This window comes from Bombina bombina, chromosome 1, assembly GCF_027579735.1.
Source record: "Bombina bombina isolate aBomBom1 chromosome 1, aBomBom1.pri, whole genome shotgun sequence".
NCBI classification, from domain to species: Eukaryota; Metazoa; Chordata; class Amphibia; order Anura; family Bombinatoridae; genus Bombina; species Bombina bombina.
Window position 1 is genome coordinate 503,584,008 of NC_069499.1, and position 144,179 is coordinate 503,728,186.

Sequence of the window (144,179 nt, forward strand, 5' to 3'; positions counted from 1 at the left end):
TATTGCATTTGTAAATGCCCCTCAGACCAAATGTTTTTTTTTAGGGATGTTACCTGAGTTGCATGATTTGTTGGAATTAATGTGTTTGACCATTTTACTGGGTGCCAATATGTTCCGAAGGGTGGGAGCTCTTTTATATACTGTCATTGGTCGATCATTTACAATACTCTTCAAGATGGGATCTCTTTTAATAATGTGCCAATGTTTGTTAATAGTGTGCAGTATTTTTTTGTGATTACTATTGTATTGGGTAATAAACATAGTTTCATCACTGAGGTTAGATTTAATATGTTTGGATTGGGTATCAAAAATGGGAGATTGAATTTCTAAAGACTGGAATCTATTGTTATGAGCAAAAGACACATGTCGTGAATTTTGCAATAATGGTTGGCGTTGGGCATTGGAATGGTGTGTGTAATTGTTGGAGGAATGTGAGTAGGAAGGGGTGTCCAAAAGAGGTCTCTCGTGTTCTCTGTATCTTTGCTGGTATGTAAGTCTGTGTGTTTGAGAGTGTCTTTGATGGTGATAATGTGTGGTATCATCACCTGACTTATGGGCATGATAATTGTTAGGTTGGAAATTATGTTGATTTGGTGAGGAAATTTTTTTTTGGTGATGCGTCCTCTGGGGGGCATATTGATGTTCATCGGAGTGAGGATTAGTGTGATAATGTCTTGGTGTCGATCGTATATGTGAGAAAGTGTGGTTGGCACGATGTGCCTGATGTGGTGAGTTAGTATATTTGTGATGAGAGAATGAAGTGTTATCAGAATCAGATTGATTGTAATTGTAATTGGTAGATCCATTGTATCTGTTTTTGTTGGTGTTATTAATTGATATCTTGTTCCAACTTCTTTGTTGTATATTAATTGTATTTTCTTTTTGGTTCTCTTTAGAACGATTGAAAGAGTAGACTGTGTTGTTTAAATAGTCTTCTCTATCTCTCTCTAGTTTTTTGTTTTTGGTAGCCACAATATTTTCTTGATACCTATCAGTACGTTCAGTGACACCTGAAATGAGTGCTGCATATTCTGGATTATGTTAATGACATTTAAGATCATCTTGTAATTTTTCAATATTGGAATTGCACGTTATAAAGAGTTTTTCTGTGTTCAATTAATGTTTTCATCAATTCAAAAGAACAATCACTGAAGACTTTATACCATTTTTCAAGTAAAATAGAATCATCTTTAAACGAGCAATGCTTTAAAATTCTAAGACCTCTTGGTATATGCTGAATATCTAAATATTTTTCTAAAGTTAAAAAATCCCACCAATGTCTGTGTTCTTTCATTATTTCTTCTTCTAACAAATAGAATAAGTCTCTCATGGACTTAGCAACGTTTGTATCAGTAGATGAGTTATTACTATTATTAGAAAAAGTGGTTTGAGCCCCAGATAAACAAAAAGTGGATCTTTTGGACCCTCTTTCCTCTTTGGATTGCATGAGTGCAGAATGAGTCCTAGTGATAAAGTGTATATAAAAAAAAAAATTTGAGTGAGATAATAGTGAAATAATATTAATAAAGCGTTTAGAAATAATATAGTGCTAGGCACACCTGTTTGGATTAGTTAAAAAAATGAGAGGTCAGGATCAGATAGGTCAGATAGGTGGCGCACAAAAAATAAACTAGTGATAATGTGAGCGATGTAGTGTGAGAAATATTTTTGGTTTGTGAATGATAAGTGAACTCTCAAGAATGAGTGAGAAATAGGTGAAATGGTAAAATATTGTTTAACCCAATGAAATTCTTGTGACAGATGTAGAATTATAAAATTAGTTAACCTTAATAAATGACATAAAAAGTGTCCAAACGGGGGGCGAGCTTGGTTTTCTATAGCCGGTACATAGATGATCTTCTCTTCGTGTGGAGAGGAGACACTGAATCAGCACAGGTTTTTGTTACACACCTCAATAATAACCATTTAGGTTTATCCTTTACGGCTAACATCCAAACTCAAACTATTGAATATTTAGATTTAACCCTCAGTTGGGACCATGACACAGGTATAGAATCTCAAACTTACTTTCAAGTCTGTTGATAGCAATAGCTATTTAGAATATAATAGTAACCATCACCGTGGATGGATTAACAACATTCCGTTTAGCCAATTTAGAAGAATACGGAGGAATTGTTCTAAATTTGAAGTATTCATCCAACAGAGCAAATTAAATTATCAAAGATTTATTGAAAAAGGATACCCAAGAAATCTCCTCAATAGGGCCCTGCAAAAAACCATTGATCTAGATAGAGATAACATTCTTGATACCCAATCCAAACTCATTGGGGGGTAGTTATCAAGCCGTCTACTTTTCTGGCTTCGCCGGCCCAATACGTCCGCCTAAGCTCGCCTACCTTCGCCGCCGCGGACCTTGAATACGTTCGCCTAAGTTATCAAATAAAGCTGTCAAAAAGCCGCGGGGCGATGAGCAGCGGACTGTGACAGTTATCACTCATCCGATCTCGCTGCCCTTCGGCTTTTTCCCAGCTTTATTGCTAGCCTGTCACTAAGCACTCACACTAAACTACACTGTTCTACCCCCTATACCGGCGCCCCCCGCAACTAAATAAAGTTACTAACCCCTAAACCGCCGCTCCTAGACCCCGCCGCAACTCTTATAAATGTATTAACCCCTAAACCGCCGCTCCTAGACCCCGCCGCAAGTCTTATAAATGTATTAACCCCTAAACCGCCGCTCCCGGACACCGCTGCCACCTACAGTATACCTAGTAACCCCTATCCTGCCCCCCCTACACCGTAGCCACCTATAATAAATTTATTAACCCCTAATCTGCCCCCCCTACACCGTCGCCACCTATAATAAATTTATTAACCCCTATCCTGCCCCCCACTACGCCGCCGCCACTGTAATAAAATTATTAACCCCTAAACCTAAGTCTAACCCTAACCCTAACGCCCCCCTAACTTAAATATTAATTAAATAAATCTAAATAAATTAACTCTTATTAACTAAATGAATCCTATTTAAAACTAAATACTTACCTTTAAAATAAACCCTAATATAGCTACAATATAAATAATAATTATATTCTAGCTATCTTAGGATTTATATTTATTTTACAGGTAACTTTCAATTTATTTTAACCATGTCCAATAACTATTAAATAGTTATTAACTATTTAATAGCTTACCTAGCTAAAATAAAGAGAAATGTACCTGTTAAATAAATCCTAACCTAAGTTACAATTACACCTAACACTACACTATACTTTAATAAATTATTCCTATTTAAAAATAAATACTTACCTGTAAAATAAACCCTAAGATAGCTACAATGTAATTAATAATTATATTATAGCTATCTTAGGATTTATATTTATTTTACTGGTAACTTTGTATTTATTTTAGCTAGTTAGAAGTTATTAAATAGTTATTAACTATTTAATAACTACCTAGCTAAAAGAAATACAAAATTACATGTAAAATAAATCCTAACGTAAGTTACAATTAAACCTAATACTACACTATCATTAAATTAACTAAATAAACTACATACAAATAACTACAATTAAATACAATTACATAAACTAACTAAAGTACCAAAAATAAAAAAAGCTAAGTTACAAAAAATAAAAAAATAAGTTACAAACATGTTAAAAATATTACAACAATTTTAAGCTACTTACACCTAATCTAAGCCCCCTAATAAAATAACAAACCCCCCCAAAATAAAAAAAATCCCTACCCTATTCTAAATTAAATAAATTTCAAAGCTCTTTTACCTTACCAGCCCTTAAAAGGGCCATTTGTGGGGGCATGCCCCAAAAAGTTCAGCTCTTTTGCCTGTAAAAGAAAAATACAACCCCCCCCCCAACATTAAAACCCACCACCCACATACCCCTAATCTAACCCAAACCCCCCTTACAAAAACCTAACACTAATCCCCTGAAGATCATCCTACCTTGAGTCGTCTTCACTCAGCCGAGCCACCGATGGAACTGAAGAGGACATCCGGAGCGGAAGAAGTTAATCCTCCAAGCGGCGCTGAAGAAATCTTCCATCCGATGAAGTCATCATCCAGGCGGCGCTGAAGAAGTCTTCGATCCGGCCGATGTCATCTTCAAAGAGGCGCTGAAGAGGTCTTCTATCCGGGCGAAGTCATCTTCCAAGCCGGGTCTTGAATCTTCCTTCCGCCGACGCGGAACCACCTTCTTCACCGACGGACTACGACGAATGACGGCTCCTTTAAGGGACGTCATCCAAGATGGCGTCCCCTCAATTCCGATTGGCTGATAGGATTCTATCAGCCAATCGGAATTAAGGTAGGAAAATCTGATTGGCTGATGGAATCAGCCAATCAGATTCAAGTTCAATCCGATTGGCTGATCCAATCAGCCAATCAGATTGAGCTCGCATTCTATTGGCTGATCGGAACAGCCAATAGAATGCGAGCTCAATCTGATTGGCTGATTCCATCAGCCAATCAGATTTTTCCTACCTTAATTCCGATTGGCTGATAGAATCCTATCAGCCAATCGGAATTGAGGGGAAGCCATCTTGGATGACGTCCCTTAAAGGAGCCGTCATTCGTCGTAGTCCGTCGGTGAAGAAGGTGGTTCCGCGTCGGCGGAAGGAAGATTCAAGACCCGGCTTGGAAGATGACTTCGCCCGGATAGAAGACCTCTTCAGCGCCTCTTTGAAGATGACATCGGCCGGATCGAAGACTTCTTCAGCGCCGCCTGGATGATGACTTCATCGGATGGAAGATTTCTTCAGCGCCGCTTGGAGGATTAACTTCTTCCGCTCCGGATGTCCTCTTCAGTTCCATCGGTGGCTCGGCTGAGTGAAGACGACTCAAGGTAGGATGATCTTCAGGGGATTAGTGTTAGGTTTTTGTAAGGGGGGTTTGGGTTAGATTAGGGGTATGTGGGTGGTGGGTTTTAATGTTGGGGGGGGTTGTATTTTTCTTTTACAGGCAAAAGAGCTGAACTTTTTGGGGCATGCCCCCACAAATGGCCCTTTTAAGGGCTGGTAAGGTAAAAGAGCTTTGAAATTTATTTAATTTAGAATAGGGTAGGGATTTTTTTTATTTTGGGGGGGTTTGTTATTTTATTAGGGGGCTTAGATTAGGTGTAAGTAGCTTAAAATTGTTGTAATATTTTTAACATGTTTGTAACTTATTTTTTTATTTTTTGTAACTTAGCTTTTTTTATTTTTTGTACTTTAGTTAGTTTATGTAATTGTATTTAATTGTAGTTATTTGTATGTAGTTTATTTAGTTAATTTAATGATAGTGTAGTATTAGGTTTAATTGTAACTTAGGTTAGGATTTATTTTACAGGTAATTTTGTATTTCTTTTAGCTAGGTAGTTATTAAATAGTTAATAACTATTTAATAACTATTCTAACTAGCTAAAATAAATACAAAGTTACCTGTAAAATAAATATAAATCCCAAGATAGCTATAATATAATTATTAATTACATTGTAGCTATCTTAGGGCTTATTTTACAGGTAAGTATTTATTTTTAAATAGGAATAATTTATTAAAGTATAGTGTAGTGTTAGGTGTAATTGTAACTTAGGTTAGGATTTATTTCACAGGTACATTTCTCTTTATTTTAGCTAGGTAAGCTATTAAATAGTTAATAACTATTTAATAGTTATTGGACATGGTTAAAATAAATTGAAAGTTACCTGTAAAATAAATATAAATCCTAAGATAGCTAGAATATAATTATTATTTATATTGTAGCTATATTAGGGTTTATTTTAAAGGTAAGTATTTAGTTTTAAATAGGATTCATTTAGTTAATAAGAGTTAATTTATTTAGATTTATTTAATTAATATTTAAGTTAGGGGGGCGTTAGGGTTAGGGTTAGACTTAGGTTTAGGGGTTAATAATTTTATTACAGTGGCGGCGGCGGCGTAGTGGGGGGCAGGATAGGGGTTAATAAATTTATTATAGGTGGCGACGGTGTAGGGGGGGCAGATTAGGGGTTAATAAATTTATTATAGGTGGCGACGGTGTAGGGGGGCAGGATAGGGGTTAATACATTTAATATAGGTTGCGGCGGGTTCAGGGAGCGGCGGTTTAGGGGTTAATACATTTATTATAGTTGCGGTGGGCTCCGGGAGCGGCGGTTTAGGGGTTAATATGTATAGAGTAGCTTGCGGTGGGCTCCGGGAGCGGCGGTTTAGGGGGTAATAACTTTATTTAGTTGCGGCGGTGTAGGGGGGGTCAGATTAGCGGTGTTTAGACTCGGGGTACATGTTAGGGTGTTAGGTGTAGACAGCTCCCATAGGAATCAATGGGATGTCTGTCAGCAGCGAACTTGTACTTTCGCTATGGTCAGACTCCCATTGATTCCTATGGGATCCGCCGCCTCCAGGCTGGCGCTTTGAAAACCAGGTACGCTGGGCCGTAAAAGTGCCGAGCGTACCTGCTAGTTTTTTGATAACTAGCAAAAGTAGTGAGATTGTGCCGCACTTGTGTGCGGAACATCTGGAGTGACGTAAGAATCGATCTGTGTCGGACTGAGTCCGGCGGATCGAAGTTTACGTCACAAAATTCTACTTTTGCCGGTCTCGAGCCTTTGATAACTAAGGCGAATCAGCCGCGCCACAAATACGCTGCGGAATTCCAGCGTATTTGAGGTTGACGGCTTGATAACTAGGCCCCATTACATCTACCTCAGTGATGAAACTATGTTTATTACCCAATACAATATTAATCACAAAAAATACAGCACTCTATCAACAAACATTGGCACATTATTCAAAGAGATCCCATCTTGAAGAGCATTGTAAATGATCGACCGATGACAGTATATAAAAAAGCTCCCACCCTTCGGAACATATTGGCACCCAGTAAGGGTCAAACACATTAATTCCAACAAATCATGCAACTCAGGTAACATCCCTAAAAAAAAAAACATTTGGTCTGAGGGGCATTTACAAATGCAATACAAGAGGTTGTAATGCTTGCAAATACATTAAAGCAGGAGCAAAAAGCTTCAAATCTAATAAGTCAGGGGAAACCTTCGAAATTACACAAATTTTCAATTGTGACTCCAGTTATGTGGTCTATCTTATAGAATGTTTATGTGGTCAGCAATATGTAGGGCGCACCTCAAGAGCCATGAGAACTAGATGGGGTGAACACTTTAGAAATTGCAAAAACTGTAAAAACAAAAAAATTAAACATAGCATTCCAAATCATTGCAATACTCATCATTCCAACAATCCCTATATATACAAATTTATGCCCATAGATTATATATTCAAATCTTCTGATTACAACTAACTAGTAAGACTTCATCAGAGAGAAACCTTTTGGATTCATAAATTGCAGACCTTGTTCCCTCTTGGTCTAAATTCCAATGTAGATTTAGCAGCATTCAATTCAACACTTTTTTTGTGGGGTTTTTTTTTTTTGACAGAGATCTTTTTATACATACCTTTTTATACAATTATGTTTTATTGATTTTTTTTACATTTTTTCTCTTTTTTTGGATTTTTATACATTCATTAATATTGGTTAATTATAAATAATTTTTTTAGAAATATCAATTATCAACATATGAGCAAAATTGTACAATTTCAAAAAATACCATTCTTTATCTTTTTTATACATTAAGCCATTTATTTAAACCTAGTAAGGTCTATCAGTTTACATATGTATTCATTTTATTGTGCAGTCGAGAACACCGTCGTTATATACATTTGATTTTATTTTAAAAAACATAATTTATGTAAGAACTTACCTGATAAATTCATTTCTTTCATATTAACAAGAGTCCATGAGCTAGTGACGTATGGGATATACATTCCTACCAGGAGGGGCAAAGTTTCCCAAACCTTAAAATGCCTATAAATACACCCCTCACCACACCCACAAATCAGTTTAACGAATAGCCAAGAAGTGGGGTGATAAGAAAAAAAGTGCGAAGCATATAAAATAAGGAATTGGAATAATTGTGCTTTATACAAAAAAATCATAACCACCACAAAAAAGGGTGGGCCTCATGGACTCTTGTTAATATGAAAGAAATGAATTTATCAGGTAAGTTCTTACATAAATTATGTTTTCTTTCATGTAATTAACAAGAGTCCATGAGCTAGTGACGTATGGGATAATGACTACCCAAGATGTGGATCTTTCCACACAAGAGTCACTAGAGAGGGAGGGATAAAATAAAGACAGCCAATTCCTGCTGAAAATAATCCACACCCAAATAAAGTTTAACAAAAAACATAAGCAGAAGATTCAAACTGAAACCGCTGCCTGAAGAACTTTTCTACCAAAAACTGCTTCAGAAGAAGAAAATACATCAAAATGGTAGAATTTAGTAAAAGTATGCAAAGAGGACCAAGTTGCTGCTTTGCAGATCTGGTCAACCGAAGCTTCATTCCTAAACGCCCAGGAAGTAGATACTGACCTAGTAGAATGAGCTGTAATTCTCTGAGGCGGAATTTTACCCGACTCAACATAGGCAAGATGAATTAAAGATTTCAACCAAGATGCCAAAGAAATGGCAGAAGCTTTCTGGCCTTTCCTAGAACCGGAAAAGATAACAAATAGACTAGAAGTCTTACAGAAAGATTTCGTAGCTTCAACATAATATTTCAAAGCTCTAACAACATCCAAAGAATGCAACGATTTCTCCTTAGAATTCTTAGGATTAGGACAAAATGAAGGAACCACAATTTCTCTACTAATGTTGTTGGAATTCACAACTTTAGGTAAAAATTCAAAAGAAGTTCGCAACACCGCCTTATCCTGATGAAGAATCAGAAAAGGAGACTCACAAGAAAGAGCAGATAATTCAGAAACTCTTCTGGCAGAAGAGATGGCCAAAAGGAACAAAACTTTCCAAGAAAGTAATTTAATATCCAATGAATGCATAGGTTCAAATGGAGGAGCTTGAAGAGCCCCCAGAACCAAATTCAAACTCCAAGGAGGAGAAATTGACTTAATGACAGGCTTTATACGAACCAAAGCTTGTACAAAACAATGAATATCAGGAAGAATAGCAATCTTTCTGTGAAAAAGAACAGAAAGAGCAGAGATTTGACCTTTCAAGGAACTTGGGGACAAACCCTTATCTAAATCATCCTGAAGAAATTGTAATATTCTCGGTATTCTAAAAGAATGCCAAGAAAAATGATGAGAAAGACACCAAGAAATATAAGTCTTCCAGACTCTATAATATATCTCTCTGGATACAGATTTACGAGCCTGTAACATAGTATTAATCACAGAGTCAGAGAAACCTCTTTGACCAAGAATCAAGCGTTCAATCTCCATACCTTTAAATTTAAGGATTTCAGATCCTGATGGAAAAAAGGACCTTGAGACAAAAGGTCTGGTCTTAACGGAAGAGTCCACGGTTGGCAAGAGGCCATCCGGACAAGATCCGCATACCAAAACCTGTGAGGCCATGCCGGAGCTACCAGCAGAACAAACGAGCATTCCTTCAGAATCTTGGAGATTACTCTTGGAAGAAGAACTAGAGGCGGAAAGATATAGGCAGGATGATACTTCCAAGGAAGTGAAAATGCATCCACTGCCTCCGCCTGAGGATCCCGGGATCTGGACAGATACCTGGGAAGTTTCTTGTTTAGATGAGAAGCCATCATATCTATTTCTGGAAGTTCCCACATTTGAACAATCTGAAGAAATACCTCTGGGTGAAGAGACCATTCGCCCGGATGCAACGTTTGGCGACTGAGATAATCCGCTTTCCAATTGTCCATACCTGGGATAGAAACTGCAGAGATTAGACAGGAGCTGGATTCCGCCCAAACCAAAATTCGAGATACTTCTTTCATAGCCAGAGGACTGTGAGTCCCTCCTTGATGATTGATGTATGCCACAGTTGTGACATTGTCTTATCTGAAAACAATGAACAACTCTTTCTTCAGAAGAGGCCAAGACTGAAGAGCTCTGAAAATTGCACGGAGTTCCATTGATCGGAAATCTCACCTCCTGAGATTCCCAAACCCCTTGTGCCGTCAGATACCCCCACACAGCTCCCCAACCTGTAAGACTTGTATCTGTTGAGATTATAGTCCAGGTCGGAAGAACAAAGAAGCCCCCTGAACTAAACGATGGTGATCTGTCCACCATGTCAGAGAGTGTCGTAAAATCGGTTTAAAGATATTAATTGAGATATCTTTGAGTAATCCCTGCACCATTGGTTCAGCATACAGAGCTGAAGAGGTCGCATGTGAAAACGAGCAAAGGAGATCGCATCTGATGCGGCAGTCCTAAGACCCAACATTTCCATGCATAAGGCTACCAAAGGGAATGATTGTGACTGAAGGTTTTGACAAGCTTATATCAATGTTAAACTTCTCTTGTCTGACAAGGACAGAGTCATAGACACTGAATTTATCTAGAAACCTAAAAAGGTTACCCTTGTCTGAGGAATCAATGAACTGATTGGTAAATTGATCCTCCAACCATGAACTTGAAGAAACAACACAAGTCGATTCGTATGAGATTCTTCGAAAATGAGAAGACTGAGCAAGTACCAAGATATCGTCCAAATAAGGAAATACCAAAACCCTATTCTCTGATTACAGAAAGAAGGGCACCGAGAACCTTTGAAAAATATTCTTGGAACTGAGGCTAGGCCAAACAGTAGAGCCACAAAACTGGTAATGCTTGTCTAAAAAGAGAATCTCAGACACTAAAAGTGATCTGGATGAATCGGAATATGCAGATACACATCCTGTAAATCTATTGTAGACATATAATGCCCTTGCTAAACAAAAGGCAGGATAGTCCTACAGTAACCATCTTGAATGTTGGTATCCTAACATAACGATTCAATAATGATAGATCCAGAACTGGTCTGAAGGAATTGACCTTCTTTGGTACAATGAAGAGATAAAATAAAACCCCAGCCCCTGTTCCAGAACTGGAACTGGCATAAATACTCCAGCCAACTCTAGATCTGAAACACATTTCAGAAATGCTGAGCCTTGCTGTGTCAACTGGGACACGGGAAAGAAAAGAATCTCTTAGCAGGAGGCCTTAACTTGAAGCCAATTCTGTACCTTTCTGAAACAATGTTTCTGAAACCAGAGATTAAGAACGGAATTGATCCAAATTTCTTTGAAGAAAACGTAATCTGCCCCATACCAGCTGAGCTGGAATAAGGGCCGCACCTTCATAGGTACTTAGGAGCTGACTATAGGTTTCTATAAGGCTTGGATATATTCCAAACTGGAAATAGTTTCCAAACTGATACCGCTCCCGAGGATGAAGGATCAGACTTTTGTTCCTTGTTGTGAGGAAAGGAACGAAATGATTATTTACCCTGGAAAGAAAGGGAAAGCAAAGTTGACTTAGAAGACATGTCAGCATTCCAAGTTTAATCCATAAAGCTTTTCTAGCTAAAATAGCTAGAGACATATACCTGACATCAACTCTAATGATATCAAAAGATGGTATCACCAATAAAATTATTAGCATGTTATAGAATAATAATAATGCTATAAAATTATGATCTGTTACTTGTTGCGCTAAAGCTTCTAACCAAAAAGTTGAAGCTGCAGCAACATCCGCTAAAAATATAGCAGGTCTAAGAAGATTACCTGAACATAAGTAAGCTTTTCTTAGAAAAGATTCAATTTTCCTATCTAAAGGATCCTTAAATGAAGTACTATCTGCCATAGGAATAGTAGTACATTAGCAGGAGTAGAGACAGCCCCATAACCTTAGGGATTTTTGTCCCAAAAAACTCTAATCTGTCAGATGGCACAGGATATAATTTGCTTAAACGTCTAGAAGGAGTAAATAAATTACCCAAATTATTCCATTCCCTGGAAATTACTTCAGAAATAGCATCAGGGAGATAAAACACTTCTGGAATAACTACAGGAGATTTAAAAACCTTATTTAAACGTTTACATTTAGTATCAAGAGGACCAGAATCCTCTATTTCTAATGCAAATAACACTTCTTTAAGTAAAGAACGAATAAATTCCATCTTGAACAAATACAAAGATTTATCAGCATCAACCTCTGAGACAGAAACCTCTGAACCAGAAGAACCATTATCAGTATCAGAATGATGATGTTCATTTAAAAATTCATCTGAAAAAAAGAGAAGTTTTAAAAGACTTTTATGTATACTAGAAGGAGAAATAACAGACATAGCCTTCTTAATGGATTTAAAAATAAAATCTCTTATGTTATCAGGAACACTCTGAAAATTAGATGTTGACGGACAGCAACAGGTAATGTAATAGTACTAAAGGAAATTTTATCTGCATTAATAAGTTTGACATGACATGCAATACAAATAACAGCTGGAGAAACAGATACCAAAAGTTTATAGCAGACTTAGCTTGGTAGCTCCAGCACTGTGCAGTGATTTTCCTGTAGTATCTTCTGACTCAGTTGCAACGTGGAACATCTTGCAATATGTAAAAGAAAAAAACAACATATAAAGCAAAATTGATCAAATTCCTTAAATGACAGTTTCAGGAATGGGAAAAAAATGCCAGTGAACAAGCTTCTAGCAACCAGAAGCAAGAAATAATGAGACTTAAATAATGTGGAGACAAAAATGACGCCCATATTTTTCAGCGCCAAAAAAGACGCCCACATTATTTGGCGCCTAAATGCTTTTGGCGCCAAAAATGACGCCACATCCGGAACGCCGACATCTTTGACGCAAAATAACGTCAAAAAATGACGCAACTTCCGGCGACACGTATGACGCCGGAAACGGAAAAGAATTTTTGCGCCAAAAAAGTCCGCGCCAAGAATGACGCAATAAAATGAAGCATTTTCAGCCCCCGCGAGCCTAACAGCCCACAGGGAAAAAAGTCAAATTTTTGAGGTAAGAAAAAATATGATCATTCAATGCATAATCCCAAATATGAAACTGACTGTCTGGAAATAAGGAAAGTTGAACATTCTGAGTCAAGGCAAATAAATGTTTGAATACATATATTTAGAACTTTATAAATAAAGTGCCCAACCATAGCTTAGAGTGTCACAGAAAATAAGACTTACTTACCCCAGGACACTCATCTACATGTTTGTAGAAAGCCAAACCAGTACTGAAACGAGAATCAGTAGAGGAAATGGTAAATATAAGAGTATATCGTCGATCTGAAAAGGGAGGTAAGAGATGAATCTCTACGACCGATAACAGAGAACCTTATGAAATAGACCCCGTAGAAGGAGATCACTGCATTCAATAGGCAATACTCTCTTCACATCCCTCTGACATTCACTGCACGCTGAGAGGAAAACCGGGCTCCAACTTGCTGCGGAGCGCATATCAACGTAGAATCTAGCACAAACTTACTTCACCACCTCCCTTGGAGGCAAAGTTTGTAAAACTGATTTGTGGGTGTGGTGAGGGGTGTATTTATAGGCATTTTAAGGTTTGGGAAACTTTGCCCCTCCTGGTAGGAATGTATATCCCATACGTCACTAGCTCATGGACTCTTGTTAATTACATGAAAGAAAAACATTTTATACAGTTTTTCTTATATATTTTTCTGGCCCATCGTTTTTTTTTTTTTTATAATTCTTTTTATTGAGAGTAACACATGTATGCAACAATTATTACATCATACATCAAAAATCATGACATAGATAAAGTCAGGGGCAGCATCAGGTGCTAAATTTTCAAACAAGACAAAAAAAGAAAAAAAGATTATCTCAATTATTTCCTAAATGTACATAACACTTATATTCTTCACATGTAGTTAACTCTCACATTTTACATTTTACTCAACTTAATCCAACCCAACCCCATACCCAACTAAACATTTATCAAACTAATAAGACCCATACCCTAAACTAGGGTTCCTAACTTTATACTTTAAACATATACCCCTCTATCTCCTATCCCAGTGGACAGCGTGAAGAGAAAAAAAAAAAAGGGGGGGGAGACAAAGCCAATTTTCCATCCTCTACCCTCACCACTCCAGAATCTCTAGGTTTCATTTGGGTTCAGTATATGGGCCCACTCACCTCGCAAGGAACTCTCTAGAAATATGTCAGTACTTTTGAATGGTAATAGGACCTGTCTCTGAATCTGCAACTCAAGGGTCAGGATCAGTCTGCGCAATTTTCTTAAAAATAGATTAAGCCTATTACAGAAATCAACCCTAGTGTCTACTTGTTCTATAAACAGCTGGGTTTTCACCATATTACGAAAGTATGCTATAGTAGGTCTAGTCGTCTTAGTCCAATGGTTTAGTATACTTTTTCGCGCTAATAAGACAGTCAAAGTTAATTCTGAATCATATTGTTTGTATTGCGCATCCCAATTAAGAAACAGGACATCAGTGGGTTTAAGAGAGATTGAGATTTCCATTTTTTTATTAATCCAGCATTGGAACTGATACCAGAATTGCCTTATCACTGGGCATTCCCATATACAGTGTAACAGGCCAGGAGCCTCCGCAGAGCACTTAGAACATCTATTAGGACAGTCAGGTATCCACTTAGCCAATCTATTAGGAGTTAGGTAAGCTCTATGTAGAAACTTGGTTTGGGTTTCCCTGAGGTTCGTAGAGAGAGTAGCCCTCTTAACTTTTTTCTAATGCCCCCCGAGCCTCATCCACAGTAGTGCCCAAAACACCTTCCCTCTCCCATCCTAGCAGAATGGTCGGTTGTAATTTCAGTAGTCTGTTTTGCAAGAAGGTCTGGTATATTTCTGATAGTGAGAATCTGCCCATCTTAAAGAGAGACTGGGTGAGTCGAAAAGGGGAACCCTCCCAGAAGTCTGGATTATCTCTAATCAGTGTGCTCAAATAATGACGAGCCTGTAAGTATGCATAGAAGTGGGTGTTTGGGAGATTAAACTCCCTTTGCAGTGCAGAGAAAGATTTCACTGAACGGCTCAGTGGTTCCAGCAAAGACTCTACCCTCTTCAAACCCACCTTCTCCCAGTAAGTGAAAGGTTTTGTATCGAATCCCGCCGGGAAGTCTGGGTTGTTATTAAAGGGAAGAAAAGCGGAGCTATGGCAGCTCTTCCTCAAGAATTTATGTGCTTGGTACCATGCCCTCAATGGGTCTCGATATAGCAGATTCATACCCACTAGTCTAGCTGCTCCCATTTTCGCCATATGTGGTAAATATGCCAAAGAGATGCCCCCCAAAGCTGCATGTTCCAAATTGGGTTTGTAAAAATGCTGTGTACCCACCTGCCAATCCAAGACCAGACGGACCAGTGCTGCCCAGTTGTAAAGCTTAAAGTCTGGAAGAGAAAGACCTCCCTTAAGGTAGGACATGGATAATTTATCAGTGGAGATTCAGGGCTTGCCCCCTCTCCAAACAAAATATCTCATTGCTGCATTCAGAGACTTCACATCTGATTTAGTCAGCAGCAAGGGTAGCATAAGTAACGGTACAAAAGGCGAGGCAATATCACCATCTTCAAGAGACTAATCCTACCCACCAATGAAAGGGGAAGAGACTTCCAGCTTCTCTTCAGGCTACATAGCTTGACGCATAAGGGAGCCAAATTTATAGAATACAGCTTATTAGGATTTATAGGGATCTGAATGCCAAGGTAAGTTATTTTCTGAGACGCTATCGTAAACGGGTAGTCATGAGCATTCCCCGTTTTTCTGTGTAGCCACAAGATCTCAGATTTCTGCATATTGACCTTGTACCCCGAGAAGGAGCCAAAGTCATGCAGTGTTCTCAGAATAGATGGGATGTGGATCTCCGGGTCTTGTACAAACAACATCATGTCGTCTGCATAAAGCGCTAGATGTTGAGGATCCCCTGCCACATCAATACCCGGGAAAATTTGATGCAATTTAATAGCCAATGGCTCCAGGGCCAGGTTGAATAGGAGTGGTGATAGAGGGCAGCCTTGTCTGGTGCCTCGTCCCAGAGTCACATTGGCAGAAAATGTATTGTTGACACATATGTTAACAATGGGAGAGGAATAAAGATTTTTAAGAAATGAAATAAAAGATCCCGAGATGTTGAACTTGATCATAGTATGAAAAAGGTGACCCCACTCAACCCTGTCAAAGGCCTTTTCTGCGTCCAAGGACAGCAGAAAGGCTTCCAGGATCGGCGTATCCGATCCAGTCCGTCACTTACTCCAAAAGTATTGAGTTACCTGCAACACCCGTGAGAATTTCGTGAGAATCTTGTAGTCCGCATTCAGCAGCGAAATCGGCCTATAAGACTCTGGGAGGAGAGTATCCTTCCACGCTTTAGGAATAAGCTTGATATATGCTGCCAAAAACAAACTTGTCGGTTCTTTCGTGTCGGAGAAATAGCTTGTGAATAGATCCGTTAGCACTGAGGCAACCTGTGGCTTCAACATTCTGTAAAATTAAAAGATAGGTGCATTAAGCTTGTTCAGATGTTCTTCTGAGACTTGTGGTAGTTTAACAGACCCCCAGAAGTCCTGCAATATATCTTCAGAGCTATGCTGATCGCTGGTGTACAGCCGATTATAATAAGAGGCAAACGCCTCAGCTATCCGTTTTGGGTCTCTAACCACTTTTTCATTATCCCTAAGGGCTGGAATGAAGTGTGCGGAAGTTTTAAGATTGACCAAGGAAGCCAGTAGCTTACCCGACTTGTCTCCATATCTATAGTATTTACCTCTATTTCTTAAAAGTGTTTGAGACGCCTGATAGGCCAAGAGTGCATCATATTCCTTCTTAACAGTCATGTATCTTTGGTGATGCTGCTGTGTGGGTGCATTACGATATGTAAGATAGGAGGCAACTAATTCTTCTCTGAGCTTCTCCAACCTCTCCGCATGGAGTTTCTTCCTACGGGAGAGGAAGGCCAAGATATTCCCTGTAAGCACTACCTTCGCCATCTGCCAGAAGAGCTCAGGCGTTGACAGGTGTTGTGCATTAGTGGTCTGAAAATCATCCCAGCTCTTTACCATGTGTTGCTGGAATTCCTGAGATGTGACTAAATATTGCGGAAACCTAAGAGTCCTCCTATCTCTCGGTGGAGTTAGGGCGCCAAGAAATAACCCTATAGGGGCATGATCAGACACAATCACCTCTCCTATCTTGGTGTCTATGATCTGTGGTATCAGAGAGTTGGAAGCCAGGAACAGATCAATGCGGGACATAGTGGGAGAGGCCCGGGAGACACAGGTATAGTCTTTTCCATCTGGGTTCAGTTTGCGCCAGATATCTACCACATCCAGTGAGGATGTTAAGGCCTGAAAGATCTCCAACTCAAATTTGTTACTGGGTTTAGTATGTGATCCAGTGCCATCCCTAGAGGAGTCCCTTAGCCTGTCACAGTGCGAGTTGGGGGCCAGGTTAAAGTTCCCACCAATAATACGGGCAGTGTCCAAAAAAGGAGTTAGAACTCCAATCAAGTCTTCCCAGAATGTCCTGTCCTTCTGATTAGGGGCATAAATATTACATAAAGTATAACTTTTATTGGCAATCGTGGTTTGAACTATGATATATCGCCCCTCAGGGTCTCTTATCACTGTAGTGTCTGTAGTCTCCAATTTCTTCACAAATAAAATTGCCACCCCCCCGACTAGCACTCCTATAAGAAGCAAATTCAACTCTCCCCACCCATTCTCTTACCAGTTTGGTGTGCTCTATGTCAGTCAGGTGTGTCTCCTGCAAAAACGTGATGTCTGCACCTTTTTTTTCTTAACTGTGTAAGTATGGTCTTTCTCTGTATAGGGGAGTGTATACCTCCCACATTCCAAGAATATATACTAAATTGTAATATTAGTTGAGATATCTAGGGGAGAGAGAAAAAAAATAAAAGGGGGGGGGGGGGGGAGAGGGAAAACCTTCATGCTGTCACATACCTCCCAGCTGATTCCTTCCATCCAGTACAATTTGGGCATTGTCAATCTGCAAAAGGTTAGCAGCAAACAGATTATCAAACAAGTACAATCCAAAAACCATGTTCCATAAGTTACATTGTCCTGATATAATTTTCTCAATACACATTTTTCATTGATCTCTAGGAACATAACGAGTTGTATAACCTGGACAAACTTACTGAGTGTCATTTCCCCGCTTACAGTCCCAATCAGGGATCCATTCAAGATCCAAAGGTAACCCCTTAATGGATGGTAACTGCAAGAAGGGGTTCCTCCATAGCAGAGGATACTCTCAAGGCAAATGTACCCAAAGAGGAAAAATATTACAAGTAAAATTAAACAGCGAGTAGCTGCTATTAGCCCCCATTGGTGTATTTCAAACCTTATCAATAACCAGAACAACAAACATATATACAGTCTGGATATATCAAACATCTGGGGAGTTGCCCAAAACTTAGGCAACACCCTCATTTTTTTGGCCAATAAAGCCATTCATTTCTCTGTAATGAAGAAAGTGTAATTATTGCAGACATGTTAGGTCCCTTCAACCCTCACCCCCTCTAGCTCGACCAGGGCTCCTGGAGCCATTTTCTGCGTCTAGATACTCTTGCGCTGTTTGTGGGGAGTCAAAGAATTTAGGGCCTCTAGGGGTGGGAATCTTAAGCTTGGCAGGGTAAAGTAAGTAGGCCTGTCTGCCCTCCCGGTGGAGTTTAGAGCATATTGAAGAGAATTCCCTGCGCCTTTTCATCAAGTCTACTGAATAATCCTGAAACAACAAGAGTCTGGAATTTTCATAAGTCAAAGTCTCCACCTTTCTATATGCTCTCAGGATAATGAGTTTAGTTTGAAAATGGAGAAATTCAATCATGACATGATGGGCTTGAACATTGTGGTCCATAGTGGGCCTTTCCGGGCCCACCCTATGCACTCTCTCAACGCTACCTACTAGGCTTTCAGATGAGATATCTAGCAATGATGGGAGGATGGTTTCTACAAATGTTAAGATGTCCGCTGGTTTTATCGATTCGGGAAGCCCTAGCAGGCAGACATTATTGCGCCTCGAGCGGTTCTTGAGGTTGTCAATTTTTTGCTGCAGGGCTAGGGAGTGTTTTTCTAATGATTCTAGCTTACTAGTATGAACAACCTGCGTATCCTCGAGGTCAGAGATCCTGGTCTCCGCTTCAGTTACTCTCGTGGAGAACTGCTTCACATCCTCTGCTAAAGTATCTACCCCTTTTGAAGATTTTCTATTTTGGGCAGAAACAAAGTAGAGATTTGTTTAACAATAGTGTGCGGGTCAAGCATAGGGGTCTCTTGTGGGGCTTCATAAGAGGGTCCCTGATGTACAACTTCTGGTCTCTGTTTGGCTCTGCATTCAGCATTTTTATTGCGGCTCGCCATTGGGTCCTGATTAAGATATTTCTCCATACACAGAAACTCTAAACTCTAAAATATGATGTACATTAGATACTTGCAACACTCTAGCAGTAGGAGGAGAACATACAAATCCTTGACAAAAATCTATTTGCCCCCCTTTCAGGATAAATTGTGCCAATGTTAAGATATTCCCTGTAAGTGTATCATGTGTTATGAATGCAGGCAAAGAATCAGGCATATACAAACAGATCACAAAGGCATCCCCACAGAGCAAAGCATATCATACAGTGAGCAAAGAGCATACATATTATTCTAAGACCGCATAGCACATTTATAGAGCACAGATAATGATCACAGGGCAATCAAAGTTCGTATCCACAGATCCCTGTGCAGTAATAAACACAGTCTTTTTAGGAGACCTTAGATATACTCAGGATATTAGGCCATAGAAATACCCCAGGAGAGCAGGTGAGTTCTGCCACCAGTCGTCAACTGGTAAGCTCCCAGAAGTGTGCTGCAGGAGAAGATTGTCACTTTTGGGCCCAGTTCGTGTAGTTATGTCACAGCCAAGCAATTATGATGTGACTTCAGCTGTTGTATATGTTCTGAGGAGAGCCAGTAAAAGCAATAGTTACAGTATGGGCCGATAAGCCTCTGTTTTTATCACAGGACTCCACCACTAGCCAGGTTCCTATAAGTTCAGACTATACCAGGCCTGCGTCGCTTTACCCCAGTAACACTATCCCCACATGTGTTGAACTGTGCTATATTTGTGGCAAGAGTCAGTTATCTTTATACCCCTGATGGGGCTACAAAGGCGGGAAAATGTGAAATTGGGACTGTGCTAGGTCAGACCCCTGCCCCCAGCCTCAGATCCCAGAAATGGACCACGTGTATATTCGGCAGCCTCTATGCAAACACTCCAGGCCTTAGTATGTATTTCATTAGGCTTTGGTTTTTGTATTCCCTATTGTCAGCCCTTGGGGATAAAAGCGTTTGTGTCTCAGTGTGGGGTCTCTTACCAATCTCTGCAGTCTATCTTTTCTTTACAGGGAGAGACGCAGAGCTATTAGCGTCAGCCGCAATATGAGATGCAATGACGGACCTTCCGGGCAATTGCAGTTTAATGGCACCCTGGGAGTTTTGCGCCTTTATGTTAGTCCCTGCTTGTCTGTGGCTCCTCCGACCGGCATACGTTTTTAGCAGGTGGCTTGTCCCAGCCCTTAAGGTGTCCTCGGCTGTTCCACTCAAGCGCTGCCGCTGCTCCGTTACAGCTCGTAAGCAGTTTAAGCCGCCTCTCGTCGTGTGTCGCATCGACACCAAAGGTCGGGAGGCCGGTTTCTGTTCTGTCTCTTAGGCTCCTGCGGATAGAGCACCAGTGCTCAGGGAGTCTGATAATCCTCTCTCCGGCAGCCGTGAGTCGTCTATTTATATACCTTTTACCATCTACTGCCTGTAAAAACAGAATTTATGCTTACCTGATAAATTACTTTCTCCAGCGGTGTGTCCGGTCCACGGCGTCATCCTTACTTGTGGGATATTCTCTTCCCCAACAGGAAATGGCAAAGAGCCCAGCAAAGCTGGTCACATGATCCCTCCTAGGCTCCGCCTTCCCCAGTCATTCGACCGACGTAAAGGAGGAATATGCATAGGAGAAATCATATGATACCGTGGTGACTGTAGTTAGAGAAAATAATTCATCAGACCTGATTAAAAAACCAGGGCGGGCCGTGGACCGGACACACCGTTGGAGAAAGTAATTTATCAGGTAAGCATAAATTCTGTTTTCTCCAACATAGGTGTGTCCGGTCCACGGCGTCATCCTTACTTGTGGGAACCAATACCAAAGCTTTAGGACACGGATGATGGGAGGGAGCAAATCAGGTCACCTAGATGGAAGGCACCACGGCTTGCAAAACCTTTCTCCCAAAAATAGCCTCAGAAGAAGCAAAAGTATCAAATTTGTAAAATTTGGTAAAAGTGTGCAGTGAAGACCAAGTCGCTGCCTTACATATCTGATCAACAGAAGCCTCGTTCTTGAAGGCCCATGTGGAAGCCACAGCCCTAGTGGAATGAGCTGTGATTCTCTCAGGAGGCTGCCGTCCGGCAGTCTCATAAGCCAATCGGATGATGCTTTTAAGCCAAAAAGAGAGAGAGGTAGAAGTTGCTTTTTGACCTCTCCTTTTACCAGAATAAACAACAAACAAGGAAGATGTTTGTCTGAAATCCTTTGTAGCCTCTAAATAGAATTTTAGAGCACGAACTACATCCAAATTGTGCAACAAACGTTCCTTCTTTGAAACTGGATTCGGACACAAAGAAGGCACAACTATCTCCTGGTTAATATTTTTGTTAGAAACAACTTTCGGAAGAAAACCAGGTTTAGTACGCAAAACCACCTTATCTGCATGGAACACCAGATAAGGAGGAGAACACTGCAGAGCAGATAACTCTGAAACTCTTCTAGCAGAAGAAATTGCAACCAAAAACAAAACTTTCCAAGATAATAACTTAATATCTACGGAATGTAAGGGTTCAAACGGAACCCCTTGAAGAACTGAAAGAACTAAATTGAGACTCCAAGGAGGAGTCAAAGGTTTGTAAACAGGCTTGATTCTAACCAGAGCCTGAACAAAAGCTTGAACATCTGGCACAGCCGCTAGCTTTTTGTGAAGTAAAACAGATAAAGCAGAAATCTGTCCCTTCAAAGAACTTGCAGATAATCCTTTCTCCAAACCCTCTTGTAGAAAGGATAGAATCTTAGGAATTTTTATCTTGTTCCATGGGAATCCTTTCGATTCGCACCAACAGATATATTTTTTCCATACTTTATGGTAAATTTTTCTAGTTACAGGCTTTCTAGCCTGAATAAGAGTATCAATGACAGAATCTGAGAACCCACGCTTTGATAAAATCAAGCGTTCAATCTCCAAGCAGTCAGTTGGAGTGAGGCCAGATTCGGATGTTCGAACGGACCTTGAACAAGAAGGTCCCGTCTCAAAGGTAGCTTCCATGGTGGAGCCGATGACATATTCACCAGGTCTGCATACCAAGTTCTGCGTGGCCACGCAGGAGCTATCAAGATCACCGAAGCCCTCTCCTGATTGATCCTGGCTACCAGCCTGGGAATGAGAGGAAACGGTGGGAATACATAAGCTAGGTTGAAGGTCCAGGGCGCTACTAGTGCATCTACTAGAGTCGCCTTGGGATCCCTGGATCTGGACCCGTAGCAAGGAACCTTGAAGTTCTGACGAGACGCCATCAGATCCATGTCTGGAATGCCCCATAATTGAGTTATGTGGGCAAAGATTTCCGGATGGAGTTCCCACTCCCCCGGATGAAATGTCTGACGACTCAGAAAATCCGCTTCCCAATTTTCCACTCCTGGGATGTGGATTGCAGACAAGTGGCAGGAGTGAATCTCCGCCCATTGAATTACTTTGGTCACTTCTTCCATCGCCAGGGAACTCCTTGTTCCCCCCTGATGGTTGATATATGCAACAGTCGTCATGTTGTCTGATTGAAACCTTATGAATTTGGCCTTTGCTAGTTGAGGCCAAGCCTTGAGAGCATTGAATATCGCTCTCAGTTCCAGAATGTTTATCGGGAGAAGAGATTCTTCCCGAGACCATAGACCCTGAGCTTTCAGGGGTTTCCAGACCGCGCCCCAGCCCACCAGACTGGCGTCGGTCGTGACAATGACCCACTCTGGTCTGCGGAAGCTCATCCCTTGAGACAGGTTGTCCAGGGTCAGCCACCAACGGAGTGAATCTCTGGTCCTCTGATCTACTTGGATCGTCGGGGACAAGTCTGTATAATCCCCATTCCACTGTCTGAGCATGCACAGTTGTAATGGTCTTAGATGAATTCGCGCAAAAGGAACTATGTCCATTGCAGCAACCATCAAACCTATTACTTCCATGCACTGCGCTATGGAAGGAAGAAGAACAGAATTAAGTACTTGACAAGAGCTTAGAAGTTTTGATTTTCTGGCCTCTGTCAGAAAAATCTTCATTTCTAAGGAGTCTATTATTGTTCCCAAGAAGGGAACTCTTGTTGACGGGAATAGAGAACTTTTTTCTACGTTCACTTTCCACCCGTGAGATCTGAGAGAGGCTAGGACAATGTCCGTATGAGCCTTTGCTTGTGGCAGAGACGACGCTTGAATCAGTATGTCGTCCAAGTAAGGTACTACTGCAATGCCCCTTGGCCTTAGCACCGCTAGAAGGGACCCTAGTACCTTTGTGAAAATTCTTGGAGCAGTGGCTAATCCGAATGGAAGTGCCACAAACTGGTAATGCTTGTCCAGAAAGGCGAACCTTAGGAACCGATGATGTTCCTTGTGGATAGGAATATGTAGATACGCATCCTTTAAATCCACCGTGGTCATGAATTGACCTTCCTGGATGGTAGGAAGAATTGTCCGAATGGTTTCCATTTTGAACGATGGAACCCTGAGAAATTTGTTTAGGATCTTGAGATCCAAAATTGGCCTGAATGTTCCCTCTTTTTTGGGAACTATGAACAGATTGGAGTAAAACCCCATCCCTTGTTCTCCTAATGGAACAGGATGAATCACTCCCATTTTTAACAGGTCTTCTACACAATGTAAGAATGCCTGTCTTTTTATTTGGTCTGAAGACAATTGAGACCTGTGGAACCTTCCCCTTGGGGGTAGTTCCTTGAATTCCAGGAGATAACCTTGAGAAACTATTTCTAGTGCCCAAGGATCCTGAACATCTCTTGCCCAAGCCTGAGCGAAGAGAGAGAGTCTGCCCCCCACCAGATCCGGTCCCGGATCGGGGGCCAGTATCTCATGCTGTCTTAGTAGCGGTAGCAGGCTTCTTGGCCTGCTTACCTTTGTTCCAGCCTTGCATCGGTCTCCAGGCTGGCTTGGTTTGAGAAGAATTACCCTCTTGCTTAGAGGATGTAGAATTTGAGGCTGGTCCGTTTCTGCGAAAGGGACGAAAATTTGTTTTATTTTTAGCCTTAAAAGACCTATCCTGAGGAAGGGCGTGGCCCTTTCCCCCAGTGATGTCTGAAATAATCTCTTTCAAGTCAGGGCCAAACAGCGTTTTCCCCTTGAAAGGGATGTTAAGCAATTTGTTCTTGGAGGACACATCCGCTGACCAAGACTTTAGCCAAAGCGCTCTGCGCGCCACAATAGCAAAACCTGAATTTTTCGCCGCTAATCTAGCTAATTGCAAAGTGGCGTCTAAGGTAAAAGAGTTAGCCAATTTAAGTGCTTGAACTCTGTCCATAACCTCCTCATAAGAAGATGCTTTATTGAGCGACTTTTCTAGTTCTTCGAACCAGAAACACGCTGCTGTAGTGACAGGAACAATGCATGAAATTGGTTGTAGAAGGTAACCTTGCTGAACAAACATCTTTTTAAGCAAACCCTCTAATTTTTTATCCATAGGATCTTTGAAAGCACAACTATCTTCTATAGGGATAGTGGTGCGTTTGTTTAGAGTAGAAACCGCCCCCTCGACCTTGGGGACTGTCTGCCATAAGTCCTTCCTGGGGTCGACCATAGGAAATAATTTCTTAAATATAGGGGGAGGGACAAAAGGTATGCCGGGCCTTTCCCATTCTTTATTTACCATGTCCGCCACCCGCTTGGGTATAGGAAAAGCTTCGGGGGGCACCGGGACCTCTAGGAACTTGTCCATCTTACATAATTTCTCTGGAATGACCAAATTGTCACAATCATCCAGAGTAGATAACACCTCCTTAAGCAGAGCGTGGAGATGTTCCAATTTAAATTTGAATGTAATAACGTCAGGTTCAGCTTGTTGAGAAATTTTTCCTGAATCTGAAATTTCTCCCTCAGACAAAACCTCCCTGGCCCCTTCAGACTGGTGTAAGGGCATGTCAGAACCATTATCATCAGCGTCCTCATGCTCTTCAGTATCTAAAACAGAGCAGTCGCGCTTTCGCTGATAAGTGGGCATTTTGGCTAAAATGTTTTTAATAGAATTATCCATTACAGCCGTTAATTGTTGCATAGTAAGGAGGATTGGCGCACTAGATGAACTAGGGACCTCCTGAGTGGGCAAGACTGGTGTAGACATAGAAGGAGATGATGCAGTACCATGCTTACTCCCCTCACTTAAGGAATCATTTTGGGCAACATTATTATCAGTGGCATCATTGTTCCTACTTTGTTTGTCACATTCATCACATATATTTAAATGGAGAGGAACCTTGGCTTCCGAACATACAGAACATCGTCTATCTGATGGTTCAGACATGTTAATAGGCATAAACTTGATAACAAAGCACAAAAAACGTTTTAAAATAAAACCGTTACTGTCACTTTAAATTTTAAACTGAACACACTTTATTACTGAATATGTGCAAAAGTATGAAGGAATTGTTCAAAATTCACCAAAATTTCACCACAGTGTCTTAAAGCCTTAAAAGTATTGCACACCAAATTTGAAAGCTTTAACTCTTAAAATAACGGAACCGGAGCCGTTTTTACATTTAACCCCTATACAGTCCCTGGTATCTGCTTTGCTGAGACCCAACCAAGCCCAGAGGGGAATACGATACCAAATGACGCCTTCAATAAGCTTTTTCAGTGGATCTGAGCTCCTCACACATGCATCTGCATGCCTTGCTTCTCAAAAACAACTGCGCATTAGTGGCGCGAAAATGAGGCTCTGCCTATGACTAGAAAAGGCCCCCAGTGAAAAAGGTGTCCAATACAGTGCCTGCCGTTTTTTTAACAGAATTCCCAAGATTAAAATAACTCTTCAAAGTTATAAACCATTAAATATGCTTATAAAGTAATCGTTTTAGCCCAGAAAAATGTCTACCAGTCTTTAAAGCCCTTGTGAAGCCCTTTATTCTTATATTTAAAACTAAGAAAATGGCTTACCGGATCCCATAGGGAAAATGACAGCTTCCAGCATTACCAAGTCTTGTTAGAAATGTGTCATACCTCAAGCAGCAAATGTCTGCTCACTGTTTCCCCCAACTGAAGTTAATTCATCTCAACAGTCCTGTGTGGAAACAGCCATCGATTTTAGTAACGGTTGCTAAAATCATTTTCCTCTTACAAACAGAAATCTTCATCTCTTTTCTGTTTCAGAGTAAATAGTACATACCAGCACTATTTTAAAATAACAAACTCTTGATTGAAGAATAAAAACTACATTTAAACACCAAAAAACTCTTAGCCATCTCCGTGGAGATGTTGCCTGTGCAACGGCAAAGAGAATGACTGGGGAAGGCGGAGCCTAGGAGGGATCATGTGACCAGCTTTGCTGGGCTCTTTGCCATTTCCTGTTGGGGAAGAGAATATCCCACAAGTAAGGATGACGCCGTGGACCGGACACACCTATGTTGGAGAAATAAAAATAAATCCTAAGCTAGCTACAATGTAACTATTAGTTATATGGTAGATAGCTTAGGGTTTATTTTACAGGTAAGTATTTAGTTTTAAATAGGAATAATGTAGTTAATGATAGTAATTTTATTTAGATTTATTTAAATTATATTTAAGTTAGGAGGTGTTAGGGTTAGACTTAGGGGTTAATAAATTTAATATAGTGGCAGCGATGTTGGGGGCGGCAGATTAGGGGGTTAATAAGTGTAGGTAGGTTGCGGCGACGTTGGGGGCGGCAGATTAGGGGTTAATAAGTATAATGTAGGTGGCGGCGATGTCTGGAGCGGCAGATTAGGGGTTAATAAATATAATGCAGGTGTCGGTGATGTCGGGGGCGGCAGATTAGGGGTTAATAAGTGTAAGACTAGGGGTGTTTAGACTCAGGGTTCATGTTAGGGTGTTAGGTGTAAACATAAAATGTGTTTCCCCATAGGAATCAATGGGGCTGCATTACTGAGTTTTATGCTGCTTTTTTGCAGGTGTTAGACTTTTTCTCAGCCGGCTCTCCCCATTGAGGTCTATGGGGAAATTGTGCACGAGCACGTACGACCACCTCACCGCTGACTTAAAGGGACACTGAACCCAAATTTTTTATTTCGTGATTCAGATAGAGCATGCAATTTAAGCAACTTTCTAATTTACTCCTATTATCAAATTTTCTTCTTTCTCTTGCTTTCTTTATTTGAAAAAGAAGGCATCTAAGTGTATAATATCTTATTTCATTGTAACACATGTTTCATAGTATATCTTATTGATTTACAAATATCCTTAATTATACATTTTTTTTAAATACAATTTCTTTTATAACTAAGTTTTCTTTTAAACCATTACATGCATTTTTTTAAGTTATTTCTATTTTCCAAAAAATTATCATTATAGATATCTTTTTCTATTTGTATATACACATTATTAGTGAACAATTGACTCCACACCCACACCTGACACTTTTCCTCCATTGTCCATTGGATGATTTGAAAGTGCTGGATAACCAATGAAACACATTGTGGCAGCTTAAAAAAGCGCCTTTTTACCTGATGAAACGACGGTGTTGTTAGGTCAAGAAACGCGTTGCAGCAACATTAAACTTGTCTTTTAAACATTTATACACAGAGGAGTCTTTTAACCTGATTTTCCTGATCGAATTTGCTTTATCTACACAGAGAACTTTACAAACCATTTCATCTAAGTTGGTTTTCCTGCACAATATCTTCAGCCTGTTGTTTGATACTCGGATTCAAACTTCCCTGTGGTCTCACCTGTAACCTGAGAACCGGTTTCCACCCTGATACAGGATCAGTATCCAGTTAGCTGACTACTGCAAGTGTAAGCCTGCCTGTTTGCACTATCCAGTGCCTTCAAAAATTGTGAGTTTTACTATTTACTTTCCTTATTATACATCACATATGGATTTCACTATGAGGCGCCCACTTTCTTTCTAACCTAGGCCTTTAGAGATGTCTAATATTTGGTTGTGATTAGTGAAAACAATTGCTGTTGGTTAGAGTTAGGGGCATATATGTTAACTAATGTGATATGTTTCCCAAACATGAGGCCCAAAATACCCAGGTATCTCCCCTCCTTATCTTTGTCAATATGAAGTAGTTGGAAGGAGAGAGATTTATGTATGAGAATACTCACTCCATAAACCATTTTTCAGGTTATTGTTGTAGTAGTGAAGAGGATAGTGGGTGGATAAGTATTTTGGTACTTTATGGGCCTTAAAATGGGTCTTTTGCAAAAAAAAATATCTGTCCACCTCGTCTGCAAAGATCTTGGAAAGCCAATGTACGTTTACTGGGGCAATTAAAACCCTTCACATTCTGTGTGAATATATATATATATATTGGGACTTGACTTGTGTCATGTAGATATCTCGTGTTTCATCAAACTAGCTATGTATGTATGTGAGAACAGGTCTATAAGAATATGGTTAGAAAGCAGAGTGATCCCTAGGCAACAAAATATAACAGAACACATTGAAAAACAAATATGAACAACAAACACATTCAATATTGAAACTGAAAATGGAGGAGAAACCTCCCTTTCGGACACATCAATAATATCTCAATGCAGGGCTACTTAACCCTTTAAGGGCACAGCTTTCAGTTTGCTCAATTGTTTTATGACGGAAAAATTCCGTCATATGTCCTTAAGAGAGAAAAATAACTCAGTGTATACAAACATTATACTATATCACAAGCTAAGGCCTGTGGGGAAGACAATATCCTTTGGTTACAGCATTAAAGGCTACATGAAAAAGATCAAAGTGGTTTCACCATCCCTCAGATATAGAAGAGTACAGTTGTGCAACCCATTTATGAAGTCTTTTTGGTGGAACTTTCTGCCATTCCAACCATTGGAGCCTCTCAGATTTGGAGCCTCTTAGTAGGGGTAAATAAGGGGCCATTCGGAAGAGTGGGAGGAGTAATCCCCAGCTCTGTGCAAATGTGGTCAAAGGAGTTACAGATGAGTCGTCTGCCCTACCATAATATTTGAAGTTTGAAGGGATGTCCCCAGTTGTATGGTATATTTTGCTGGCGCAGTATAGCGGTTAGAGGGCGTAGCTCTCCATTTTGTAAAGTCCTCTGTGAAAGATCCTCAAAAAGTAGTAGGGTTTCAGTTCTGAACCTAACCGGGTGTTTGACGGACCTTGTTCATCACCTCCTGATTGGGAAACTTGTGATTCTCACAATTACATCTCTGGGTTGTTGTCCCTCTGGGGGTTTAGCTCTCAGAGCCCTGTGAACTCTAACCAGAGCAATAGTTGTGGCTTAATCTTCATCTTATTTGAATGTGGTTCCAACAACTACTATTTTCTAGATCGTTTAATTTGTTTTCCATCTACAGTAAAATTTTGTCTTGATAAAGTAATTGAAAGCAAAAGTTGTTCAAAGCGGAATTGTGGAGATCAGAGTACCCTTCCAGCTTCTCCACTCTCTGGCCAACTTATATGTCCGGAAATAAATAAATTTATCAGGTAAGCATAAATTTTGTTTTCTTTACTAAGATATGGTGAGTCCACAACGTCATCAATTACTAGTGGGAACCAATACCCAAGCTAGTAGACACAGATGACTAGGGAGGGAGAACAAGACAGGCAGACCTAAACAGAAGGCACCACCTCTTGAAGAACCCTTCTCCCAAAAGAAGCCTCAGACGAGGCAAAATAATCAAATTTGAAAATTTGGTAAAAATATGCAAAGTATGGAAACAGCCCTCGTGGAATGAACTGTAAATATCTCAAGAGGCTGCTGACCAGCAGTCTCATAAGCAAAACGATTATACTTAACCATAGAGAGAGAAATAGCAGAAGCTTTCCAGAGAAACAAACAAGGCAAAGGACTGAGAAAATCCTTAGTTGCCTGAAAGAATTTCAGAGCACGCACAACATCCAAGTTGTGCAACAAACGTTACTTATGAGAAGAAGGATTAGGACAAAGAGAAGGAACAACAATTTCCTGATTAAATTTTCTCTCTGAAACCACTTTAGAAAGAAAACCCAACTCCGTACGAGGAACCGCCTTATCAGCATGAAAGATAAGAAAAGGCGAATCACACTGCAAAGCCGAGAGTTCCAAAACTCTCTGAGCAGAAGAGATAGCAAAAAGAAATAAAAACTTCCAAGATAAAAACGTAATACCTATGGAATGCAATGGTTCAAACGAAGCCTGCTGCAAAACTTAAAGAACAAGGTTAAGGCTCTGAGGAGGAGCAAAAGGTTTAAACACAGGCCGGATTCTGACCAGGGCCTGACAAAACGATAAAAACTTGACAATACCTTCTCCAGATCTCCCTGGAGAAAAGACAAAATCCTAGGAATCCTAACCCTACTCCAAGAGTAGCCCTTGGATTCACACCAATAAAGGTATTCACTCCATACATTATGGTTAATCTTCTAGAAAACAGGCTTACAAGCCTGAATCATGGTCTCAATGACCAACTCAGAAAACCACGCATAGACAGAACTAAGCGTTCAATCTCTGTGCAGTCTGCTTCAGGGAAACAAGATTTGGATGGAGGAATGGACCCTGAGCTAAAAGGTCCTTCCTCAGAGGCAACCTCCAAGGTGGAAGAGATGACATCTTTACTAGGTCTGCATACCAGATCCTGCGAGGCCATGCAGGAGCTATAAGAATTACCAATGCTCTCTCCTGAATAATACAAAGAATGTTTCGTGGAAGGAGAGCAAATGGAGAAAACAGATATGCGGGACTGAAATCCCAAGGAACCGCCAGATAATCTATCAGGGTGACCTGCGGATCTCTAAACCCAGAACCGTACTTTAGAAGCTTGGCAATCTGCCAAGATACCATTAGATCCAACTCCAGCACCCCCCCCATTGAGGGTTAACCTGGAGAACACCTCCAGATGGAGAATCCACTCCCCAGGGTGAAATGTCTGTCTGCTCAGGAAGTCCGCTTCCCAGTTTTCCACACCTGGAATGAGGATGGCAGATAGACAGCAATTGTGAGCTTCCACCCACTGAACAATCCGAGCCACCTCCTTCATGGCTATGAACTCTGAGTTCCTCCCTGGAGGTTAAGGTAAGACACTGAGGAGATATTGTCTGATAAACCAAACTATGGAAAACTGAGGCCAAGCTATCAGAGCATTAAAAATCACTCAACTTCAAGATGTTTATAGAGAGAGCAGACTCCTCCCGAGTCCATAGACTCTGCACTTTAAGGAGTCCCAGACTGCTCCTCAGACCAGCAGGCTGGCATCCGTGGACACAATTACACAGGAAGGTCTCCGGAGGCATGTGCCCTGAGACAGATGTTCCAGAGAAGCCACCACAAGAGAGAATCTCTTGTAGACTGATACAGAATTATCTCCGAGACAGATTCAAATGGACTCTGTTCCATTGTCTGAGTATATATAACTGCAGAACCCTCAGACGGAATTGAGCAAAGGGAAAGAATCTTTGATTTTCTGACATCTGTCAGAAATATTTTCCTATATAGGGAAACTATTATGGTCCCTTAAAAAAAAACTACCCCTGTAGCTGAAACAAGGGAACTCTTTCCCAGATTCACCTTCTGTTCGATAAACGTAGAAAAACAACAAGATCTCTGTATGAGAGTTTGCTTGCTGAAAGGATGTTGCCTGAACCCAAATGTCATCTAGGAATTCCAAGAAACTTAAACACTGCCAAGAAGGTCCCCAGAACCTTTAAGAAAAATCTGGGAGCCGTGGTAAGGCCGAAGGGAAAAGCCACAAACTGAACGTGTCTGTCCAGAAAGGCAAAACTCTGGAACTTGAAGATACGTGTCCTTCAGGTCTAGGGTATTCAGGAATTGACCCTCTTGGAACAAAGGAAGAATGGAACAAATAGTTCCCATCTTGAAGGACGGTACCCTGAGAAAACTTGTAGAGACATTTAAGTCTAGAATAGGAGGAAAAGTTTCCTCTTTTGGGGAATCCCGAACCGGTCTGAATAGAATCCTAGACCATGTTCCCTTACAGGAACAGGTACTATCAATCCCAGAGAGAAAAGTCTAAACAGCTTGCGAGCACACATTCAAACTGAAAGTAGCTGCAGCCGGATTCAAACTGCAAACTTTACGCTTGCTAGGCAGCTAAGCTAACCATCAGGCTACTACAGCTTGCTACAAACACAATTTAAAAATGCCTCTCTAATCTGGACTGCAGATAAACTGAGAGGAGAAACCTGTCTCTGGGAAAAAAAGTTTTGCATTAAATTCAGAAACCCTGAGATACTATGTCCACAGCCGATCTGGGACATCACGTATCCTTGCTTGAAGAAAAGAGAGAAATTCAGCCCCCCACTTGGTCTGATCCCGGATCGGGGCAAATCCATCATGCAGAGTTAGCCTCAGCTGCGGTTTTCTACTATGACATCCTTTAGGTCTATTCTTCTTGTATAACTGCAGAACTCTTATGGTAGAAAAGACACTTTTCCACCCTTAATATCAGAAATATGTCTACCAGACCAGGACCAAACAAGGTCTTACCCTTGCAAGGAAGCGCCAGAAGCTTGGACTTAGAAAAAAAATCTACTGACCAAGAATTTTGCCACGACCCCCTGGGGCTAGCACAGCTAAGCCAGATACCTTGGCTCCTAGCAAAACAACTTGTATGGTAGCATCAGAAATAAAAGAATTGGCTCGCTTAAGAGCCTTAATTCTAACCTGATCTCCTAAAGGAGTCTCTACCAAAATTGAATCAGACAAGGCGTTGCACCCAAAAGATGACACACTTGACAAAGTGACAATACAAAAGATCAAATAAGCCTCCAGCTTAGTCTGTTGATCCTTAAAAGAGCAGTTATCCTCTATGGGGGCCGTAGTACTCTTAGGCAGAGTAGAAATAGCCCCTTCTACTCTAGGCACCGTGCACCATGAATCTTTAATGGAGTCAGCGACAGGAAACATTTTAAAGACAGGAGACGGGGAAAAGATATCCATGGCTTCTCCTATTCCTGCGAAAAAATGCAGTCTGGAACAGGGAACACTTTCACAGAGGAAGAAACATCGAAGTAACTATTAAGCTTACTAGATTTCTTAGGGTTGACGACAGACATATCGGAGTCGTCTAAAGTAGCCAAAACCTCCTGTAACAATACACGGAGGTGTTCAATCTTAAATATGAATGATACAACTTCAGCATCAGATAAAGGAATTATACTGTCTGAATCTGAGATTTTACCCTCAGAGACTGCCGACATATCCTCATCAGACCTATGAGGAAGGGCAACCTGTGTAGCAACAGGTGGAACAGAAAACTTACCATTTGAATCTCAAATTTTCCTCTTGTGATTTCCCATAAGTATAGGAAAAGCAGATTATGTCACAGATACCGCAGAGGATACCTGGGCAGCAAATTCTGAAGGCAAATAACTCCTCCAGGAGATAAGAGGAACCGCAGGTCACTGCATGTGACGCCATTGAGGCTTGGGACGTATAAGGAGAAAGATGTGGCATTGCCTGAACAGCTAAGGGTTTTTTTGGTTAAGCACACCACAAAAAAAGGACTGTTTTATCTTAGCACACATATTATGGGAGTGCTACCGAAGTGACCAAAACAATTACAAGACAACAATTTTTTTGCAGCATAAATATAAGTCAATATTATTGCAAGATGTTAATCCCAATCTTATTTGAACTATGTAAGTATATTTAGTAGATAGAAGTATATTTGTTTTTGCAGCTCAAATATAAGCCAATATTATTGTGAGATGTTGATCCCAATCTTATTAGAAGCTATGTAAGTATATTTGACTGACAGAAGCATATACAAATATGCCATGAAAAAGTGGACTTAAGTGGTTGGATGTGCACCGATACTTTTTGTTGTCTTGTAATTGTTTTGGTCACTTCGGTAGCACTCCCACAATATGTGTGCTAAGATAAAACAGTCCTTTTTTGTGGTGTGCTTAACCAAAAAACCCCTTTGTTGTATCTTTGAATAGGGAGCTGACCAAATCCCTCCCCTTTGTTTAATACACACCACCCAGCCCAGGTGTGTTCCAGATAAATTGTGATATACTTAATAAGCTAGAAAGCTTCACACTGTGTAGACATGACTTGCTGCAGTGTGGAAACTGGTTAGTTAGGACCAGTCTAATATGGGGACACCTTGTAAGTGGTGACTGGCTTAGCAGAATATGATCATATTGTGTGACTAAGATCCCTATTTTATTTAAATTTAAACAGGCAATTTTTTGCAGCATAAATATAAGTCAATATTATTGTGAGATGTTTATCCCAATCTTATTTGAACTATGTAAGTATATTTAGCAGACAGAAGTTTTTATTTAAATTTAAAGGCTTTTTAAACAAGCAAAATTTTTTTGCAGCATAAATATAAGTCAATATTATTGCGAGATGTTAATCCCAATCTTATTTGAACTATGTAAGTATATTTAGTAGATAGAAGTATATTTGTTTTTGCAGCTCAAATATAAGCCAATATTATTGTGAGATGTTGATCCCAATCTTATTAGAAGCTATGTAAGTATATTTGACTGACAGAAGCATATACAAATATGCCATGAAAAAGTGGACTTAAGTGGTTGGATGTGCACCAATACTTTTTGTTGTCTTGTAATTGCCTGAACAGCATCAACCTGAGAGACATTGGGTTCCACTACAACAATATATCTCTACCTGAGAAAGATGCCAGCTAAGCAAGCAGCACATAATTGCATAAGAGAACAATAAGTGCCTCAATACATAACAAACACAAATAACAAAACACAGAATCTACCGTGTGCTTAGTTCAAAATAAAATGAGAAAAATAAAATCCCTTTATTTTAAAAATGTAATATGTTATGTACTGTTACTTTAAGTCAGAACACTGAAAAGGGCTTCTCATTCTACACCTCAGAGACTGAAGTGTTAAAACTTGATCATAAGAGATCGTATTTGAAACTGATTAGAGAAATGCACTCATCTTAAGTTTCAGCCCAATTAATATCTCTACAAAAATTGTTTAACCATTTACTTAAATTTCTCCATGAAAGCCAAAGCAACACGGCAGAGCTCTCCTGCCGATCATGTGCTATTATACAGAAACAGGTCACATGACTCGCCAACAAGAAACTGTGCCGCAACACAAGCGTGCGCTTTTAAGAAAACACTGCAAATATAGCAGCGTCCTTCCCGCCACACTATTTGCAATGGCGGAGACCGTTAGCCCATAACACACAGGAACTTCTCTTAGAGGGCATGGTCCCAAACTGCTAACCTCAGCAGAGCAGTACCATAAAAACATTGTCCAGCCCATCGCAACGAAAATGAGAACAACATTTTTTTATCAACAACAGAGAACTAACAGAATCTCCATAACGTACAGGCCACTGTTATAACTTGTGAGAGATTAGTCTGACACCATAAACACGATTGTTCTTGGGTTACAACAAATAGCTTGCTTAACTTAACCCAGAATAAGGAAAAGGGATATACTTTAATTGCTAATAAAAGTATTAACCCCAGTCTCTATGTCACATGCCAATTGTGCCTGCCCACTGCCAAAAATTAATTCTGTACTCAGGATTCTAGACCCGTAAATTAATGCAGAGAGTTTGGGTAGTAATTCCAGCTTAACCCCTGTGCAGGTGCCTTTTGTCTTCTGGGGCTAGGAGGCTGGCACTGTATTAACCCCTACAGTGCCAGCCTCCTAGCCCCAGAAGACAAAAGGCACCTGCACATCTAGCTGTCCAGCAGGACAGCTCACTCGGTGTGAAAGGAAGCCACTCCTTACAGAGACCTTACAGAGACCTGTGGAAAAAAAGAAAGAACAGAGTAAAACAACTCTGGCTTTCTATATTAGGGCAGCAAAAATGTTAGGAACTTATAAGGTGGGCCTTGCTGAGTTTTCCTAACTGCTTTAAAGCCACCACTACCCTACTGAAGGGATTAATGTGGACTACGGCTAGACTCAAAAAACTTGCTTGTAGCGAAAGAAATCCAATTTTCTTCAGACACCAAAACTTCACCTCATCCATTGATAGAGGCAAAGAGAATGACTGGGGTTTATGGGAAGGGGAGTGATATTTAACAGCTTTGCTGTGGTGCTCTTTGCCTCCTCCTGCTGTCCAGGAGTGATATTCCCACTAGTAATTGATGATGTTGTGGACTCACCATATCTTAGGAAAGAAACAAACATAGCCGCTAATAAAGCTTTGCTGTGTCTCTTCCAATGCGGTATAAAAACTGTGCCTGTTTGACTTAGCGCATATTAGGTTGTGTGAAGTGCCATTAGATAGTGTGTAGTACCCCTGGATAATAATCAGCAGCATTTACCTTGTCAGGACCGATCATTTGCCTCTCCTGAAACCGTGAAGGGATTAAGGTCGAGTCGCACTTCCATGCGGCCTGCTTATGTGACGCATCACAAAATCGGATTAGTCCAGTGGGCTCAGAGCCGTAAATGCGGCGATGAGGTCTTTGCTGCTTGAGGCCAAGTGTCCTCTAATTCCCTAACGATGACCTGTGAGTCAGTCTATAGGTTATTTGCCCATTAGGGAGTCCGGAGCTCACTTACAGTGCAGCTATCTCGTGTGAGCGCTGGCTCCGCCTCATAGCATAATTTTTTTTAAACATTTACAGCATTAATTTCAGGGCTTTAAATATAATATTATACAATAACACATATAATATATATTATCTTATAATATAGTATTACAGTTCTAATGTAAATTTTGAGAGTGGCCTGGAACTCATGTATGTCCCATTGACTTACATTAGTTCATTTTACACTGACTTTTTTTTTATTACAACTATTTCTTCAGGAACAGAACCCCGGAGTAAACTGAGGGCTACATATATATGTTTAAATATTTAATAGTTTTGTCTCCATGACAATTGTCTTTTGTCAGAGTACCGTGATTCTCTTTTTAGAATTCAGATTGCTTTCAATTAAATAGAACAGAGACTGCAGTTACAAGCTTTTTATTGCGTTTTACAATTTTGCAGAGTTGAATTAATCATAATGAAATGTTTCTGATAAAAAATGCAATGAACTTTTACAAATAATAGGAGTGGTATAATACTGATCATCACTTGGGTTTGGAGGCCAGCACACAAACATTATGCAGACATAACTCAACACTGGTGTCCAGGGAAGTCACTCCCATGATTTCTAGAAACCTAAAAGGAAGTGAAAGATTATAATTACTAATATAACAATTCTGTTTCTTAAAATATTTATTAAAACAAAGACAAAGTACAAAATAAAAGGACAATGACAAATAATTAAAAGTGCAAAAGAAAGTGCAGTAATGTGTTAGAGCATTAATCCCTGTACCTCACTGGGGGTGACTTTTTCAATAGCTCTATTTTAGCAAGCCTGCAGGAGGGATAGTCTAATAGCACTTTGATACCCAGACAATCCCTTCATGACCAGCCCCATACAGTGTATGTTGTAGCCGTTAGTGTTAATTATAGCACTATTATGCCCAGACAATCCCTTAATGACCAGCGACATACAGGGTAAGTCATGGTCATTAAGGGGTTAATTCTAGCACTATTTTCTGTATATAACTCTAGGTCCAATTATCTGAAATTTGATACATGGGACATGAAACACCTCACCTGTCCTCAGGGAATTCTCTAAAAGAGTCTGTCCCTAGAAAGTAATAGATGTTACTGGCAAGGGAAACATTACTGTGGAGAGTGAGGTTAGAGGGGGCACACTGTAGAAATTAAATGATGCAGCCAATGCAAATCAGAAACCCTGTTTTCTGTGTACATAATCTTACAATCACTCCTGTTTTCAGTATGCAACATAAAACAGGGAGTTATACGCGGTAAAATGTTCAGAGAATATAAAAAGAGCAGGAGCTACTCCCATGAAACGCCCCTGTTTAGCCCAGTTGTACAAAAGCATTATGAATTTCACAGAATTTGTTTACAACTGTAGTATAGTTTTATAATGATTTCTACTGAGCGCAAGTTTTATTCCCTGTCCAATTCTAAAAAAAATCATTTTCCATAAAATATGATTTTTGCAGAATAATTTTGTTGGGATTTTTATGAGAGTTAACTATACACATTTTGATAGTCCTTTTATTTCCATATTTATTGTTGCTATAGTATTTTTAAATTATGATTTTGTTTTGAGCCCTATTGTAATGTATACATCTCCTTCATATACGTAAATGCAGGGAACACACCATTGTGAGACACACTGTTCTCAAGATAAAAACTGCCCTTAGAAAGTTCCACAAGGGGCTTCATAGTACTGGAAAAATGTCTAAGACAATCTCACAAGACCAGAGAGAGATTTAGATATTTAGGCCCTATGTGTTTAATCCCTACAAAAGGGTTAAACAAATAGGTAAAGTCAGCTCCAGAGCAGCAACACACTACTAGGACCTAAATCAACAGATCTGATGAGCCAATAGCAAGAGGCATATGTGTGTATGCACAAATCACTAGCTCTCAGTAATGCACTACTGCTTCTGGGTCACCTAGGTATGCTTTTCAACAAAGAATACCAAGTAAATAATCAAAGGGAAAGTTTAATTTTGACCTTCATGACCCTTTAAGTAGCATTTGGCCTAGCATTAAATAATTATTACTTTAAATTTACAATAAGTTAAACAGATTCCTCCATTACTAATTTATTTGTTTTCCAAATGCTAATAGCTGAAAATGATTTATAAATCTGGACAGACATTCAACACAAAACTTTTATAATTGACTGAAAGAACCAAGTAAAGGGATTTCACAGGCTTTTCAAAATCATAATCATTCTTATCTTTGAGATATATTTTATACAAAGCTTGTATCTCATTCATCAGACTTGAGCAATCCAAAAAGCTTGAAAAACTGTTTATTAAAGTTGTTCATATCTTTACTTAAAGGGACAGTCTACAATAGAATTGTTATTGTTTTAAAAGATAGCTAACGCCTTTACTATCCATTCCCGAGTTGTGCATAACCAACACAGTTATATTAATATACTTTTTACCTCTGTGATTACCTTGTATCTAAGCATCTTCTGACAACCCCCTGATCACATGACTTTTAATTTATTATCTAATGACTTGCATTTAGTACTGTGTTATGCTAAATCTTAAATAACTCCTCGTGTGTGAGCACAGTGTTATCTATTTGGCCCACATGAACTAGCAGTCTCCTGTTGTGAAAAGCTAATATAAATGCATGTGATAAGAGGCTGTCTATAGTGGCTTAGAAACAGGCAGAAATGTAGAGGTTTAAATGTTATAAAGTATACTTATATTGGTTGTGCAAAGCCGGGGAATGGTTAGTAAAGGCATTACCTCTCTTTTTAAACAATAGCAATTTTAGTGTAGACTGTCCCTTTAAATCGTGTCCTTGTTATATCCAAATGTCCATGCCTGTGATGGATATGTGGCTTTTTGATATTCAAATTCAAATGTGTTTTCAAGAGATAAAATGTGTTAGGATTTAGAAAATTATAAAATCAAGAGAACATATTTTTATGTATTTATTTTGATGAATTTGAACTCAGTGATGGTTTCATGGAAAATATAAGTCAATTAAAGATGTTACAAACTTGAAATAAAAAAAAATGGTTTTCTAATAGACTGGAATGGCCTAAATCTGACAGCTACCATTTTGCATTAAAATGTACTATTGCCACCACTAAACTTCTGGTTTCATTTGTTTTGTCTAAAGAGTATTTTTTTATCATATGTGTCTATTTATTTTGGTTATTATACAACCATCTACAACATCATCAATGCCATCAGACATGACTTGACATATTACATTATTGCTGATATTATCTCATTCCCAACTGTTCACATAACACAAACTACAATTATTCATATCAGTATCATTAATATGCCCATGATAATGTTACAAAATTATCTTAAATTGAACTAAAAAAAAAAAAACTGTGGCGCTAACACACACACACATATATATATATATCTATACACACACATACACATATATATATATATATATATATTTATATATATATATTTCAGAGCACTCCCACTAAAAGGATCAACACATGCCAGGGTGCTAAGAGAAAATTACAGAGCTTATAGACGAAGCACTCACTGGTCTTATCAAGTGTTACGAACTCTTATTCCTTAGTGACGTTTTGGGGCGTTCACCCCTTCATCAGACCCTGATGGAATTGGAAATATGTTTAAATTTGCATGCCCTATCTGAATTATGAATGTTTAATATTGGCTTTACTTTCCCTTTAAAGGGACAGGAAACCCCAACATTTTCTTACATGACTTGGACAGAACATACCATTTCAACATTTGAACATCTAGTTAGCCAATCACAAGAGATAAATGTGTGCAAGCACCAATCAGCAGCTAATTCCCACTAGTGTAGGATATGTGGGTACTCTTTTTCAACAAGGGATACCAAGAGAATGAAGCACATTTGAAAATAGAAGTGAATTTAAAAGTGTTAAAATAGCATGCTCTATCTGAATCATGCAAGTTTAATTTTGACTTTCCTATGCCTCTAAGTACAAAAGTAAGTTTTGTGGCATTGCTGCGGAAACATGCATTAGGGTCCAGAAAATGTGCTGAATGAAGCTGTTAATTTGTGATATATAGTTGTAGTGTCGTCTTGCAAGTAGGCATGTCCACCCTGATAAGATTAAGACAAACTCACTACACAATATTTAGGCCTCCACTTTATGTGCTTTAATTAATCATAACAATGCAATTATTAGTATATTTAGTGAATATTTTTGCCTAAATAAGAAGTGGACCTAAAGCAGGGGTGGTAAACTGTTTTTGAAGTGTGTGCACAAACTGTGATAATCTTCTAAAAAAATGATCTTGCACATAGTTCAGGAAGGTTGTGGCCCAGATGCGTGCCAACTTCATTTATATGCCATAAGTTTGCTTTTATCTATACTCGTATTGTAAAATCTAAAATCATGCAATTATCTTGTGGTTGCAGGAATACTGTACTAATATGTATTATTCATGCGAAACTGCAGTATTTAAACTTGTACATTTTTCACCTGACAAATGTATGCATTTAATCATGGTGAAAGTCCACAAATAATTACATGTAGGATATACTTCATGTCCATCAGGAGGCGGCAAAACCTCACATTTCCAGAGCTTTACTCAACCCCATTTTCCAGTATTCCTCTGTTATACATATAGCCAAACAGAGTAGGAAAGCTAGAAAACAGGAAAGGACTATAGAGGGAAAAATAAAGTGCAAAACAGGACCTGACAGCAACTTAAAGGGACATTATACTGCTGAGTACAACTACAGTAGCAGGGTTACTACTCACCAAGCTATTGTGTTCCCTCCTGTGCCTGCAGTACTATTTAAAGCTCAGTTACCAGTTGATAAAGCTCTGCATCTTTATACTGGGCGCCACCATCGTGGCAAACACATATTGATGTATTCTACAACACAAGCACTGCGCTTTCACAGAGTTACTATATAAAAAAAAAACTCAGAAATAAGAGAGAGAGACCCTTTTATTGAACGTATGCATAGTCAAGATTAGATCTTCAGCTCTAGACCTGGAAGTTTCCCGATCTTCTAGCCTTTTCTTTTTTGTGTCGGAGATTTCAATTAAGATGGTTGCTTCGAAATTCAGAGGCCTGTGGACAAGTGTGTGCATCTTCCCTTTTTCACATGCCCACGTCAGGGATGGCACTCTAAACATTTTTCATAATGCAGTGGGCCCAGCTGCTTGCTGCATCTAGTGGAAATATTGGGCTGAGTGGCAGATTAACTGTTTGTAGAAACGGTTAATGTGTTGCAGATACATAATAATTTATACTTGAATAGCTTGTGTATCTAAAGGTTTGGGCCTTAGTCTTAGGGATAGCTTAGGCTATGGTGGCAGCAGTATTCTTTTTCAAAGCATTGCAGTTCAGGGATCCAGGTAGATCATCCTGGCGCACCCGTCAGAAATAAGGGCGCAAGATACTTTGCAGAGGCTCCAAACCATCATAGAGAAACGCCAGAATCCTAGGAAATCAAACATTTCCAACGCAAAATACTAGTTGCACACAAAACCAGATACGTCTTACAGACTTTAGGCTAACTGAATCTGGCTAGAGGCTTTCTCTCTTGAATTAAAGGGCCATGAAACCTAAAAAAAATATTTTATGATTCAGATAGAGCATAAAAATGTAAACAACTTTCCAATTTACTTTTATTATCTAATTTGCTTCATTCTTGTGGTATCCTTTGTTGAATAGAGAGCAATGCAAATAAGTGAGCCAATAACATGAGGCATATATGTGCAGCCACCAATCAGCAGCCCCTGAGCCTATCTAGGTATGCTTTTCAAAGAAGTATACCAAGAGAACGAAGCAAATTAGATAATATTAGTAATTTGGAAAGTTTTTTTGTTTTTTAAATTGTATGTTCTATCTGAATCATGAGACAAAAACTTTGGGTTTCATGTCCCTTAAAGGTCTCAATAACCTTGTCAGACCAGCGTCCATTGGACAAAATCATAAGTTCAACAATCAAGTTGTTAAAGCTAAGGTCCAAAGATCTTGATAGACAAAATGACCCCGAGAAAAAAGATCTCTCCTCACAGGCAGACACAACTAGTAACAAATTTTTGCAAAGTCAAGCCAGAGCCATCAGAATTACTGATGTCCATTCATGTAGGATACTGACTCTGGACAATTGCACAAAAAGAGTAAAGAACTCACTGAGTATCTCAGGATCTGGCACAATAACAACAGGGAAGTATTGCCATTTCTGGTAAACAAATTTATGATGAAGAGACCAATCCCCCCCCCCCAGATAAAGCTGCAAACAACTTAAAAAGTGCACCTCCAGATTGTTGAGTCAAATAACTTGAATGGCTGAGATCATACTTTGGTGAGTGTCTGCCCATCTGATGGTGCAAGTTACCTCCCTTATCTCCAAGGAACTGTGTGTCACTTCTTGATGAATGACATAAGCCACTGCTGGAACCAAATGCAAGGTTCCTACCTGAAACTGGGCCATACGTAAAGAGCATTTTTGGGGTGATTACCAATATGTGTTGGTACTTTTGGTTATAAAGAGGTTTGCGGAAAACCTCAATATTTCAGCTCAGGATGGTCCTAGCTCCTTGAAACCAAAACTGATCTCTAGAACGCATTACAATGTACATGTACATATATAAACATTTTGCACATTCTTGTTCCTTAGAACTTAAAGGGACAGTCTACACCAGAATTTTTATTGTTTTAAAAGATAGATACCCATTCCCCAGTTTTGCATAACCAACAGTTATATTAATATACATTTAACCTCTGTGATTATCTTGTATCTAAGCCTCTGCAAACTGCCTCTTTTTTCAGTTCTTTTGACAGACTTGCAGTCTAGCCAATCAGTGCCTGCTCCCAGATAGCTTCACGTGCACGAGCACAGTGTTATCTACATGAAATACGTGAACTAACACCCTCTAGTGGTGAAAACCTGTTAAAATGCAAGCTGAAAAGAGGTGGGTTTCAAGGTCTAAGAAATTAGCATATGAACCTCCTAGGTTAAGCTTTCAACTAAGAATGCCAACAGAACAAAGCAAAATTGGTGATAAAAGTAAATTGGAAAATTGTTTAAAATGACATGCTCTATCTGAATCATGAAAGTTTATTTTGGCCTAGACTGTCCCTTTAAGTCTTAATGTAATGACGAAGATCACTGAAAGTTCCACTTTTAGGGTGAATTTATAATGGAAAAAGTGCTTTGACAGCTAAAGAAAGAAGGCTACTGAGTGAGAAAATCTCACAGATCTTAATCAAACACATAGGATGAAATTGTGGTGTGTCAATCATAACATAATTACTGTAAAATACTGTTCATTTATATTATTTGTTACGCTTCTATTACATCTATTCATAACTTTCAGCAATCTTCATCATTACGTTAGGACTTAAAGTTCTAAGTCTAAGTAACAAGAAAGTGCAAAATGTTTATATATGTACATGTACCTTGTAATGTATTCTAGAGCAGCCGTCACCAACCAGTGGTCGGTGGCCCACAGGTGGTCCACGAGAAGATGTTGGTGGTCCCTGACACCATCATGCAGGAATTAATCTTCTCTGATGGTGTCACCCTCGTTGCACCTTAACTCCCTACAGTGCCTGGCTGGACATCAGTGAAAACCGACGGAGGAGGAGTTAAATTACAATCTCCCTACGCACATTGCATAGTATTGTGCAACTTGCGTGGCTAGATTGTATATTTAACTCCTCCTGCCTGGCGTACTGCTCAGAGAGGTTGATATAGTCTTGGCTTGAAATAGTGGAAGTATAGTATATATAAAAAAGAAAATCTTTATAAAAAAAAAAAAATTCGCACTTATATTTCATTTATTTTCTTCACCTGTCTCTTTGTAATAGTTTTCTTAATTCCTTCAGATGGACTTACATCACTGTTTGTCTTCCTCCCCTCCATTTTCTTTTTTTTTATTATTAAATATTAATTATTTTTCATTCTAATAATTTTCCAGCACACAAAGCCATTTCACCTGAATTCCATTAATTGCCATCCAGCAGATCGGCCATATCCCACCAGTATTATAGTAATTGCCAGTAACATCAGTCAGGGTTAGCTCACATCCATATTGAGAGCTTTCTGATGTAAACTTAATTTATGACTCCAATGTCTGTCCATGATCATAAGTAGTTTTGAACAATTCCTAACTGGGGAGGTAACTTGGAAGTCGTGTGGTCATTTTAAAACAAGATTTATGCTTACCTGATAAATTTATTTATCTTGTGGTGTATCCAGTCCACGGATTCATCCATTACTTGTGGGATATTCTCCTTCCCAACAGGAAGCTGCAAGAGGACACCCACAGCAGAGCTGTCTATATAGCTCCTCCCCTAACTGCCACTCCCAGTCATTCGACCGAAGACAAGCAAGAGAAAGGAGAAACTATAGGGTACAGTGGTGACTGTAGTTTAAAAATAAAAAACACCTGCCTTAAAATGACAGGGCGGGCCGTGGACTGGATACACCACAAGAGAAATAAATTTATCAGGTAAGCATAAATTTTGTTTTCTCTTGTAAGGTGTATCCAGTCCACGGATTCATCCATTACTTGTGGGATACCAATACCAAAGCTATAGGACACAGATGAAGGGAGGGACAAGGCAGGCGCTTAAACGGAAGGCACCACTGCCTGTAAGACCTTTCTCCCAAAAATAGCCTCCGAAGAAGCAAAAGTATCAAATTTGTAGAATTTAGAAAAAGTATGAAGCGAAGACCAAGTCGCCGCCTTACAAATCTGTTCAACAGAAGCCTCATTCTTAAAATCCCATGTGGAAGCTACCGCTCTAGTGGAATGAGCTGTAATTCTTTCAGGAGGCTGCTGGCCAGCAGTCTCATAAGCTAAGCGGATTATACTTCTTAGCCAAAAAGAAAGAGAAGTTGCCGAAGCCTTTTGGCCTCTCCTCTGTCCAGAGTAGACCACAAACAAAGCAGATGTTTGACGAAATTCCTTCGTAGCTTGTAAATAAAATTTTAAAGCACGAACCACATCAAGATTGTGTAATAGACGTTCCTTCTTTGATAGTGAAGGAACAACAATTTCCTGATTGATATTTTTATTAGATACCACCTTAGGAAGAAAACCAGGTTTGGTACGTAACACTACCTTATCTGCATGGAAAATAAGATAAGGGGAATCACATTGTAAAGCAGATAACTCCGAAACTCTTCGAGCCGAGGAGATAGCTACTAAAAACAGAACTTTCCAAGATAAAAGTTTAATATCTATGGAATGCAAAGGTTCAAACTGAACCCCTTGCAGAACCTTAAGAACTAAATTTAAACTCCATGGCGGAGCAACAGGTTTAAACACAGGCTTGATTTTAACTAAAGCCTGACAAAACGCTTGCACTTCTGGAGTATCAGCCAGACGCTTGTGCAAAAGAATAGACAGAGCAGAAATCTGTCCCTTTAAGGAACTAGCTGAAAATCCCTTCTCCAATCCTTCTTGGAGAAAAGATAATATCCTAGGAATCCTGACCTTACTCCATGAGTAACCTTTGGATTCACACCAATGAAGATATCTACACCATATCTTATGATAGATTTTCCTGGTGACCGGCTTACGAGCCTAAATTAAGGTATCAATGACCGACTCAGAGAAACCATGCTTTGATAAAATCAAGCGTTCAATCTCCAAGCAGTCAGACGCAGAGAAATTAGATTTGGATGGTTGAAAGGACCCTGAAGTAGAAGGTCCTGCCTCAGCGGCAGAGTTCATGGTGGAAGGGATGACATGTCCACCAGATCTGCATACCAAGTCCTGCGTGGCCACGCAGGTGCTATCAAAATCACCTAAGCTCTCTCCTGCTTGATCTTGGCAATCAGACGAGGGAGCAGAGGAAACGGTGGAAACAGATAAGCCAGGTTGAAGGACCAAGGCGCTGCTAGAGCATCTATCAGCGCTGCCTTGGGATCCCTGGACCTGGATCCGTAACAAGGAAGCTTGGCGTTCTGACGAGACGCCATGAGATCCAGTTCTGGTTTGCCCCAAAGTTGAATCAACTGTGCAAATACCTCCGGATGGAGTTCCCACTCCCCCGGATGAAAAGTCTGTCGACTTAGAAAATCCGCTTCCCAGTTCTCTACTCCTGGGATATGGATAGCTGATAGATGGCAAGAGTGAACCTCTGCCCATAGAATTATTTTTGAAACTTCCAACATTGCTAGGGAACTCCTTGTTCCCCCTTGATGGTTGATGTAGGCTAAAGTCGTGATATTGTCTGACTGAAATCTGATGAACCTGACCCCAGCAAGCTGAGGCCAAGCCTGCAGAGCATTGAATATCGCTCTTAGTTCCAGAATGTTTATCGGAAGGAGTGCCTCCTCCTGAGTCCAGGAGCCCTGAGCCTTCAGGGAGTTCCAGACTGCACCCCAGCCCAGAAGGCTGGCATCTGTCGTTACTATTGTCCAATCTGGCCTGCGGAAGGTCATACCCTTGGACAGATGGACCCGAGATAGCCACCAGAGAAGAGAATCCCTGGTCTCTTGATCCAGATTTAGTAGAGGGGACAAATCTGTGTAATCCCCATTCCACTGACTGAGCATGCAAAGTTGCAGCGGTCTGAGATGTAGGCGGGCAAACGGCACTATGTCCATTGCCGCTACCATTAAGCCAATTACTTCCATACACTGAGCCACTGAAGGGCGAGAAGTAGAATAAAGAACACGGCAGGAATTTAGAAGTTTTGACAACCTGGCCTCTGTCAGGTAAATCTTCATTTCTACAGAATCTATCAGAGTTCCTAGGAAGGAAACTCTTGTGAGAGGAGATAGAGAACTCTTTTTTTCATTCACTTTCCACCCATGAGACCTCAGGAATGCCAGAACAATGTCCGTATGGGACCTGGCGATTTGAAAATTCAAAGCCTGTATCAGAATGTCGTCTAGGTAAGGGGCTACTGCTATACCCCGCGGCCTTAGAACCGCTAGGAGTGACCCTAGAACCTTCGTAAAGATTATTGGTGCCGTAGCTAACCCAAAGGGAAGAGCCACAAACTGGTAATGCCTGTCTAGGAAGTCGAACCTGAGAAACCGATGATGATCTCTGTGTATCTGAATGTGAAGATAAGCATCCTTTAAGTCCACGGTAGTCATATATTGACCCTCCTGGATCATAGGTAGGATGGTTCGAATAGTCTCCATCTTGAAGGATGGGACCCTGAGAAATTTGTTTAGGATCTTGAGATCCAAGATTGGTCTGAAGGTTCCCTCTTTCTTGGGAACCACAAACAGATTTGAATAGAAGCCTTGCCCCTGTTCCTCCCTTGGAACTGGGTGGATCACTCCCATAACTAGGAGGTCTTGAACACAATGTAAGAATGCCTCTCTCTTTATCTGGTTTGCAGATAATTGTGAGAGATGAAATCTCCCTTTTGGGGAAGAAGTTTTGAAGTCCAGAAGATATCCCTGGGACACAATTTCTAACGCCCAGGGATCCTGGACATCTCTTGCCCAAGCCTGGGTGAAGAGAGAAAGTCTGCCCCCTACTAGATCCGTTTCCGGATCGGGGGCTTATCCTTCATGCTGTCTTAGAGGCAGCAGCAGGTTTTTTGGCCTGCTTTCCTTTGTTCCAGGTCAGGTTAGGTCTCCAGACCGGCTTGGACTGGGCAAAATTTCCCTCTTGTTTTGTATTAGAGGAAGTTGAAGCTGCGTCACTCTTGAAGTTTCGAAAGGAACGAAAATTAGTCTGTTTGGTCCTTAATTTGTTGGACCTATCCTGAGGAAGGACATGACCTTTTCCTCCAGTAATATCAGAAATGATCTCCTTCAGTCCAGGCCCGAATAGGGTCTGCCCCTTGAAGGGAATGTTGAGAAGCTTAGACTTTGAAGTAACGTCAGCTGACCAGGATTTAAGCCATAGCGCCCTACGCGCCTGAAAAGCAAAACCTGAGTTTTTAGCCATTAGTTTGGTTAAATGAACAACGGCGTCAGAAACAAATGAATTGGCTAGCTTAAGGGCTTTAAGCTTGTCAAGGATATCATCCAACGGGGTTTCTACCTGTAGAGCCTCTTCTAGAGACTCAAACCAGACAGCCGCTGCAGCAGTGACTGGGGCAATGCATGCAAGAGGCTGGAGAATAAAACCTTGTTGAACAAAAATTTTCTTAAGGTAACCCTCTAATTTTTTGTCCATTGGATCTAGAAAAGCACAACTGTCCTCAACCGGGATAGTTGTACGCTTCGCTAGGGTAGAGACTGCTCCCTCCACCTTAGGGACCGTCTACCACGAGTCCCGTGTAGGGGCATCTATAGGGAACATCTTTTTAAAAACAGGAGGGGGAGAGAACGGTACACCTGGTCTATCCCATTCCTTAGTAATCATTTCTGAAAACCTCTTAGGGATTGGAAAAACATCAGTGTAAACAGGCACTGCATAGTATTTATCCAACTTACACAATTTCTCTGGGACTACAATGGCGTCACAGTCATCCAGAGTTGCTAAAACCTCCCTGAGCAACACGCGGAGGTGTTCAAGCTTAAATTCAAATGTAGACATATCAGAATCAGGTTGAAGTGTCTTCCTTGAATCAGAAAAATCCCCCACAGATAGAAGCTCTCCTGCTTCGGCTTCTGCACATTGTGAGGGTATATCAGACATTGCTACTAAAGCGTCAGAGAGCTCTGTATTTGTTCTAGCCCCAGAGCTGTCTTGCTTTCCTTGAAACCCTGGCAGTTTGGACAATACCTCTGTAAGGGTATGATTCATAACTGCCGCCATGTCTTGTAAAGTATACGCAATGGGCGAGCTAGATGTACTTGGCGTCCCCTGAGCGGGATTTATAGGTTCTGACACGTGGGGAGAGTTAGTCGGCATAACTTCCCCCTTGTCAATTTCCTCTGGAGATAAATCTTTTAAAGCCAGAATATGGTCTTTAAAATTTATAGTAAGATCAGTGCATTTGGTACACATTCTAAGAGGGGGTTCCACAATGGCTTCTAAACATAATGAACAAGAAAAAAACAATCACATAAACTGCAAATACAGTGAAAAAAAGCAGTAAACTCTATGAAATTTTTACAGTGTGTATAATAGACTAAAGTAGCATTGTACCCACTTGCAAATGGATGATTAACCCCTCAGGCTCAAAAACGAATTAGAAAAACGGTAAAACCGTTATAAACAGTCACAAGCAAACTGCCACAGCTCTACTGTGGCTCCTACCTGCCCATAAAACGACTTTTGGAGGCACAAAAACCCTTTACAGAGGTCCTATATGTCAGGGGACTCCTTCAGGGAAGCTGGATGTCTCAGACTGTAAAAACAACTGCGCAATTAGAGCGCGAAAATAGGCCCCTCCCACCATGCACTCAAAGTGAAAGGGCCTTAAATAACTATTCCTAGGAGAAATCTAGTCAGCCATGTGGAAAACTAGCCCCAAATAAAGATTTATCACCCTCAGTAAAAAACGTTTTTTATATATCCTCCAAACGTTTTACATACTAAGTAATAAGAGCAAGTAACATGAATATTACCCTTTACTGCAAGCATGATACCAGTCGTTTGTTAAATCACTGTAATCAGGCTTACCTTAAATATATCAGGCACTGTCAGCATTTTCTAGACCTTATCATCTCTCTAGAAAAAAATATACTGAACATACCTCAGGCAGATAATTCTGCAGGCCGTTCCCCCAGCTGAAGTTTTCCCATACTCTTCAGTTATGTGTGAGAACAGCAGTGGACCTTTGTTACAACCTGCTAAGATCATCAAAAACCTCAGGCAGAACTCTTCTTCTAATTGCTGCCTGAGGTAAAAACAGTACAACGCCGGTACCATTTAAAAATAACAAACTTTTGATTGAAGATAAACTACACTAAATCACCACATATCTCTTGATACTTCCTTTCTTGTCGAGAGCTGCAAGAGAATGACTGGGAGTGGCAGTTAGGAGAGGAGCTATATAAACAGCTCTGCTGTGGGTGTCCTCTTGCAGCTTCCTGTTGGGAAGGAGAATATCCCACAAGTAATGGATGAATCCGTGGACTGGATACACCTTACAAGAGAAACATATATATTTTTTTTCCCACTTTCTGCCTCTCTGTTTGCAGCTCAAAAGTTGGCACTCAACCTTTATCTGTGATTTGGAAGTATTCTCTCAGTTCTGTCATTCAGTTAGTTAATTCCAAAAAATTACTCTTAAAAATGTGTAAATATATACATAATGTAAACTTAGCTATGGTTATACTAGTTATGTACAGTATGCGTGTGTATATATATATATATATATATATATATATATATATATATATATATATACACACACACACACACACACATTATAGCGGTTTGTACCTTTTTAAAAAAAAATCATGTTAGTGGTCCACAGGATTCAAAATTGTGAGTTTAGTGGTCCCTGAGGTCCGAAAGGTTGGCGACCCCTGATCTAGAGATTAGTTTTATTCCAGGGAGCTAGAGTGATCCTGAGCTGAGATACTGAGGATTCCATATACATTTGTATAACCAATATTTGCTGGTGGATTTGCAACACATAGACAATAACAACAACAAAAAAATAGCAAAATTAAAAAAAGTTGGACCAATTTAGATAGATTAAACCAGAATGTTGATTGGTAACATTGCGTTCTGAGAAGGCCAAGCTTGTTGTGCCCTCAGAGATCCCCAGACTCAGCCTAGAATGTAATGTATACACCCAGTTTAGGATTAGTGATATGCTCAGCACATAAATTACACAGCTGAGATGAAGCATACACAAGAACAGCTCTGCACAGTTAGCATAGGTAAACAGGGCTTACGTGATCAGCAGATCTGCCCTCATCCCCAGTAGATGGTCCGGATACTTGAATTGCAATAGATCACTCCATAGTAAAACAAATATAAGGTTAGAATATATATATAAGTATGGCAAAATACGCTCAATTGACCACGATCAGACCCCAGAAGGGTGAGAGAAGAACACTCAGTAACTAGCTTTTTAAACTTAAATTACACCCAGCACACCCAAATATAAAGAATTTAACAAAAAGCTGCTAGTAAATGCTCAGAAAATAATGATGTTCTTGCCACCTCCAATACTGCTCCAAAACAGATCAGAAACTCAAAGTTTCCAGAAATTAAGATGGTCACCATGCCAGGAGAAAGGGGAGTGACTACCCATAATCCTGCAAAAATGACATGTCTTCCTCATTATACACTGAACAAGCAAATGCCTATGCAGACCATTTCCTTCTGTCTTGCAGTCAGTTGCAGAAGAGCAGAGCTTGTTAATTATCTCTAATAAGTCAGTCCAGGGTGAAAAAACTCCATCACCTGCACTATAATGGCTTCAAAGCTGCATCCAAAGCTTCTCAGCTACTGAAAAACCACATTATTATAGCATACAGTTTATATTATATACAACAGTAGCTTTATTAAAATGAATATGCCTAAATGTTTAGCGACTCTATGAAGAATTTTCACAAAATAATATTAGAAATTCTAATTTACATTAATGACATATGATTAAAAACAGTGGACAGATTGGTTTCATTACCTTTGCTCTGTAGTTGCCAGCAATTCCTTTGCTTTCTCAGGTTCCACTTTAAGATAAGACTGGTACATAGAGAAAGTCTGAATAAGACCCAAAATCTCTCCTATTGACATTGGGGACTTGGTAATTATATTTTCTATCCTGTAAAAAATAAATTATACCCTTTAAATCTACTGCAGAGAAATGTTACTGAATTATCTACTATATTTTTGTGAAATTGCTGCAGAATAAGTTGCCGTCTTTTAAATAAATAATAATAAAAACATTGGGTTTTCTTACCTCTTTTTATCCGTATAGGGTATAGCCTCAAATATTTCTTTGTAACCAGTTTTGACATGCTTAACCTTCTCATTTTGATATTGAGCTAATATATCTTGCACCTAAAAAGAAAAAACAGAATTCTATTACAAAATCACTAACTACAAAATCATTCCAAGCCAACGTTCATTTCATGATCACATCTCATTCCCATCTGATGCATTAACACAAATTTGTTAGAAATGATTGACACACACACACTAAATGATCTGAAAGACAGAAATTATTTGAATCAGCTAAGGATTTACCATCTGGTCCACAAAATTCCTTTAGAAAGTGATTAAAATCCTTTGGTCTGAAAAAGCCCAGGAGTATCAGTATTGATCACACATCCCTGTTCTTTGCCACCAGTAGAGCACTACCAGTGATGGATCAATATAATGCAGTCTTCTGAACTAGGACTGGAATCAAATTATTGGTGGCTGAAAACTGGGCTTTTAGTTCTCAACTCAGTTTGAATCCAAAGAAGACTGTTTAGAACAGGATTCTTCCATTTGTACTGGGTTGCCTAGTTAGGCTTTAGATGGCACGGTTCCCATAGCACACACTCTTTAAGGAATAACAAGGATGCAAAACAAACAATATCAATCTTCAGGTTCACCTGGGTGTCAGCTTCCAGAGCACCCCAAGCTCTGTGAGCAACATACAAAAAGGACAATTGAAGCTGCACTATCAATAAAAGATTGGAGTTTATTTAGTAAAACATATGAAACACTTTGGGGCACCTGCCTCTTTGTCAAGCTAAAAACACATTGTGAACACCACACAAATAAAGCATTACTAATTAAAACAATCATAATCCCACTAGTGGGCAGTTATATAATTACAACACAAATATTTATTTAACCCTAACTTAGCCCACACAGGTATATGAAAAAACCCATGGTTAAAATGAAATGATTTAAAAGGACAGTCTAGTCAAAATACAATTTTAAACAACTTTCCAATTTACTTTTATCATCAAATTTGCTTTGTTCCCTTTGTGGTATTTTTGAAAAGCTAAACCTAGGTAGTCTCAAATTGATTTCCTAAACCGTTGAAAACCGCCTCCTAGCTCAGAGCATTTTGAAAGTTTTTCACAGTTAGACAGTACTAGTTCATGTGTGTCATATAGATAACATTGTGCTCACTCCCATTGAGTTATTTAGGAGTCTGTACTGGTTGGCTAAACTGCATATCTGTCAAAAGCACTGACATAAGGGGGCAGTCTGCAGAGGCTTAGATACAAGGTAAACACTAATCACAGAGGTAAAAAGTGTATTAATATAATCGTGTTGGTTATGCAAAACTGGGGAATGGGTAATAAAGGGATTATCTATCTTTTTAAACAATAACAACAATTCTGGTGTAGACTGTCCCTTTAATATAATGGAGAAATATTAAATAGACAGAAAGATCTGCTCCATAAAGAAGCAATTTGGATTTAGAGACTGGATACCATGCACCCCAAAGGGATGAATGAAGAATTTGATTTAAACCCTTTTATTTAAACTCCTTTTATAGAATTTGAGTTAAGTTTCTTTATATTTTTTTAAATATATTAATATTTCTCCATTATATTGCTGCTTAAATTATTTCATAATTAACCTCATAAATGTTAATGAAGAATTTGTGTAATGGTTGCGTGTGTTATAGGAGCCTACACTGAACAAAGTAACCATTTTTGTAAAAAACTGGTGTAAAATTTATATACAACATAATAGCATAACTATAAATTAGACACTAAGAGATGTTAGACTCATACTTTATGCAGACTAGGAACTTAATGCACCAATTTGAAGCGTGCCCCTACCTCATTAAATACTTTTATCATCTGCTCTGACCGATCCTTGTAATGAACTTCCATACTGGGAGTGTAGGTAAAGAATGCAAGGCAGCCACCAGGTTTCAGGATCCGATCAACCTATAGTAATTCAAGTAAACATTTAATATGTTAAGTTACGCATTTTACAATACTGTAACAAAATGTGGAGTTTAACATACAATAAAAGCAAAAAAGAACCAAATCTAATAAAATTAACATACTTATACAAAATGTAGGTGATCTTTTACATATATTTATTTAATATACACACACTCTAAAGCAACGCTTCTGGCAATTTTTTTCTTTCATGATTCAGATAGAACAGGCAGTGTTAAACAACTTTCCAATTTACTTCTATTGTCAAATTTTCTGTTTTTTATCTTTTGAAAAGCAGGAAGTTAAGGGACACTCAAGTCAAAATAAACTTTTATGATTCGGAAAGATCAGCAGTTTTAAGACACTTTCCAATTTACTTCCATTATTACATTTTGAACAGTCTTTTTAAATTCACACTTTTTGGGGAACAAGATCCTACTGAGCATGTGCACAAGCACACAGGGTATATGTATACTAGTCTGGGATTAGCTGATGTCAGTCACATGATACAGGGAGCCAGAAAATGGGAGGGCAAATTAATTTGTCAGAAAACAATCTTTTGCTTATTTGAAATTCAGAGTAAGTGTTAAATCATTTTCTTTTTACTATGCACTTATTAATTATGCAATTCTACTGCATTGAGTGGTCCTTTAAGAAGTTCAGGAGTGTGCACGTGTGTGCAGCACTATATAGCAGCAGTTTTTAAACAGTGTTACTCATTAGCAAGATCACTAGATGGCAGCAGCATTTCCTGTTATATAGTGCTCCTAAAATGTGCACACTACCTATCTAGATATTTCTTCCACAAAGAAGAACAGGAAAACTAAGCAAATTTGATAATAGAAGTAAAATGGAGACTTTTGTAAAATCGTATTCTCTATCTGAGTCATGAAAAAAAATATATACAGTATATGTGCTGATACTCAATACTTACCTCCTTTAAAAACGTCTCAATATTGAACCAATGCACAGCTGCACAAGCAGTTAAAAGATCAACAGATGCATCATCCACTGGACAAATCTCAGCTGGGGAAGCACTAAAGAAAATGTATAGTAGGGTACACAGTAACTTGTACACATTAAGTATCAACAGTACAAATAAGGCCTATATTAAGAAAAAAAGTGAAAACCTTATCTAAAAAAGTACATAAATATATAACTTATAAAATAAGTTATTTTTGTCTTAGAAGGTTAGGAGGAGACATAGAAGAAAAAATAAATTATATATATATATATATATATATATATATATATATATATATATCCATCCAATTCCAGGTACACTCACTATAACTTCTTTAACAATAGCCAGGGTGCTGCATGCAAAACATACAAAAATCCTTTTATCCTCTTTAAGAAGAAAACGCTGCACTCACCGGTCTTGAGAATGATACACTTTATTCAAAACCTCATCACATCAGCTCATAGCTGCATAGATACCCCCAGACGTTTCGGTACCAAACTGGCACCTTTTTCAATGGGTAGTTTCATTATCTTGAGGGAACATTTGAAGATACTGAAACTACCCATTGAAAAAGGTGCCAGTTTGGTACCGAAACTTCTGGGGGTATCTATGTATATATATATATATACACATACATACAGTATATATATATATATATATATATATATATATATATATATATATATATATATATATATATATATATATATAAATATATATATATATATATATAATATCCCCATTTATTTCATTTATTTATTTTTCTTGTTTGAGTAAAGGAAATAAATTAAATAATTTTACACTATCAAGTTGCATATTTTAAATTTAACTCACATATAGTTGAGGTTGGGAATGCCTTTATCTGATGTTTTTGCCTCTTCTATTTGAGCCTCACTGATGTCTGTCGCAATAACCTTTTGAAAATAAGGAACCAATATCCTGGCGCTTTGTCCTGTCCCACAACCAACGTCCACTGCTAATTCATAAGGTTTTGTTAGCTATTAAAGAGATAGAGATCCATATGTGATTTTCTGTAAACTTTTTTTTTTTTATTCATGAGTGATATGTACAAAAAAAATAGACTACAGAACAAAATGATATATAAGTTCTCTTGAAGTGATGGTAAATCCTAGCGTTTGTGAAACACTAGGATTTACCATTGGAACAAATAAAGGAGACTTTGAGTCATGACATATAAAATACTTCATGCTGAAAGCTCCTTTATTTGTTTAGAGCCTTTTGCCGCACTGAGCTGCTCAGGCAGCCCACGGCAGAACGCTATTTGGCTGAGAGGTGACGTTTCCACCTCTTAGCCAATAGCCATGCGGGAAATACGCCAGTCAATCAGGGGTAAAACACATAGAGATTGATCACAATATTGTGTTTGTTTTCGGCAGATGAAGATTTCTGAACTTTAGCCAGTATTGTCAGTGTGTTAATACCCCTGACTACCTGCTGAAAACAACACAAAGTGGTTATCTGTGTTGTTAATCTAGTGATTTCATCATGAAAAAGCTAAAATCAAGTGAGTAACAACAAACAAAATGGCAATTCTGGGTGTTTTGATATTAGTGTGTAGTGATACTAAAATTCCTTATTCATTTTCTCAACGTTACTTGATCCATTAATCATCTGCTTGGTGATGTTGACATCCAATATGGCGCCAGATAATTTAACTCCTTAAAGGGACAGTCTAGTCCAAAACACATTTTGATTCAGATAGGGCATGTAATTTTAAACAATTTTCCAATTTACTTCTATCACTAATTTTGCTTTTGGTATTCTTAGTTGAAAGCTAAATCTAGGAGGTTCACATGCTAAGTTCTAAGCCCTTGAAGGCCGTCTCTTAGCTCAGGACATTTTGACAGTTTTTCACCACTAGAGGGTGTTAGTTCATGTGTTTCATATAGATAACACTGTGCTCATGCACGTGGAGTTACTAGGAGCCAGGACTGATTGGCTAAAATGCAAAATAACTGAAATAAGGGGCAGAGGCTTAGATACAAGATAATCACGGAGGTAAAAAGTGTATTAATATAACTGTGTTGGTTATGCAAAACTAATGTATTATCTATCTTTTAAAACAATAAATACTCTGGTGTAGTCTGTCCCTTTAACTACTGCACCATTTCCCCTCCTGTGCTGAGAAGTTTTGTAGTTTCTAGATGCTGCTCACATTTAGGTCATTATTCAGTGAGAAACTGACACATATATTGTTTTTTTAACTGACCACAGCAGATTCAAACTACACCATTACTTTGTGTATGTACCATGAGATGTAAGAACTCTACATCTAAATATGAAAACAAGTGTATTTGATTTATAATTTTAATAAAAAAGGTTATAAACAATCGTGTGTGTGTGTGTGTTTTTTTCTAAACAATATAGTCAAATGAAGAAGGATTTGTCCTCACATAAATAAGGGCCTTTGGATATAGTTTTGAGAATTTAGACTGTTGTCAGAAAAACAGGACTGGCACATATTAAGTGTGCCACCGAAACAACAAAGTAAACTATCGTACCAATAAACAATGAAAATGTTTATCAGCAGCCGTTAACACACCAACAATTAACAAGACTGTGATCAACCTTATATTTAGAACCAGTAATACAAAAATGACATTCTAACAAATGGTCATTCAATTTTTTTTAAAGGTATAGTTTTATAAGTTGTAATAATGCACAATTGGTATTTTAAAAATTGTGCATTTTTATAACTAAAAGGAAATAGATTAAAGGTCAGAAAATATGTTGAGATAAACAGTGTAGGATTATGGTTATATCATGCAACTGTATCTAGCCCAATAGGTAAGGTAATTGATGGTTCTCAATTTTATATGGAATATATTATTAACAATACCATTTCTATGTAAATGACACCAAATTCAGTAGCACTGCGTACACAAGTTGGGTATATAATAACACAAATTAGTATTAAATCATACACATACTTATATAAAATAATTTAAGGGACATGTTTAAAACAGGCTACATAATTATGCACTCCTCCAAATAAGGCCAACGGTGGGTGGAGTTTGACCACTGAAACAATTTCAGCAAAGAAGGTGTTAATGCATATAAAAACATTTCATACTCACCTAGTAAATATTGTACTTACAGGGGGCGCTTTTGGTCTAAAGAGATATGTTAATACAAATATTACTGTAATTTGCTAGAGCCATTTTTGCATTACTGATCCTAGATAACTCTTTTTTTTTTTTTTTATTCTTTGTTATTAGATTAATCTCCACAAGATGTATATCAGAAATTAAACATGAAATCGCAAAAACATCCAGTATATATAAATACATAGAAAAGACAGAAACTAAAATTTCATGCAATTTGCGAGAACAAACTTAATCTTGTTGGAGTTTCCAAAATATAATAAAACAAAAACCACGAGAACAAATGAAACCAAAATAATCACACACAAAAAAAAAGTTAAATAAATTCTCTTTATAAGCCCCCACCGCTGGACCCGGGCCAAGCACCCTTGGCATCATGGGCGCGGTTGTAATCCTACACTAACCAAGTGGCAGGAAATTTGTTCAAGAGTACTAATTCTGCAAAACTTATGGACAAGCGAAATGGATAGAGGATCTGTCTTTGCACCGAGAGAGGATAAGATTTAATAATTGGAAGCCATCCAAGAAGAAAATCTTCGATTCTCTTCTCAGAGGCGTCTTGTAGGTGAAATGATTAAAAAATAATTTGTTCTTGTATTTCTTTTTGGACTGCCGAAAAACTTGACTCTCTACTCGCCTTCCAATTCTTAAGGATAAGATGGCGAACTGGAAGGATGATCGTATTAAATATACGGATCAAGCGGGGGGAACTATTGTTAGCTGAGGGAAACAATAATACTACATTTTGTAATGCGATATAGACATTTACGTCGTAAAGAGCACTAAGCCAGAAACAAATTTTAAGCCATAGTTGATTTAATTTGGGACATCACCAAAACATATGGAATAAGTCCGCTTTAGGCATAGAGCAACGTGGACAATTCCCTGAACTAGTAGGAAAAAACTTTTGAATTTTAGATGGATATAGATAATAATTATTCAGCAACTTCACGTGTGACTCTTTCCAGCTCATAGATAATCTACATTTGTTTAACATCTTAAAACTCAGAATGATCCTTTCATTGTCAGTTCCAGGAATGGATGGGCACAACCAATTACTTATCCCATCCAGATATTTTTCACTTTGCTTTGAGAGCATAATGTCGTACATCAGAGAGATAGATGTATTTCCTGACTTAAACTTTTGAATTAAAGTTTTGATATCCGACCATGCTAACATATTCCCAACCTGCCAGTTCTGACTATATATTATATATATATATATATATATATATATATATATATATATATATATATATAATGTCGTATTTGAAAATAGGCATACATATCTGATCTAGGCAACACATAAGCTTGAAATATATATTCAGCTGGACACACCTGGCAATTTTCGTCCATCACTTGCTTTACAAGAAGTAAACCTTTATCTGCCCAAGATTTAAATATCTTTTGATGAATACCCGGCGTAAATTGTGGATTACCCTGAATGGGAAGAAAATCTGAAAAAGCAGGATCTATACCTAAACAACCACAGAACTTATACCACACTATAACAATATTTTTAAATGACATCATTCTACAAATATTAGAAGGAAGTTGTTTAGGTTTACAATGTAAGATGGCTTTTAATGAAAAAAGACGTGTATAAAAAGCCTCTTCCTGACCTACCGCAATAAGATTAGTTTCGGTGATCCAGTCTAAAGCAAATTTTACCATGGCCACAATATTATAAAGCTTAATATCGGGCAGAGCCAGACCCCCACATTTTTCTTCTGCATAAGCTTAGCTAGAGCTATTCTCGTTTTTTTATCTTTCCAAATAAATTTAGAGAAATAGCCATAGATCTTCTTTATATCTAGATTAGATATGAAAATGGGTAAATTTTGCACAACATACAGAAGACGCGGAAAAATAATCATTTTTATTAGATTTACCTTATCAGAGATAGATAATGGATAGGATGCCCAGAGCTGAAGATCCCATTGAATTTTTTCAAATAAAGATGAATAATTTGCTACGTACCATAACTTCGGATTTCTATGCAACTCTAGCCCTAAGTATTTAACTACATTCACTACTTTGAATGGGATAACCCCAGTATAGGGAAGCCTTCTGCCCACATACATAAGTTCGCTTTTATCCAGATTAACTAGATAGCCTGAAAATTAGCTAAATTCAGCAAGTATTTGTACAATTACTGGAATGGTTAAATGAACGTTGTCCACAAATAGCAGGATATCATCTGCATATAGCAGGGACTTTAAGCAATTAGTGCCGAGTGGTAAACCAGTTAGGGTATCTCTGAATCGAATTGCCAAAGGTTCTATCGCTAGATTAAAAAGAAGGGGGGACAACGGACAGCCTTGCCTAGTACCACGTTGCAGAATAATCTCTTGTGACCGAATACCATTTACCAATAAAAATGATCTGGGTTTTGAATAAACTTTGCGGATATATTGAATAAAATTACCGGAAAATCCAAAATTATCTAAAGATCGAAGTAGATGCTCCCAAACAATAGAATCAAACGCCTTGACAGCGTCTAGAGTCATAACTGCTGAATCACAAGTTACCAAATTATTTATATCCTGCTCTGAATTCCACGCGTAGTCAAGGAATGTAATTACCTTACAAATATTCTTAGATTAATTTCTAGATGACATAAACCCTGTCTGATCTGGGTGGATCACATTCTGTAGACATTGGCTAAGCCTAGCTGCAATAATACCGGCCATTATTTTATAATCAGTGTTGAGCACTGATATTGGCCTATAAGAAGCCGGATCTTCAGGATTTTTTTCCTTTTTTGAGTATAAGTGAGATATTTGCCTCTACAAAACCTCCTGATATAATATTATCCGACAGATAATAATTATTAAATAATTCCACCAAAAACGGCGCTAATTCATCTTTTAAAGATTTATAAAATTCAGCGGGCAGCCCGTCTGGGCCTGCCGCTTTATTTAATTTAAGGCCATCAATTGCTTTACTAATCTCCTCTTTGTTAACTGGTTGATTCAATGCTGCCAGCTCTTCCGTTTGAATCTTGGGAGCACTAACCTTTGACCAAAAAATATTTTGATTATGCTGATTTATAACAACCGACGCATACAGTTGCTGATAATAACTATGAAATACTTGACTAATCTCTGTTGAATTAAAAAACCTATTATCCCCGTTTTTAATAACTGCAATAAAAAAAAAAAAATTCCTATTTTTAGTTATACGCGCCAGGTGTTTTTCGCAGAGCAACCATGGAAACTATTATAATTTAAGCTAAGCCTCAGCTCCTCTTCTTGAGATCTTTGTTTTAAGAACACCCCCCTTTCCTTTCTGGCCTCCAAATATGCAGACCAATTCACCAGGGAGGAATCAAGATTAACCTTTCTGTAGGCCATCTTAACGTTATTGGCTAGTTGAAGTCCCCGTTCCTTCATCTTTTTGGAGCATCTACTCATATAGTCAATAATCTCTCCGCGCATTACTGCCTTGGCTGCCTCCCAATAAATCTCTAATTTATTCTTGTAGCCAGAATTAAATAGCACATAGTCATTCCATATAGTTTTAATCCAGGATATAAACCTAGGATTAGCATATAAGAATCGGGGAAAGGAAAAGAAAGGTGCGCTGACCTTAGCCTCTCCTACTCCTGTAAAGGACAACGAAATGATAGCATGATCGGATACCATAAACTTACCAATTCCAGCACTAACTGGATATACCGACAATGATTCTGATATTAAGAAAAGATCAATCCTTGAGAATGTCCTATTAGCCTTCGACTAACACGTGAAAGCTTGTGTTTGTGGATTCTGAATTCGCCATATATCGATCAAACTAAATTTATTACAGAATTTTTAAAATACTTCGCATTTCTCTTGTATTCTTCAGAATTCTTATTTGAGAAGCGATCTAATTCTGGGCATATCGTCATATTGAAATCTCCACATAAAATAAGATTTTCCCTTTGATATGGGAATATCTTGTTTTGGATCAGCTCCCAAAATTCAGATGAAAACTTATTAGGGGCATATATATTACAACAAATATATTTTACACTATTAACCATGACTTGAAGCAAGATATATCTGGCTGCGGGGTCTATCTCTACATTAATAATTTTGTATTCTAGATCTTTATGAAATAAGACTGCGACTCCTCGTTGTTTATGAGGGCCAGAAGAAGAGATTACTTCGCCAACCCATTTTATTCTAAGCTTAGCTGCTTCTGCCCCATCTAAATGGGTTTCTTGTAGAAATACTAACCCCGGTTTCTCTTTGGCTAGTGTTTTAATAACTAGTTTACGTTTACTCGGGGAGGAGATCCCTCCCATGTTCCAAGATAAGATTTTAAATCCTACTTCCCTCATCAGAACTTAAGTATATATAAACCAAAAAAAAAGGCGGGAGGGGAACAGCGGGGGGAAAGAGAGAAAAGAAAGGACAAAAAGAAAAGAAAAAAAAAACCAAAAACTAAAACATAACTTATAACACAGATTGCAATAGCTCTCTCTAGAGACAAATTCCAGACTCTTTGTGGGTTAATACACAATAAAAAACATAGACTAGACATATCTGTGCTAAAAATCAAATAATATTTGATCAAAAATAAAAACCAAACATGCTATATATATCTCGTATATAAGCGCTATCTTCAACAGCTCCATACTACCTGCTGTCTTCCTAGATTCACTTAGATTTCTAAACTTTTAATAAATACTTGGACTTCTGAGACTTCGTTGAATATAAATTTGGACCCCTTATTTTCGACTATAATTTTAGCCGGATAGAATAAACTTGCTCTTATCCCTTTACTGATTAACTGTGAGCAAAATTGTGCCATCATTCTTCTCCGCGCAGAAGTCTTGAAACAGAAAAATCTTGCTGTTCCCAAATCTCAGGGAATCAGCTTTTTTAAAAAGCTTCAAGATCTCCAACTTATCCTGAAATTTAAGCATCTTAAAGACACACATCCTAGGTTTAACCGGCCCTGAAGTAGAGTTTCTCCTGGGGCCGACTCTGTGCGCCCTTTCAATTGCTAAGGGGAGGACATGAGCAGGTAAACCAATAGCCTGAGGGAGAGTGGTAGAGGTAAATTTAATAAGGTCGTCAAACTCCGGAGATTCCGGTAAACCTATAATCCTAATGTTATTACGCCTGGCGCGATCTTCGAGATCCTCCAGGCGCAATTGCATACTATTTAGTTTGACCTGCTGTGATTGGATTACATTTTCTTGAATAGTCAGCCTGTCTTCAACTGAGGAAATTCTACTCTCCGCTTCCCTCATTCTTACAGAGAATAGCTTGACCTCAGCAGAAAGTGTCATCTCTGTAGCGATGGTTCCCAGTTCTTTTTTAATTTCCTCAAATTGAGGGGAAAAAATAGCAGTAAGTTGCCTGATTAGTACCTGGGTATCAATAAGAGCTGATACATTTTCTGCTGACATATCTGGATTGGAGTCGCCCAATTTATTATTATTTTTTTCCTAGATTTCACAGGCATTTTGAGTGAATTATTTTTCCCAAGTGTTTTCCATTTAGTGAACTACAAAAAAACAATCGTGTTAAGTGAAACAAAAAACAAACTCCTGTGCAAAAAATAAAATAAAAAACAAAATTATTAATTTGTGATGTATATATTTCTTTTTTTTTTCCCCTCTATTCCTTTTTCCTCTCTCTTTTTTTTCCCCTTTTCTGTCTCTACCTTCTCTTCCCTTCCTTCCTTTTTCCTTTACCCTTCTCCCTTTCCTCTTAGCCTTCCTTTTTAACTCTTATAAGTATCTCTATGTGACCACTTCTCCAACTTTCCTTATGATAGTACCTTTACTCAAAAATGTGAAAATACAATCAGTGTGTAGTGCTTAAGGCCTGTGACCTCTATATACACAAACAAAAATTTAATTTGGGCTCCACTCTTAGAACAACCTGTTGATCCCCACTCTTCTATAATCAAACTCAGCAAGTACAAATATTCAAGGCAATAACCAATGAGTACCCCTCAAAATGATCCTTTCTATACAAATCTTAACATTAATAAGGGAAAATATCTCAACAAACAATTAAATCAGCAGACTACTTAATGTTACCACTGTAAAAATAGAAAAATAAGGTTATCAGTCCGTCTCTAACTTAGGCTAAAAAAATCATAAGCTTTATCTCTCTCTCTTTTTTTTTTTTTTAAACAAGCCTGGTCTCCTCGACCTGGAAGGGGCTTTTATGCTCAGCTGTAGCGCCAGCCAGGACTTCCCATGTTTGGACCAGGTCTCTGCTTGTATTATGATAGAAAAAGGCACTACCGGGCTGCTATGCAACCTTGACTTTACCAGCAGACAGAGTTTAACACATTAATGGGAAGTCCTCCAGTATCCCCTACAGAATGAGGCAATGTCCCAAAATCACTTCAGGCAGATTCTCCAGCCACCCACCTCCTTCAGCGGGCCAGGGACACGCCAAGATAACCAATACACAAGTGGTTTAAGAAACAGTTAGGGACACAGTTAATTAATACGGAGTGAGAAGCGTCCCACTGATACTTGCGGTAAAACAATGCCTCTTCTGGGCCGGCAAACTTCGGCCGGAATATTCTTACACAGCAGCGCTATTCCTGGGAGACCTGTGCCATCACCTCAATTGGCCACGAAACACTTGACCCGGCTGCTACAGTCGGCACCTCGACTCAGCTGTTCTAGGAGAGCGTGACTTCCGGATCCCTCCGCGTAACCACCGCTCTCACTTTCTCAGCGTATCCGTGCTCCAGGAAATAGGAAGAATTGCATCCTCCGCCCAGGCTATCACTCCGGGTCAACACCTCCACCACTCCAACTATCCACCTCTCGCATATCTAGAACTCCTCCTCGCCTCAGACGGAACTCCAGCCTCAGCAGAAAATAGCGAGTCCAGCAGGTAAATTTTTAGCCTCAGCACAGGATGTCAGCAGGAAACTTAGTACATGTTTGTTGGCTTTCTCTTCTTGGAAGATTGCTCAGCAGCGGTTTACCCGCAGGCACATACAGCCTTAGAGGTTTCCTTTCCAGCTGGCGTTATTATGCCTAGCTACTGGCCCCGCAAAGTCTAGCAAAAATGGGGCAAAGAATGAAGGCTTGGATCACTAGCAACGGCTAACACGCGACATGGAGCAGCATGAACTTCAGCTCCGCCTTCTCACCGGAAACCAGTACCGATCCTAGATAACTCTATTCCACCCCCACGAGTCAAACACATAAGTCAAAATTAGACGCTGTAAGCCTTGCAGATCATAACACAGCCAATCAGCATATCAGAAAAGGGGCTTGCAGCTCAAGAGCAATAATTTACCTCTGTGTTTAACCCCCCCTTTGTGTGTGGTATTAAAAAGCAGGTCAGTAATAACAAAATTACATTAGAATGTACCTTTAAAAATGAACCCATTCTTTGTCTTTTTATATTATTTAGGAAAACAAATTCAAGGTACACAAAATGTAATATCAGAGAAAGCACCCAAAAGAGGAAGTATAAGGGAAATGACTATATAAAACACTACATTATTAGAAATGCACTCTAGCAGCGCTAGATAATAACTCAGGTATTCACACTTTTTAATTTAATGTTTTTTTCACTTGTCTTACATCTCACGCATCTCAGCACCTGTGCAGTGATATACCATCAATGTGATTCGCCTTATTAGAAAATTAGCCTTCATATCATATTATTTACATTTCAGATATATAATAACACAAGTGCAGAAACCCTTTATTCAAATTGCTTGGGACCAAAAAAGGTTTGGATTCGGAATAGGTTGGATTTTGGAATATTTGTATATTTGCAACTGTGAATAATAAAGTCTGAAGAGGGGATGTGGAACCAAGTGTAAACAACAATGTTTTATCTCATTTAGACAATATTTACATGTCATAATACAGCTTATACATGCAACCTAAAGGTAGTTTTATGTCATTTTAATACTTTTGTATACTTAGCAACCTCAGTAAGATAGTACAGGATTGTAATCAGAAAGATAAAATGTGTTGTTTTAAATAAATATAACATTTGCATTAGAACACAAAAAAAGAAAATGTATGCTTACCTGATAAATTTGTTTCTTTTTAGACACGATGAGTCCACAGATTTCATCCTTACTTGTGGGATTATGCCTCCTGGTCAGCAGGAGGAGGCAAAGAGCACCACAGCAGAGCTGTATATATAGCTCCTCCCTTCCCTCCCACTCCAGTCATTCGACCGAAGTTAGGAAGAGAAAGGAAAAGCCAAGGTGCAGAGGTGTCTGAAGTTTACAAAAATGAATAACCTGTCTCAGAGAACAGGGCGGGCCGTGGACTCATCGTGTGTAAAAAGAAACAAATTTATCAGGTAAGCAAAAATTTTCTTTTCTTTTTAAAGACACAATGAGTCCACGGATTTCATCCTTACTTGTGGGATACAATACCAAAGCTATAGAACACGGATGAAAAGGGAGGGACAAGACAGGGAACCTTAACGGAAGGCACCACTGCTTGAAGAACTTTCCTCCCAAAAACAGCCTCAGCCGAGGCAAAAGTATCAAATTTGTAAAATTTAGAAAAAGTGTGAAGAGAAGACCAAGTTGCAGCCTTGCAAATCTGTTCAACAGAAGCATCATTTTTGAATGCCCATGAGGAAGCCACAGCCCTAGTGGAATGAGCCGTAATTCATTCAGAAGGCTGCTGTCCAGCAGTCTCATATGCAAAACGGATGATACTCTTCAGCCAAAAAGAAAGAGGTAGCCGTAGCTTTCTGACCTCTACGTTTCCCTGAAAAAATAACAAACAAAGAAGACTATTGTCGAAAATCCTTAGTCGCTTGTAAGTAGAACTTTAAAGCACGGGCTACGTCTAAATTATGTAACAGACTTCCTTCTTAGAAGAAAGATTAGGACACAAGGAAGGAACAACAATCTCCTGATTAATATTCTTGTTAGAAACAACTTTAGGAAGATAACCAGGTCTTGTATGTAACACCACCTTATCCGAATGGAAAATAAGGTAAGGAGAATCATATTGTAATGCCGAAAGCTCAGATACTCTTCGAGCAGAAGAAATAGCAACCGAAAATAAAACTTTCCAAGATAATAACTTAATATCTATGGAATGCATAGGTTCAAACGGAAGCCCTTGAAGAACTCTAAGAACTAAATTTAAACTCCAAGGAGGAGCAATTGGTCTAAATACAGGCCTGATTCTAGTCAGAGCCTGACAAAAAGATTGCACATCTGGAACATCTGCCAGACGCTTATGTAACAAAAATAGACAAAACAGAAATCTGTCCCTTTAAGGAACTTGCTGATAACCCTTTCTCCAATAAAGATATTTACGCCATATCTTATGGTAAATTTTCCTAGTGACAGGCTTACATGCCTGAATTAAAGTATCTATGACTGAATCAGAAAAACCTTGTTTAGATAAAATTAACCGTTTAATCTCCAGTCAGCTGCAGAGAAACTAGATTCGGGTGATGGAAGGGACCCTGAATGAGAAGGTCCTTCCTCAATGGAAGCTTCCACGGTGGCCGAGATTACATGTCCACCAGATCGGCATACCAAATCCTGCGAGGCCATGCAGGACCAATGAGGATCACTGACGCCCTCTCCTGTTTGATTTGAGCAATCACCCGGGGAAGGAGAGCAAACGGGGGAAATACATACGCTAAGTTGAAAGACCAAGGAACTGCCAAGGCATCTATCAACTCGGCCTGGGGATCCCTGGACCTTTATCTCGGAAGCTTGGCATTCTGACGAGATGCCATAAGGTCCAACTCCGGCCAACCCCATCTGAGAATCAGGCTTGAAAATATCTCCGGATGGAGCCCCCACTCTCCCAAATGAAAAGTCTGCCTGCTCAGAAAATCTGCCTCCCAGTTTTCCACCCCTGGGATGTAGATTGCGGACAGATGGCAAGAGTGAGCCTCCACCCACTGAATTATTTTGGCTACCTCCATCATCGCCAAGGAACTCCTTGTTCCTCCCTGATGATTAATGTAAGCCACTGTTGTTATGTTGTCCGACTGAAATCTGATGAATTGGGCCGAGGCCAACTGAGGCCAGGCTTGAAGCGCATTTAATATCGCCCTTAACTCTAGAATGTTGATAGAAAGTAGAGATTCTGCTTGAGTCCATACTCATTGAGCCCTTAAGGAGCTCCAGACTGCTCCCCATCCTAACAGGCTGGCATCCGTTGTCACAATCACCCACGCGGGTCTGCGAAAGCATGTCCCCAGGGATAGATGATCCAGTGACAACCACCATAGAAGAGAGTCCCTTGTCTCCTGATCTAGGGTTATTTGAGGAGACAAATCTGTATGATCTCCATTCCATTGCCTGAGCATGCTTAGCTGCAGAGGCCTGAGATGAAAACGTGCAAAAGGTACGATGACAATTGCCGCCACCATCAATCCGATTGCCTCCATGCACTGAGCCACTGATGGCCGAGGATTGGACTGAAGGGCTCGACATGTATTCAGAATTTTTAACTTCCTGACCTCCATCAGAAAAAATTTAATTGACACAGAGTCGATCAGGGTTCCCAGAAAAGGCACCCTTGTCTGAGGAATTAAACTCTTTTCTCGATTTACCTTCCACCCGTGAGTTCTCAGGAAGGCTAACACAATGTCGGTATGAGATCTTGCTAGTAGGAAAGATGATGCCTGGATCAGAATATCGTCCAGATAAGGCGCCACAGCAATGCCCTGCGGTCTTAGAACCGCCAGTAGAGACCCCAGAACCTTTGTGAAAATTCTGGGCACCGTGGCCAGACCGAAAGGGAGAGTTATAAACTGAAAATGTTTGTCCAGAAAGGCAAACCTCAGGAACTTGTGATGATCTCTGTGGATAGGAACGTGAAGATATGCATCCTTTAGATCCACTGTAGTCATAAATTGACCCTCCTGGATCAATGGAAGAATTATACGAATAGTTTCCATCTTGAAAGATGGAACTCTGAGAAACTTGTTTAGACTCTTGAGGTCTAAAATAGGTCTGAAATTTCTTTTTTGGGAACTACAAACAGATTTGAATAAAATCCCTGTCCCTGAAGTGCAACGGGACAGATTACTCCCATGAAGGAGAGGTCTCTTACACAACATAAGAACGCCTCTCTTTTTATCTGGTCTACAGACAATCATGAAAGAAGAAACCTTCCTCTGGGGGATGAATTTCTGAACTCTACTTCTGAACACTATCTCTATTTCCCAGGGATCCTGAACGTCTCTTATCCAAGCCTGGATGAAGAATCTGGTCCCGGATCGGGGGCCAGCCCTTCATGCTGACTTAGGAACAGCCGCAGGTTTCTTGATTGTTTACCCTTATTCCAAGACTGGTTGGGTCTCCAGGTAGACTTGGTTTGTGAATAGATCCCTTTCTGTTTAGAGGAAGAGGAAGAGGGGATTCAAAAGGAACGAAAATTACTCTGTCAACCTCTCTGTTTTGATTTTTTTTATCTTGAGGGAGGAGATGACCCTTGCCTCCCGTGTTGTCAGAAATAATTTCTTTCAAATCAGGACTAAACAGGGTTTTCCCCTTATAAGGAATAGCCAAAAGTTTAGACTTGGATGACACATCTGCAGACCAAGACTTCAACCATAAGGCTCTGCGTGCTAAGATAGAAAAACCTGAACTCAGCCGCCAACTTAGTAATCTGAAAAGAAGCATCCGTAATAAACGAATTAGCTAATGTCAGAGCTTTTATCCGATCCTGTATCTCTTCCAAAGAAGTCTCAGTCTTAAGAGACTCTTCCAGAGCATCAAACCAATAAGCAGCTGCACTGGTAACCATAACAATTCAAGCCGCCGGTTATAATAGCAACCCCTGATGAACATAGATCTTCTTAAGGAGACCCTCCAACGTCTTATCCATAGGGTCTCAATAGGAATAGTTGTTAGTTTAGCCAAAGTTGAAATAGCACCCTCCATCTTAGGGACTGTCTGCCAAGAATCCCTAATAGTGTCAGCTATAGGGTACATTTTCCTAAAAATGGGAGAAGGAGAGAAGGGAATACCTGGTCTCTCCCATTCCTTAGCAACAATCTCTGAAGTTCTCTTGGGAACTGGAAAGACATCAGAATAAGAAGGGACTTCTAGATATCTGTCCAACTTACTCAACTTCTCTGGAGGAACTACTATTGAATCACAGTCGTCCAGAGTCACCAAAACCTCCCTCAATAATAAACGGAGGTGTTCAAGTTTGAACCTGAAAGAAACCACTTCTGAATCCTTCAGGGGTAAGGCACTTCCTGAATCAGAAAGCTCACCTTCAGATAGGACCTCCATACCCTCCAACTCAGAGCCCTGGGAAGGTACCTCTGAGATCGCCAGCATATCAGAAGCCGCATTGACCACGTGGTTTTCTTTCCTTTTGCGCTTGCCTTGAAATATGGGAAAGGCAGAAAGAGCTTCAGAAAGTGTAGATGACATAACTGCAGCTATGTCCTTTAACATGACCGCAGTAGAAACTGAGGAACTTGGCACCGCTTTAGCAGGCGTTAAAGGCTGTGATGCTTGGGGAGACAGCTGAGGCATACTCTGCATCTCATCTGTAGATTCCTGAGAAGCATCAGCTTTAGGCAACCTTTTATCAAATACAATTTGATCTCTATAGTGTAAGGCCTCTCAACACATGAGGGACAAAAAGTAACAGGGGGTTCCACATTGGCATTCAAACACATGGAACACGTAACATTTTGAATTTCTTCTGCATCCATGATACAAAAATTGGTCTTGACCCTTTTAAATAATGAAATTATAATACAGGTGGCCCTCGTTTTACAACGGTTCAATTTACACCATTTCAGAATAACAACCTTTTTTCAGTCATGTGACTGCTATTGAAAAGCATTGAGAAGCAGTGCATTTATTAAAATAGCTAGTATGTGGAGCTGTCCGCTTGTGTTGCAGCAAAGCCAAGCAAGCTGAAATTAATCAGTTTAACCAGACCTGAGCTATCAAGCAGATTTCAAAGGAACAAGATCTTCCCGTCTATAAATCAGTCCAAATTGGAATGCATAGAAAGAACTGTTTGCAGAAAAATGCAAGTGAAGTCTGTGTTGTGTGATTATTTTATTAGGTTTATAATGCGGTTTAGCAAATGTTTTTGTTCATTAAACTTAGTTTAATTATATATTCTGTGTTGTATGATTATTTTATTAGGTTTATAATGCTGTTTAGCATTTAAAGTCTTCATTTCAAATCTTTAAAAATAATGTATTAGGTGTTACTTATGCCAATTTTGAGAGGGGCCGGGAACCTATCTCCCTCAATTCCCATTGACCTACATTATAAACTGGGTTTCAATTTACAACGGTTTCGATTTACAACCATTCCTTCTGGAACCTAACCCCGGCGTAAACTGAGGGCTACCTGTATAAGGTCCAAGAAAAAATATAAGGTTATAAACATTAATATAACAGGTTGTTGTGAAACTTTAACCGAGTAATGTGCTTTTAAAAAATAAAACGTCTATAATTTTTCTGCACAGTAAAATGTGACAATCAATTGCTATGCAATATCTAGATAGTACAAAAAAAACCACCTCTTTTCGCCTCAACAGCTCTGCTAAGGCGCCTACCTGCCCCCACAGTACACCGACCAGGTTAGCAAGATTCCCGATCCTGTCACTGATATTAAAGACCGCCTGTTATCTAGCCATGCGGTCTCTGTAGCTTGCTAAGCAAAGCAGGTCACTGGAGCAGCGGAACTCTGGAACAAAATCACTGCGCGGGTTTACTTAGACAGAACGCGCCAAAGTTAACCCCGCTCTTCGTGGGCGGTACTCAAAACCATAAGGAAAGTTAAAATAAAGTACTGCGCTGCTCCATTAACATTATTTACATGTTGCACACAAAACACAAACAATGTAAGCCCTGTAGCGGAACCTTTCAGTTTGAATAAAAGCTCTGGTCAAAAAATCCCCAGCGTCATTGCCCACACCTAAAGCCAGTAACTAATAGGAGAGCTCTCTTACTATTAAAAAAGAATCCATGCCCCCCCCCCGGTATAACTGAGAAAACAGCGTTGGTTATCCTGAAACATGTGACACCACTAGCTGCTCAAAAGGAAAGGTCTTTCATAAAAAGGACCCCATCTCCCCCACCATTAAAAATATAAGGGCATAGTCGCTTCTGAGATATATATATTGCCCAGAAATAAAGACTGCACTTACCTTGCTGCTGTGCGACAGCATGATAGTTCTCACAGGGTCCAGAGGGCTTCTCCCTCTCCCAGCCCTGTGGATACAGATAAGGCCTTAGTTAATATCTGCTAAGACCATCATAAGAAGGGATGCACACAGTATGGGAGGCGCAGTGAGAGTTAAGTCCCACCAGTTCCCATTGCCTTAAAGCCACCTGTAGCTCTACTCTAGAGACTAACAAGGAATACGGCTACACCCTTGATAAAATAGCAGTCGCTGGTACCATTTTAAAATAACAAACTCTTGACTGAAGAATCTAAACTAACACCTCACTTTACCTCTTCCTATCACTAACGCAGGCAAAGAGAATGACTGGAGTGGGAGGGAAGGGAGGAGCTATATATACAGCTCTGCTGTGGGGCTCTTTGCCTCCTCCTGCTGACCAGGAGGCGTAATCCCACAAGTAAGGATGAAATCTGTGGACTCATTGTGTCTTTAAAAAGAAAAAAAAAAAACACTGGCAGAGAAGATTGTGACTTACAAACAGGGAAAATAGTAATGCTTAATTTGATTTTATTTTTAAAATATATTAATTAAAAAGTTTGGATTTTGGAATTCCAGATTTGGGGATTTGTGCCTGTAATACGTAATGTTATAGTAAAGGTTAGTAGTTTACAAATAACACATGAAGCTAAAGGTAAATCAAAGATATTCAAGAAATGTCTATTTAAAAAAACAAAAACAAAAAAACAATTGCATGCAAATATTTGAGTTATAATTGAGTTATTTCTACCCTCTTTTATGGTCTCTGCTGCCTGCTCCGCTTTAAAACATGTTGTTTTCAGCTGTCAATTAGCAACCTGCACAGCCAATGTAAAGCCGCAGTGTAAAGAACACTGGAAGTCATTTTATGAGTTTTACTGTTTATCATATGCCTGGTGAATGCATTCAATCCCATGTATAAGAGGGTGGGACCTACCGTTATTACACTACAGCAGGTTAGGTTGGGGGCGGGGCAAAATAAGAGCTGGGAGGAGATAATTTATTTTATATCACATATTATATATCACATTATTATTTCTTAATAAAAAATAGTCTATTCAATACTATATTAATGTTAATTGCATTACCTTGATGGAAAGCTGCATTATTTACCATCACATTAACAGTATACTTCTACTGCAATTGATTAAAACTATTTAATATAAATTCATCATTTATTTCCTCACTGTAGAACAAAATGTGTACAAATTATTTGATGTCCTCTTTGGGCTTAAAAAAATATATATTTTACAGCTATCTAAACCTTTTGATAAGTAATATATCCTCTACAAAATATGGGAAGTATGCAATGTCTAATCTGCAGATACTTACAGAATTCCAAAATATCAGAAACTGAGAAGTGTTATTCAAAGCACTCACTCAAGTCAATTGCAATATATTAAAAAAAATCCAAACTGGGAATAAACACTGTCAAATAATAAAAAAAATCACCAACTATACAAATCAATGTTTAAAGGGACAGTCAAGTCCGAAAAAAACGTTCATGTTTCAAATAGGGCATGTCATTTTAAACAACTTTCCAATTTGCTTTTATCACCAATTTTGCTTTGTTCTCTTGGTATTCTTAGTTGAAAGCTAAACCTAGAAAGGCTCATATGATAATTTCTAAGCCCTTGAAGGCCGCCTCTTATCACATGCTTTTTTATTTGCTTTTAGCAACAGGGGAGAGCTAGTTCATGTCAGCCATATAGATAACATTGTGATCACGCCCTTGGATTGTGGCAGACACTGCACTAATTGGCTAAAATCAAAGTCAATAGATAATAAATAAAATGTCATGTGATCAGGGGGCTGTCAGAAGATGCTTAGATACAAGTTAATCACAGAGGTAAAAAGTATATTAATATAAACAGTGTTGGTTATGCAAAACTGGGGAATGGGTAATAAAGGTATTATCTATCTTTTAAAACAACAAAAATTCTGGTGTTGACTGTCCCTTTAACTCTAGTGTGGGAATCTTTTATCACATATGCCGTGCAAACAAAGATAGGACAGCATGTTATGGAGAATTACATTTGGAGGTTACTGTCATTTTAAAGGTTATTTCTACAGTAAACAAAAAAAAACAAAAAAGGAAAAAACACCAACTTTATGAACAAGAGAAAAAACAATGTTTTTTTTAATGAACACTTTTAACCAAATACAATGGATCAAACAGATGTTGCTTATTTACATATGTTACAAATATTTAATGTTCATTATTAATGTTTCATTATAAATGCACAAATGAAAGACTGTAAGCCAAGTGCCTGCTCAGGAAATTATATGTAGCTTCACAGACACTACAAATAGGAAGAAAGTAGAAGATATTTTCTCCTTTCAGCCTTATTTTCACTATCATTATATTAAACTGCAGCTGACTATATTGTCTCCTCTAGCGTTTCTCTTTTGCTATATAGATGCTTTAACAGGTTCCTTACCCGCTCTCCCAGGTAGTTGAATATCAAGTCTTGGATCTCCTGTGGAGGAGAGAATCTGTATTTTTTGTAGACAGATGCATGTCCTTTACCCTCAAACAATCTTGTAGCCATCTTGCATTCAAGCAGTACTTAGAAGGGGAAAAAGGATTGGTTTAGTTTTCATCCATAAAAGTAGCTATTGTATTACTATAAATCACTAAAACCATTTTTCTTTTAGAATAGAAGGCTCACAAATTAGTTAAATACATAGTTAAAGTCCGCTCTGGAGCAACAATACTAACTGATCCTAAACTGAACACAAGATCCTAAACTGAACACAACTGGCGATTGGCTGCTACACACATATACAGCTCATAAACAGCTCCCAGGCCATTCTCATCTCAAGATCAGGAGAGCATTGCTGCTCTGGAGCTGAGCCCTTACAGTTACAGCCACACCTCATTTTTTTGCGCTTCACAGATATTGCTCTTTTTACAATTTGAAGGTTTGTGGCAACCCTTTTTCTAGCAAGTCTATCTGCGCCATTTTTCCAACATATATGCACGAATATACACATGGATACACATATACCCTGTATGCACAAATATTAGGCAAGTGAGTATTTTGACCAAATCATCATAATTTTTATGCGTATTGTCCAACTCCAAGCTGTATAAACTTGAATGCTTATTGGATTTAAGCATATCAGGTGATGTGTATTTGTGTAATGAGGGAGGGTGTGGCCTTAGGAGATCAACACCCTATATCAAGGTGTGCATAATTATTAGGCAGCTTCTTTTCCTCAGGCAAAATGGGACAAAAAGAGATTTAACTGACTCTGAAAAGTCAAAAATTGTAAAAAGTCTTTCAGAAGGATGCAGCACTCTTTAAATTGCTAAGATATTGGGGCGTGATCACAGAATCATCAAGCGTTTTGTTGCAAATAGTCAACAAGGTCACAAGAAACGTGTTAAAGGGATGCTAAACCCAATTTTTTTCTTTCATGATTCAGATAGAGCATGAGATTTTAAGCACCTTTCTAGTTTACTCCTATTATCAATTTTTCTATGTTCTCATGCTATCTTGATTTGAAAAAAGCAGTACTGTAAGCTTTAGAGCCGGACCATTTTTTGTTCAGCACCTGGGTAGCACTTGCTGATTTGCGGCTAAATGTAGCAAACCAATCAGCAAGCTCTACCAAGGTGCTGAACTAAAAATGGGCCGGCTCCTAACCTTTTATTACTGCTTTTTCAAATCAAGATAACATGAGAACAAAGAAAAATTGATAATAGGAGTAAATTAGAAAGTTTCTTAAAATTGCATGCTCTATCTGAATCATGAAACAATATGGGGTTAGTATCCCTTTAAGAAAAAAAAGACGCAAATTAACTGTCGATTTGAGAATAATCAAATGTGAAGCTACCAGGAACCCATTATCCTCCAGTGCTGTCATATACCAGAACTGCAACCTACCTCAAGTGCCCAGAACTACAAGGTGTTCAGTGCTCAGAGACATGGCCAAGGTAAGGAAGGCTTAAACACGACCACTACTGAACAAGACAAATACGTTAGAACGTCAACACTGGGACAAGAAATATCTGAACAGAATTTTCAAAAGTTTTATAAACTGATGAGATGATAGTGACTCTTGACGGATCAGATGGATGGGCCTGTGGCTGGATCAGTAACGGGCACAGAGCTCTACTTTGACTCAGACGCCAGCAAGGTGGAGGTAGGGTACTTGTGTGGGCTGGTATTATTAAAGATGAGCTAGTTGGACCTTTTCAGGTTGAAGATGGACTTATAATCAACTCCCAAACTTACTGACAGTTTTTAGAAAACACTTTCTTCAAGCAGTAGTACAGGAAAAAGTCTGCATCTTTCAAGAAGACCATGATATTTATGCAGGACAATGCTCCATTGCATGCATCGAAGTACTCCACTGCGTGGCTAGCCAGTAAAGGCCTTAAAAGATGAAAGAATAATGACATGGCCCCCTTCCTCACCTGACCTAAACCCTATTGAGAACTTGTGGGCCCTTCTTAAAGGGAGATTTACGGTGAAGGAAAACAGAACACCTCTCTGAACAGTGTCTGGAAGGCTGTGGTTGCTTCTGCACAAAAAGTTGATCGTCAACAGTTCAAGAATCTGACAGACTCCATGGATCAAAGGCTTATGACTGTTATTGAAAAACATAATTTATGCTTACCTGATAAATTCCTTTCTCCTGTAGTGTAGTCAGTCCACGGGTCATCCATTACTTATGGAATATATCTCTTCCTAACAGGAAACTGCAAGAGAATTACCCAGCAGAGCTGCTATATAGCTCCTCCCCTCACATATCATACTCAGTCATTCGACCAAAGCAGACGAGAAAGGAGGAACCATAGGGTACAGTGGTGACTGGAGTTTAATTAAAATTTAGACCTGCCATAAAAACAGGGCGGGCCGTGGACTGACTACACTACAGGAGAAAGGAATTTATCAGGTAAGCATAAATTATGTTTTCTCCTGTTAAGTGTAGTCAGTCCACGGGTCATCCATTACTTATGGAATACCAATACCAAAGCTAAAGTACACGGATGAAGGGAGGGACAAGGCAGGAACATTAAACAGAAGGAACCACTGCCTGAAGTACCTTTCTCCCAAAAATAGCCTCCGACGAAGCAAAAGTGTCAAATTTGTAAAATTTTGAAAAAGTGTGAAGCGAAGACCAAGTCGCAGCCTTGCAAATCTGTTCAACAGAGGCCTCATTTTTAAAGGCCCAGGTGGAAGCCACAGCTCTAGTAGAATGAGCTGTAATCCTTTCAGGAGGCTGCTGTCCAGCAGTCTCATAGGCTAAGCGTATTATGCTACGAAGCCAAAAAGAGAGAGAGGTAGCCGAAGCCTTTTGACCTCTCCTCTGTCCAGAGTAAACGACAAACAGGGAAGAAGTTTGACGAAAATCCTTAGTTGCCTGCAAATAGAATTTCAGGGCACGGACTACGTCCAGATTATGCAAAAGTCGTTCCTTCTTTGAAGAAGGGTTAGGACACAGAGATGGAACAACAATCTCTTGATTTATATTCCTGTTAGTAACTACCTTAGGTAAGAACCCAGGTTTAGTACGCAGGACTACCTTGTCTGAATGAAAAATCAGATAAGGAGAATCACAATGTAAGGCAGATAACTCAGAGACTCTTCGAGCCGAGGAAATAGCCATCAAAAACAGAACTTTCCAAGATAACAGCTTGATATCAATGGAATGAAGGGGTTCAAATGGAACGCCTTGAAGAACATTAAGAACTAAGTTTAAGCTCCACGGCGGAGCAACAGACTTAAACACAGGCTTAATCCTAGTTAAAGCCTGACAGAAAGCCTGAACGTCTGGAACTTCAGCCAGACGTTTGTGTAGAAGAATAGACAGAGCAGAAATCTGTCCCTTTAACGAACTAGTAGATAAGCCCTTTTCTAAACCCTCTTGTAGAAAGGACAATATCCTAGGAATCCTAACCTTACTCCATGAGTAACTCTTGGATTCGCACCAATGTAAATATTTACGCCATATCTTATGGTAAATTTTTCTGGTAACAGGCTTCCTAGCCTGTATTAAGGTATCAATAACCGACTCCGAGAAGCCACGCTTTGATAGAATCAAGCGTTCAATCTCCATGCAGTCAGCCTCAGAGAAATTAGATTTGGATGTTTGAAAGGACCCTGAATTAGAAGGTCCTGTCTCAGAGGCAGAGACCACGGTGGAAGCATCGGGAATGGTGGAAACACATAAGCCATGTTGAAGACCCAAGGGGCTGTCAGAGCATCTATCAGCACCGCTCCCGGGTCCCTGGACCTGGATCCGTAACAAGGAAGCTTGGCGTTCTAATGAGACGCCATGAGATCCAGATCTGGTTTGCCCCAACGACGAATCAGTTGAGCAAAGACCTCCGGATGAAGTTCCCACTCCCCCGGATGAAAAGTCTGGCGACTTAGAAAATCCGCCTCCCAGTTCTCCACGCCTGGGATGTAGATCGCTGACAGGTGGCAAGAGTGAGACTCTGCCCAGCGAATTATCTTTGAGACTTCCAACATCGCTAGGGAACTTCTGGTTCCCCCTTGATGGTTGATGTAAGCCACAGTTGTGATGTTGTCCGACTGAAATCTAATGAACCTCAGAGTCGCTAACTGAGGCCAAGCTAGGAGAGCATTGAATATTGCTCTTAACTCCAGAATATTTATTGGGAGGAGTTTCTCCTCCTGAGTCCATAATCCCTGAGCTTTCAGGGAATTCCAGACTGCTCCCTAGCCTAGAAGGCTGGCGTCTGTTGTTACAATCGTCCAATCTGGCCTGCGAAAGGTCATCCCCTTGGACAGATGTGGCCGAGAAAGCCACCATAGAAGAGAATCTCTGGTCTCTTGATCCAGATTTAGTAGGGGGGACAAGTCTGAGTAATCCCCGTTCCACTGACTTAGCATGCACAATTGCAGCGGTCTGAGATGCAGGCGCGCAAATGGTACTATGTCCATTGCCGCTACCATTAAGCCGATTACTGCCATGCACTGAGCTACTGACGGGTGTGGAATGGAGTGAAGGACACGGCAAGCATTTAGAAGTTTTAATAACCTGGCCTCTGTCAGGTAAATTTTCATCTCTACAAAATCTATAAGAGTCCCTAGAAAGGGAACTCTTGTAAGTGGTAATAGAGAATTCTTTTCCACGTTCACCTTCCACCCATGCGACCTCAGAAATGCCAGAACTATCTCTGTATGAGACTTGGCAGTTTGAAAACTTGACGCTTGTATCAGAATGTCGTCTAGGTACGGATTCACCGCTATGCCTCGCGGTCTTAGTACCGCCAGAAGTGATCCTAGAATTTTTGTAAAGATTCTTGGAGCCGTAGCTAATCCGAAGGGAAGAGCTACAACTGGTAATGCCTGTCTAGGAAGGCAAATCTCAGATACCGGTAATGGTCCTTGTGAATCGGTATGTGAAGGTAGGCATCCTTTAGATCCACTGTGGTCATGTACTGACCCTCTTGGATCATGGGAAGGATGGTTCGAATAGTTTCCATTTTGAATGATGGAACTCTTAGAAATTTGTTTAGGATTTTTAAGTCCAAGATTGGCCTGAAGGTTCCCTCTTTCTTGGGAACCACAAATAGGTTTGAATAGAATCCCTGCCCGTGTTCCGTCCGCGGAACTGGGTGGATTACCCCCATTAGTAAGAGGTCTTGTACACGGCGTAGAAACGCCTCTTTCTTTATTTGGTTTGCTGATATCCTTGAAAGATGAAATCTCCCCCGTGGAGGAGAAATTTTGAAGTCCAGGAGATATCCCTGAGATATGATCTCCAACGCCCAGGGATCCTGGACATCTCTTGCCCAAGCCTGGGCGAAGAGAGAAAGTCTGCCCCCCACTAGATCCGTTTCTGGATAGGGGCCCTCTCTTCATGCTGTTTTGGGGGCAGCAGCAGGTTTCTTGGCCTGCTTGCCCCTGTTCCAGGACTGGTTAACTTTCCAGCCCTGTCTGTAACGAGCAACAGCTCCTTCCTGTTTTGGAGCTGAGGAAGTTGATGCTGCTCCTGCCTTGAAGTTACGAAAGGCACGAAAATTAGACTGTTTGGCCTTTGATTTGGCCCTGTCCTGAGGTAGAGCATGGCCCTTACCTCCCGTAATGTCAGCAATAATTTCTTTCAAGCCGGGCCCGAATAAGGTCTGTCCTTTGAAAGGAATATTAAGCAATTTAGATTTAGAAGTCACGTCAGCTGACCAGGATTTAAGCCATAGCGCTCTGCGCGCTTGGATGGCGAATCCGGAGTTCTTAGCCGTAAGTTTGGTTAAATGCACAACGGCATCAGAAACAAATGCGTTAGCTAGCTTAAGTGTCTTAAGCTTGTTGATTATTTCATCCAATGGAGCTGAGCGAATGGCCTCTTCCAGAGACTCAAACCAGAATGCTGCCGCAGCAGTGACAGGCGCAATGCATGCGAGGGGCTGTAAAATAAAACCTTGTTGAACAAACATTTTCTTAAGGTAACCCTCTAATTTTTTATCCATTGGATCTGAAAAGGCACAACTATCCTGCACCGGGATAGTGGTACGCTTAGCTAAAGTAGAAACTGCTCCCTCCACCTTAGGGACCGTCTGCCATAAGTCTCGTGTGGTGGCGTCAATAGGAAACATTTTCCTAAATATGGGAGGAGGGGTAAAAGGCACACCCGGTCTATCCCACTCCTTGCTAATAATCTCTGTAAGCCTTTTTGGTATAGGAAATACGTCAGTACACACCGGTACCGCATAGTATCTATCCAACCTACATAATTTCTCTGGAATTGCAACCGTGTTACAATCATTCAGAGCCGCTAATACCTCCCCTAGCAATGTGCGGAGGTTCTCTAGCTTAAATTTAAAATTGGAAATCTCTGAATCCAGTCTCCCTGGATCAGAACCGTCACCCACAGAATGAAGCTCTCCGTCCTCACGTTCTGCAAACTGTGACGCAGTATCTGACATGGCTCTCATCTCATCCGCACGCTCTATCCTTAACCCAGAGCTATCGCGCTTGCCTCTTAATTCTGGCAACTTAGATAATACTTCTGTCATAACAGTAGCCATGTCTTGCAAAGTGATTTGTAAGGGCCTCCCTGATGTACTTGGCGCCACAAAATCACGCACCTCCTGAGCGGGAGGCGAAGGTACTGACACTTGAGGAGAGTTAGTCGGCATAACTTCCCCCTCGTCGTCTGGTGATAATTTCTTTACATGTAAAAATTGACTTTTATTTAAAGTAGCATCAATGCAATTAGTACACAAATTTCTATTGGGCTCCACATTGGCCTTTAAACATAGTGAACAAAGAGATTCATCTGAGTCAGACATGTTTAAACAAACTAGCAATGAGACTAGCAAACTTGGAAATACTTTTCAAAATTAATTTACAAGCAATATAAAAAACGTTACTGTGCCTTTAAGAAGCACAGAAAAACTGACACAGTTGAAATAACAATGACCAAAATAGTTATAGCAACCAAATTTTCACAGTAAATGTATTAAGTTAGCAAAGGATTGCACCCACCAGCAAATGGATGATTAACCCCTTAGTACCCAAAAACGGATAACAATTATATAATTAACGTTTTTCTCACAGTCAAATACACTGTCACAGGACTGCTGTGCCTGATTACCTCCCTCAAAATGGATTTTGAAGACCCCTGAGCTCTCTAGAGACGATCTGGATCATGGAGGATGAAGTAGACAGATTGTGACTGAATTTTTACTGCGCAAAAAAAGCGCTAAAATAGGCCCCTCCCACTCATATTACAACAGTGGGGAAGCTCAGAAACTGTTTCTATGCAGAAAACAAAAATGGCCATGTGGTAAAAATCATGCCCTAATAAGTTTTATCACCAAGTACCTCACAAAAACGATTAACAAGCCAGTAAACGTTTTAAACATACATTTGAAAGTTATGTATTATTATTAATAAGCCTGCTATCAGTCGTTTTTACTGCAGTTAAGGCTCATACATTATTTCAGTATTAACAGTATTTTCAGAGTCAATTCCATTCCTTAGAAAAATTCATTCAGTGTACACACACACACATCAGCCTGATACCAGTCGCTATCACTGCATTTAAGGCTGAACTTACTTTACAATGGTATCAGCAGTATTTTCTCAGTCAATTCCATTCCTCAGAAAATAAATTACTGCACATACCTCATTTGTTGCAGGGGAGCCCTGCATGCTATTCCCCTTCTCTGAAGTTACCTTACTCCTCAGATGAGAAACAGACAGTGGATCTTAGTTACGTCTGCTAAGACCATAGAAAAAAACCCAGGCAGATTCTTCTTCTAATGCTGCCTGAGAATAAACAGCACACTCCGGTGCCATTTAAAAATAACAAACTTTTGATTGTAGAAATAAACTAAGTTAAAAAAACACCACAGATCTCTCACAGCTTCCTTTTTAGTTAGGCTGCAAGAAAATGACTGAGTATGATATGTGAGGGGAGGAGCTATATAGCAGCTCTGCTGGGTAATTCTCTTGCAGTTTCCTGTTAGGAAGAGATATATTCCATAAGTAATGGATGACCCGTGGACTGACTACACTTAACAGGAGAAAGATGGGCTGCTAAATTGGTCACAGATTTTTTTTTTGGAAATGTCAGAAATGTTTATTTGTAAATTTTGAGTTGTTTATTTATTATTCTCACTTTAACATATAAAAATAAAAAAGTGAAATGGGAAAATGTTCGTTTTTCATTTAGTTGCATAATTCTGCACTTTAATACAGGTGAAACTCGAAAAATTAGAATATCATGCAAAAGTTCATTTATTTCACTAATGCAACTTAAAAGGTGAAACTAATATATGAGATAGACTCATTACATGCAAAGCAAGATAGTTCAAGCCGTAATTTGTCATAATTGTGATGATTATGGCTTACGGCTCATGAAAACCCCAAATCCACAATCTCAGAAAATTAGAATATTGTGAAAAGGTGCAATATGCTAGGCTCAAAGTGTCCCACTCGAATCAGCTAATTAAGCCATAACACCTGCAAATGGTTCCTTAACCTTTAAATGGTCTCTCAGCCTGGTTCAGTAGGAATCACAATCATGGGAAAGACTGCTGACCTGACAGTTGTGCAGAAAACCATCATTGACACCCTCCATAAGGAGCGAAAGCCTCAAAAGGTAATTGCAAAAGAAGTTGGATGTTCCCAAAGTGCTGTATCAAAGCACATTAATAGAAAGTTATGTGGAAGGGAAAAGTGTGGAAGAAAAAGGTGCACAAGCAGCAGGGATGACAGCAGCCTGGAGAGGATTGTCAGGAAAAGGCCATTCAAAAGTGTTGGGGACTTTCACAAGGAGTGGACTGAGGCTGGAGTCAGTGCATCAAGAGCCACCACACACAGACAGATCCTGGACATGGGCTTCAAATATCGTATTCCTCTTGTCAAGCCACTCCTGAACAACAAACAACATCAGAAGCGTCTTACCTGGGCTAAAGAAAAACAGACCTGGTCTGTTGCTCAGTGGTCCAAAGTCCTCTTTTCTGATGAGAGCAAATTTTGCATCTCATTTGGAAACCAAGGACCCAGAGTATGGAGGAAGAATGGAGAGGCACACACTGCAAGATGCTTTTAGTCCAGTGTGAAGTTTCCACAGTCTGTGTTGATTTGGGAACCCATGTCATCTGCTGGTGTTGGCCCACTGTGCTTCATTAAGTCCAGGGTCAACGCAGCCATCTACCAGGAGATTTTGGAGCACTTCATGCTTCCTTCCGCAGACATGCTCTATGGGGATGCTGACTTCATTTTCCAGCAGGACTTGGCACCTGCCCACACTGCCAAAAGCACCAAAACCTGGTTCAATGACCGTTGGATTAATGTGCTTGATTGGCCAGCAAACTCGCCTGACCTGAACCCCATAGAGAATCTATGGGGCATTGCCAAGAGAAAGATGAGAGACATGAGACCGAACAATGCAGAAGAGCTGAAGGCCACTATTGAAGCATCCTGGTCTTCCATAACACCTCAGCAGTGCCACATGCTGATAGCTTCCATGCCACGCCGCATTGAGGCAGTAATTGCTGCAAAATGGGCCCAAACCAAGTACTGAGTGCATACAGTATGCATGCTTATACTTTTCAGAGGTCCTGATATTGTTGTATGTACAATCCTTGTTTTATTGATTGCATGTAATATTCTAATTTTCTGAGATTGTGGATTTGGGATTTTCATGAGCTGTAAACCACAATTATGACAAATCATGGCTTGAACTATCTTGCTTTGCATGTAATGAGTCTCATATATTAGTTTCATCTTTTAAGTTGCATTAGTGAAATAAATGAACTTTTGCACAATATTCTAATTTTTCAAGTTTCACCTGTAGTTGCCCAATAATTGTGCACACATAGATATTCTCCTAAGAAAGCCAAAACCTCCCTTTTACTTTCTTAAATATTCAGATTTGAGTTTTATTAACATTTTGGATTGACCAAGAGCACTTTAGTTGTTCAATAATGAAATTAATCCTCAAAAACACAACTTGCCTAATAATTGTGGACACAGTGTATACACATCTATATACATAGACACACACCACAAGCAAAAACATTATGACTCACTGAAGGTTCAGATTATGGTTACGGTTAGCATTTTTTTCAATAAAGTATTTTTTAATTCAGGTATATACATAGTTTTCTTTTAGACATAATGTTAGTGCACACTTGATAGACTACATTATAGTGTAAATATAACTTTTATATGCACTGGGAAACAAACAAATTAGTGTGACTCACTATATTGCTATATTCACTTTATTTAGGTGGTCCGGAACCAAACCCGCAATATCTCTGAGGTACGCCTGTATATGCAAGCAACAGTGTTCTAACACAAAGTATTTTCCTATTACATCTTTACACACATATCCTTATGATATAGCCAGTTACTACACATTAATGGTGACAATTGCTAGCTCTGTCTGAATCATAAAATAAATAATTTGAGGTACATATCCCTTTAAGTATAGCAGCTGTTTCTAAACAACACCAACAATAAAAATAAAACAAATTACAAAATAAAAATTGTACAAAGTCTGTGCTGTTAGAGCGGTCTCTGTATATTAATTTCGATGATATTATTTGTACATTGAAAGCTGCACCTTCCTTTATACTATCAGGGACGAGTAAAGTAAAAAATACCATCCTTATCAATTATAGTGTCAGAAGAGTAAGGTGAAACTGGAAAAGAAAAACCAGCATTACCTATTTGTCCATACTATTTTAAAGGGATATGATCGCCCAACATGTTGAGTTTATTCTAAAGGGTAAGAAATAGTTATGTTAAATTATACTAGCCATGATTGCCTTTTGGTGCTTTTCAAATATTCTTCCCCAATGCAATAATGTTGGTGTCTAGATCAGTGATTTGCAACATTTTTTTTGCCGTGGCACACTTTTTTACATTAAAAAATCCTGTGGCACACCACCATCGCAAAATTTTACAAAATCACACATTGTAGCCAAATACAGGATATATATATATATATATATATATATATATACACACACACACTGTACTGTGCTGTCATGCCTCCTACAAACTATACATGACATATGGACATTCATTCACAAACAATCATAACGATTGTCTGTTAATGAATGTCAATGTCATGGTTGTAAATGATGTCTGATGAGCCTGTCACATACCTCCCAATATTTCAAAATTTGAAAGAGGGACACCCCCGCACTGTTGTCAGTCTGCCGCGGCACACCTGAGGGTCTCTCACGGCACACTGGTTGAAAAACACTGGTCTAGATCATGAAGGCATTTTGCAGCACTTACTATGACTACAGCTCACCTTGCTTCTGTATAGCTCACAGTAAATAATCCCTTCACTGCTGAGCCATTTCACATCCCTGTGCTTTAACCATTTTTAGGCTTTTGAACGCATTGCTTTTAAATTAGAAGATAGAATTTATTTGTGTCACTTTGCACACCATCTTACAATGCATGCAGAAAATGTATACGAATAAACAAATCTAACCATAAGACACATTTTTTAAAACTACTCAAAATTATGCTTTCTGAAAATAACAGACATGCCTTAACCCAGTGATTTGCAACCTTTTTTTTGCTGTGGCACACTTTTTTACATTAAAAAATCCTACGGCACACCACCATCCCAAAATTTTACAAAATGACACATTGTAGCCTAATACAGGATATATATATATATATATACACACACATACTGTATATACACACACACACACTGTACTGTGCTGTCATGCCATGCCTACTACAAACTATACATGACATATTGACATTCTTTTACAAACAATCATAATGATTGTCTGGGAATGAATGTCAATGTCATGGTTGTAAATGATGCCTGATGAGCCTGTCACATACCTCCCAATATTTCAAAATTTGAAAGAGGGACACCCCCGCACTGTTGTCAGCCACGGCACACCTGAGGATCTCTCACGGCACACTAGTGTGCTACGGCACACTGATTGAAAAACACTGCCTTAACCAACAATTGAAAAAATAAAACACTAAAACATAACATGCTTGCACAATCAAGTTATCTTTATAGGGTTTCACAACATGTGATCTAATTTTTTTTTTTAACTCAACCAATTCACTTATGTACTTGGATAGCTGCAAATGTATATTTGCCCAGAGAGCAAGGATCTATGAGCCCTGTCAATAACACAATAAAGTGAGTCACGGGTGCTGCCTGCCAGGTCATTTTTATTACAATTTTCCAATCACTTGACAGCTAAAAAGTCATGAAATCCCTTGGTATTTCTAAAATTTGTTCATCATCCAAGAAAATCAAATTCCTAATGTGTCCCCTTATTTAAAACCAGGATAAACACCTTTGGTGGTATATATAGGTCACGTTATGCCTGAGGAGGTCCCCCATATGTTTTAATTCAACATTATGTACCATTCAGTGACACCAGTGGTTCCCAAACCATTACATACTTTTTAAATTCATTAGACATCACTAAATAACTTTATGTACGTATGCCGTCGTAAAACCCTACTAATGTAGTGCAAAATAAAAACAAAAATACAAATAAGCTAACAAGAACTTTCACTCCAAGATTTTAAAAGTAAACAACATAACCAGGTTCTTTGCTGTGGCCAGTTAGATGCAGATATAAGTGACAAATATATCTTAGTCCAACTTTCACAAGTTAGTCCAGAAGATAACAGATGTGCCACTGTAAAGGCCAAAGATGACAATTATTTGTTCCTCTAGTCGTGTGCCAATGTCAACTCTTCCTGCAAACACATATCCAATACACTGTAACAACAAGAAAAAAAAGAAGGCGCTCCAATGGCACAACATCACTGTTTCCCAGTCTTGCCTTTTAAATAATAATCCCAGAGGAAGAATACTCACAAGAATAATGCATTATCACAAAGTGCAAATCAGGCCGTCTGGGAGAATTAGGAGCTCCCCAGCTAGCTTACCTCAGTTCACGATACTTAGGATCCTTATGACCAATGTGCTATAGCGTTTCTCAGTGTTAAGTTTTGACAAAACATTATGCACTAATTAAAACCCTTCCAAAAAACTTGTGGGTTCTTAAAATAAAATATTCTTAAAAACAAGTAATGTTTGACGCATTTCGCAATACAACAGTATTGCTTCCTCAAGCAACAACTTGTGCATGCCATTTTATCTATGTAAGGGCCCTTTAATTTCAACAGATTTTGAGATGTCATGAGCACAGATGTGATTTTAGAACTGCTTTAATTGCAGACCCAAATGAAACAGCATTTATCAGTCTATGTGAATGTAACAAAAATATTTACACTAACCACTAAAAACACCAGTAGTGTCAGATGAGTCACAGGATTTTACTTGGAGGGATCAATGTAGAGTAAAAGTGCAAAAAAGAAAATGATCTAACGTGAAAATATAATATTATTGCGCATAATTATGTATTTAACCTCTGCAAGGAGATTAAGCACATTGTTAAAGCAATGCACTATTGGGAGCTAGCTGAACCAATCTGGTGAGTCAATGACAAGAATCACCAGCTGCCTCCCACTAGTGCATTGCTGCTCCTATGCCTACTTAGGTATGCTTTTCAACAAATGATTCCAAGTGAACAAATTAAAAATAGCATAACAGAAGTGAATTTAAAGTGTCTTAAAATGGCATGCTCTACTTTCATGCCACTTTTAAACTAATGTAATTGAAACGTTCATCTCAAAAAGGAATAGGGTGATCACTTTTGTATTATTATTATGAAATAGGTTTTGGATTGCATTAAAAATAACTGTACTAATTTTAAATGAGTAAAAAGAAAAAAAGTAAAAAAGGCGTGGATTGTAATATACGTTACCCAAGGAGGTTTAAAATGCGTCTAAGTAAAGCTCGCGCTTTATTTTATAAGTCACTCTCATCAAAAAGAGTTTAAAATGTATCGTTGTAAAAGTTTATTTTAAATATCCTTAGCATTTCACACGATGCAACTCACCTCCTGCCCTGCTACAGCAAACAATATTGTAATAGGAAAAGTACAACTCTAAACTGTGCTTGGCGTAGGCAGAACTACAAACTCAGCCACTTCCCATTTTGCAATCATTTGCTATTATTCGTGCGCAATGAGTTTATCTTTGAACTTGATTAAAAAAACAGCTAGCGATAGATATATAGTGCTAGGGAGAATTATTAATGCAGCCTCAGTTAATAGGAATACAAAATACTTATTAAACACACCACCACCTTTTTATTTCTAATCTGCTGGGAGCTATATATTAACCTGCCACAATGCAAACAAGTCCGAAGATCAAGATAACACAGTCTCAGACAATGTACACACAGTACAACATACATACAGTTCAGCTGAGGACCAGGAACCAGAATGCAAGGGCTGTGCCAAAAGGCTGAACGGGGGGTGAGAAAGGATATTTTTTCTCTCAAAAACATTTTTTATTTTCTAATTTAAATTGTATACAACATTGATTTTAATTATCATTTCAATTAGAGTTTTTTTTATAAAGAATAAAAGTGATACACTAAAGAACATTTGCTGTTTAATTTACCGATTAAATAGAATGGTACGGTCTGGTCTGGGACGACGTCACACATTTTCACTGTCAGTAGGCTCAGCCTTTTAAAAGAGAGTGTGTGTTTAACGGTTATCGTTATGCAGCCAAACTGTAGTTTGTTTTATGTTAAGGTGCGGCTGTATTGTATGACCTGCATTGTTATGATAGTTTTGAAATGTGGTAAAATCTGAGTTTAGTTTTCTAAATTATTTTCTTGATCATACATTTTACTTAGAACATTGTTATGGATGTTCAAATGAGGCTATCAACAATAATGCAATGTTTCTATCTCCAGGAACAAAAGGGGGAGCCATATTTTGGGGTGTAAAATCCCTGCAGTCCCAAGCCAGCACTTAAAGTGATGGTCAAGTATGACTAACTACATCTTGCGATCCTAATGTAACTAGCAAAATAATGTGACTTTCATTCATCATTTCGCCATATTCATTCTAGTTTGTGCGCTATCTTATATTATTTTCCTACCTTACTAATATCCATCCTCCTCCCGTCGATTGTCCGCCATTGTTTTTTTTGCTGTCACGTGTTTTTATTATCCAATTACAGTACAGGCCACTTGGGGAATCAGCTCTAAGTAAAAACACCCTTATTCAATTCTGCGCATGCCCTAGCTCCGTAACCGCGGTGAGACAGAGATTAGGATGCGATTACGGAGCTAGGGCATGCGCAGAATTGAATAAGGGTGTTTTTACTTAGAGCTGATTCCCCGAGTGGCCTGTACTGTAATTGGATAATAAAAACACGTGACAGCAGAAAAAACAATGGCGGACAATCGACGGGAGGAGGATGGATATTAGTAAGGTAGGAAAATAATATGATAGCGCACAAACTAGAATGAATATGGCGAAATGATGAATGAAAGTCACATTATTTTGCTAGTTACATTAGGATCGCAAGATGTAGTTAGTCATACTTGACCATCACTTTAAACATTAGAGCTTTGCTCACCTATATAAATACATTGTATGAAACTCTCAGTATATATATATATATACATTTCAGTCGGTTTTTATACATCTGTTACTGTAGCTTTGCACAGACTTGAAAGGCTAAGGTTCTAATTCATTAGAGCACATGGACCTTAGATGTGTTTAACCCCCACAGCGGCCACAGGAAGAAATTTAGCGAATCCAATCAACAGAGCTAGTTGCATGACTCACATTCTTAAAGGGACAGTCAACCATAGAATTGTTATTGTTTTAAAAGATAGATACTAATCCCTTTATTACTCATTCCCCAGTTTTGCATAACCAACACAGTTATATTAATATACTTTTTACCTTTGTGATTACCTTGTATCTAGGAACCTTCTTCCAGCCCCCTGATCACATGACTGTGACTGTTTATTATCTACTAGTCCTAAAGCCTGTGTACACTGGCCATTTTTTGCAGTACAGTGGTTCCACCCCTTGCTCTCTCCCCTCTCTCTCTTGCTCTCTCCTCTCTCTCTTGCTCTCTCCTCTCTCTCTTGCTCTCTCACCCCTCTCTTGCTCTCTCTCCCCCCTTTCTTTTGCTCTCTCTCTCCCCCCTTTCTTTTGCTCTCTCTTTCTCCCCCTTTCTTTTGTTCTCTTTCTCTCCCCCCTTTCTTTTGCTCTCTCTCTCTCCTCCCCTTTCTTTTGCTCTCTCTCTCTCCCCCCCTTTCTTTTGCTCTCTCTCTCTCTCCCCCTTTCTTTTGCTCTCGTTCTTTCCCCTTTATTTTGCTCTCGCTCTCTCCCCTTTCTTTTGCTCTCTCTCTCCCCCCTTTCTTTTGCTGTCTCCCTCCCCTCTCTTTTGCTCTCCCTCCCCCCTCTCTTTTGCCGTCTCCCTCCCCCCTCTCTTTTGCCGTCCCCCCCTCTTTTGCCGTCCCCCCCCTCTTTTGCTCTCCCCCCCTCTTTTGCTCTCCCCCCCTCTTTTGCTCTCCCCCCCCCCTCTTTTGCTCTCCCCCCCCCTCTTTTGCTCTCCCCCCCTTTTGCTCTCCCCCCCCTTTTGCTCTCCCCCCCCCCCTTTTGCTCTCCCCCCCCTTTTGCTCTCCCCCCCCCTTTTGCTCTCCCCCCCCCCCCTTTTTCTCTCCCCCCCCCCTTTTTCTCTCCCCCCCCCCTTTTGCTCCCCCCCCCCTTTTGCTCTCCCCCCCTTTTGCTCTCCCCCCCCCTTTTGCTCTCCCCCCCCCCTTTTGCTCTCCCCCCCCCCTTTTGCTCTCCCCCCCTTTTGCTCTCCCCCCCCTTTTGCTCTCCCCCCCCTTTTGCTCTCCCCCCCCCCTTTTGCTCTCCCCCCCCCTTTTGCTCTCCCCCCCCCCCTTTTGCTCTCCCCCCTCTTTTGCTCTCCCCCCTCTTTTGCTCTCCCCCCTCTTTTGCTCTTCCCTCCTCTTTTGCTCTCCCCTCCTCTTTTGAACTATCTCTCCCCCCTCCCCTTTTGAGCTATCTCTCCCCCCTCCCCTTTTGAGCTATCTCTCCCCCCTCCCCTTTTGAGCTATCTCTCCCCCCTCCCCTTTTGAGCTATCTCTCCCCCCTCCTCTTTTGAGCTATCTCTCCCCCTCCTCTTTTGAGCTATCTCTCCCCCTCCTCTTTTGAGCTATCTCTCCCCCTCCTCTTTTGAGCTATCTCTCCCCCTCCTCTTTTGAGCTATCTCTCCCCCTCCTCTTTTGAGCTATCTCTCCCCCTCCTCTTTTGAGCTATCTCTCCCCCTCCTCTTTTGAGCTATCTCTCCCCCCTCCCCCTCCTCTTTTGAGCTATCTCTCCCCCTCCTCTTTTGAGCTATCTCTCCCCCCTCCCCCTCCTCTTCTGAGCTATCTCTCCCCCTCCTCTTTTGAGATATCTCTCCCCCCTCCTCTTTTGAGCTATCTCTCCCCCTCCTCTTTTGAGCTATCTCTCCCCCTCCTCTTTTGAGCTATCTCTCCCCCCTCCTCTTTTGAGCTATCTCTCCCCCCTCCCCCCTCCTCTTTTGAGCTATCTCTCCCCCCTCCTCTTTTGAGCTATCCCTCCCCCTCCTCTTTTGAGATATCTCTCCCCCCTCCTCTTTTGAGCTATCTCTCCCCCCTCCTCTTTTCAGCTATCTCTCCCCCCTCCTCTTTTGAGCTATCTCTCCCCCCTCCCCCCTCCTCTTTTGAGCTATCTCTCCCCCTCCCCCCCTCCTCTTTTGAGCTATCTCTCCCCCTCCCCCCCTCCTCTTTTGAGCTATCTCTCCCCCCTTCCACCCCTCCTCTTTTGAGCTATCTCTCCCCCCTTCCCCCCTCCTCTTTTGAGCTATCTCTCCCCCCTTCCCCCCTCCTCTTTTGAGCTATCTCTCCCCCCTTCCCCCTCCTCTTTTGAGCTATCTCTCCCCCCTTCCCCCTCCTCTTTTGAGCTATCTCTCCCCCCTTCCCCCTCCTCTTTTGAGCTATCTCTCCCCCCTCCTCTTTTGAGCTATCTCTCCTGTACACACGGCCGTGCGCGGCCCGCCCTGACACGCCCAGCCCCGCCCGACACGCCCGGTCCCGTCCCCGACACGCCCACATCATCCCTGGCAAACCCTGTTCTCGGTGGACACAGTAGAGAGATGCTTCTAACTGATCCTCACGCACCACTGTAAGGGTCCAGGTCTGGTGCCAGCTGTCAATATAACTCACATGCTGCTGCCTAAACTACGGAGCCACATGTGAATGTAAGCTGATCCTCACACGCCACTAACTATGCTACTAAGCTGATCCTCACTACTGGCGCGCAGGATCAGCTTACATTCACATCTGGCTCCGTAGTTTAGGCAGAAGCACGTGAGTTATATTGACAGCTGGCACCAGACCTGGATCCTTACAGTGGTGCGTGAGTAGATTGTGGCGCGTGAGGATCAGTTAGAAGCATCTCTCTGCATCAACTGTGTCCACCGCGAGAACAGGGTTTGTCACGCGCCACTGTAAGGGTCCAGGTCTGGTGCCAGCTGTCAATCTAAGGCCAGGTGTGTTTGTCCTACTCCGCATGACAGCTTCGGACAAACACACTTGGCCTTTTATAATATAGGATTGTCTTAAATTTAGCATTGTATTGCCCACGTGGACTTTCTGTCTCTTTGTGTTGAAAAGAGATTTAAAAAGCATGTGATAAGAGGCAGCCCTCAAAGGCTTAGAAATTAGCATATGAACCTACCTATGTTTAGTTTAAACTAAGAATACCAAGAGAAAAAGGCAAATTTGATGATAAAAGTAAATTGGAAAGTCAATTAAAATTAAAAGTCCTATATGAATAATGAAAGTTTAATTTATACTTGACTGTCCCTTTAAAGGAGGCTACGTTTTAAAGGGACAGGCACGCACACATATAGACAACATGCAAAACCTTTAAAGGGACAACGTGCAGCACACACAGTCTTTATGGTATAGGTACACAAAGAGCCAAGACACACAGACTTAAAGGGATACTAAACCCAAATTTTTTCTTTCATGATTCAGATAGAGCATGTAATTTTGAGCTTATTTTATCACTATTTAAACAACTAATGAAACTTTAAAAATACATCTATATGTTATTGTTTTCTTTAAATGCATTATTCTAGCTAGCATTTATTTAGTGTTTAATCTCCCTTTAAAAGGAACAGCTGACACAATGTACAGTCTTTAAGGGGCACAGTATCATAAGCACAACCAAAAGCACAGAGCCTTTAAAGGGACAACTACACCACATGGACACAGTCTTTATGTTTACAGGTGCACAAACACACTGCCTATATAGCCTTAGAGCACTGGTTTTCATACCTGTCCTCAGGCCTCCCTAACAGGTCACATTTTGAGGCTATCTGAACTAGAGCACAGGTGAAACAATCAGCTGATTAGTAAACCTAGTTATTTTACCTGCTCTCATACAAGGTAATCCTGAAAATATGGTCTGTTCTTATCCTCAGACCTCCCTAACAGGCCACATTTTCAGGATTACCTTGGGTGAGAGCAGGTTAATAACTATGTTTACTAATCCGCTGATTATTTCAGCTGCACTCCAGTTCATATATCCTGAAAATCTGGCCTGTTTGTACTAAATTGCTGAGAGTTTGGGCTTTTCTTTATGTTTGTGAAGGTACTACTATAAAGGATTGGCAGGCTACTCACTCCGCATTTGGAAAATTCTAATTAAAAATGTTATTAGAAATGAACCCAAACATTTTATTTTGAGGTTCAGGCAGCTCATTCATTTTTTCCAATTTACTTCTGTTATCAAAATTGCTTTCTTCCCATGATATTCTGAATTGGAAAAAAAAAACCCTAGAAAGGCATCTGAAGCACTGCATGTCAGGAAATAGTGCTGCCATCTAGTGTTCTTGCAAATGGATAACAATCTTGCAAAAGTGCTGCCATTTAGTGCTCCAGATATGGGACAGCTCCTAAGCACACTTGCTTTTTAACAAAAGATACCAAGAGAACAAACAAAAAAGTTACAATAGAAGTAAATTAGAAAGTTGTTCAAAATCACATGTATCTGAATCATAAAAGAAAATATTTGAGTTTCATATCCCTTTAAAGGGACAGTCTAGTCAAAATTAAACATTCATGATTGGGCATGCAATTTTAAACAACTTTTCAATTTACTTTTACCATCAAATTTGCTTTGTTCTCTTCATATTCTTTGTAGAAAGCTAAACCTAGGTAGGCTTGTATGCTAATTTTTAACCCTTGAAGGCCGCCTCTTATCCCAGGGTATTTTGACAGTTTTACAGCTAGACAGTGCTAGTTCATGTGTGTTTTAACACTGTGTGCACTATGTGAGTGTGTCAGCTCATTTAAGGCTATGTGCACAATTTGAGATGTTTCTTTAAAGGGGCAGTCAACACCAGAATTTTTGTTGTTTAAAAAGATAGATAATCCTTTATTACCCATTCCCAGTTTTGCAAAACCAACACTGTTATAATAATACACTTTTTACTTCTGTGACTAACTTGTATCTAAGCATCTTCTGACCGCCCCTAATCACATGACTTTTAGTTATTATCTATTGACTTGCATTTTAGCCAATTAGTGCAGTGTCTGCCACTAGCGTGAACACAATGCTATCTATATGGCCTACATGAGCTTGCTCTCCCCTGCTGTGAAAAGTAAATAAAATAGAGCCGGCCTTCAAGGGCTTAGAAATTATCATATGTGCCTAGATATTTCTTTTAACTGTATTTTGTGGACTTTAAAGCTATGTGTTTTGTGTGATTGCATCTGTTCCTTTAAGACTGTGTGAGCATGGGAGGAGCTGTCCCTTTATGGCTGAGCGTGCTGTCTGTGTTTGTGCGTTATGTGATCTGTCCCTTCAAGGTTGTGGCTATGTGTGCTTATAGTGTGAGCTATCCTTTAAACCCTTTGAGTGCTAAGCACTTTCCCACCTGGGTGCTTAGCTTTTTAAAGTTTTTTTATATATATATATATATATATATATATATATATATATATATATATTTTTTTTTTTAAAAATGTAACTCCCCCCCCCCCCAGATCCCTTACACTGTTGGAAAGGTTATGCAATTAAATAAAGTTGCAGGGTGACGTCATCAAGTCATTGCGTGTGACGTCACCACGCATAACGTGAAGCCTCAGCGTTGCCTGTCACTATGCAGGCCTGATCGCCAGGGTAGGAGCGGGTGGGAGCCCCCAGATCTCCCTCAAGGTGGGAGAGTGCTAGCAACTGCTCTGAGCCGTCGTTAGCACCAGAGTGGGAAACTGCAACGGCTCGGAGCCGTCGTTAGCACTCAAGGGGTTAAAGGCAGTGGCCTCCATTACATATGCAGCGTCGCCCGCAAAATCCTCCGCCGCCAGTCTTTACGCGATTTTTGGTATTACATATACCGCGTAGCATACAAGTTACGCGCGTATATTTCACCCGTCGCTCGCAATTATTACTTCCATAGGCTAACATAGGACCGCGTCGTAAATCGGTATCCAATATCCAAAGCAAGGCCTTACGTGGCGAAAATGGAGAAATCTTACTCCATTTTTACCTCGCCATAAAAGGCAGCCGTAGCAGGCCTTGCGCTGAGTATGGGAGCACCGTAACTCCTGAAAATGCCTACAAAAATAAACTAACACCTAACGCATGCGCAATGTCTATCTACCTGTCAACCACAATAACTAATAAAGTCTATTAACCCCTATATCCACCATCAAACCCACACCGCAAGTAATAACTAAATTATTAACCCCTAAATCTGCCAACCCCAACATCGCAAACTACCTCTTAAAACTCTTAATCCGCCATTAACCCACAACGCAATAAACCTATTCAAGTATTATCCATAGCCCACATAGCCTATTAAATGTATTAACCCCTAATCTGTCGCCGCCACTATAATAAAGTTATTAACCCCTAAACCTAACCCTAACACCCCCCTAACTTAAATATTATTTAAATAATAAGGATAATAAGCAACATATAAATGTCCAGCTCCTTATTGCAATGCTTTTTTAAGCCTTATAGTAAGTGTTAATATGAAAAACAGGCAAGCAGGTTTCTGAGCAGGAGATAAGCATATGTATGTCCAGTTCCTTATTACAATGCTTCTTAAACTTTATGGTGTATATTTTGTGAAAGTAGGGACCGTTACCTTCCGCAACTGGGCTTCACAGGAATTTACCACAATGTGTCTCATAACATGGTATGATATTACCTGAAACCTCCAGCCCCTTTCATTGCCACACCTTTGAGTTTTTGTTCTGTTACCTGCAGTCTCTCTCCAAGAGTTTATATTTGTCTTATTACAGAGTTATTCGTTAATAAATCTAGGAAACTTTTTTGTGAGATCTTATTGGGATTACTCATTAAGCTCCATCATTGTAAGAATTGTGTGTATGATTGTTTCTGTGTGTGTCTGTTTCTGTCTGTGGGTAGTGATGTTGCAAACTGTTCGCCGGAGAACAGTTCCCGGCGATCTTAGCTTGTTCGCTTTCGCCACCCCCTATTCGTCATCATTGAGGAAACTTTGACCCTGTATCTCACAGTCTGCAGACACATTTCAGCTAATCAGCAGCAGACACTCCCTCCCAGACCCTCCCAGCTCCAGGGCAGCAGCCATTTTAGATTCATTGCGATCCTGCATTCTTAGTGAGAGGAGGTTTAGTGCTGCTGCTGCTGATTTTATAGGGAAATAGATAGCTAGGCTAGTGTATTCAGTGTCCGCTACAGTCCTAAAGGACTCATCTAATCTCTGCTGTAAGGACAGCACCCCAAAAAGCCATTTTTAGGGCTAGAACTTCAGCCCAAAAAGCCCTTTTTAGGGCTAGAACTTCAGTCTGTTTTTTTTTTGTAATTTTATTTGCATTTGCCTGCCTGTCAGCCTATGTGTGAGGCTCACAGCATGTACTGTGATTAATTCTTCTGTGCCACCACTGATATCTGGTTAATATTATGTTTAAGTGGTTTTTATTAGAATAAGGTTCACTGGGTTACAACAAATCAAAATACATATTCTTGACATAGTAGTCAATCAATCAATATTACAATATCATCAAATTAAGCATTGTCAAATATCGGTAAACCAGTGGCCCAGCTTTTTTGTGGGTGGCGGGGGGGGGGAGGTAGGATAAATGAGGGATGAAAAGAAAAATATAAAGATTATTAGAAGAAAAAGAGAAAAGAAAAGACAGTCTAAATTGAGTGAGCTAAATTAGTACTACGCAGCTCAATAATTTGTTCAAGGTGAACTGTGGGAATTAGATTGTGTAATCAAAAGAATATGGGGTCGAGGGTATAGGGGAAAGGGAGTCAGGTCGTACACCGACAAGTTTGTACCAATAAAATTGAGAGCTATAGTAATGGTCTTATGTTCTAACTGGCAACTAACAGTTTGCATGTTCATCTTTCAAACCCAATAAACAAATCAAAGTGTTCATCTACTTGTGCTAAAACTATTTTAAGGGGTACTATGAGGTCTTTGCTCCCAGATAAACTGCACATTAGTTATCATCTCTCGTTTACCTAGGTAGCAGTAGTGCATTCTCTCTAATAGTATCACATGATTAACCTCCGCTACCCATTGGGCTATTGTGGTAGTTTCTACTGACTTCCATAACCTGGGGATTAATCTCTTAGCACATGTCAACATTATCAGAAATAGTTTTTTCCTATAGGCACAAGAGAGTTTTGGAGCATGGTTAAGGAGGATGATATGTGGATTTAGCGTAATTTCTGTGTTTAGCGTTTCGCTCATATGTTGAGTCACTTGTTGCCAGAATATGGTTAAGTTCGGGCAAGACCACCAGAAATAAATATTTGGGAATGATCATCATTTTAACTGTGTTAATTCTTCCAAACCAGGATAGATGTCCCTGTTTATGCCAGGTTTCCAATAAGCTTTTGGTGCATGTTTGGAGTGCGAGAAAGTTATCCGTAAATAGTTTGTCAGTGTCTCTCGATATAACTATTCCTAAGTATTGAAGTTTATCTGTTATGCTAAACCTTCCTATGCGCGCTATGGTTTCGACTTCTTGTGATGTTAAATTGATCGGCATTAGGCCAGATTTGTCCATATTAATGGAAAAATTAGAGACTTGCTTATAGTTCTCCAATGTTTCCATAAGTGCCGGTAGTGTGGTTGTTGGTGACTTTAATGTGAAAATCACGTCATCCGCGAACAGGAGGCATTTCTGATCTATTTCACCTAATTTTATGCCCTGGATATGTGGGTTATTCCTCACTTGTACTGCCAAAATTTCTACTGTTAATGCAAATAGCAAGGGCGAGAGTGGACACCCTTGTCATGTGCCATTAGATATAGCAAACGATTGGGAGATAACGTCATTGATCTTAACTCTAGCGCTCGGGTTATGGTATAGGGCCTGTATTCTTTTAACAAACATTTTGGAGAAGCCAAACTTCGACAGGGTGGCCCACATAAATTGCCAGTCCACCCTGTCGAAAGCTTTTTCCGCGTCAGTGGATAGCAAGAACATCGGAGTATGGTTGTCACGGGCATATTGCAAAGAATGAAGCAGTCTTATAGAATTATCTTTGGCCTCCCGTCCCCTAATGAAGCCCACCTGGTCCGGATGGATTATTTTAGGCAGAACTGTGTTTATGCGGTTTGCTAGAATTTTGGCGTATATTTTCATATCTATATTAATGAGCAATATTGGCCTATAGTTACCTACAATATATGTAGCTTTATTCGGCTTCGGGATCACAGTTATTAACGCCTCTAGTAGGGTGCTAGGGGGAGCTTTGCCTCGATCTATGTCCGTAAAGAGCGAACAGAGATGTGGGCTTAATTGCTCTTGTAGGAGCTGGTATAGTCTCGCAGTAATGCCATCCGGACCTGGAGACTTTCCACCAGGTAGTGACTTGATCACCAAGATAACTTCTTTTATTGTAATAGGGGAATCTAACATTTGCCTGTCATCCTCCGTAAGGGAGGGTGTAGTTACCTCCGCCAAGAAGGAATCCAACTTGAGCTGTGCATCTAGTGCTGTGACATTTGCTATATTGTATAGGTTTGTGTAGTAGGAGATAAACGCGTTTGTGATCTCCTCAATTTTAGATGTGTGTTTATCTGAAGTTACTTTAAGGGACTTAATAAAAGTAGAGTATTTCTGCTTTTTAAGTGACCTAGCTAGCATGTGACCTGCTTTGTTACTGTCCATGAAGAATCTAGATTTAGTGGTAAGGGCTCTCATATGCGCTCTTTGTGTTAGGAATTTGTTAAGGTTTTCTCTTGCTTCGTTTAGTTTAGCGAGCTTTGTGTTAGATTTTGGGTCTGCTTTATGCATTGTTTCGGACGTGGTCAATTCAGTAGTTAACTTTTAGAATTGAGTCGCATATAGTTTTTTCTGCTTGGCATTATGCTTTATTAGGATGCCACGTATGTAGCATTTGTATGCCTCCCAGTTGTTCGCGGATGACGTGTCCTTTTGTTTATTCAGGGAGAAAAACTCCTCTGAAGACGCTTTAAGCTCATCTACTATTTCCTGATTAGTGAGCAAGGAGTCGTTAAGTCTCCAATTGAATGTATTGCGTGTCCTGCCCATCCATCTGAGTGTTGTGGTAACCATGCTATGGTCGAAAGGAGAGCCTGACTGCACAGGATGTAGTCCAATCGAGAATATGAATGTTGCGGGTGGGAAAAAAAGGTGTAGTCCCTCTTATTTGTGTGCGCTATTCTCCAGGTGTCAAAAAGGTTTATGGATTGTAGGGCCGTATAATTATTTTTTAGGGTGTTTTTGCGTAAGTATGACCTTCCTGTTGATGTGTCTAGTGCAGGTTGCATGGGAAAGTTAAAGTCACCTCCAAGTATAATCGGGCCCTTAGCGTTGTCTAGAAGAATGTTAATCACTGATTTATAAAAGTGAATGGTAGGTTTGTTTGGAGCATATATGTTGGCAAACGTTACCGGGGTCCCGTAGCAAAGTCCAACCAGGACAATCATCCTACCTTCCTTATCTACGTACCGCTGCAAGAGTTCAAAGGGAGTGTTGCGTCTAAATGAGATGCACACTCCATTTTTCCTGTGTGGGCCTGAGTTACAATAATGCTGGTCAAAGTATCTCTTGGATAACGTGGGTTCTTTGTGTCTAGTGAAATGAGTTTCCTGGGTCATGGCAACGTCTAGTTTCCTTTTAGAGAAGTCATGGAAAGCTATGGAGCGTTTCTCTGCCGAGAGGAACCCCTTAACATTTTGGGTTGCAATTTGCAGTGTGCCCTCTCTCTTATTAAGTTTTTGGGTCATGGTGCAGTAAGACTGTTGTGCTATGATACTAAGAAAGAGCTAACCTAGCCTAGTCGGTCTACTGGGTTGAATTAGAGTGGTGCAGGTGGGGTGTTTGGGAATATAGGTACTGGGAAAAGGGTATTTAGGGGTAGATTGCTGTAGGAGTATTAAGAATTAGAGTAAAAGCAAAAGTGAGGTGAACTCAGAGGGTGAAAGTGATGGGATAAAGCCTGCAGTCCAGAGTCCGAAATCTGAACTCCAGAGTGCAGGGGTCAGGGTTTAAGGTCTGAGGTTTAAAGTTGGGGGCTTTTTTACAGACCGGGTGTCTAAGTGTTTTTGTTTTAGATTTTATAATGCGACATTTATTTAATGGGAGATATTCAGCTTTATGTGGAGCTACCTAGTGTTATATTTTAATCATAGCCCTCGGTCACATTTTAGATACTGTAGGGAGATGGGATGTCATGTTGACGATCTTTGTTCCGTGGGTCTAAGACTTCAGTCCCAAAATACTTTACTATATATTATTAAGGAACGTGAGTTGGTATGAATCTACGTTACTCGGTGTTTAGGTGTTAGAGGGAGCTGCCTTCCTTTGATCATATATGAGTATAAGAAAAGATAAAACAGTTAAATAACCTTTGCAAACATTGATAACAGTAAACACAACAGAATAACAGAGTCCTCTTGGAAGAAAATCTTTCAAGTTAGGGTTCCATAGGTAGAAACACATTTAGTAAAACAACAAAAAACAGAGCTTGTTACAGAGCCAATTATATGATTATTGTGCTTGTGTGTAGTGAGCAGTCTAAACTTTAAAACAATTTAGTTAGGTTTAAGACCAAGTTGAGATCTAAGTAAATATAGTGAATATCAATAAGGGCAAGACTAAGATATCGCCCTTCTTACAAGTGTATATACGTTTATCATGGAAACATTGTATATAGGTGTAGGTCTCTTAGAGATCATTTCAACCATCTATGCCGTATGGGCAACACAGCTAGAAGCAAAGTGGGTAATCAAAAGTACTTATCCAAGTGGGTCTGTATCCATTGTGTCAGCTCCCGTCTGTAGTAGTTGTCTTCGTTTGTTCTGCTTATTTAATAAGTCAGGGTTTGGACGCCTTTGAGATTTAGGGCTACCCTGAATTTTCTGCTTCTCTTGTTGTGACTGGGAGTCTGCATTAGAAGGCTGTGGAATATTCATCAGGTTGCAGAATCTGTTTATGTCTGACAGAGAGGTGCATTCCATCTTCTTACCGTTTTTCATTGTTATTACTGACGTAGGGAAGCCCCATCTGTAGGGGATACGTAGCGATCTTAAGTGAGATGTAAGAGTCTGAAATTCTCTTCGCTTTTGCAATGTTCTCACCGATAAGTCTTGGTAGATCTGGATTTTGTGGTCCTGGAAGCTTATAGCTTGCCGTTTTCTGGTTATGTTGTAGAGCTCTTCCTTTTGCCTATAGTTCTGAAACTGTACTACAATGTCTCTTGGCGGGGAGTCATCTGGTGGTTTTGGACGGAGGGCGCGATGTGCTCTGTCAAGTGGTATAATTGAATCCTCTGTCGCCTCTTCTCCCAGTATCTCTGCAAATAGGGCCTGTAGATATTCCTGGAATTCGTTGTTCAGGACTGTCTCTGGGACTCCCCTAAAGCGTAAATTGCCTCTTCTTGAGCGGATTTCTAGATCGTCAATCTTGTCTTCTAAATCAGTTATGTGCTGGAATTGTTGCGTTTGATTTGTTGCAAGTTTTGCTATTTTTTGCGCCATCACATACTCGTGTTCTTCTAATGAGTCGACTCTGTGACCAAGGTCATTCATTTCCTTCTTCAAGTCTGCACATTCGTCTCTAATGCACGACTTTACTTGTTCAATCAGGGCCGCTATGGCTTTATAGGTAATGGGGGGGGGTCATTTTCTAATTCTTGTTCTGTAGGTGGCAAGCAGTTAGGAGCAACTGAGGTGTCAGTGTGGTCACTTGTGGTGGGATCTTGTGGGGTACTCACGACCGTTTTGTGAGCTGCTTGGTCCATTTGTCTAAAGAACTCATGTACCGCTCCCTGATTAACCTGCGGTGTTTTTAGAGCCTTATCTTGTCGGGTGTTTTTCCTCTGCGACATGATGACTTGCTATTGCTTTGCAAATGTTCTCGCTGTTTGGCCGAAAATATCCGTACCCCCAGGGAAGTTGACCCTCACAGGGTGATCACGGAGGAAGGAAGCTGGGTGTGACCCGCCACCACACCGTGTGGCGGGAAAGGGAGTGGGGGTACAGGATATAGATATATACGTGATTGACTCAAATAAGGCCTAGTAGCATGTAAAAGTCTCTGCTGGTGCAGTTCTGTGATTTAGAGAAAGATTTTTAAAAAAAGATTTTAAAAAGTGGTGCTTCTTATTTATTGCGTGGCATAGAGCTAGCAGGTTTTAGTCACTTTAGTGTTTCTCAGAATGTCTTGCTCAATAGTTGTATCATATATGTCTCACTATGCAGCTGTATGCAGCAGACTGTGTTTGCTGATGCTGTGTCACTGTTCCATTATACCTATTTGTTGTCATCGCCATTTTGTTTTTTTAGTGCACATTCAGTTAGCCCAGTGGATTTCTCAGTTATGCGGGCCATGTAGCTTCCCTAACTTGATGTATTGTCTCTACCGTTTAGGCAATGGGGTTTTTTCAGTGCACATATGTAGTCAGATAAACAATGTGGCGTTCCTTATCTATACATACATTACCGCCACAGATACTCTCCGTGTGCTTGCGGTGTGTCGCAGTTGCCTCCGCTGGAGACTGTAGATATCTGTTGTCCGCTGCCTCTAGTACTCCTGCCCGGGGACCCAGGTCTCATTCGTTGCGGGTTCAACTTGAGATCAGCCGCAGGTAGGCTCAGTGGTTCTGCCCACTACACACGCGGCAAGTGCTGTGCTCTCTGTGGTAGGCCGCAGCCCCTTCTGTTTGGGCCGGGGTTCAGTATTTTACCCGACTGCTCAGAAGGTCTCGTTAATCTGTCGGCAAGAGGTTCCGATCAGTGTTCCCACTCAGTTCCCGCCATTTAAAACATCTTGTGCCGCTTCAATTATCAAAGGCACCCAGTCTGCACACGGAGCCTCAGTGCAGTGCGGCCATCTAGGTCGGCCGTTCGCTCCGCCCTCTTATCTGGTTAATATTAGTGTAAATTTAAAAAAAAAACTTTTACATCATTTTGCTAGTGTAATCTAATTTCATTTTCTATCAGGCCTGTGTATCAGGCCCACATCATATACTGTGATTAATAGCTCTGTTTTCCACCACTTATATCTGGTTTAACATTAGTGTAAATATTTTTTTTTAAAAATTGTTATTTAATTTTAGTTGCCAGGCCAGCGTGCCACTAGTGCCAGCCTGTGTAAGGGCCTAAGGGAACATTAGTGTAAATTTTCTAAAAAAAAACTTTTACATCAGTCTGCTATTGTTATTTAATTTTAGTTGCCAGGCCAGCGTGCCACTAGTGCCAGCCTGTGTAAGGGCCTAAGGGAACATTAGTGTAAATTTTCTAAAAAAAAACTTTTACATCAGTCTGCTATTGTTATTTAATTTTAGTTGCCAGGCCAGCGTGCCTCTAGTGCCAGCCTGTGAAAGGGCCTAAGGGAACATTAGTCTAAATTTAAAACAAAAAAACTTTTACATCAGTCTGCTATTGGTAATTAGTTTTAGTTGCCAGGCCAGCGTGCCACTAGTACCAGCCTGTGTAAGGGCCTAAGGGAACATTAGTGTAAATTTTCTAAAAAAAAACTTTTACATCAGTCTGCTATTGTTATTTAATTTTAGTTGCCAGGCCAGCGTGCCACTAGTGCCAGCCTGTGTAAGGGCCTAAGGGAACATTAGTCTAAATTTAAAACAAAAAAACTTTTACATCAGTCTGCTATTGGTAATTAGTTTTAGTTGCCAGGCCAGCGTGCCACTAGTACCAGCCTGTGTAAGGGCCTAAGGGAACATTAGTGTAAATTTTCTAAAAAAAAACTTTTACATCAGTCTGCTATTGTTATTTAATTTTAGTTGCCAGGCCAGCGTGCCACTAGTGCCAGCCTGTGTAAGGGCCTAAGGGAACATTAGTGTAAATAAAAAAAAAACACTTTTACATCAGTCTGCTATTGTTATTTAATTTTAGTTGCCAGGCCAGCCTGCCACTAGTGCCAGCCTGTGTAAGGGCCTAAGGGAACATTAGTGTAAATTTTCTAAAAAAAAACTTTTACATTAGTCTGCTATTGTTATTTAATTTTAGTTGCCAGGCCAGCGTGCCACTAGTGCCAGCCTGTGTAAGGGCCTAAGGGAACATTAGTGTAAATTTAAAACAAAAAAACTTTTACATCAGTCTGCTATTGTTATTTAATTTTAGTTGCCAGGCCAGCGTGCCACTAGTGCCAGCCTGTGTAAGGGCCTAAGGGAACATTAGTGTAAATTTAAAACAAAAAAACTTTTACATCAGTCTGCTATTGTTATTTAATTTTAGTTGCCAGGCCAGCGTGCCACTAGTGCCAGCCTGTGTAAGGGCCTAAGGGAACATTAGTGTAAATTTAAAACAAAAAAACTTTTACATCAGTCTGCTATTGTTATTTAATTTTAGTTGCCAGGCCAGCGTGCCACTAGTGCCAGCCTGTGTAAGGGCCTAAGGGAACATTAGTGTAAATTTAAAACAAAAAAACTTTTACATCAGTCTGCTATTGTTATTTAATTTTAGTTGCCAGGCCAGCGTGCCACTAGTGCCAGCCTGTGTAAGGGCCTAAGGGAACATTAGTGTAAATTTTCTAAAAAAAACCTTTTACATCAGTCTGCTATTGTTATTTAATTTTAGTTGCCAGGCCAGCGTGCCACTAGTGCCAGCCTGTGTAAGGGCCTAAGGGAACATTAGTGTAAATTTTCTAAAAAAAAAACTTTTACATCAGTCTGCTATTGTTATTTAATTTTAGTTGCCAGGCCAGCCTGCCACTAGTGCCAGCCTGTGTAAGGGCCTAAGGGAACATTAGTGTAAATTTTCTAACAAAAAACTTTTACATCAGTCTGCTATTGTTATTTAATTTTAGTTTCCAAGCCAGCGTGCCACTAGTGCCAGCCTGTGTGTCAGGCTCCCAGAATATACTGTGCCTACTTCCATCCTCAGTGCCACCACTCCTATCTGGTGTAACATTAGTTTAAATTTTGTAAAAAAAAAAAACTTGTACATCAGTCTGCTAGTGTTATTTAATTTTATTTGCCAGGCCAGCCTGCCACTAGTGCCAGCCTGTGTGTCAGGCTCCCAGCATATACTGTGCCTACTTCCATCCTCAGTGCCACAACTCATATCTGGTGTAACATTAGTGTAACCTTTTAAAAAAATTTTTTTTACATCAGTCTGATAGTGTTATTTAATTGCAGTTGCCTGTCTGCCAACGTGTGTGCCAGGTCCACTTGCCAACTAGTGCCACAAATCATATTTGTTATAACAGTATTGTAAATATTTAAAAAAAAAAAATTTTTGACTATGAAACATCAGTCAGCTAGTGTAATCTAATTGCAGTTGCCTGCCTGCCAGCGTGTGTGCCAGGCCCACTTGCCAACTAGTGCCACCAATCATATTTGTTATAACAGTAGTGTAAATATAAAAAAAAAAAATTTGACTGTGAAACATCAGTCTGCTAGTGTAATCTAATTGAAGTTGCCTGCCTGCCAGCGTGTTTGTCAGGCCCACTTGCCAACTAGTGCCACCACTCATATTTGTTATAACAGTAGTGTAACTATTTAATAAAAAAACTTTTTTTGACTGTGAAACATCAGTCTGTTATTGTAATCTAATTGAAGTTGCCTGCCTGCCAGCGTGTGTGCCAGACCCACTTGCCAAGTTAGTGGCACCACTCATTTGTTGTAACAGTATTGTAAATATTTAAAAAAAAAAAACTTTTTTGACTGTGAAACATCAGTCAGCTAGTGCAATCTAATTGCAGTTGCCTGCCTGCCAGCGTGTGTGCCAGTCCCACTTGCCAACTAGTGCCACCACTCATATTTGTTATAACAGTAGTGTCAATATTTAATAAAAAAAACATTTTTGACTGTGAAACATCAGTCTACTATTGTAATCTTATTGAAGTTGCCTGCCTGCCTGCCAGCGTGTGTGCCAGGCCCACTTGCCAAGTTAGTGGCACCACTCATATTTGTTGTAACAGTAGTGTAAATATTAAAAAAAAAAAAAACTTTTTGGACTGTGAAACATCATTCAGCTAGTGTAATCTAATTGCAGTTGCCTGCCTGCCTGCCAGCGTGTGTGCCAAGCCCACTTGCCAACTAGTGCCATCACTCATATTTGTTATAACAGTAGTGTAAATATTTAAAAAAAAAAAATTTTGACTGTGAAACATCAGTCTGCTAGTGTAATCTAATTGAAGTTGCCTGCCTGCCAGCGTGTGTGCCAGGCCCACTTGCCAACTAGTGCCACCAATCAGATTTGTTGTAACAGTAGTGTAAATATTTATATTTAAAAAAATTTGGACTGTGAAACATCAGTCTGCTATTGTAATCTTATTGCATTTGCCTGCCTGTCTGCGTGTGTGCCAGGCCCACTTGCCAAGTTAGTGGCACCACTCATATTTGTTGTAACAGTAGTTTTAATATTTAAAAAATAAACATTTTTGACTGTGAAACATCAGTCTGCTTTTTTGTGTCCGGCTCACAGCGTATACTGTGCCCACTTGCCCAGTGCCACCACTCATAATTTGTTTAATAGTAGTGTAAGTGTACATTTTAAAAAAAATGACAGGCAGAGGCAGGCCACCCCGCAGGTGCCGTCGTGGTTGTGGTGCTGTGATTCCCTTTGACCCTACAACTATGCACAGTGTTCAGAGGCCACGTGCCATGAACGCGAAAAGTTCTGAGGAGGACCTAGTTGAATGGCTAACACAGGACACCCAATCTTCTACAGCTTCCGCTCCTAACCTTGACGCACCATCCACCTCCAGCTTAGCTTCGGGCACCTCTCAAGTGACCAGTGCCACTCGCCTGCCACCACCACCAACACTAGCACCACAGCCGCTTCACAAGATCTGTCAGAGGAGTTATTGACACATCATTTGGAAGAAATGAGTGATGCGCAACCATCATTGACAGAGGATGTAGATAACAGTGATATGTCTCAGTCAGGCAGCATCACAGACATGGACGTACGGTGTGATGATGATGATGATGATGTTGTACCCGCTGCTGCTTCCTTTGTTGATTTGTCAGATACAAGTGAAGCGGTTGATGATGATGCATCCGTGGATGTCACGTGAGTGCCCGCTAGAAGAGAAGAAGAAGAGGGGGAAAGTTCAGATGGGGAGGCAGAGAGGAGGAGGAGGAGACGAGTTGGAAGCAGGGGGAGGTCGTCGCAAGGAGCTAGTGGCACAGTCAGACAGCATGCATTGGCACCCGGGGTCAGCCAGACAGCACGCCAATCAACGCATGCTGTTGCCACCACCAGAATGCCGTCATCGCAGAGCTCAGCAGTGTGGCATTTTTTTTGTGTGTCTGCTTCTGACAACAGCGATGCCATTTGCAACCTGTACCAAAAGAAACTGAGTCATGGGAAGTCCAACACCCACCTAGGTACAACTGATTTGCGAAGGCACATGGTCTCACATCACAAACGCCGATGGGATGAACACATGAGTAGAAGCAGCACACAAACTCAAAGCGCCATCCTCCTCCTGGTCCAGCATCTTCAGTCACGTCAACCACTGCTGTCCTCCTTGCCCCCTCTCAACCATCCTCCACTCAGTCTCTCTTACGTAGCAGTTCCTGGTCATCTGCCCACAGTCAGGTGTCTGTCAAGGACATGTTTGAGTGTAAAAAGCCAATTTCCCAAAGTCACCCCCTTGCCCGGCGTCTGACAGCTGGCTTGTCTGAACTCTTAGCCCGCCAGTTTTTACCATACAAGCTGGTGGAGTCTGAGGCGTTCAAAACATTTGTAGCTATTGGGACACCGCAGTGGAAGGTACCCGGCCGAAATTTCTTTTCACAAAAGGCAATCCCCAACCTGTACTCAATTGTGCGAAAGGAAGTAATGGCATGTCTGGCACACAGCGTTGGGGCAAGGGTCCATCTGACCACTGATAGCTGGTCTGCAAAGCATGGTCAGGGCAGGTATATCACCTACACTGCACATTGGGTAAATCTGCTGACGGCTGACAAGCATGGAATGCGTGGCTCTGCAGAGGAGTTGGTGACACCGCCACGACTTGCAGGCAGGCCTGCTGCTACCTCCTCTACTCCTCCTACTCCATCCTCTTCCATAACCTCTTCCTCGGCTGAGTCCTCTTCTGCTGCTGCATCTTGCTCCACATCAACGGCACCCCCCCAGCTCCCCAGGTACTATTCAACATCCCGGATACGGCAGTGTCACGCCGTCTTGGGGTTGACTTGTCTGAAAGCTGAGAGTCACACCGCACCAGCACTCCTGACCGCCCTGAATGCACAGGTGGATCAGTGGCTGACTCCACACCAACTGGAGATTGGCAAAGTTGTTTCTGACAACGGAAGTAATTTGGTGGCGGCATTGAAATTGGGCAAGTTGACACATGTACCGTGCATTGCACATGTGTGTAATTTGATTGTACAACGCTTTGTGCATAAGTACCCAGGCTTACAGGACGTCCTGAAGCAGGCCAGGAAGGTGTGTGGCCATTTCAGGCATTCCTACATGGCCATGGCGCACTTGTCTGATATCCAGCGGTGAAACAACCTGCCAGTGAGGCGCTTGATTTGCGACAGCCCGACACGTTGGAATTCAACACTCCTAATGTTTGACCGCCTGCTACAACAAGAAAAAGCTGTTAACGAGTATTTGTATGACCGGGGTGCTAGGACAGCCTCTGTGGAGCTGGGGATTTTTTTGCCATGTTACTGGACGCTCATGCGCAATGCCTGTAGGCTTATGCGTCTTTTCAAGGAGGTGACAAACCTAGTCAGTCGCACCGAAGACACCATCAGCGACATCATACCATTTGTTTTCTTCCTGGAGCGTGCCCTGCGAAGAGTGCTGGATCAGGCCGTAGATGAGCGTGAATAGGAAGAGGAAGAGTTGTGGTCTCCATCACCACCAGAAACAGCCTTATCAGCATCGCTTGCTGGACCTGCGGCAACGCAGGAAGAGGATTGTGAGGAAGAGGAGTTAGAGGAGGAATGTGGCTTTGAGGAGGAGGAGGAAGACCAAGCACAACAGGCATCCCAGAGTGCTTGTTGTTGTCACCTATCTGGTACCCGTGGGGTTGTACGTGGCTGGGGGGAAGAAGATACCTTCAGTGAGATCACTGAGGACGAGGAACGAGACATGATTAGCTCGGCATCCAACCTTGTGCAAATGGGGTCTTTCATGCTGTCGTTCCTGTTGAGGGACCCTCGTATAAAAAAGCTGAAGGAGAACGACCTGTACTGGGTGTCCACTCTACTAGACCCCCGGTATAAGCATAAAGTGACTGAAATGTTACCGAATTCCCGCAAGTTGGAAAGGATGAAGCAGTTCAAAAATAAATTAAAAAGTATGCTTTACACAGCATATAAGGGTGATGTCACAGCACAACGGGAATCTAACAGGGGAAGAGATGAAAGTAATCCTCCTCCTCCCACGACCACGCCGGCAAGGACAGGATGCTTTCCAGACATGTTGTTGATGGAGGACATGCGGACCTTTTTAATTCCTATGCAAAGCCACAGCCCTTCGGGATCCAGCCTCAGAGAAAGACTCAACCAACAGGTAGCAGACTACCTCGCATTAACTGCGGATCTCGACACTCTGAGGAGCGATGGACCCCTTGACTACTGGGTGTGCAGGCTTGACCTGTGGCCTGAGCTATCCCAATTTTCAATTGAACTTCTGGCCTGCCCCGCTTCAAGTGTCCTGTCAGAAAGGACCTTCAGTGCAGCAGGAGGTATTGTCACTGAGAAGAGAAGTCGCCTAGGTCAAAAAAGTCTTGATTATCTCACCTTTATTAAAATGAATGAGGGATGGATCCCGAAGGGACTGACATTGTGCGATACATTAGAGTAAAAAAGGCCTGATGAGATGAGCTGCCTTGGGCTACAAATGGTACACACGCTGCTGTATTTTATCTTCGAATGCCGGATGACTTGCGTGACTTATCCGCCAACAACTAGGGTTCAAGCCGCAATGTTTTAGGGCACTTTCTAACTGTCAAACAAACATCAATTTTTCTGGCCGCTGCTACAGCAGTGGCTGCAACAATACCTTATTTTTCAGGCATTTGTACATGCCTAATTTTTCTGGCCTCTGGTGCTGCACTGTGGCTACAAAACCCAAACCAAAAAAAAAAAAGGCACATAACAGTGATTAAACTGTTAAGAATAGTACTACTTAACACACCACTCATATCTGGTGGCACAGTAGATTGCACGCGCAGTGCCCCAAATTTGAAGTAGGAGGACTGACCAAGCATCTTTTTCCATCTCCCGGTTCCTAAAAATTGTCTCCGGGTTCCTAAAATTGATGCCATACCTGTACTCGATTGTGCAAAAGGAAGTTATGGCATATGGGGGTCTTTCATGCTGTCGCGCCTGTTGAGGGTCGGGGACCCTCGTATAAAAAGGCTGAAGGAGAACGACCTGTACTGGGTGTCCAAGCATCTTTTTCCATCTCCCGGTTCCTAAAAATTATCTCCGGGTTCCTAAAATTGATGCCATACCTGTACTCGATTGTGCAAATGGAAGTCATGGCATATGGGGTCTTTCATGCTGTTGTGCCTGTTGAGGGTGGTGGACCCTCGTATAAAAAGGCTGAAGGAGAACGACCTGTACTGGGTGTCAAAGCATCTTTTTCCATCTCCCGGTTCCTTCCTAAAAATTGTCTCCAGGTTCCTAAAATCGATGCCATACCTGTACTCAATTGTGCAAAAGGATGGCATATGTGGTGTTTCATGCTGTTGTTTCTGTTGAGGGTCGGGACCCCCGTACAAAAAGGCTGAAGGAAAACGACCTGTACTGGGTGTCCAAGCATCTTTTTCCATCTCCCGGTTCCTAAAAATTATCTCCGGGTTCCTAAAATCGATGCCATACCTGTACTCTATTGTGCGAAAGGATGGCATATGTGGTGTTTCATGCTGTTGTGCCTGTTGAGGGTCGTGGACCCTCGTATAAAAAGGCTGAAGGAGAACGACCTGTACTGGGTGTCAAAGCATCTTTTTCCATCTCCCGGATCCTTCCTAAAAATTGTCTCTGGGTTCCTAAAATCGATGCCATACCTGTACTCGATTGTGCAAAAGGATGGCATATGTGATATTTCATGCTGTTGTGCCTGTTGAGGGTCGGGGACACTCGTATAAAAAGGCTGAAGGAGAACGACCTGTACTGGGTGTCAAAGCATCTTTTCCATCTCCCGGTTCCTAAAAATTATCTCTGGGTTCCTAAAATTGATGCCATACCTGTACTCTATTGTGCAAAAGATTGGCATATGTGGTATTTCATGCTGTTGTGCCTGTTGAGGGTCGGGGACACTCGTATAAAAAGGCTGAAGGAGAACGACCTGTACTGGGTGTCCAAGCATCTTTTTCCATCTCCCGGTTCCTAAAAATTATCTCTGGGTTCCTAAAATCGATGCCATACCTGTTCTCTACTGTGCAAAAGGATGGCATATGTGGTGTTTCATGCTGTTGTTTCTGTTGAGGGTCGTGGACCCTCGTATAAAAAGGCTGAAGGAGAACGACCTGTACTGGATGTCCAAGCATGTTTTTTCTATTTCCCGGTTCCTAAAAATTATCTCCGGGTTCCTCAAATCAATGCCATACCTGTATTCTATTGTGCAAAAGGATGGCATATGTGGTGTTTTATGCTGTTGTGCATGTTGAGGGTCGGGGAGTGGGGACCCTTGTATAAAAAGGATGAAGGAGAACGACCTGTACTGGGTGTCCAAACATCTTTTTGCATCTCCAGGATGTAGCGGTACTCCACTAGGGGGTCTCCCTTCCTCTGTCCAAACTCAGGGGTGGCCACTGGATAGTGGGACCAGAGATATAGTTGCTGAGACTGGGGTCAAGCCAGCAGCTGTATCTCCCCCAGCTGGGCTGGTCTCAGTGGACTCCCAGTCAGGTAGCGTCCTCTCTGCCCTGCAGCTCTTTCTTGGCAGGTATCGTCCCCTCTGCCTGTCTGCTTCTAGGCAGGAATAAATCCCCCTGCCAGACTGCTTCTTGGCAGGAATAGATCCCTCTGCCTCCAAATAGTGGGACCAGGGCTATCGTGGCTGAGACCGGGGTCAAGCCAGCGGCTGTATCTCCCCCAGCTGGGCTGGTCTCAGTGGGCTCCCAGGCAGGTAGCGTCCCCTCTGCCTGTCTGCTTCTAGGCAGGAATAGATCCCTCTGCCTCACTGCACACTTCCAGCAGGTAGCGTGCCCTCTGGTTTCTTATAGGCAGGAATCGATCCCTCTGCCTTGCTGCTCCTTTCAGGCAGGCCAGCTCTTTTCATACAGGCCCACAGACTCTGTAACAGATCTCTCTTGCAGGGAGAGGTGCAGCCAGAATGCAGGGTCAGAACCTCTGCAACTGGTATGCCTGAAAGAATCAGACAGCACAAAAAGGCAATCCCGGACCCCAACCTGTACTCGATTGTGTGAAAGGAAGTAACCTTACCATGGGTCCCAGACAACATGTCTAATTGTTATACTCTGTCAGGGAAATTAAATAACTATCAATTGTATCAATCAAATATATATTGCATCTGTTGATCTCTGTAATTCGTATCGATCAAATGTATATTGCATCTTTTGATCTATGTTATTCGTATCTATCAAATGTATATTGCATCTTTTGATCTATGTAATTCGTATCTATCAAATGTACATTGCATCTTTTGATCTGCCTTGCTGCTCCTTTCAGGCAGGCCAGCTCTTTGCATACAGGCCCACAGACTCTGTAACAGATCTCTCTTGCAGGGAGAGGTGCAGCCAGAATGCAGGGTCAGAACCTCTGCAACTGGTATACTTGATTGTGCGAAAGGCAGTAACCTTACCATGGGTCACAGCCCACATGTCTAATTGTTATACTCTGTCAGGGAAATTATATAACTATAAATCGTATCAATCAAATATATATTGCATCTATTGATCTCTGTAATTCGTATTGATCAAATGTATATTGCATCTTTTGATCTATGTTATTCGTATCTATCAAATGTATATTGCATCTTTTGATCTATGTAATTCGTATCTATCAAATGTATATTGCATCTTTTGATCTGCCTTGCTGCTCCTTTCAGGCAGGCCAGATCTTTGCATACAGGCCCACAGACTCTGTAACAGATCTCTCTTGCAGGGAGAGGTGCAGCCAGAATGCAGGGTCAGAACCTCTGCAACTGGTATACTTGATTGTGCGAAAGGCAGTAACCTTACCATGGGTCCCAGCCCACATGTCTAATTGTTATACTCTGTCAGGGAAATTATATAACTATCAGTCGTATCAATCAAATATATATTGCATCTATTGATCTCTGTAATTCGTATCGATCAAATGTATATTGCATCTTTTGATCTATGTTATTCGTATCTATCAAATGTATATTGCATCTTTTGATCCATGTAATTTGTATCTATCAAATGCATATTGCATCTTTTGATCTGCCTTGCTGCTCCTTTCAGGCAGGCCAGCTCTTTGCATACAGACCCACAGACTCTGTAACAGATCTCTCTTGCAGGGAGAGGTACAGCCAGAATGCAGGGTAAGAACCTCTGCAACTGGAATACTCGATTGTGCAAAAGGAAGTAACCTTACCATGGGTCCCAGACTACGTGTCTAATTGTTATACTCTGTCAGGGAAATTATATAACTATCAATCGTATCAATCAAATATATATTGCATCTATTGATCTCTGTAATTCATATCGATCAAATGTATATTGCATCTTTTGATCTATGTTATTCGTATCTATCAAATGTATATTGCATCTTTTGATCTATGTAATTCGTATCTATCAAATGTATATTGCATCTTTTGATCTGCCTTGCTGCTCCTTTCAGGCAGGCCAGCTCTTTGCATACAGGCCCACAGACTCTGTAACAGATCTCTCTTGCAGGGAGAGGTGCAGCCAGAATGCAGGGTCAGAACCTCTGCAACTGGTATACTCGATTGTGCAAAAGGAAGTAACCTTACCATGGGTCTCAGACCACATGTCTAATTGTTATACTCTGTCATGGGAAATTATATAACTATCAATCGTATCAATCAAATATATAATGCATCTATTGATCTCTGTAATTCATATCGATCAAATGTATATTGCATCTTTTGATCCATGTAATTCGTATCTATCAAATGTATATTGCATCTTTTGATCTATGTAATTCGTATCTATCAAATGTATATTGCATCTTTTGATCCATGTAATTCGTATCTATCAAATGTATATTGCATCTTTTGATCTATGTAATTCGTATCTATCAAATGTATATTGCATCTTTTGATCTATGTAATTCGTATCTATCAAATGTATATTGCATCTTTTGATCTATGTAATTCATATCTATCAAATGTATATTGCATCTTTTGATCTGCCTTGCTGCTCCTTTCAGGCAGGCCAGCTCTTTGCAAACAGGCCCACAGACTCTGTAACAGATCTCTCTTGCAGGGAGAGGTGCAGCCAGAATGCAGTGTCAGAAACTCTGCAACTGGTATACTCGATTGTGCAAAAGGAAGTAACCTTACCATGGGTCCCAGACCGCACGTCTTTGTAATTCTCTGTCTCTGATATTATGTATCTTTCAAATTAGCTATTTTTCTATCAAATCTATCTAACTATCAATCGTATCTATCAAATGTATATTGCATCTATTGATCTATGCAAATCGTATCTATCAAATGTATATTGCATCTATTGATCTATGCAATTCGTATCTATCAAATGTATATTGCATCTATTGATCTATGCAATTCGTATCTATCAAATGTATATTGCATCTATTGATCGATGTAATTCGTATCTATCAAATGTATATTGCATCTTTTGATCTATGTAATTCGTATCTATCAAATGTAAATTGCATCTTTTGATCTATGTAATTGGTATCTATCAAATGTATATTGTATCTATTGATCTATGTAATCTATGTATCTATCTATCAAATCTATCGATCTCGTGGTTGTGCAAATGGACTGTTTGCGGTTGTTTGTGGTGCGTTAAACGGGGAGTTTGGTCTGTCACTTTGAAGCGGGCGTAACCCTTACACTACCTGATCGATACAACATCATACCTGATGTTTTAAAGCATGTTATTCCAAACAATTTAGGAATGTTAGGTGATTTAGGCCCTTTATGGCTTAAAAGCAGACTCTCCATCAACTATGTAATTTTCCATGGGAGTTTTGCCATGGATCCCCCTCCGGCATGCCACAGTCCAGGTGTTAGTCCCCTTGAAACAACTTTTCCATCACTATTGTGGTCAGAAAGAGTCCCTGTGGGTTTTAAAATTCGCCTGCCCATTGAAGTCAATAGCGGTTTGCCCGGTTCACCGGCTCGCGGACATTTGCGGAAGTTCGCGTTCGCCATTTGCGAACGCAAAATTTTAGGTTTGCGACATCACTATCTGTGGGTATGGGTGTTTGTGTAAGTGAATGTGTGAGTGAGTGAGTGTTTCTGCCTGGGTTTGTGTGAGTGTTTTTATCTTGGTTTGTATGAGTGAATGTGTGAGTGAGTGTTTCTGTCTGGGTGTGTTTCTATGCTTTAGAATTAGTGTGTGCCTGTGTGTTGGTGTATGTGTGTTATTACCTTCACAACATTTTAAAGTTTGACTACACTCAAAATTAAAGTGTGCACACATTTTAGTCACTTGGCTAAACATTGTGCAGGTCAAAATTTTTGTGCACACTGCTCAAAAAAATAGAGAGAACATTGCTAACGACCTACTTACATATTTGTGACACTGCCTTTTTTGTTGTTTCTTCTCCTACCCATTCAACCATACCTTTAGTGTATCCTTCACTGGCGCACCCTCTGACTCTTTACCACTTTCTGTTCTTGATCCTCTTCTCATGTCAATCTTTTTATAATCATATATATGCTAATGACACCCACATTTATCTCTCAGCATCAAACCTTCTTCTTCACTAACTGTCTTTCTAATATTTAATCCTGGATGTCCTCACACTACCTTAATCTAAATTTTTCTCAAACTGAACTCCATAACCCCCCCCCCACCATTTATATAAAATCTTGACCCCCCCCAAACTTTATATAACATCATTACCCCAACCTCTCATTACTATAGCCTTGGTTCACACTTGACTCAGGTCTTTATTTCACTCCTTACATCTAGTCTTTGGCAAATTCCTGCTGTTTCCACTTTTAAAAATCTCCAAAATGTGCCACTTCCTCACACAAGATACAACTAAGATTTTCCACTTCCTCATCATTTCCCACCTTGAAACAAACAGAAAAAATCCAGCACATAAAAATTCCAGAGAGTATACTGGGAGGAGCGTACGGCCGACCAGGATGGCTGCACCACACTGAAGCTCCAGCTGCAAATTTGGTGTTCATATCATCTAGCGACCCAGACATAGCTCAAAATATAAGTATTTAGTCTGGGGCTATTGTCCGAGTGTCCCTCAGCCAAGAAGGAGTACTTTTATGTTATATAGTGCACTTTACCCGATGTTATGTCCGAATGCCAAAGTTGATGCCTGCTTCACTACAGGACTGCATTTCACACCCTGGTCGCAGCTTCACCTATCGACAAACCTCAGCTGATGCTTCGACTATTATGATACATCGATTCAGCTGATGGACACCGCCGTTCATGCTAACACTTCTCCTTCCTATTTCTAAACTGCTGACCCTACTGCAACCACGGCTGAACCTTCAGAGCTCCCAGCCTGGTCTGAGTGGGCCAGAGCTCCGTAGTGGATTTACAATTAGATCGGCAGTAAAGGAATGAAAACTAAATGCAGTGCTGAAACGGCATCCTTGTAAACTACAGATCACAGTGAGTAATTACTTCTGTCCTTATACCTGCAGTAAGTGATGCATCTTGATATTATAACAGGGTCGTTTTTGTTAGTCCAGAGACACTAAGGCAGTACATGCTTAATGAGCAGGAACTATTTTTGTACTTTAATACAAATACTGCCAAGGCAATCTCTACACTATATGGTCACATTATATGCCACTTCCAGCATTTGGGAAACCTTTTGTTATGTTGCAAGTAGTTTCCTAATTATATCTGGAGGCTACCTTGAGAATACCTCCCAAAGGAGCTGCATTATACTTTGCCACTATAAGGGTACGGAATACTTCACTGTGACGCCAGCTTGTAACTTCATGTATTTGGCACTCTTACTACCTTTCATATAATCTTGGGACAGGTCACTGCACAGAGACTGTGATTTATTAATACCACAAGTTTTTTGTTTATAAAGGGCACATACTCACCCTCCTTTTCCCGCTGTTTGATATAGCAGTGGGTCATATCCTCCATTCCTTTTTCTGTGATCGCCCTGTGAGGGCAATTTCTCCAACATTGGTGTGTCCGGTCCACGGCGTCATCCTTACTTGTGGGATATTCTCCTCCCCAACAGGAAATGGCAAAGAGTCCCAGCAAAGCTGGCCATATAGTCCCTCCTAGGCTCCGCCCACCCCAGTCATTCTCTTTGCCGTTGCACAGGCAACATCTCCACGGAGATGGTTAAGAGTTTTTTGGTGTTTTAATGTAGTTTTTATTCTTCTATCAAGTGTTTGTTATTTTAAAATAGTGCTGGTATGTACTATTTACTCTGAAACAGAAAAGGATGAAGATTTCTGTTTGTAAGAGGAAGATGATTTTAGCAGACAGTAACTAAAATCGATTGCTGTTTCCACATAGGACTGTTGAGATGAAGTAACTTCAGTTGGGGGAAACAGTTAGCAGACTTTTCTGCTTAAGGTATGACTAGCCATATTTCTAACAAGACTGTGTAATGCTGGAAGGCTGTCATTTCCCCTCATGGGGACCGGTAAGCCATTTTCTTAGTCAAACTTACAGAATAAAGGGCTTAATAAGGGCTAAAAAACTGGTAGACATTTTTATGGGCTAAATCGATTGCTTTATTTGGGCATATTATTCAGATTTAAGCTAACAATTGGCATTTATAATCTTGGGGAACGTTTATAAAACGGCAGGCACTGTGTTGGACACCTTTTTCAGTCAGGGGGCCTTTCTAGTTATAGACTGAGCCTCATTTTCGTGCCATTACTGCGCAGTTGTTTTTGGAGAGCAGGGCATGCAGATGCATGTGTGAGGATCTAAGAATCACTAAAAAAGCTTCTAGAAGGCATCATTTGGTATCGTATTCCCCTCTGGGCTTGGTTGGGTCTCAGCAAAGACTATAGCTGGGACTGGGCTCCGGTTCCGTTATTTTAAGGGTTAAAAGGGTTATTTTAAGGGTTAAAGCTCTGAAATTTGGTGTGCAATACTTTTAATGCTTTAAGACACTGTGGTGAAATTTTGGTAATTTTTGAACAATTCCTTCATACTTTTTCACGTATTCAGTAATAAAGTGTTTTCTGTTTGAAATTTAAAGAGACAGTAACGGTTTTATTTTAAAACGTTTTTTTGTGCTTTGTTGACAAGTTTAAGCCTGTTTAACATGTCTGTACCTTCAGATAAGCTATGTTCTATATGTATGAAAGCCAATGTGTCTCCCCATTTAAATTTATGTGATAATTGTGCCATAGCGTCCAAACAAAGTAAGGACAGTACTGCCACAGATAATGATATTGCCCAAGATGATTCCTCAGATGAGGGGAGTAAACATAATACTACATCATCTCCTACTGTGTCTACACCAGTTTTGCCCACGCAGGAGGCCCCTAGTACATCTAGTGCGCCAATACTTATTACCATGCAACAATTAATGGCTGTAATGGATAACTCCATAGCAAATCTTTTATCCAAAATGCCTAATTATCAGAGAAAGCGCGATTGCTCTGTTTTAAACACTGAAGAGCAAGAAGGCGCTGATGATAATTGTTCTGTCATACCCTCACACCAATCTGAAGGGGCAATGAGGGAGGTTTTGTCTGATGGAGAAATCTCAGATTCAGGAAAAATTTCTCATCAAGCTGAACCTGATGTTGTGACATTTAAATTTAAATTAGAACATCTCCGCGCACTGCTTAAGGAGGTGTTATCTACTCTGGATGATTGTGACAACTTGGTCATTCCAGAGAAATTATGCAAGATGGACAAGTTCCTAGAGGTTCCGGTGCCCCCCGACGCTTTTCCTATACCCAAGCGGGTGGCGGACATAGTAAATAAGGAGTGGGAAAAGCCCGGCATACCTTTTGTTCCCCCCCCTATATTTAAGAAATTATTTCCTATGGTCGACCCTAGAAAGGACTTATGGCAGACAGTCCCCAAGGTCGAGGGGGCAGTTTCTACTCTAAACAAATGCACTACTATTCCTATTGAAGATAGTTGTGCTTTCAAAGATTCTATGGATAAAAAATTAGAAGGTTTGCTTAAAAAGATTTTTGTACAGCAAGGCTACCTTCTACAACCAATTTCATGCATTGTTCCTGTCACTACGGCAGCGTGGTTCTGGTTCGAGGAACTAGAAAAGTCGCTCAGTAGAGAAACTCCATATGAGGAGGTTATGGACAGAGTTAACGCACTTAAATTGGCTAACTCTTTTATTTTAGATGCCGCTTTGCAATTAGCTAGACTAGCGGCGAAAAATTCAGGGTTTGCTATCGTGGCGCGCAGAGCGCTTTGGCTAAAGTCTTGGTCAGCGGATGTGTCATCCAAGACAAAATTGCTTAACATCCCTTTCAAGGGTAAAACTTTATTTGGACCAGAATTGAAAGAGATTATTTCAGACATCACTTGGGGAAAAGGCCACGCCCTTCCACAGGATAGGTCTTTTAAGGCTAAAAATAAGCCTAATTTTCGTCCTTTTCGCAGAAACGGACCAGCCTCTAATTCTGCATCCTCTAAGCAAGAGGGTAATACCTCACAACCCAAACCAGCCTGGAAACCAATGCAAGGCTGGAACAAGGGTAAGCAGGCCAAGAAGCCTGCCACTGCTAACAAAACAGCATGAAGGAGTAGCCCCCGATCCGGGACCGGATCTAGTGGGGGGCAGACTCTCTCTCTTTGCTCAGGCTTGGGCAAGAGATGTTCAGGATCCTTGGGCGCTAGAAATAGTTTCTCAAGGTTATCTCCTGGAATTCAAGGAACTACCCCCAAGGGGAAGGTTCCACAGGTCTCACTTATCCTCAAACCAAATAAAGAGACAGGCATTCTTACATTGTGTAGAAGACGTGTTAAAAATGGGAGTGATACACCCAGTTCCAATAAAGGAACAAGGAATGGGATTTTATTCCAATCTGTTCGTAGTTCCCAAAAAGGAGGGAACGTTCAGACCAATTTTGGATTTGAAGATCCTAAACAAATTTCTCAGGGTACCATCGTTCAAAATGGAAACTATTCGAACGATTCTACCCACCATCCAGGAAAGTCAATTTATGACTACCGTGGATCTAAAGGATGCGTACCTACACATTCCTATCCACAAGGAACATCATCAGTTCCTAAGGTTCGCTTTTCTGGACAAGCATTACCAGTTTGTGGCCCTCCCATTCGGGTTGGCCACTGCTCCAAGGATTTTCACAAAGGTGCTAGGGTCCCTTCTAGCGGTTCTAAGACCAAGGGGCATTGCAGTAGTACCTTACTTGGACGATATTCTAATACAAGCGTCGTCTCTGTCAAAAGCAAAGGCTCATACGGAGATCGTTCTAGCCTTTCTCAGATCTCACGGATGGAAGGTGAACAAAGAAAAAAGTTCTCTGTCCCCGTCAACAAGAGTTCCCTTCTTGGGAACAATAATAGATTCCTTAGAAATGAGGATTTTTCTGACAGAGGTCAGAAAATCAAAACTTCTAAGCTCTTGTCAAGTGCTTCATTCTGTTCCTCGTCCTTCCATAGCGCAGTGCATGGAAGTAGTAGGATTGATGGTTGCAACAATGGACATAGCTCCTTTTGCACGAATTCATCTAAGACCATTACAACTGTGCATGCTCAAACAGTGGAATGGGGATTATACAGACTTGTCTCCAATGATTCAAGTAGATCAAAAGACCAGAGATTCACTCCGTTGGTGGCTGACCCTGGACAATCTATCCCAGGGAATGAGCTTCCGCAGACCAGAGTGGGTCATTGTCACGACCGACGCCAGTCTGGTGGGCTGGGGCGCGGTCTGGGAATCCCTGAAAGCTCAGGGACTATGGTCTCGGGAAGAGTCTCTTCTCCCGATAAACATTCTGGAACTGAGAGCGATATTCAATGCTCTCAGAGCTTGGCCTCAACTAGCAAAGGCCAAATTCATAAGGTTTCAATCAGACAACATGACGACTGTTGCATATATCAATCATCAGGGGGGAACAAAGAGTTCCCTGGCGATGAAAGAAGTGACCAAAATAATTCAATGGGCGGAGGATCACTCCTGCCACTTGTCTGCGATCCACATCCCAGGAGTGGAAAATTGGGAAGCGGATTTTCTGAGTCGTCAGACATTCCATCCGGGGGAGTGGGAACTCCATCCGGAAATCTTTGCCCAAATAACTCAATTATGGGGCATTCCAGACATGGATCTGATGGCGTCTCGTCAGAACTTCAAGGTCCCTTGCTACGGGTCCAGATCCAGGGATCCCAAGGCGACTCTAGTAGATGCACTAGTAGCACCTTGGACCTTCAACCTAGCTTATGTATTCCGACCGTTTCCTCTCATTCCCAGGCTAGTAGCCAGGATCAATCAGGAGAGGGCCTCGGTGATCTTGATAGCTCCTGCGTAGCCACGCAGGACTTGGTATGCAGACCTGGTGAATATGTCATCGGCTCCACCATGGAAGCTACCTTTGAGACAGAACCTTCTTGTTCAGGGTCCATTCGAACATCCAAATCTGGTCTCCCTCCAACTGACGGCTTGGAGATTGAACGCTTGATTTTATCAAAGCGTGGGTTTTCAGATTCTGTTATAGATACTCTAGTTCAGGCCAGAAAACCTGTAACTAGAAAAATTTACCATAAGATATGGAAAAAATATATCTGTTGGTGTGAATCCAAAGGATTTCCATGGAATAAGATAAAAATTCCTAAGATTCTCTCCTTTCTGCAAGAAGGTTTGGAGAAAGGATTATCTGCAAGTTCTCTAAAGGGACAGATCTCTGCTTTATCTGTCTTACTACACAAAAAGACTGGCAGCTGTGCCAGATGTTCAAGCATTTGTTCAGGCTTTGGTTTGGATTAAGCCTGTTTACAGACCTTTGACTCCTCCCTGGAGTCTAAGTCTAGTTCTTTCAGTTCTTCAAGGGGTTCCGTTTGAACCTTTACATTCCATAGATATTAAGTTACTATCTTGGAAAGTTTTGTTTTTGGTTGCAATTTCTTCTGCTAGAAGAGTTTCAGAGTTATCTGCTCTGCAGTGTTCTCCGCCCTATCTGGTGTTCCATGCAGATAAGGTGGTTTTGCGTACTAAGCCTGGTTTTCTTCCTAAAGTTGTTTCTAACAAAAATATTAACCAGGAGATAGTTGTACCTTCTTTGTGTCCGATTCCAGTTTCAAAGAAGGAACGTTTGTTACACAATTTGGACGTTGTCCGTGCTCTAAAGTTCTATTTAGAGGCTACTAAAGATTTCAGACAAACATCCTCCTTGTTCGTCGTTTATTCTGGTAAAAGGAGAGGTCAAAAAGCGACTTCTACCTCTCTTTCCTTTTGGCTTAAAAGCATTATCCGATTGGCTTACGAGACTGCCTGACGGCAGCCTCCTGAAAGAATTACAGCTCACTCCACTAGAGCTGTGGCTTCCACATGGGCCTTCAAGAACGAGGCTTCTGTTGATCAGATATGTAAGGCAGCGACTTGGTCTTCACTGCACACTTTTGCTAAATTTTACAAATTTGATACTTTTGCTTCTTCGGAGGCTATTTTTGGGAGAAAGGTTTTGCAAGCTGTGGTGCCTTCCGTTTAGGTAACCTGATTTGCTCCCTTCATCCGTGTCCTAAAGCTTTGGTATTGGTTTCCACAAGTAAGGATGACGCCGTGGACCGGACACACCAATGTTGGAGAAAACAGAATTTATGCTTACCTGATAAATTACTTTCTCCAACGGTGTGTCCGGTCCACGGCCCGCCCTGGTTTTTTAATCAGGTCTGATTAATTATTTTCTCTAACTACAGTCACCACGGTACCATATGGTTTCTCCTATATATATTTCCTCCTGTCCGTCGGTCGAATGACTGGGGTGGGTGGAGCCTAGGAGGGACTATATGGCCAGCTTTGCTGGGACTCTTTGCCATTTCCTGTTGGGGAGGAGAATATCCCACAAGTAAGGATGACGCGGTGGACCGGACACACCGTTGGAGAAAGTAATTTATCAGGTAAGCATAAATTCTGTTTTTCCTGGGGAGTATTGTGTACCTAAATGACGCATAATTGCTGTCTACTAGATGCCTGCAGTGGGCGATTTCCTGCATTGTTCAGCAACGTTACACAATTTTGATAGGCCGAAACGATTGTCTGGGGTTGTTGTTCTCTTGTTCAGAGAGGAATTGCCTGGTATTTCGGTGCTGGACTGTCATTGGGCAGGGTCATACTGATATGCTACAGGATATTTTTTCCCTGTGAATGGGCATAGTGTGCTAAAAGAGTATGCACCCTGAGTGGCACTGAAAATGAACAGTCACGGAAGTTTTTCTAGCTTTTGTTCTGTCTCAGCTGAGTGCATCTCTCTTTTAATATTTATGCAAATTGCTCTTGGGTCTCCCTAAGAGTAAAAGGGGAAACCAGACGTGGACTCCTTGCACACATGCCCTTAGAGAGATGCGACTGCGCCTCACTGACGAGGCCCACAGAAGGCCGAAACGATCGTCTGGGGTTGTTGTTTCTCTTGTTCAGAGAGGAATTGCCTGGTATTTCGGTGCTGGACTGTCATTGGGCAGGGTCAAACTGATATGCTACAGGATATTTTTTCTCTGTGAATGGGCATAGTGTGCTAAAAGAGTATGCACCCTGAGTGGCACTGAAAATGAACAGGCACAGAAGTTTTTCAAGCTTTTGTTCTGTCTCAGCTAAGTGCATCTCTCTTTTTATATTTATGCAAATTACTCTTGCGTCTCCTCCAACATAATCCTGGACAGGGCTCGTCGATCTCTACGCCCTAAGCCTTCTGATGACTCCCCGCTCAGAGACATTATTGTCAACTTTCAAAATTATCAGCAGAGAGAAGAGATCTTTAATATCGCTCGGAAACAGCAAGCTACAATTTTCCAGGGGAATCGTGTCCAGGTATTTCAAGACCTCTCAATAAGTACTCTTCAAAAGCGAAGAGACTTCTCAACTCTCACCACTCATCTGGGTTCTCTGAAGATTCCCTATCGATGGGGATTTCCTACTTCCGTGATCACCATGAAAAGTGGTAAACAGATTGAATGTTCCTCAACATCTGACATAGGCAGATTCTGCAACATGATGAACATACCGCCTCCTGATAAAGAAGACGCTCAACTCTCATATAAACAATCAGTAAGACAGGATGCTCCCAAACCTCAAAGACGCCCTAGACCTGATATACCCACTAAACAAAAAAAACACAGACAGGCCAATTTGGCTGAACTGGCTACGGACCAACCAGGATGAGTAAATATGACTAGCTGTATTTATCTATAGTCTATTATTACTTTTGTATCATAAAGGTTGATAACTATAGTGGTAAACCTACTATTTGGGTAGGTATGTGTTTACTCTCAAGATGTCGCAGGTTACTATGTAGTTGGTAGAACCACATTTATTTTTCACCTAACTTCAAGTTATTGTTAAAATCAGTATATCTGTTTACTGTTTAGTTTACTCCAGATATATATTGGACTAAGCTCTAGTTTACTTCAAAATGCAATGTTTATTCCAATGACTGTAAATGTAATTGCATATTTACTGATGTCATTTGCTGGTTGCACATTGCATTATGCACAGTTCCATTTCTATACTATATTGTTTACCGTTGTGACCAAATATGCTATGTGACATAATACCTTGTTCCATGGACCTAGATGTCACTAGCCAAGTGCTTTGAGCTACAATGCCTTAAGCTAATTTCTTATCCAAGATACTGAAACTTACCGTATTCTAGGCAGGTTATGTCTATCTTGAATTACTGTTAAAACCAACATGCTTATTTAATGTTTATTTGCCCCAGAAGCACCGTGAATTCTGTATATACTTATTAAAAATTCATCATTTATCTTTATGACCGGAAATATTAGAACTGTATATTTATTAATTTCAACTGATGGTTAAAGAGCGACTTATACTGGATTTTATATCAGTCTAATATGCCTACTTGTATGGTTTGTGGCGTTTCATGTTTGATCTATATGATCCTCACTCACTTTCCTATTATCTATACCCGCTAACTTATACCCTATATACCTTAAAGATAAGCGATCCATTACCCTTACAGTGGCTATTTACTTTAAGGTTTAAGAGCTTAGTTGGTCTCTTATATCCCTTTTTTTCTTCATAAGACACACATACACCCAGTTTGTTATATAGCTCCCTATTTAACAGCTTCTCAGGATCTGTGCCTAAAGTATTCAAAATCAGATTTTCCCCTTCTGATCCCCCTAATGAAGTATTTATATAAATACCTCCTTGATTCCTATCCATTCAAATATCCTGATTATTTTTCTTAACATATTTCTCGGTTTATTAACATTTTCTAGTCAACAATAGATATGACGATGCATCCCAAAGTAGGTTCCCTTAGTATAGTGAGTCAAAATGTGAAGGGTTTCCTATCAGCGGAGAAACGATCAATAGCCTATTATGATTTCTTCAAAAGAGAGATATATATATTATTATGATTCAGGAAACCCATTTTAAGAAACATAATGAACCTACACTATCCACAATATATTATGATCACACTTTTTTAGCTCCGGCCCCTGCAGAAAAAACGGGATCTGCATATCCCTTAAACGTAATACTCCCTTTGATCTTCTGCAAAAATATACTGATAAAGAGGGTAGAATTCTGATACTAGTTGGACTCTGCTATGGAAGCCCGGTTACATTAGCGAATATTTATGCCCCTAATAAACCTACTCCCTTCTTCTTCAGATCTCTGATTAATGTATTACTAGACATCTCCAAAGGCCCAATCATTTTAGGTGGATACTTTAACTTCCCCATGAACCCAGCACTAGACACTTCCACCAGGAAATCATACCTCTGTAACAACTTATTGAAAAACAACTGTTCAGCTTTACAATCCATTACTTTGTTTGATACGTGGAGAACAGTTCACACAACCCGGAACGACTATACTTTTTTCTCCCATCCACAACACTCATACTCGAGACTGGACTATATCTTTTGCAATCAGTTGTTTCTGACAAATCTCATACACTCTAAAATATCTCATACACCTTGGTCTGACCATAGTATGGTCATTACTACCTTCAAATGGTCTACTAAATCTTGAAAAAAACATTTAACTGGAGACTTCACAACTCCATCCTCACAAGACAAGAAACAATTGATGAAATATTGAAATCTACTGATGAATATTTCCTTATTAATAAGCCTCAGCCGCAAATTGGGAGGCATATAAATGCTATATTCGAGGTGTGGTAATAAAACTTAATGCTAAGCAGCGAAAACTCAGATCGGCTCAATTTGCTTCCCTAACGAATGACCTTAATACCCAGGAAGCTATTCACAAATTGGACCCAACATCTATCCAAAAACTTTCTAATTTAACTGCAGCGAGAGACAGTCTCAACAAATTTCTTATACAAAATGCGCACATGAGGGCCCTAACTATCAAATATTTTTTTTTCGTAGAGAGCAATAAGGCAGGACGCTTACTGGCCAGATTCCTTAAAAAGCAAAAATACACTACATTTATCAGATCCCTCACACAGACATCAGACGAGTCCATCACCAAAAATGAGGATATAGCAGACGATTTTGTTTCTTACTACTCCAAACTCTATAATCTTAACACTGACACAATTTCCCATAAAATTAGTCATATAGAGGTGTATCTAGCAACAGTAGAAACTACATCTATTTCAGATGAGGATAGACGATTCTTAGACTCCCCCATAACACTACAAGAAATGAAAACCACAATAAAAGCACTCCCTAATCGAAAGTCCCCTGGCCCAGATGGTCTTACAGCAAAGTTTTATCAGCTTCTCCAAACTCCATTAGGCCCACATTTACATGCACTCTTTACTTTCATTGATCAAGGTAATGCATTTTCCCAACCTTGCTAGAAGCTCTAATTATGGTTATTCCAAAACAAGATAAGGCGAGAGATCGAGTTGGGAATTACAGACCAATGTCGCTTATAAATATTAATATAAAGATTTATGCCAAAATACTGGCGAATCGAATGAATATAATCTTACAAAAATTGTACATCCGGATCAGGTGGGATTTGTTAAAGGTAGAAAGGCAAAGGACAACACAATTAGAGTACTACACAAATTACAAAATGCATTTGATAATAATACTCATCTTGCCCTTCTGTCAACTGATGCGGAAAAGGCCTTCGCCAGGGTGGACTGGCATTTCATGTAGAAAACCCTGTCGAAATTTGGCTTCTCAAATAAGTTTATTACCAGAATTCAGGCCCTATGCCATGGTCCCAGTGCAAAGGTCAGAGTCAATAACAACATCTCGCAGTCCTTCCCCATTTCAAATCACACATTTCAAAGGTGTCCCCTCTCACCTTTATTATTTGCACTCACAGTGGAAATAGTAGCAATACAGATCAGAAACAGTCCAATCATACAAGGTGTACAATATGGCAATCACACGCAGAAATGCCTCCTGTTTGTGGATGATGTGATTCTCACTCTTCAATCCCCTTCCACCACATTGCCCGAGTTAATTCAGGTCTTTCGAAAATTAGAAACAAGCCTCTAACTTTTCTATTAATATGGAGAAATCTGGGCTAATACCAACTAATCTACCCCCACAGGACATAGAATATATAGCTCATGATACAGAATTCACCATTACAGACAAGATTAAATATCTTATCTTAATACTATCAAAAAATGTTCAGGATCTACTCCCCGACAACTTTCTTTCTCTCCAAGCAAACATAAAAAATCTGTTAGAGGGTTGGCACAAACAAGGTCACCTGTCCTGGACGGGTAGAATTAACACAGTTAAAATGATGATAGTGCCTAAATATCTATATCTCTTTCAAACACTATCGATACCCCTATCTAATGGCTATCTTAGAACCCAGCAGAGAATGATAAATTATTTTATTTGGTCTTATTAAAGGCCCAGAGTAGCCCAGCATACCTTATACCTTGGCAAAGAGGATGGAAGACTTAATGTCCCTAACATAACAAATTACTATAGACCAGCACACTTAACAAGAGTAATATCCTGAAATCATGCATGCCCTTCCAACCTATGGATACAGATTGAAAGCTTTTTGTCCCATAACAAATATATGAGAGATATACCCTGGCTACCTAAAACAGCTATACCCCACGTAATTCAGAATAATAGATACATTAAAGCCACAGATGTTTGGGATTATATAATTACTCATACGAAGGGAATATCTACCCCGATATCTCCCTTGACCCCGCAGCTGAACAACCGTTTATTCATACACCATGGTTCTTTCACCCATATCAATGAGATTGAAATGTTGCAGAATCGCCCTATATTCTTAATTTCAGACTCTGTCGGTGTTAAAGACAGAACATTGCTAAATGAGGAACTGGGATCCCCATTCCATAACTGGTACACGTATCTGCAAATCAGACATGCCTTTAATAACAGCCCATATCAGCAGGACATTCTGAGACCACTAACGCATTTTGAACAGTTGTTTACTAATTCTAACACTAAGAGAGCACATCTTTCCATGACATACAGCATGCTTAGAGGTTCCTTTCCAGGAAAACAACCTACATACTTGTTGAAATGGAGTGAGCAGTTATTGTGTAACCTAAATGATGACGATTGGAAACGATGTTTCAAATTGACTCACTCTTCCTCTATTTCTGTAACTATGTGTGAATTAAATTATAAAATACTTGCCCTGTGGTATTTAATTCCTCAACGTCTACGGATTATCTATCCAGTCACTTCATCTAGCTGTTGGAGGAGATGCGGAGAAATAGGTACCATGTCCCATATTTGGTGGTCCTGCCCTAGCATTACTAATTTTTGGTCACAAGTAGAGCAAAATATGAATCACATTCTGGGCACAACTATCTCTCTTAATTCGCACATTATCCTCCTTAATCATATTCCACGTCTTAGTTGTATATACCACAAGAAATTGCTTCTTATAATGTTAACTTGTGCCAAGAGATTAATTCCAAGATTATGGAAAACGTAACAAATCCCTACTCTTTCCCAATGGGTCTCAGAAGTAGATCATATTCTTACGCTTGAAAAAATGCATTATTGTTATAGAGGCAAACATGATTTCATAACTGATATTATATTTCTTTGGGAACAAAGGTTATATGATAACATATAGAATAGCTAGGAAATTATACCAGGATAAAAGACTAGTTGTTACTTTGCCTGATTAATTAGCCCTACTTTTAATCTCTTATCACACTTTGATACATATTTATAGTTACGGATGTAAAATGGTTATGAGAAATTGTGAATTAAGATACAGGATATTCCCTATCCCCCTCCAATTTTCCTCTTCATGTTTTCCTTTTCCATTACCCCTTCCTGCTCCCCCATTAATATTTCTGCAATTGTCTAAGCATGTTAAACCTATGAGAAAAACTGCGGGTCCCTTTTTAACACACAGTGTATTTCTTTAAAATATTGATTTGTCAGCAATGTTATATGTTGCAATAGTGTGAAAATTGTTTACCCAATAAAAACATTTGAATGAAAAAAAAAATTCCAGAGAGTATGCGAGCTGTGTGAGTCACTGCAAACCCCAAAGCAGTATAAGAACCAAAGTCAACCGCCCCACTTATCTTCCAAAAGACTTTATTCCATAAATATAAGGGAGCAAGTACAAAACAAGGACTACGTTTCGGGTCTTACACCCTTAGTCATGTCCTACACATTGCATAATGACATTGCATTCTTTTATACCTACATCTAGGTGTATAAGTCCTCCTTCGTTAACCCTCAATCTACACCTAAGCGTTCTTAAAGGGACAGTACACTGTAAAATTGTTTTTCCATTAATGTATTTTAAATAACTTGTTATACCAATTGCAGAGTAAAAAATATTTGGGAAATTGCATTTTCATGCTTAAATGTGTATATGAAGTAGCTGATTTTGTGCTTTGAAACCACAGCCTATTACAATGGGTTGAACTTAAAGGTGATATCAGATCTCATTATTTTATAACTTGCTTCCTTATCTTTTATTTGTCTCGAACACCAAAGCTCAATACATAGAGAGAACAATGGACAATTATCGTTTTATTACTTAACTATCCTGCATCCCACTGAGAGTGTAACTTCTTCTGCTGGCTGTGATTACTTAGGCTTGTCAATAGTATATACTCTAGTATCAAAACCTTCAGTATAGGTGGCTATACCACAGGCTAAATCAGCTATTGCAAATGCTGAAATAGAAGTAAAGGAGCTACTTGTAACCAATTTAATACACTCTAGCAGGTAAAAAGGATCATTGGGAATAATTTAAAGGGGAGAAAATGTTGGGGTGAACTGTCCCTTTAAGTTATAGAACAGTGCCACCTAATGAACAATCTATTACTACCTTATACAATTACAATGTGACTTATACAGAAATATACAAAGAAGCAAACCTGGAAACAATTCTTATCACTACAAAATAATTTATAATTTCCAAGATCACAATTAAGAACTTATTCTCACATGTATTATCCTTAAAGGGAGACTAAAGTCAAAATTAAACTTTCATGATTCAGATAGAGCATGCAATTTTAAGCAACTTTCTAATTTACTCCTATTATCAAATTGTCTTTCTTCTCTTGGTATCTGTATTTGAAAAGCAGGAATTTACGTTAAAGAGCTGGCCCATTTTTGGTTCAGGACCTGGGTTGCACTTGCTTTTTGGTGGGTAAATGTAGCCACCAATCAGTAAGTGCTAGCCAGGGTGCTGAGCCAAAAATGGGCCAACTCCTTAGCTTACTTTCCTACTGTTTCAACTAAAGATACCAAGAGAATGAAGAAAAATTGATAATTGGAGTAAGTAATAATAATAATAATAATATGCACAGATGCTGATCTAAAAATCCAATATAAATCCTGTATCGTGCCAGAGGATTGATTTTAATGTTTAATTTTTTTCAGAACTGGAATGTAGCTCTGAAGAATGTGAGTATTCCTGCAACCTTGTCCTTAAAGCTATTTTCTTTCATGTAATTGGCAAGAGTCCATGAGATAGTGACGTATGGGATATACAATCCTACCAGGAGGGGCAAAGTTTCCCAAACCTCAAAATGCCTATAAATACACCCCTCACCACATCCACAATTCAGTTTTACAAACTTTGCCTCCTATGGAGGTGGTGAAGTAAGTTTGTGCTAAGATTTCTATGTTGACATGCGCTTCTCAGCATTTTGAAGCCCGATTCCTCTCAGAGTATAGTGAATGTCAGAGGGATGTGAAGGGAGTATCACCTATTGAATGCAACGGTTTTCCTCATGGGAGATCTATTTCATAGGTTCTCTGTTATCGGTCGTAGAGATTCATCTCATACCTCCCTTTTCAGATCGACGATATACTCTCATGTACCATTACCTCTACTGATAACTGTTTCAGTACTGGTTTGGCTATCTGCTATATGTGGATGGGTGTCTTTCGGTAAGTATGTTTTTATTACTTAAGACACCTCAGCTATGGTTTGGCACTTTATGCATTAATATAAAGTTCTAAATATATGTATTGTACTTATATTTGCCATGAGTCAGGTTCATGTATTTCTTTTTGCAGATTGTCAGTCTCATATTTGGGGAAAGTAAATTTTAAGAAATTTTTTTCTTACCTGGGGTTTAGTCTTTTTTCAAATTGCGGGCTGGATTAGGCTTGCGGGTGAGCCAAATGTTACATTTTATTGCGTCATTCTTGGCGCGAGAATTTTTTGGCGCGAAAGGCACGTCCGTTGATGCAAGTTCGTCATTTCCAGGATCATAGTTGAGACCGAGTTCTTCACACAGGGTGCGTCATTAGTGACGCAAGTGTGTCATTTCCAGACATGGTTGGCGGCAAAAAAAATTCAGTTACGTTGTGCGTCATACTTGGCGCCAATTTTTTTTCATTATTTATTACCCCATTGCTATTTGCCTTTTGCCTTTTTCTTTGTCAGAGGGCTATGCTATTTGCATTTTTTCCCATTCCTGAAACTGTCATATAAGGAAATTGATAATTTTGCTTTATATGTTGTCTTTTCTTTTACATTTTGCAAGATGTCTCAATCTGATCCTGTCTCAGAAGTATCTGTTGGAACTTTGCTGCCTGACATTAGTTCTACCAAAGCTCTTGTGAGCTGCTGGTGCAATGCTGAATACGGCGAGCATATTGCTCGCTGTATTCAACAAGGTCTGTCGGACCTGATCCGCACTGTCAGATCAGGTCTGACAGACCTTGATAAATAGGGGCCAATATCTCCAAATGTCATTTGTATTAGTTGTCATGATAAACTTTCACATGCAGACAATGTGTCCATCAGTAATAGTACATTGCCAGTTGCAGTTCCTTCAACTTCTAATGTACATTATATACCTATGAATTTTAAAGAATTTGTTACTGATTCTATTCAGAAGGCTTTGTCTGCATTTCCACCTTCTAATAAACGTAAAAGGTCTTTTAAAAATTTCTCATAAAGTTGATGAAATTTCAAATGACCGACAACATAATGAATTATCCTCCTCTGATGAGGATCTATCTGATTCAGAAGATCCTTCCTCAGATATTGACACTGACAAATCTACTTATTTATTTAAAATTGAGTATATTTGTTCTTTGTTAAAAGAAGTGTTAATTACTTTGGATATTGAGGAAGTTAGTCCTCTTGATATTAAAACTAGTAAACATTTAAATTCTGTTTTTAAACCTCCTATGATTACTCCAGAGGTTTTCACTATTCCTGATGCTATTTCTGATATGATTTCTAAGGAATGGAATAAGCCAGGTACTCCTTTTAATCCTTCTTCAAGGTTTAAAAAATGGTATCCTTTACCAGCTGTTTCAATAGAGTTTTGGGAAAAGATCCCCAAAGTTGATGGGGCTATTTCTACTCTTGCTAAATGTACCACTATTCCAATGGAAGATAGTACTTCTTTTAAGGATCCTTTAGATAGGAAACTTGAATCTTATCTAAGGAAAGCCTATTTATATTCAGGTCTTCTTCTTAGGCCTGCAATTTCCTTGGCTGATGTTGCAGCTGCATCAACTTTTTGGTTAGAGAATTTAGCGCAACAAGAATTGGATTCTGACTTATCTAGCATTGTTCGCTTACTGCAACATGCTAATCATTTTATTTGTGATGCTATTTTTGATATTATCAAAATTGATGTTAGATCCATGTCTTTAGCTATTTTAGCTAGAAGAGCTTTGTGGCTTAAATCTTGGAATGCTGATATGAATCCACGGTCTAGATTACTATCTCTTTCTTTCCAAGGTAATAATTTATTTGGTTCTCAGTTGGATTCTATTATTTCAACTGTTACTGGGGGAAAGGGAGTTTTTTTGCCTCAGGATAAAAAACCTAAGGGTAAATCTAGGGCTTCTAATCGTTTTCGTTCCTTTCGTCAAAATAAGGAACAAAAACCTAATCCTTCCCCCAAGGAATCTGTTTCCAATTGGAAGCCTTCCTCAAATTGGAATAAATCCAAGCCTTTTAAGAAACAAAAGTCAGCCCCTAAGTCTGCATGAAGGTGTGGCCCTCATTCCAACACAGCTGGTAGGGGGCAGATTAAGGTTTTTCAAGGATGTTTGGATAAATTCTGTCCAAAATCAATGGATTCAGAGCATTGTCTCTCAGGGGTACCGAATATGATTCAGAGTAAGACCTCCCGTGAGAAGATTTTTTTTCTCTCACGCATCCCAGTAAATCCAGTAAAAGCTCAGGCTTTCCTGAAGTGTGTTTCAGACCTGGAGGTTTCAGGGGTAATCATGCCAGTTCCTTTTCAGGAACAAGGTCTGGGGTTTTATTCAAATCTATTCATTGTCCCAAAGAAAGAAAATTCATTCAGACCAGTTATGGATCTGAAAATTTTGAATCGTTATGTAAGAGTACCAACTTTCAAGATGGTGACTATAAGGACTATTCTGCCTTTTGTTCAGCAAGGACATTATATGTCCACAATAGACTTGCAGGATGCATACCTTAATATTCCAATTCATCCAGAACATTATCAGTTCCTGAGATTCTTTTTTCTAGACAAGCATTACCAATTTGTTGCTCTTCCATTTGGCCTAGCAACAGCTCCAAGAATCTTTTCAAAGGTTCTCGGTGCCCTACTCTCTGTCATCAGAGAACAGGGTATTGCAGTGTTTCCTTATTTGGATGATATCTTGGTACTAGCTCAGTCTTTACATTCTGCAGAATCTCACACAAATCAACTAGTGTTGTTTCTTTGAAAACATGGTTGGAGGATTAATTTACCAAAAAGTTCCTTGATTCCTCAGACAAGGGTTACCTTTTTAGGTTTTAGGTTTGTCCATGACTCTGACTCTAACAGACAAGAGACGTTTAAAATTGGTTGCAGCCTGTCGGCACCTTCAGTCTCAGTCATTCCCCTCAGTGGCTATGTGCATGAAAGTTTTAGGTTTCATGACTGCAGCATCCGACGCGATTCCCTTTGCTCATTTTCACATGCGACCTCTCCAGCTTTGTATGCTGAATCAATGGAGCTGGGATTATACAAAGATATCACAATTAATATCCTTAAATCCCAATGTTCGACACTCTCTGACGTGGTGGTTAAATCACCTACGTTTAGTTCAAGGGGCCTCTTTTTTCAGCCAACCTGGACTGTGATCACAACAGATGCGAGTCTTTCCGGTTGGGGAGCTGTCTGGGGATCTCTGACAGCACAAGGGGTTTGGAAATCTCAAGAGGCGAGATGACCAATCAATATTTTAGAACTCGGTGCAATTCTCAGAGCTCTTCAGTTTTGGCTTCTATTGAAGAGAGAACCGTTCATCTGTTTTCAGACAAACAATATCACAACAATGGCATATGTCAATCATCAGGGCGGGACTCGCAGTCCCCAAGCTATGAAAGAAGTATCTTGGATACTTGCATGGGCGGAATCCAGCTCCTGTCTAATTTCTGCGGTTCATATCCTAGGTGTAGACAATTGGGAGGCGGATTATCTCAGCCGTCAGACTTTACATCCGGGGGAGTGCTCACTCCATCTAGATGTGTTTTCTCAGATTGTTCAGATGTGGGGTCTTCCAGAGATAGATCTGATGGCCTCTCATCTAAACAAGAAACTTCCCAGATACCTGTCCAGGTCCAGGGATTTTCAGGCAGAAGCAGTGGATGCGTTGACACTTTCTTGGTGTTATCAACCTGCTTATATTTTCCCGCCTCTAGTTCTTCTTCCAAGAGTGATCTTCAAAATCATCATGGAACAATCATTTGTGTTGCTGGTGGCTCCAGCATGCCCCCACAGGTTTTGGTATGCGGATCTTGTTTGGATGTCCAGTTGCCAACCTTGGCCACTTCCGCTAAGGACGGACCTACTGTCTCAAGGTCCGTTTTTTCCATCAGGATCTCAAATCATTAAATTTGAAGGTATGGAAATTGAACGCTTGCTGCTAAGTCATAGAGGTTTCTCTGACTCAGTTATTAATACTATGTTACAAGCATGTAAATATGTTTGTTTCTAGAAATATTTATTATCGAGTTTGGAAGACTTACATTTCATGGTGTTCTCCTCATAAATTCTCTTGGCATTCTTTTCGAATTCCTAGAATTTTACAGTTTCTTCAGGATGGTTTGGATAGGGGTTTGTCTGCAGGTTCTTTGAAGGGACAAATCTCTGCTCTTTCTGTTTTATTTTACAGAAAGATTGCTAATCTTCCTGATATTCACTGTTTTGTTCAGGCTTTAGTTCGTATTAAGCTTGTCATTGAATCAATTTCTCATCCTTGGAGTCTTAATTTGGTTTTGAAGGCATTACAGGCTCCTCCATTTGAGCCTATGCACTCTTTGGACATTAAACTACTGTCTTGGAAAATGTTGTTCCTTTTGGCCATCTCTTCTGCTAGAAGAGTTTCTGAGCTAGCTGCTATTTCTTGTGAATCTCCTTTTCTGATTTTTCATCAAGATATGGCGGTTTTGGGGACTTCATTTAAATTTTTACCTAAGGTTGTGAATTCTAACAACATTAGTAGAGGAATTGTTGACCCTTCCTTGTGTCCTAATCCTAAGAATTATTTGGAAAGATCCTTACATTCTTTGGATGTGGTGAGAGCTTTGAAATATTATGTTAAAGCTACTAAAGATTTCAGGAAGACTTCTAGTTTATTTGTTATATTTTCTGGTCCTAGAAAAGGTCAGAAGGCCTCTGCTATTTCCTTGGCTTCTTTGTTAAAGCTTTTGATTCTTCAAGCTTATTTGGAGTCGGGTCAGTCCCCGCCTCAGAGAATTACAGCTCATTCTACTAGATCAGTCTCCATTTCATGGGCTTTTAAGAATGAAGCTTCAGTTGATCAGATTTGCAAAGCGGCAACTTGGTCCTCTTTGCATACATTAACTAAATTCTACCGTTTGGTTGTATTTGCTTCTTCAGAAGCAGTTTTTGGTAGAAAAGTTCTTCAGGCAGCTGTTTCAGTTTGATTCTTCTGCTGGTGTTTTAAGTTTTTCTTTTTATTATGAGAATAACTTATATTTTGGGTTGTGGATTATTTTTTTCAGTGGAAAATGGCTGTTGTTTATTTTATCCCTCCCTCTCTAGTGACTCTTGAGTGGAGTTCCACATCTTGGGTATTGATATCCCATACGTCACTAGCTCATGGACTCTTGCCAATTACATGAAAGAAAACATAATTTATGTAAGAATTGGCAAGAGTCCATGAGGCCCACCCTTTTTATGGGGGTTATGATTTTTTGTATAAAGCACAATTATTTCCAAATTTATTTGTTGATGCTTTTTACTCCTTTCTTTATCACCCCACTACTTGGCTATTCGTTAAACTGAATTGTGGGTGTGGTGAGGAGTGTATTTATAGGCATTTTGAGGTTTGGGAAACTTTGCCCCTCCTGGTAGGATTGTATATCCCATACTTCACTAGCTCATGGACTCTTGCCAATATGAAATAAATGAATTTATCAGGTGAATTCTTACATAAATTATGTTATTTACCATAATGCCCTATGAGTCTTGATCTCTTTTTCTTTGAGGAAATCCTGGAACTTTTTTAACTATTCCATTTTTTGGTAATATATGGTGGTTCACTTTTTAGTTAAGAAATTATAGCAAACAAGGAAAAATATGCAATGAAAGTATATTGTTTAGTTTTGTAAAACTTAAAAGTTAAATATGTTATTGTACAGCAAAATGTTTAATGTCCCTTTAATATTATGTATGTCTGTGTACTATATATATATATATATATATATATATATATATATATATATATATATATATATATATATATATATATATACACACACACACACACTGAATTGCCGATAGATTGTATGTGTAGACTCCATTGCTGTAATAAGGCATTACACATACAAAAATGGGCACTCAACAAATTCTTATTCATTATTGAATAGTTAGAAGATGGAAAATAAGACTATTCAAAAAAAGCTAGAATGCTATTAAGCCTGTCAGTCTCCTCATAGATAGAAAAACTATAGCGGGGGACTATGGATCAATAAGAACTCCCCTCATTTGACTCCATTATGTTAAAGCTGAGATGTCAGATACAGGAAACAGGGAATAACATAGTTGAAGAGTGCATCTTAAAGGGATATGAAACCCAAACATGTTCTTTTGTGTGTCAAACAAAACATACCATTTAAAAAGAAAAAAAAAACCAACTTTACAATTTACTTCTATTATCAAATTTGCATCGTTCCCATGTATTTTGTGTTGAAGAGATACCTAGGTACGCATCTGGAGCACTATATGACAGGAAATAATGCTGCCATCTAGTGCTCTTTCAAATGGGAAAACATTCTAGCAAAACTGCTGACATATAGTGCTCCAGAAATGGGCCGGCTCCTTAGAATACGTCCCTGCTTTTTAACCAAAGATACCAAGAGATCAAAGAAAAAAATTATAATACAAGTAAATTAGAAAGCTATTTAAAATTGCATGCTCTATCTGAATCATGAAAGAAAAAGTTTGGGTTTCACATCCCTTTAAATCACCCAAACGCTCCTGGATACCACCATGCAACAAGATAAGTAGGCCACACTTGGCCTTGTTCATAATTTTTAAACTCACTACTGGATTTCCAACACACATAGTACATCTCTCTGGTAGCAGAAACACAGACAATCATCTCTCCAACAAAACAGCATCCATGTATCCTGAGCAGAAAGCAGGCCACCTGAGGATCCTTCATTTTTATTTCATTGTCAATGGTACCATCTGGATCATCATCAAGCAGAACCCTTTCTGAGAGACATAGGGAAACTAGTGGAAGGAATTGATTCAGCTCAAATGTGTGTCATAAATCTCCCCATCTTAAAACTCTATAAACTCCAGTGAATCAGCTTACTTATAAAGAGTCAGCAATTCAGCGACTGACCCAAAGGGGTTTCTCAGGATACCTTGAATCTCTTATAGGTAAGTGCTTAGTAGCTTGCTAGCATAAGAAACAAAAAAGCTCTACATGTAAAACCATTTAACATGAATGCTGTGAGGTAGAATGAAAGACATGTGTAATATAACTAACTGCACTCCAATGAGGACAAAATTAGACCTCACTGGGGTTATAGCTGAATCACCAAGCATGAGCTTGTGGAAGAAAAGGACAATTTTTGCTTTGTATTTAAAGGTGAAGCGGCACTAATACTTGTTTCCACTGGATGGCAGAGGATTCTCAAGATATTCAGCAGATAAGAGAAAGTTCACTTGCAGCTCCCAATCTTTCAACCTACTATTGCAAACACCCAGAATTCCCCGCACAATGATTTGTTTTGGATCAAACAAACCTATAGCAACAAAGGATGCCAATTAAACAGCTAAATTCACTAAACAAGTAAATAAAAAACAATAAATATATGGCCCCAATGTGGCAGCAAACAATTAAAAACCAGGCTCTGCAATTGTTCCATTTACATGGACACAGGCAACTGAATGAGTGATATATCTAAGCTCAGTGTTTGCAATTATTAATAGGAGAGTGACTGGACATTTTACTTGTACTCAGAGTGAGATAGTGCACGATCCACTAATGAAAATCATTATCAGAATTGAAGTATTAAGTTTGGAGTAAGTTTGTTGTTTGCTACAAGGCATTGTGGTAGCCACTGTATGAAGTAAACTGCATATATATTAGTAAGTGTGTGGGGTCCCAGCTGCTACAAGAACTGATGTGACAAGGCTGATACCTTCTGCTCATGTCATTAATAATTGTAATAATATAAGCACACAAAAAATTGATTTCAGACCTAAAATATACTTGTCATCCTGCATGTTTTTAATCATGTTCTCAATGATGGCTTGTGTTTCGCCCTTTCATAGACCCACACTTGTAATATGGAATCACACAGCTCAGTTTGCATGCATGATAAATGAACATTGTCAATTATTCATAACATCACTTCTGCTTTTCACAAGTACCCAATTTCGAATAAATAATAATATCCAGCATATCAGCATATTGGTAATGATTAGTATTATGAAAAATGTGTGTCTGATTTAATCAGCAGGGTGATACATATAACAATATTTTTTACTTCATTCTTTTAGTATACCCATTTTGGATTTATGTACAAATTGCATCTCCAATTTTGTTGTAAAATAATATAGAATATTATAAAGAAAATGTCTAAGAAGTACCTTTACCATATAAAAGATGCCAGTAAATAATGGAATTAGCTCAGAATCTTACCCCTCCTTTGAGGCTTGTTTAGAATTTAAAGCTACCCATACATGTTTTCCATGTGATTCTACTTGAATTCACTTAATAAACTGACATACCTACAGAGACACCACTGCATGAAGAGAGTTATTGTAATAACTATGTAACTGCTGGTACATTAAAATTTGCAATATTGAGGACAAGCTAAACCCTTCTGATTAGTGTTTGTAGAAAAAAAATCTAATGGCACTGCTACAATAGTAAAAGCGAAAATACCCTATTAATTATATCAGCATGTGATTATAATAATTATACGAGTAATAATACATTCCAGGGTATAGGTGCTGTGTACTTATTATAATACCTTGCAGGTTTTTTATCAGTACAAGAATAATATTGGTGTACAACTCAAAGCACTCAATTTCCTTATTGCGAGAGCTAAACCAAGGTTCACTAGGCAGAATTAAGTTAAAATATAACTTTTGTTAGAGCAATTTAAAAAGGGAAACACTTAAAAACACAAGGACATTCAGCTGGATGCTGGGATCTACTGTATACTTAGAAAGTTAGACACAAGGTGGGAGAGGTTACTGTCCTTTTAAATGGCCTAGGATGTAAGTGTTAATCCATGGTCATTAGATATAATGGTAGCTCAAGAGTTACTGAAAATAAGTACAGAATACAATTAATGACTGTTGATATTCCTTTCAAATCGCTGCCTTATTAGATTGAATTAAATACTCACAATTCTGAGATACTGTCCAACTAATATTAGGGCTGCAATGAGCCGCTAACGTCTGCCTGCAGTACTATTGGATTGAAATATTGACAGTTCAGGTAATCTTGTGAATACCTTTTAACCTCTTCCCATTTTAAGATTTAACCGTAGTTAGAAAAAAAACCATAATATATTTTAAAGGCTATAGAGAGTTAGTATGGTACACTATATAAATATTTGCAAATGATAGAATCAGTTAAGCTATAAGTCCAATGGTGATATTTAATTAGCCATAAATAAATAATATTGTGTTCATCCAGTGGTTACTTGCTGATAAAATCATATAGAAGTGCCCATTATACTACCCACCCTTCCCTGACATGTTTCACTGTGAGACGGCTTTCTCTTTGTATAGAGCACTGATGGGAGGTGACATAGCAGCGTGTGATGCAGCCCATGGCAAGAAGCGTCCTGCATTGTAGAGAACTGCTGAAACATTGCTGATACCACAGTAGACTCATCCCCTAGGCTAAGTGGATTAGCCAGAGTGGTTTCTTGAGCACGTCCATCGCTCAAGTTAAACTGTGTGTCTATAGCCCTAATGACCTTATCTAAGGAAGGGTCCCTCCTTGGAAGAGAGTGAGGACGTCGGAGAAGATCGGCCCAGTGCTCCAGCAAGACTGCACCACTAGCCCTAACGTTAGGGCAACACATGGAAAGAATAAACCATTTAAAAGTCGTGTGGGCCACGGAACAGTGTATGTAAGTCTGGCAAGACATTGATCCCCTCATACAAGAGCCAAGTTACTGTGAATACAAAATTAACTTTTTGTTCCTCGTGTACTGAAAGGGCCTTACAATGTAAAGAGCAGATTTTATGTAAAGAAAGTGTGTCTAAGGATGATTCTCAGTCTGAGGAGAATCAGGATATGCCGCTAAATTCTCCCCAAGCGTCACAACCTTTAACGCCCACCCAAGCGACGCCTGGTTCTTCAACCACGTCTAATTCATTTACTCTGCAGGATATGGCTGCAGTTATGTCAACTACCCTTACAGAGGTATTATCTAAGTTGCCAGTGTTACAGGGCAAACGCAGGACAGAAGTCAATGTGAATACTGAGTCCTCTGATGCTTTGTTAGCTATTTCCGATGTACCCTCACAGGGATCTGATTTGGGGGTCAGGGAACTTCTGCTCAAGGGGGAACTTTCCGATTCAGGAAGTGTGTTGCCTCAGACGGACTCGGACGTCATGTCCTTTAGATTTAAACTTGAACACCTCCGCCTGTTACTTCGGGAGGTTTTAGCGACTCTGGATGACTGTGACTCTATTGTGGTACCACCAGAGAAATTGTGTAAAATGGACAAATACTTAGAGGTACCTGCTTACACTGATGTTTTTCCGGTTCCTAAGAGAATTTCGGAGATTATTAAGAGGGAATGGGGCAGACCGGGTATCCCGTTCTCACCTTCCCCTAATTTTAAGAAAATGTATCCCATATCTGACACTGTTTGGGACTCTTCTCAAACAGTCCCTAAGGTGGAGGGAGCTATATCTACCCTGGCTAAGCATGCAACTATTACTATTGAGGACAGTTGTGCTTTCAAAGACCCTATGGATAAGAAATTGGAGGGTCTTCTAAAGAAATTGTTTATTCATCAGGGTTTCCTTTTACAACCGACGGCCTGCATTGTACCAGTTACCACTGCGGCGGCCTTCTGGTTTGATGCATTAGAAGAGTCTCTTAAGACTGAGACTCCTTTAGAGGATATCTTAGATAGAACTGAGCTAGCTAATTCTTTTATTACAGATGCTGCTTTTCAGATTGCCAAATTGGCGGCTAAGAATGCCGGATTTGCCATTTTAGCACGTAGAGTGCTATGGTTAAAATCTTGGTCTGCTGATGTGTCATCTAAGTCAAAGCTTTTGGCTATTCCTTTCAAAGGAAAGACCCTATTCGGGCCTGATTTGAAAGAAATCATTTCTGACATTATGGGAGGTAAGGGTCATCTCCTTCCTCAGGATAGAACTGCTAAACTGAGGGGTAAACAAAATAATTTTTGTTCCTTTCTGAACTTTAAAGGAGTCCCCTCTTCTTCCTCTTCTTCCAACAAACAGGAAGGGAATTTTGCTCAGACCAAGTCCGTCTGGAGACCCAACCAGGCTTGGAACAAGGATAAACAACCCAAAAAGCCCGCTGCTGCTACCAAGACAGCATGAAGGGGCGGCCCTTGATCTGGGACCGGATCTAGTAGGGGGCAGACTCTCTCTCTTTTCCCAGGCTTGGGTAAGAGATGTTCAGGATCCTTGGACACTGGAAATCGTGTCCCAAGGGTATCAACTGGATTTCAAAAATTCTCTCCAAAGGGGGAGGTT

General features: G+C 40.0%; 1 protein-coding gene across 4 annotated transcripts; it reads right to left on the reverse strand.

Moving 5' to 3' along the window:
• Positions 1-36,966: 36,966 nt before the first annotated feature.
• Positions 36,967-89,251, reverse strand: LOC128645539 (putative methyltransferase DDB_G0268948). 4 transcript variants are annotated; one of them, XM_053698583.1, is made up of 8 exons: positions 89,225-89,251; positions 74,897-75,024; positions 56,037-56,200; positions 55,173-55,275; positions 54,131-54,241; positions 52,300-52,400; positions 52,024-52,161; positions 36,967-37,180 (listed from the first exon to the last, which is right to left on the reverse strand). In XM_053698583.1, the coding sequence occupies exons 2-8, from the start codon at positions 75,005-75,007 to the stop codon at positions 37,090-37,092; spliced, it is 819 nt and encodes a 272-aa protein (XP_053554558.1). In that variant the 5' UTR covers positions 75,008-75,024; positions 89,225-89,251; the 3' UTR covers positions 36,967-37,089. The 4 variants fall into 4 exon arrangements, with proteins under 4 accessions (XP_053554558.1, XP_053554561.1, XP_053554562.1 ...); XM_053698586.1 differs by having other exon boundaries at positions 89,221-89,241; XM_053698587.1 differs by lacking the exon at positions 89,225-89,251 and adding an exon at positions 89,149-89,205.
• Between the last annotated feature and the right edge of the window lie 54,928 nt (positions 89,252-144,179).

Coding starts and splice junctions, on each gene's coding strand:
- LOC128645539 (XM_053698583.1), bottom strand. CDS start 75,007: ATGGCTACAAGATTGTTTGAGGGTAAAGGACATGCATCTGTCTACAAA. Junction 55,276..56,036: donor ATTCCCAACCTCAACTATAT/GTGAGTTAAATT, acceptor CATTTTCTTTAG/TGCTTCCCCAGCTGAGATTT. Junction 54,242..55,172: donor TTGAGACGTTTTTAAAGGAG/GTAAGTATTGAG, acceptor GAATTACTATAG/GTTGATCGGATCCTGAAACC.